Source organism: Lagenorhynchus albirostris, chromosome 13 (genome assembly GCF_949774975.1).
Source record: "Lagenorhynchus albirostris chromosome 13, mLagAlb1.1, whole genome shotgun sequence".
Taxonomy (NCBI): Eukaryota; Metazoa; Chordata; class Mammalia; order Artiodactyla; family Delphinidae; genus Lagenorhynchus; species Lagenorhynchus albirostris.
The window spans coordinates 12,667,696-12,811,874 of record NC_083107.1 but is presented as its reverse complement, the minus strand read 5'-3'; the positions used below and the strand labels follow the sequence as shown (position 1 = coordinate 12,811,874).

General features: G+C 42.7%; 1 protein-coding gene, 1 non-coding gene and 2 pseudogenes across 2 annotated transcripts; 3 read left to right on the top strand and 1 right to left on the bottom strand.

The window, feature by feature from the left end:
* Nucleotides 1-20,629: 20,629 nt before the first annotated feature.
* LOC132531860 (small ribosomal subunit protein eS21-like) lies at nt 20,630-24,119 on the top strand (annotated as a pseudogene).
* A 17,331-nt stretch (nt 24,120-41,450) lies between these two features.
* TRNAE-CUC (transfer RNA glutamic acid (anticodon CUC)) lies at nt 41,451-41,523 on the top strand. The gene has a single exon. It is a non-coding gene; the product is annotated as a tRNA-Glu (tRNA).
* Nucleotides 41,524-53,091: 11,568 nt separating this feature from the next.
* On the bottom strand, nt 53,092-121,564 carry EIF2AK3 (eukaryotic translation initiation factor 2 alpha kinase 3). The gene is made up of 17 exons (XM_060168546.1): nt 121,034-121,564; nt 106,311-106,440; nt 86,825-87,019; nt 84,632-84,765; nt 82,756-82,990; nt 82,009-82,171; nt 80,886-81,026; nt 79,799-79,921; nt 78,324-78,544; nt 77,836-77,948; nt 74,395-74,517; nt 71,630-71,779; nt 69,158-69,935; nt 66,580-66,747; nt 62,560-62,661; nt 55,624-55,686; nt 53,092-54,304 (listed from the first exon to the last, which is right to left on the bottom strand). The coding sequence occupies exons 1-17, from the start codon at nt 121,360-121,362 to the stop codon at nt 54,104-54,106; spliced, it is 3,369 nt and encodes a 1,122-aa protein (XP_060024529.1). The 5' UTR covers nt 121,363-121,564; the 3' UTR covers nt 53,092-54,103.
* Nucleotides 121,387-130,301, top strand: LOC132531914 (eukaryotic translation initiation factor 4B-like; annotated as a pseudogene).
* Nucleotides 130,302-144,179: the final 13,878 nt, after the last annotated feature.

Below are 144,179 nucleotides of genomic sequence, written 5' to 3'. Positions count from 1 at the left end.
AAAAGCCATGAGTCAAGGAATATAGGTGACTTCTAGGAACTGGAAAAAGCAAGGCAACAGATGACATTCCCCCTTGAACCTTCTAAAAGAAATGTAGCCCTGCTGACATCTTGATTTTAGAACTTCTGACCCCCAGACCTGTAAGATCATAAATTTGGGTTGTTTTAGGCTACTAAACGTGTGGAAATTTTTACAGCAGCAATAGGAAACCAATACCAGAGGACAGGGGCTAACAGCACTGCTCAGCTAGACCCTGTTCCAAGTGCTTCCCACACAGTAACACAGCTACGTCTCACAGCCACAACATGAGTGGCTTCTATTATTAACTGCATTTTACAGAAGAAGAAACTGAGACAGAAGGAGTTAAGGTCCAAGATCCCACAGCTTGTACAGTCAGAATCAGTATGTGAAATGAGTCTCTTGGGCTTCAGAACGTGTGCACTAAACCACACACTCTATTGCTTCCTGAAAAGGTGAAAGGCTTCAGGGATGGACAGGAAGGGTTACAAGCCACATGTCACCCCTAAAGGACATTTTACTTTATAGATTTACCATTATCTTCCACAAAATTATTGTAGAAGACAAGGAAAGATGAGGACCCTCCTCTCAGTGCCTTGCCCTCTGCCCAAGGGGCCGACTTACCCAGGTCACAGAATGGCCAAGTGTAAAAGAACAAACACATGGGGACAGATTACATATGAGATGGGTTATGAGCTGTTATTCAACAGAAGGTGCACACAATGTAACCCACAATAAGAGAACCTTTACGTGCTTTTCATTGTCCTTTAAAATGTTTATTTCAAAGCTTGCTTAGTGAGTAATGATCACATTCTACTGTGAGAACAAAATACTCAGATATGTCACTTAGAAAATTGATGGCCGGACTTCCCTGGTGGGGCAGTGGTTAAGAATCTGCCTGCCAATGCAGGGGACACGGGTTCGAGCCCTGGTCCGGGAATATCCCACATGCTGCGGAGCAACTAAGCCCATGCACCACAACTACTGAAGCCCACACACCTAGGGCCTGTGCTCCGCAACTAGAGAAGCCACTGCAATGAGAAGCCTGCAGACCGCAACGAAGAGTAGCCCCCGCTCGCCACAACTAGAGAAAGCCCGCTCGCAGCAGCAGAGACCCAACGCAGCCAAAAATAAATAAATAAAAGAAAGTTGATGACCATTTTAATAGGAAAAGACACACACATACACACCAGTTTAACAGAAAGTTTAGAAACTGAAGTTGAAAGAATGTCCTGGAAACTAGAACAAAAATACAAAGAAATGAAAAGTAGGAGAGGATAAGAAAGAGTTTCAAGCCAGAAGATCCAACATCCAATAATATGAATTCAAAAAAGAGTCAAGAAAATGGAAGAAAAGAAAGTGAAAAGAGATAATACAAGAGTATTTCCCAGTTTTGAGGCCTCTGGTATCTCAATTAAAAGGGTCCATTGAGAGGTCAGGGCACTGAATGATAAATGACTCACCATAGCACACCATCATGAAACTTCAGCACTAGAAATGGAGAGGATATTCTGAAAGATTATAATAGAGGAAAAGTCAAAAGTCACACACAAAGGATTGCATTAGATTGCAGTAATAACTGGATAAGAGGGCGAGAATCATAGAAGTGTCTTCAAAATTTGGAGAGAGAGCCACAAAGGGGAAACAACCCAGGGGTCCACTAACTGATGAGTAGATAAATAAAAGTGGTATAGCAATACAAGGGAACATATTTGGCGATAAAAAGGAAGGAAATACTGATACATGCTACAACATGGATGAACCTTGGAAACATGATGCTAAGCCAGTTACAAAAGACCATATACTGCACTTCCCTGGTGGTCCAGTGGTTAAGACTCCGAGCTTCCACTGCGGGTAGCGGGCTTTGATCCCTGGTTGGGGAAGATCCTGCATGCTACGTGGCGCAGCCAAAAAAAAAAAAAAAAAAAGACCCTATACTGTAGAATTCCATTTATATGGGGTGGAGGGCGGAAGTGTCTGCTAATGCGTATGGAGTTTCTTTTGGGGATGATGAAAATTTTTTCAGCTGGTGTCTTGAGGCTATTCACTGTTCCAAAATATCATTTCCACTCATTTGTCTGTTATAACTTTGCTGTTTTGTGTGCTAAAATCTCTTGTTTTCTAGACTCATCAGACTAAATGGAAATATCTTCTGGAATGGGTATATGTTATTATTAATTAACACATCAGTTATCAGTTAATACCTTACTAGAGTTTAGCTGCCTGATGATATATAAGAATCTCCCAGACCCAAGCTTGTCGGTCACGGATGCTCGTACCTGCTCACCTGTCCTTCAAACGCCAGCTATGATAGTGGAAACAAGTCTTTCCAGGTGACCAAGGAAGGGGTCAAGACACACAAGGTAGGGAAGGCACACAACTCTCCCTGCAGTGGAGGTAACAAAGAGAACAATGTTTCTCTTGTTTATCTGTGCGTGCAAGGACATTTTAAAAATTAGTTTGTTCATTTATCTACCCATCATTTTGCTTACCTGGATACAGGTATTCTGCCAGGTGCAGGAATACAGGGGTGAACAAGACATCACCCACCCCCACTCCCGCCCCGTGAGCTCTCGGCCTCTTGAGAAAAGTAGGAGAATGCTTGAGACACAATGTCTCATATTTTTGCCAAACTTGATTTATTCCAGATCACCCTTCCGCCACTCTACCCCTTTAGTGCCATTAATTGAATATTAAGGCAAATTCTCTTTTCTTAGTAAAATATGTTGGATGGGAGGGTTACATGATCTGTGACGGGCGCCCCTTTGACTGTCTGGGATGATACAGCCCATGAGGCTGGCTAAGCCCGCATCATTCAGCAAATATTTTTTGAGCTGCTTCTATGGGCCAGGTTCATGGAACCATACAGAAGAGGTCCCTTCGCTTTGGCCCGGGGGTGGGTCAGGAGGGAGGTGAAGGGCAGGGCTCTCTGAAGAATGAGAACGGAACAGCTAGGCAATGAATTGGGGAAAAGGTATTTTTCAACCATACTGCCTTGGAGCCCGACATTATCAATCCTACTTCACAGAGGACGCATCCAGCTCCCAGAGGTTGAGGTCCTGCAGCCTTCAGTCGGCAAAGAAGACATTCAGCCCCACCCTGTCCCCCTCCACCCTGGCCATTCTCTGTCTGCCACTTCACTGTGTCAGCCGGACATGAAAGATTAGAGGACCAGGAAATCAGATGGGGGGAAGTGGGATCCAAGTTGAATGTTAAAGGAGGAGATGGAGGTAGAGGGGGCCCAGAGGAGCAGGTGAGAGGTCTCCTTCCTTCTCTGCTGCTCTCCGGCCAGTTTCCCTAAACACTGCTCCTGGTTGGGGAAGATGAGCTTTTCAAAGAATGGAGGCTTATTATTACACCAAGAGAAGGCGTGAATAAAACATCTGCACTGATTTTCAAGCATTTGAGAAGGGTGTGAGTCTCTCCCCTAGCCAAGCTTGCCAGCCAGGGATGTTCGTATCTCCTTGCCAGCCAGGGACACTCGTATCTTCTTATCTGGCCTTCAAAGACCAACCACAGGTGGTGGGAAGGAATCTTTTCAGGTGGCCGAGAAGGGAGGACAGAGGGAAAATACACAGCTCTCTCTGCACTGGAGGTAACAGAGAGGATGGGTCTCGTGTTGTGCCTGCAAACATTAATGCACATTCATAAGAAGCTGGCCTTTCACAAAGTGCGAGGCCCTCAGTCTGTCATCAGCCGGGCGGGGAGACGGGGATCCCACCTGAGCCATCCTTCTTCTTCAGGATGCTTCACCAACTGGGCCTCTGAGAACCATAAATAAAGACCACTGCGAATGGCTTTTCTGTCTGACCCTTTAACCTGAAATAAAAATAAAGCTTGGAGAATGTCATCCTGACTCGAGGTTTCTTTACGGGCTCCTCCTTCCCTTACCTGTTGACAGGTGCCTGCCAGACCTCACAGTTACCTTTGATTTAGCTGTAATGGCATCTCCACACTTAGCCAAGGTCTGCCCTGTAATCCTCTCCGGAGCTTAAGTCAATTTATATGGTAACCTGAGAGCCATTTCTTGACTCCAGATGATGTCACTGTCTGTTAACACATTACTGGAATGACCATGAAACTCATACTTAGGGCAACAGAGCAAGAGATCACTCTCAAAGCCAGAGCTCGGTTCAAACAAATGTTAAATGAATTTTCAAAATAAAAAGCAAGGTTAGTTCCATACACCCTTTTGTAAACTTCTAAGATAGTTCAATACTTGTTTTCAGAGAAGTGGTTTTTCTGAATCGATAATCCATACCTGAGAAGTCTAAATGCATTATGGAGATAAGGGTGGCAAATTTGAAAATGGGAGCAGAAAATTATGGACAGAAATGATCAAAACCTCCACCTGAATGTTAAACCATGTATTTGTCTCCACTCAAGCTCTAAAGTGAGTTTGCATTAATAAAAGTTACCCCCAGCATTTGTTTGAGCACAGTTCTGGCTAGAAAAGGATTCTAAGTTTATTCGTCCTTACTTTATTTGGGGTTCTGGAGGGAACAGTATAACAATTTCTTGTGCTAAACAGTATTTACTAAACATAGCAAAATTAGGATCATTTTGTTATAGGATGGATGGACTATATTAATTAAGCCACGGACAGAGATGTGTGTGTGTGTGTGTGTTCACATTTTGCTTCGTTTTAAATGTGGGGCAATGATTAAAATAAAGAATCTCTGGCTTTACATTTTATAAATACATCTAATTCCAAAATATCGATGTTCTCCTTCCCTACTGTATGTCTCCTATTAATGCTGTAATAAATTACCACAAATTTAGTGACTTAAAGCAACACATTTTTTCTCTTACAACGCTGGAGGTCAGAAGTCTAAAATGAAAGTGTCACTAGGCTTGCATTCCTCCTGGTGTTTTCAGGGGAGAATCCATTTCTTTGCCTTTTCCAGCTTCTAGAGATCGCTTGCATTCCTAGGCTTGTGGTCCCATCCCTCCGTCTTCAAAGAACATCACTCCAACCTCCGCTTCCATCTTCATGGGTTTTTGTTTTTTTTTTTTTTTTTTTGACTCTGACCCTCCAGCATCCCTCTGACAAGGACCCTGGTCATTACAATGGGCCCACCTGGATAATCCAGGATAATCTCTCACCTTGAGACCCTTAATTTAATCACATTTGCAAAATCTCCTTATCATGTGAAGTAATATATTGCCATATTCTGGGAATTAGAGCCCTGGCATCTTTGCAGGGTCATTATTCATCTTATGCACCTACTATCACACGTATTTACAAACCTGTGAACTGGAAGTAGGGCTTCCAGAAGCAATAGCTAAGATGTAGACAAAGAGTTGTTTACGCGCCTGGAGTGCTCTCCGTAGCTCACTGGAGGTACTGAGATTTTCTGTCTGACCCTCAGCCCAAAGCCTTCTCCCCAGCCAGTCACCGCTGCTCTGCCCCTTGCTGTGGGGTGGCCGAAAGAGATTGGACTTGGCATGACGTTAAGTGAGACTGTTTAACGGTTTCCTGTGTAAAAGGCTAATAATGACATACACTCCACAGGGCCTCCAGCGGGTGAATGAGGTTGGTGCTAACAGTGCTTCATAAACTGTAAAGACTTTGTAAATGTGTATTTCAGTAGGACTCAGGGTATAAATTACATAACCAGAAGACTGTTAGAGGAAGAGGCTTGAGAGCCATCATTCCAAACCCTCCTGACAGATGCGACGTCTGGCATTCATCTGGCTTCACCAACCAGGCCATTCCTGGTTGGGCTGTGGCTGGAACCCAGATATCCCAACTCTTGGCTCCATATTCTTTCCATTGCATCCTGACATCATGGTGATGTGCTCAACTCAGTACATAGTGATCCATTCACTGGGCTGCTCTCTCCAGTGTTGTCCTGTGTCCTCCTCCATTGTTACCACCAACCAGACATCAGCCATTGCCCGCCCACTGTGTTGATCAAAGGGTAATTAAGGCGCCAGTGGGGCAGCCCCGGTGTTCCCATGTCCATGCCTTCCTCTTCTCTGTTTCTCACACCTGCTGTTTGCTTGATCATCTCTTCTCCAGCTCCCCCTTTGACTATTTTGAATCCTTTACTGATTTCTTTGCTTTTTACCATTTTCAGACTCTCCTTAGTTGTCTCTACCTCCAAACCCAGCCAACGCCACTGCATTTGTCACCTATAGGATGATTAGTTCCTAACAAACTTTGCATTTACAGAGTTCTAGTATTTACATGTCAGACTTTTTGTTTACATTTGATTTTTTTATTAAGTGACAATTGACATACATTAAATTCACCATTTTTTTAGTGTACAGCTCCGTGAGTTTTGACAAACACATATAGAGGTGTAACCACTACCACAGAAACAAAACCAATTCCTTCATGGTTAGTGCTTTTAGTGTCTTATCCAAAACTTCTTTGCCTATCCCAAAGTAACAAAGATTTTCTTCTATATTTTTTTCTGGAAATTTTATAATGTAAGATTTTACATGTAGGTCCATGATTCATTCTGAGTTAATTTTTGCAAGGTATAGACTGAGATTCTATTGTTGACCTTATATACTGTAATCTTGCTAAACTTATTAGTTTTGGAGCTCTTTTGTATATTCTTTTTTATTTTCTACATAGGTAATTATGTTCTTTGCAAAGAGTGACAGTTTAATTTCTTCTTTTCCAATATGTTGGGAAACATTTCTTTTTCTTGACTTATTGCATTAGCTAGGACTCCAATATGACCTTGAATAGGAGTGGTGAGAGTAGACACCCTTGTCTTGTTTCCAGTCTTAAGGGGAAGGCATGTAGTCCTGTACCACTGAGGAAGGTATTAGCTATAGGTTTTCTGGTTGAGGAAGTTCCCTTATAATTCTAGTTTACTGAGAGTTTTTGTGAATACATGTTTAATTTTGTAAATGCTTTTCCTGCATCTATTGAAATGATGATATGTTTTTTCTTCTTTAGTCTGTTAATTTGATGAATTTATTAACTGATTTTCAAATGTTAAACTTTTCATTCCCAGAATAAACCCCATCTAGTCCTGAAGTATTATCATTTTTGAAGCATATTTTTGGATTTGATTTTCTAAAATTTTGGTGAGAATTTTTGTGTCTATGCTATGTTCATGAGGGATATTCATATGTTTTCTTTTCTTATAAGGTCTTTATCTGGTTTTGATATAAGGATTATGTCACCTCACAAAATAAATTGGGAGATGTTTCATCCTCTTCAATTTTCTGGAAGAGTTTGTACAAAATTGATATTTTCTCCTTAAATGTTTGGTAGAATTCACCAGTGAAGCCATCTGAGCCTGGAGTTTTCTTTGTGGGAAGTTTTCAGTTACACATCCAATTTCTTTAATAAATATAAAGCTATTCAGATTATTATTTCTTCATAAGTGGGTTTTAGTAGTTTGTATCTTTCAAGGAATTTGTCTATTTCTCCTAAGTTGTTAAATTTTGTGACATGAAGTTGTTCGTATTTTCTTATTATCCTTGTAATATTTCTAGGATCTGTAGTGATGGTCCCCTTCTCTCATTCCTGATATTTGTAATTTTTATCTTTCATGAATTAGGCTAGAGATTTATTAATTTTATTAATCTCCAAGAATGATTTTTGGTCTCATTGATTTTCTCTATTGTTTTTCTGTTTATTTTTGCTTTGAATTTTTTTTTTTTCCCTTTTCTCTGGTTCCTTTGACTTTGATTTGATCTTCTTTTTCTACTTTCTTAAGGTGGAAGCTGAGTGCATTGATTTAGTTAGGTTGCTTGATGGAATACAGGATGCTCAGTTAAATTTTAATTTTAGATAAACAATAAATAACTTTGTAATTTATCTTAAATATTGCATGGGACATACTTATACTAAATTAAATTTTATTATTTACCTGAAATTCAAATTCAACTGGGTATCCTGTATTTTTATTTGCTAAGTCTGGCAACCCTAACTTAAGACCTTTCTTCATTTCTATTATAGGTACTTAATGTTAAAAATCTCTCTCTAAGTTTTATCTGCATCATACAAATTTTGATGTTACATTTTTATTTTCATTCAGTTTAAAAATACTATCTCATTTCCCTTTTTGATGTCTTCTTGAGTTATTTAGAAGTGTGTTATTTAGTTTTTAAACAGTTGATTTGATTTCAGCTAATTTAATTCCACTGTAGTCTGAGAACGTGTTTTGTATGATTTAAATCATTTAAAATTTCTTAAGACTTGTGTTATGGCCCAGAACATAGTCAACCTTAGTAAATGTTCTCTGTGAATTTGAAAAGAGTGTATATTTTGCTGTTGTTGGATGGAATGTTCTATAAATGTCAAGTAGGTCAAGTTGGTAGATTGTATTGATCAAGTCTTCTATGTCCTTACTGATTTTCAGTCTCCTTGTTCTATCAGACATTGACAGAGTGTTGAAATCTCCAACTTTAACTGTAGGTTCATCTATTTCTCCTCGTATTTCTCTCAGTTTTTTTTTTGTTTTTTTTTTTTTGTGGTATGAGGGCCTCTCACTGCTGTGGCCTCTCCCACCGCGGAGCACAGGCTCCGGACGCGCAGGCCCAGCGGCCATGGCTCACGGGCCCAGCCGCTCCGCGGCATGTGGGATCTTCCCGGACCGGGGCACAAACCCGTGTCCCCTGCATCAGCAGGTGGACCCCCAACCGCTGTGCCACCAGGGAAGCCCTCTCAGTTTTTACTTTAGTTTTGAAGCGCTGATATTAGATGCACAAACATTTAGGATTGTTCTGTGTTCTTGGTGAACTGACCTTTTCATCATTATGACGTGACTCTCTTTATCTCTGGAATCTAAAATCTTCTTTATCTGATATTAATATAACCATACCAAACTTTTCATTTCAGTGTTAGCATGGTATATATTTTTCCATATTTTTAATTGATTGTATCTTTATATTTAAAGTGGGTTTCTTGTAGGCAACATCTAACTGCTTTTTATTCAATCGGATAGTTTCTGACTTTTCATTGTGATGTTTAGATGTTTATCCTATATTTACATGTCAGACATTTAAAGTAGCTCTTTTGCCTGAAAGAAGGAATACCAAGATACATATATTGAACAGAAGGGCTGGTCTTGAGTACCATAAAAAAATAAAATGTTACAGGGCTTCCCTGGTGGTGCAGTGGTTGAGAGTCCGCCTGCCGATGCAGGGGACACGGGTTCGTGCCCCGGTCCGGGAAGATCCCACATGCCGTGGAGCGGCTGCGCCCGTGAGCCATGGCCGCTGAGCCTGCGCATCTGGAGCCTGTGCTCTGCAACGGGAGAGGCCACAACAATGAGAGACCCGTGTACTACAGCAAAATAAATAAATAAATTAAATTAAATTAAATGTTTTCAAGATCCATATTTCATTCTTGGCATATTTATTTATTTGCATTTGTTCTCAAACTTGAATGAATGAAAAAGCACCAGGTTTTTAAATTCAATTCTTGGCTCCACTTCTGAAGGGTCTGATATGGGTCTGGGTCTGGTCCTGGAGCCTGTACTTTATGACACACACTACCCCTCCCTCTGTCATCACCATGGTCATACCACCCATGCAGAATATTCTCGGATCACAGCTGGAGGAAGAACACTGTGGAAAGAAGCCAGTCCACTGAATGTACTATCATCTATTGTTCTTCTTTTGAGGTTACCAAAAATATTGATCAAATATACTAGGGTTCGCCTTCCCAGACCCAGCTGTGTGACAGAATGAGCCAACTTCCATTTAACTCAAGCCAATTTCCATTGACATAAGTTGAACGTCTTACGGAGGCAAACTTGTTCTTCCAGGCTAGATCTCCATCCTTTAGCAGAACGTATGTCACCAAGAAATGGAAGAAAAGAAGGCAGCTACTAAACAAAATCTTAATCTAACGAAGACAAAAGGTTTTGACGATTTATTCAGTTGTAGCAATAAGAGCATATATAACCACCGGGAAGTATCCTGTATTCACCAACCATCTATTTTGAAACTATTCCCCCCCAGCCCCTGCTTCTTTTGTTAGAAATTTTTTTGCTCATATGCTGGTTCCTTCCTCTGGAATGTCCCTTTTCTCTTCTCCCTTATCATGGCTCATCTGAATTCTGCCCATTCTTTGAGATCCAGTCTAAATACCTCCTTTTTCATAATTCTGCCTCCCAGACTTACTATAAAGATAGGGTTGATTCAGCTAATTGGTCATTTGGTAAATTGATATTCAGCTAGTTGGGCTGCTGGGCCCATGACATTATAACAAATCAACAGTCTTAGAAACCAGATGTCAAATGAGGAGGAGAAATTTTTTTAAGTTCTCCAGTATTGGTTCCTTGGATGCTGGGATGGGTAGGAAATCCCACCTGCCAGAGCAGGTACTGAGAAGGAACAACCGGTATAAGGAGAGAATACTGCCAAATGCAGAGCACTAAAGTTGTTTTTTTTTTTTAAATTTCCTTGTGCTGGTAAATATATATGTAAATAAATTCAATAAGCTTTAACATTCCAGCAGCAAGGAATCATTCAGCATCTCCCACACCAGGAGTTCTCAAATATAGTCTCAGCCTGTTTGGGACAGGAGTCAGGCACATAAACAGACGGTGCGGTGAAAATCCGGGGCAATTAGAGAAGGCTTCTGGGGAAGGTGGCATTTGAGCTGGGTAATCGCTAAAGAAGGAAGGATGGGCATTTGGGACAAAATGAACAACACAGAGGTTTTTAAAAAAGCAAGAGACAGCTGGTGAGGAAAAGGAATCGTTTTGGGGAATGAATGGAAGAGCTAGATGAAGTCGGAGAGGTGAGAGGCTGATTGGGACCAGACCAAGGAGGGCCTTACCTGTCCCAAGTTTATGATTTGTAAGAAGCCAGGATGCTTCCGGTTGGCAGTGGGAACTCTTCAAGTCACTCAGGGTCTAAAGGAAGCCATACAGAGATACAGAAACAATATCTTGCGTTTGTATAGCAATTAAGTGAGCATTTGATTTTTTTTTTTTTAATGCCTGTTGAGGTTTCTAGGCCATTTCACCAAGGATAGGCAGTGATCCGTGCATAAACTAAGCAGGGCAAGAAGATAGATCACCCAGAGAAGGGGCTCTGTTTATCCACAAACACCCTGACAACTTGCAGTGATGGAAGAGGAGACATAAGCAAAACGTCGGGTAGAATAGGCAACAAACTGGCAGTGCTTCTCATAACTCTCTCAACTTTGTTCTTTTCCTTGCCATCTCTCTGCCCCCTTGTGACTGCTAAGTTTTCTATGTGAATAACACTAATGCAGAGATCTTTTCAAAGTATTGCTTTGAGCAGATGTTTATGGGCTATCAAATATAACCCAGGGAGTTTCAAATCCAGAAACGAACCCAGGAAGAGAAAATAGGGATATCAGACTTTCCAGATGGTCTCGCTAAAATACGTGCCACTAGGTAGCATCTCCCCAGCTGTCATTCAAACTATGCTCAATTTTTTGGTCCTCATGTAGTTCAGTGTACCTCACAAATAGTAGAGACACTCAACATTCAATAAAAATGGACTTCTCTTGGTGGTTATTTGAATCTATACTTGATATTAGGATTCTCCTCGTGGAAATGAAAAATGAGATTATGAAAGGAGCGCTGGAGAGAATGGAGCTCGCGTATTTTAAACATTGATTCAGATCATCGGTGAATAGTTTCTTTTTAAAAAAAAAAGTTTGTGAAGGCTGGTACCCAGACTGGAGGCTCTGCAGATCGCTATGCATTTATCCTCCTAGCCCCTGACCTTGTTCTCTGTTTTGTGTAGGCGCTGTTCGGGCCTGGATAAATCACAGCAGCATTAAAAGTTAGTTGGGGACATAAGTCAGTGTGACTATAAAAGAACTTGTGGGAAACTTCTGTATCTTCACCTTATGGATGTCAGTATCCTGTTGTGATATAGTGCTACAGTTTTTGGGTTTTTTTTAATTTTTTATTTATTAATTGAAGTAGAGTTGATTTACACTGCTGTGTTAATTTCTGGTGTACAGCAAAGTGATTCAGTTATATATATATATATATTTGTTTGTTTGTTTGTTTTCTTTTTCAGATTCTTTTCCCCTATAGGTTGTTACAAAATATTGAGTATAGGGCTTCCCTGGTGGCGCAGTGGTTGAGAGTCCGCCTGCCGATGCAGGGGACACGGGTTCGTGCCCCGGTCCGGGAAGATCCCACATGCTGCGGAGCGGCTGGGCCCGTGAGCCACGGCGCTGAGCCTGCGCGTCCGGAGCCTGTGCTCCGCAATGGGAGAGGCCACAACAGTGAGAGGCCCACGTACTGCAAAAAAAAAAACAAAAAAAGAAATTAAAAAATACAAAACTGTATATGGTCAAAGCTCAAACATATGACAGGGTGACCCGCTATAAGGGCACGACCAAGTTGCTTCCTCGGGTAAACTTCCTCCAACTTCTGGATAGAGTGGCAGAGGGAGACCTTAGGGAGAGCAAATTTCCTTCAGAGGAACCCTGCTGCTTCCCCATCAGGGACCGGTGTGGAGACAAGGCAGCCAGATCTGTCATCCACTCTCTTACATCTCACACAGCTCCCCTGGACACACCCTCATTTATTGATGGCAGCTAAAGTCCAGAGAGGTCCAAGAACGTCGGCAAGCCCTCACAGCCCAGGAGATGTTGAAGCTGGCGTCCAAACGGTACTTTCTACTCTTGAAAAACGAAATGTCTCAACTCTTGGAGCAAAAACATTGCCCTGTTGGCGGTACAGGGGTAGGAGGTGGGAGCACGGGGGGGACATAAGGATCACACTCTCAGGTCCCCAGAAAACCATATCTACACATCAGAAAGCAATAGCGCCACGTTTCAGTCTACAATGAGTAGCTAATCACTTGAATCCGTGTCACCTTCAAATTGCAACAGCAAATATATATATATACATATTTTAATAGTGCTGTAACAGCAAATATTTTATTTCACAGTTGTACAGGGTAAAAAATAGAAACCTTGAGTCCTAGAGAGCCCATGTTTTTGTCTACGGGCTACCACTTCCACAAAGCTACTAGTGACATCTCTGCTCTTTTCTAGGATTTCTGATTTCTAAAATTAGGATGAAAGTACTTTTGACAACCAAATTAAGAAGGGTGGGGGCAGGATTCCTGAGATAGGGGGTGAGGATTCCTGGGATAGTGGCTCTGGTTCCCTAGTGCCTCATCTCTGCTCTGCCTAATCTCTTTGAAATTAATGGGGCCTCAGGGCCTTGCAGTTGGGGGTGACACAAAGATGCACAAAGAGAGAATTTCAAATTTTACGGCGCTGTCAATGGTATGAAAACATAGGAGGCAGAAAAGATAAGAAGAAAGTTTTAAGGCTAGAAATAGTCAGTGGAAATCTCCTTTAACATTTCCCCTCAGCCTCCCAAGCCAGATAAAAGCCCTCTTTTTGCATAGGTGTATCTGTAGGACCCTCAGTGTGTGGTAATCTTCATGGAGTAAGGGATAAAGAGGGGAGTTGTAATTGAGGGGTTAAATAAAATGCTGTGATTTTTATTTAAATTATAATGAAGACGATTTTCAGTAGTACAGAGATGCTGCCTCTAGATTGATAACAAAAACTTTCCACATACAAAAAAAAAAAGAAATCAGAAAAACCTCCAAAAAACTCCCAGCATGTTTTAGAATACACAGATTTCACGGTATTTTAGAAAGAAATCACTTCATTTGGAGCTTCCTAAAGTTTTGGGAAAGGCAGCTGAAGAATGCCAGGGTGGGTTCATTAAGGAATATGGAGGGTAGATTTTCACTAGAGAGGAAGTGAGATGAGATGTCTGGTGAAAAGCAAACACTTCACACTTCAAGGTGGACTGAAATTTCTCTCTTGCCCTGCCCCTCTTCTCCCATGACCCCTAAGATCCGTGATGCACCTTAACTGAAGTACAGATCAAAGGAAGAGGGTGACTCTTGACACAAACTGAAACCATCCAGTTGCTTAATTATCTCCTGATGGGAAAGGCCAGGTCTTGCTTTGCTTGTCTATCAATGAAAGCAGGTGGTTGTCTGGTACTGGGGGCTTTTATTTTCCGGCACAGGTTTATGTTACCTAACAGAGCAAAAGCGGGCCAATGGGAGAAAATCTTGGACTTAATTATCCATTTTGGAATGATTCTTATGGACAAAAAAATTTTTAGGCATATATGGAATGTAGGCTGTACACTTTCAATTTAGAATCTGATTCTAGCCATGCATGTGCTTAGGTTAAAAACAAAATGCTCTAAGTTAAATTGCCAAATTCCTTGCTCACTCTAAAAATAAACAGATTGTGTGGCAATGTTAAAGACATCAACCTAAAAAATTCTCTGCTAGTTCCCCTGGAGGATCCCCTTTGTGTCAACTTCAAGTTTTAGGGACCTAAGGAGTTTCAGTAAAGGCAGCCCTGTTTAAGGATAAAAAGAACATTTCTACTTGCAAGGAGAGATACCCTATAAACACGGGTCCAGGTCCAAATTGAAGCCAAAGCCAGAGAGGCAATGTGGTAGCTGAAAAAAAGTGGGCTTTTAAGCCAAACAAATCATGGGTCACTTCCTAGCTGTGTGATCTTGGGCAAGGTCCTTAAATTCTCTGGTCCTCAGTTTCTTCATCTGTAAATTTGGCATTCTGATCCATTACAGGATCGTCGTGAGGATTAGCGATAATATACATGGCATAGGCAGTGCACGATCGCTTTTTAAGTGACCTTGGGTAAAGATTATAACCACAGCATAATCTCAGAGTCACACCATATTATACCATATTATAGTTCATCAATTAGCACCATAATTATAAATGCAAGTCTGGTAAATTTGGAGATCATAAGAGTTGTGCTCTCACATGAAATTTGGACCCACCCATTAAATATCATGCTGTAAGTGAAGTGTGTGAAGCACTTTTAAACCCAAAGTCCCCTGCAAGTAGTAACCAAAAGAGATGACTATATTGTCAACAGTTCGTATCTCTTAGGTGAACAAGTGGGCTACTTCTGCAGCAAGGGTGGAAACTATCCCCCAACTGCTCCCTCAAATCGATATGGTTCTATAGTTCTAGGGCTATAGCAATACTGAACATATTGACATTTTGCAAGAAACCTACAAACCAATTCAAAGACAAAATCAGGTTGAAAATGAAAGATCTGCACATTAGTTGCAGTATCAGTTTAGCCAAATGATGTAGCTAAAATTTTGCTTAATTCGTGTTTTGGGAGATTCAAGGGCTTGTTATGGTAACATTTGTTTGCAACACAGAATATAAAAAAGGGAAAACTACTCTGATGATAAATAAACATGATGGTCGACAGTTCATGAGTGAATATACTGTGATGTGTGTGTGTACAGAGGGGGAGACAGAGAGAGAGAGAGAGAGTTATAAAAGGCAAGTCAGAGGAACAACATTTGCTTCACAAAGGATTTCCCCGTTTGTAAACCCGTAGAACAACTCTTATCATTGGGGTGAAAGGATGAGCCTCAGGGGCTCTGAGAACTCCTTGACGGCACAGATATGATTTTTTTGGCATGTAAAATCCACGTTTCTGAAGAAAGTGTCCATGGCTTTCATCAGATTATCCAAAAAAAAAAAAAAAAATGTGTGGATGCACTGACTGTTGCATTAAACATTGAACTTTTCAAAACACTTCAGGGACTTCCCTGGTGGCGCAGTGCTTAAGAATCTGCCTGCCAATGCAGAGGACACAGGTTCGAGCCCTGGTCTGAGAAGATCCCACGTGCCGCAGAGCAACTAAACCCATGCGCCACAACTACTGAGCCTGCACTCTAGTGCCCGTGAGCCACAACTACTGAGCCCATGTGCCACAACTACTGAAGCCTGCGCACCTACAGCCCGTGCTCCCCAACAAGAGAAACCACTGCAATGAGAAGCCCGCGGACTGCAATGAAGAGTAGCCCCCACCCCTCACCGCAACTAGAGAAAGCCGCACACAGCAACAAAGACCCAACGCAGCCGTAAAAAAAAAAAAAAAAAAAAAATTCACATAGGTTTTTGTTACCTATTCAGGGGAAATGTAGTTAAAATTGACTGTTAATCATCCTTGCATTAGAGTTCATCAGAGCACCCTAATTTTAAAATCAGTAAATTTTCAGATCATAAGAATTGTGTTTTCATATCACATTTTGACCCACCCATTGGATATAATGTTGTAAGTGAAAAAAAATAACATAAAAGTGCTTTGTATTGTTGCTGACATGTAAGGTGATAAAATGTGGAACGAACTCACTTTTCTCAGGTGATGCTACAGCACACTGATCAAAACCTAGAGAGTTGGGTTTAGATCCTGCCTCTGTTACTGTTGTGTGATTCTGGACCAGGACTTGACCTTACTAGGATAATAATAGCTGGTTTTCATATGAGAACACCGGGAGGATTAAATGAACAGTGCATGTGGATTCTTGGGTTTTTTTTAAAAATTATTTTATTGAAGTATAGTTGATTTACATTGTGTTAATTTCTGCTGTACAGCAAAGTGATTCAGTTATACATATATGTATACATATAATCTTTTCCATATTCTTTTCCATTATGGTTTATCACGGGGTATGGAATATAGTTCCCTGTGTTATACAGGACTTTGTTGTTTATCCATTCTATAACTGCGAGTTTGCATCTGCTAATCCCAAACTCCCGATCTTTCTTTTTGGCCATGCCATGTGGCATGCAGGATCTTAGTTCCCCGACCAGGGATCGAACCCAGGCCCCCTGCATTGGGATCATGGAATCTTAACCACTGCACCACCAGGGAAGTCCCCCAAATTCCCAATCCTTAACACGGTTTCTGGCTCAGAAAAAAAACGCTCACAGATGTCTGCTGTGGTCTCTGTGGGGCAGGAGAGAGAAGAACCATGTGCAGAAGCGGCCAGGAATTTCCCCATTAATATTGCCCTTGAGCTCCAGGGTCTATTGAGCTGGGCATTACCAGTTATTTTAGGTAGAACAGTGGTATGTAAAATATAAATGTCCTTGCTAGAATGAGCACTGCCATCGGCACTCTTGGAAATGTGCCTCACTGTTGGCTTTCTCAGCTGAGGGCTGGAGCAGTGCCCCGGGCCAGCACAGAGCTGGGACGGACAACACCTGCCAGAAGCCAGTAACTGAACTGAATTCAGTAGTGGTGCTGGAGGCCACGAAGCAGAGTGGCAAAGTCAGCCTGGGTTTGATACTCAGTGCCTCAGTTCTTTAGCTGTGCAACTTAGGGCAAGTTACTTTTTTTTTTTTTGGCCGAGCTGCGCGGCTTGCAGGATCTTAGTTCCCTGACCAGGGATTGAATCCGGGCCACCGCGATGAAGATGCAGAGTCCTAACCACTGGACAGCCAGAGAATTCCCAGGGCAAGTTAAGCCTTCATGTCCTCCTCTGTAGGATGGGCTTGATAATGGGAGCTCCCTCCCAAGGCTGTCGTGAGGACAAAAGGAAGTGAGCCTTACAGGGTGTTTTGCAAAGTGTCTGGCACCCCAAAGTAAATGATAGATATTATGTGGCATGAGTTAAGAAGTGCTTACTGCGTGTCTGGCCCTGTGCTGAATTTTTTATCTGAATTAGCTCTTATGAAGTACCTATAGGGAATTCCCTGGCCGTCCAGTCGTTAGGACTTGGCGTTTTCACTGTCACGGCCAAGGTTCAATCCCTGGTTGGGGAAAGAAGACCCCACAAGCTGCGTGGCAAGGCCAAAAAATAGAAAAACAAAATACCTGTAAATTAGGTGCTAGTAACTATATTGCTATTTTACAAAATGAGGAATCTGGGCACAGAAAGTTTGAGAAAGCTGTCCAAGTTTAGACAGCTAGAGAAGGAGAGAGGTAAATTCATCTCCGAGCATCCCCAGTGTACCCACTCCACTCCCAGTCCGGGTCCCTGTTGTCTCAAAAGAGTCCTATGTGCCCTTCACTTGCCTTGGGGTCCCCAAGTCCCCCTGCTTTTAACGTGGCGGGAAGCGGAGAGAGAGCAAATCCCTTGACCCAGGAATCTGTCCCTAGATTACTCAGAGCTCACAAAATGTGCAAAATGGACACAGAACAGGGATATCTTAGGTTTGTTTAGCATCTTCTATGCGTGGGCACATAAAAACATGTACACAAGACATTTGTGCTCAAAAAAATATTTGTGCACATAGGTCATGATTCATCAGCACAGTAATAGATTCTTCAATGTCTGGCTTCTAGTTATTGGGGGGCTCTGGTATTACTACGTGGGTTCAAGCCTGTGGACTGTGAGACATAAATACAAGGGACTCTGGATCCTGCAGAGTAACATTGATGAAGGATGATAAACACAGAAGGGCTTCCAAGAAGCAGCGTGCTTGGAGGAAACTAGAGAAGAGCGATGCTTTAAGCAGCTGTGGTGAGAAAGTCTTTGAGGAAAAAGATAACCTGCGGCATTTAGGTAAGGGCCTCACTTCAGGGTATGGTTGGCCTAAGGCACTGTCTGAAGGAACTTTTGTAGGAGTTGCCTCAGAATTGCAGGTCATGGGGCGGGGGAAGGGTAAGCTGGGACAAAGTGAGAAAGTGGCATGGACATATGTACACTACCAAACGTAACATAGATAGCTAGTGGGAAGCAGCCGCATAGCACAGGGAGATCAGCTCGGTGCTTTGTGACGACCTAGAGAGGTGGGATAGGGAGCGGGAGGGAGATTCAAGAGGGAGGGGATATGGGAACATATGTATATGTATAGCTGATTCATTTTGTTATACAGCAGAAACTAACACACCATTGTAAAGCAATTATACTCCAATAAAGATGTTAAAAAAAAAAAAAAGAATTACAGGTTAGATTCCCCACCCTGTTCTGCAGCCAGAGAGAACCTGCTTTGCCTCTCTGGCCCAACAGTGTCCTCTGAGTTAATACTAGGGGACCTGGGCTTTGTGACACCAGCAGCCCAACGACCCTATCTTTATGGTTATTAGTGGCAATATCAGTGTAAATGCCTTACCTAGGCAGAGCCCTTCGTTTGGCCACATGGGTGGGCCTTGTCATTCCAATGAGATCAATGCTGTCAGAACTGTCCCAGGGCAGTCAGAGGAGGAGAGCATGTAATTTTAGCTGTTCACATCTCCTGGTCCTGAGAACTAAAAGAACTCACACTTCTGCAGAAACAGATCTTTGCACACCCTCTGATCTACTGAGTCAAGTTATTTTTCTGGAAATTAACTTGACATTTAAGATTTCACAAGTAGCAAAGGAAATAGCGTTGCAGCAAGCCCTGAAACTCTCACCATCTTTATTATTTTTATTTTTTTGGCCACGCTGCGTGGCTTGCAGCATCTTACTTCCCTGACCAGGGATTGAACTCGGAGCCACGGCAGTGAAAGCACCATGTCCTAACCACTAGACCACCAGGGAGCTCCCATCTCACCATCTCCTTTAAGTATTTATAATTTTGAAGCATACGTGATGTTGTCATGGATGGCTCTCCTCCTTCCAGCCTCAAAAAGGAAATAGCTTTAAAGGATGTGAAGACTTGGCCACATTCCAAGGCCCTCCGAAGGCATTAGAAGTTGAGAGTTCTTTGTATTCAGACATTCTCATGGCAATTCAAACGGAACTTGGCTGATGTGTACTGCGGGGGATAAACTGGAAAGAAAATCAAGGGGGCAATACTCTAAAAATCAGGATATCAGTTACCTCTGCGGGGAGGGGCATCTGATCAGGAAGAACGTTGGTGGGGTGAGTCGTCTGCAGGGTTCTATTTCTTGATCTGGGTAGAGATTACATACATATGTTAGAATAATTTGTTAAATTGTCTGTGTACATTTTAAGCATTTTTCTTTATGAACTTTTTCACAATGAACTAAGGAAAAAGTTGCGCTACACGCACAGCCGAGTCTTCCTCCCTTTTCCACCGTTTCAGTAATTGCTGGTACCACCATCCATCCAGTTACCGAGGTCCAAGACCTGAGGGTTATTCTTGACTCTCTTTTCCTCCCTTTCCTCCACCCCTAGACCCATTCCATCAGCAGCCTCAAACGTTCTCTCCCTTCCCTCCAAGCCCCATACCTCCCCTGTCACTACTCTGTCCCACCTCCGTCAAGTCTTTAGGGATAGCTGGACCACTTACATCCACTCTTTCTTCCCACACAAAGACCATAAACTTTTTAAAAAAACTGTTTATCTGAAATGATTGCAGAGTCACAGGAAGTTGCAAAAATAGTACAGAGAGTTCTCTCGAGTACCCTTCATCCAGTTGCCTCAGTGTTAACATCTTGTGTAACCTATTGTGTGATCAATACCAGGAAATTGACATGGATGTCATCCATGGAGTTAATCAAGATTTCACTAGTTTGGCCTGCACTCATTTGTGTTTTTTTTTTAATTTTCTTTTATCATTATTTTTTAAATTTTTGGCCTCTCCACACGGCATGTGGGATCTTAGTTCCCCAACAAGGCATCGAACCCGGGCCTCCTGAAGTGACTGCCAGGGAAGTCCCAGACCGGCACTCATTTGAGTGTGGGATGTGTGTGTGAGTGGATGGGTGGGTGTCAGTCCATGTAACTCTACCACGTGTAGATTCATGTAACCACCACCACAATTAAGATACAGAACAGGTCCATCACCACGATATCTTCCTTGAGCTGTGATTTATCGTCACACCCAGTCTTCTCCCCCTAACCCCTGGCAACACTCTGTAATTGTCTATAACTCCACCTCTATCACGTTGTCATTTTGATAATGTTCTATGAATGGAATCATGCCGTATGTGACCCTTCGAAATCAGCTTTCCTTTTTCACTCAGCATAATACCCTTGGGATCCATCCAAGTCATTGCGTGTATGAATAGTTGTTCCTTTGTATTCTGAGTGGTATTCCATGGTATTGATGTAACCTTCTAGAAACAGAACCTGTCACTTCCAGGTACAAGTGGGGCTTTCCCATTGCACTGAGACCAACATCTGCGTTCCTGGCTGGCAAGGCCGTCCCCGCCTGGCCGGCCTGCTGCCTTTCCCCTGCCTTCCCTTGTTACTTTCCCCTCCCTCTCACACACCATCCTTCTGTCCCTCCCAAAACCCACACAGCTTGTTTCTCTGTGCTGCTCACCTGGGATGACCTCCCCGACATCGTCTTGTCCTCCGGATCCCTGCATAAGCGTCCCCTCCTCAGAGGCCTTGCCTGCACCTTCCTGTAAAAACACTGCCCTCCTTCCCTGTTTTCCTGCTTATATCCTCCCTCGCACTAATTCTACCTGGTAACAGTTGTCTTTCTTTGCTCGTTTAGTGTCTGTCGCCCACCCCCTAGCAGGGTGAGCCGTATGTAACAGACACTAACAAAGGAATGACTTGAATAAAGGAGTTCATTGGTCTCTGAGAGAGAATGCTCATCATTAATAATATACTTGTTTGTACCTGGCCTTATTCCAGAAGGATTCAGGGTGATTTGCAAAAACACAGACAACACAACAAGATACAAAATACTAAGTAGGGAAAATAAGAATAGGAAATGATGAAGCCAGGGTAGAGATGGCCCCCAGCCTGCGGATGGGAGGCAGAGCTGGCAGCCATGCAACATGTGCGAGAAGAAAAGAGGCACAGTCTCTCCTTATCTCTGAGCCGGGCACTGGGGCACCAGGCCCAGCAAATAAATAAATACTCCAGCAAAGGTAACTTCAGGTTGTGCTAAGGGGTAGGAAGAAAACGAGAGTTAAGCGTGGCCACGGGGTTTGCAGTGTCCGTGAAACTTAAAACAAGTCTGGTTTTGGATAAACAGCAAGGTCCTACTATAGAGCACAGGGAGCTATATTCAATATCCTATGATAGACCATAATGGAAAAGAATACATATATATATATATATAACTCAGTCACTTTACTGTACAGTAGAAATTAACACAGCATTGGAAATCGACTATACTTCAATAACATAAATTAAAAAATAATAAGAATAAAACAAGTCTGGCTTGTTTTCCTGAAGAAAGTTATTCCTGATTCTGAGGATTGAGGGAGAAATTTACCACGGGTCCTAATATTATTTTTATTTTATTTTATTATTATTATTTTTTTGCGGTACGCGGGCCTCTCACTGCTGTGGCCTCTCCCGTTGCGGAGCACAGGCTCCGGACGCGCAGGCTCAGCGGCCATGGCTCACGGGCCCAGCCGCTCCGCGGCACGTGGGATCTTCCTGGACCGGGGCATGAACCCGCGTCCCCTGCATCGGCAGGCGGACTCTCAACCACTGCGCCACCAGGGAAGCCCTAATATTATTATTTTGATGTTAGTTTTTTGCTTTTTTTTGGGCGGGGGGAAACCTAGTATAGTCTGACCCTAGGGATATAATGGAGAATATAAGGATGAGGGCTTCTTGCCTTCTAGAAGTCTGTGTCATGGGGGAAACAGGTCCCAGGTACCCATGATGTCTCTCTCTCTCCCTCTCTCATCACTAGGTCCCATTGCTTCTACCTCTCTCCTGCCCTCTGAAAGATTAAATGAGCTGCCCAGAGTGACACAGCTAGTCAGTGGCAAACAGGCCAAGAACACAAGTGTCTGGGTAGTTGGCCCACTTCCCTTCCACAACATCCACCCCATCATCAAGTGTCAGAAGCTAAGCTATTCTAGGTTCAGCCTTGGCCAGTCATAGGCCCCATGTAGACCCCGCAACTTTTCCTTATCAGTTCAATTCGGCTCAGATGAACACCAAAGACAGCCTCAAATAAGGGTGATGATTCAGCAAAGACTAGCTTACCTGCTGAGGTGTGTATGTGTGTGTGTGTGTGAAGGGGAGACCCTTTCTGCTCCCACACCCCACCCGCCATCCTAGGGCTCAGCTCCTCCAGGAAGACTTTGTCACCCTCACCATCCCCATCGCACACTTATTCTGAGTTCTGAGTCCCTCCTCTGGGTTCCCGAAGGGCCCTGTGTTGGCCTTATTTCCCCGCATTGTCATTGCCTCTGGAAGACGCCTCTTCGGTGTCACTGTTTCACTAAATGCAGTTCGGGAAGCCCCTGCAACAGAATAATGTTCAAAGTGCAAGTCCCCTGGCCCTTCTCCAGTCTCCCTGAATCAAATTCTCTGGGGGTGAGTGGTCCAGGCACCAGAATTTCTGTGAAGTTCCCCAGGCAGTTCTTAAGGACTGTGTCTTCATCTCTGTTTTATTCTCAGGTTCTGCTGGACTCTTTATAGTCTCTTCATCTCTATTTGTCAAGTCATCGACTGATAATAAATAAGTAAATGTGTATGGGGGGTTATACGTGGACAATGTGTCTTGGAGTGTCATAGCTCTGAGCTGGCCCTACCATGATTTCTCTTTGCCAAGAAGCCTGTTGGAAAGTGCACAGATTTAGGCTTCAGGAAATGTCCTGGGACAGCGGAGCGGAGGGTAGATGGAGAGATCGAAACTAGAGGTTTCTTCAGCAATCCAGACGTAAAGAGCTAATGATGAGGACCAAGAAGTATTATGAGGATGGAGAGAGACGGGCAGATGGAGGGGTGGGCAGGAAGGAATGAGGTAGAAACAGTAGGACCTAGTGATGTGGGAAGAGGCAGGAGGAGGCACTGAACCAACTCTCAGGTTTCTGGTTTAGGGGACCGGTGAAGATTTTGTAGAGATCAGATGAGTCTAGGTTTGAGTCACCCACGTAGGTCTGGATAAACTACACAAATTCTCTGAACCTCAGTCACTTCATCTGTAAGAGAGGGCTTATTGCAAGGGTGAAAGTGCCATTAATAGGGTTACAATGCCTGTTGTAGCATCCAAGATACGTTTAGCTGTGAATATCGTTGTCATCACTACCGCTGTTAATACCAGAGTGGTACTAGCTATGGCTGGGATCGCTGATGGAGAAGTACTCTCGGTGTGGATACGCTAAGTTGGGGGTGTCTGCCAGACATCCTAACAGAGACACCTGGAAATCTTGGATGGGGGTGTGGAGATCTAAAATTTGGATTTTGGTTTCTGCTCTCATGGTCCTCATGGTGCCACCAGATGCGCCGTCAGCAGGCAGAAGGACACCGGCGAGTTTGTGGATCTGTACGTGCAGCGAAAATGCTCTGCCAGCAACTGCATCATCGGCGCCAAGGACCAAGCGTCCATCCAGGTGAACGTGGCCGAGGTTGACAAGGTGACAGGCAGGTTCAACAGCCAGTTTAAAACCTACACTATCTGCGTGGGCCTTCACAGGGTGGGGGAAGTCAGATGACTCCATTCTTTGACTGGCCAAGGCCAAAGGCATCCTCTCGAAGAACTTCTGACTGAAGAGGATCGCAGATGTGGAGTGTTTGTCATAAATAAATAGTAATAAATAAATACATATAATTGGATTTTGTTGAGCCATTGCAATAGGTGACCTTGGTGAGGGAGCTAGAGCATAAGAGAGTGGCTGTAGTGATGGGCCATGGGGGTGAGGCCGGGAGGGGAGAGACAGAAACAGGAGGAGGCTGAAAATGACATGGGTGAGGACTGCCGTGGAATTGACGGAAAGTGCAGTGGTTTTCAAAGGAGGAGAAAGCCTGAAGGCATTGAGTTCATGGTTGGGGTGCAGTATCGGTGTTTAAGGTTTCGAAGGGGTGAGAGAAGACAGATGGAACCTTGAAGCTGACGCGGAGGAGAGGAGGACGTCACTGTGGAGGGGCTGGTGCAACGCTGGGGCTGGTGCAACGCTGAGTCTGGGCTGTGGGACGGACCTTGCAGGGACCTAGAATCATGCCTGACTCGGATGGAGAGGGACAGAGAGGAAAACCTGTGCTCAAGTCTGATGGAAGTCAGGAGGTGGGCAGGTGTCTCAGGCACACTGGGGCTTTGAGAGGTAGAGCCAGGTGCTACTGACCTCAATGAGCAGGGGCCGTCTACACGGGCAGTCGACGGATGCTTCAGACACGCTATTCTGGAGCTGGGAGAAGCCCTTCCCTGCCTGGGACTTTCTGGTACGTGAAGCCTGGAAGAATGAAAAGTCATCACTGAAGGCTTGGAGGCTGTGTCTATGATATGTTACAAATAAATATAAATAGAGAGGAAATCTCGGAACTAAGGGTAATTTTTTTCAAGTTTTAAAATTTTTTGGATAAATTCTTATATATATATATCTATATATCTGAGCTGTTTAATAAATGTTTGCTAACTATCAGTAAATGGCATGCATCTACACACTATGCCTTGAAATTTTCTTTTTTTTTTTTTTTTTTTTTTTGCGGTACGCGGGCCTCTCACTGCTGTGGCCTCTCCCGTTGCGGAGCACAGGCTCCAGACGCGCAGGCTCAGCGGCCATGGCTCACGGGCCCAGCTGCTCCGCGGCATGTGGGATCTTCCCGGACCAGGGCACGAACCTGTGTCCCCTGCCTCGGCAGGCGGACTCTCAACCACTGCGCCACCAGGGAAGCCCGAAATTTTCTTATTTCTCTTCCTAATGTTGTTTTTGGAGTTGTCTTCTGTCTGATGTTGCCAGAAGAAAGCTTCATTTATTTCTAATTATTCTCTACACCAGAGTCATGGAGACATAAGTTTACTTGACGTTGCAAAAATGCTTCACGCAAAGATATAATCAGTCATCATGGGATCCTGAAAGACTTGCCTAAAATATCACCAAGGTCTTCCTCAGTTGTCCCCAAGCTTCAGGGCACAAAGGAATCTCCTTGAGTGCTTGTTTAACATGCTGGCCCCCATGCCTGACTCCAGCTTCCCCCATCAAATTCTGATTTGGAGGTAGGGAATGGGGTCTTGAGACTGTATTCTTAGCAATTACTTGTGACAGTCCAAGGACCACACTTTAAGATGCACCAACTTATCTTGAAAGTGTCTGTGATCAAAAAAGTCAGTCTTTTCCCCAACCTCTCGCTGCCAGGTTTGCGTTATGAAGTATGAGGGGGCTGACCTCAAGGTGACTGACTAATCTGTCAACACAATTCCTTGGGAAGATGCTCCGCTCGGCACCTCATTCCAATGTGATGGCACAAAGGCAGATCCTCTCACAGATTACGCCGCCAGTGCCAGGTCAGGCAGGGAGGGGATGGGAGTGTGACTTACTGATCACCTTGCCCTTTCAACATCTAATGGCCCGACCCACCACTGACCCCAGACCCATGGCCCAAAAAGCATTTGAAGGAATTTAGGAAAGTTGACAGAGGTACAAGGAAACAAAATAAGCACTGCTAATTTGTTGCCTCACAGAAGTAACTGTTAGGCAAAGTAAGATCTTTTAGGGATAATAGTCTTCTAATTCTTTGGGGGCATAGAATCGTCACCATTTCTATCTTCACCATCATCATCGACCATCACAATAATCAATAGTTACTGAGTCCTCGTAAGACACGTCTTAGATTTATTATGGGAAAGAGACCCTGAGAGGTATAATTTTCCATTGCATTTCCAGGCCTTTGGGCAAAAGGATTTTATCGAGCCATCTCTAAGGGTATCACAATTATTCTTTAGTATCTGCACAGAAATGATATCTCCTTCTCATAGACATGAACGTCCTTCCATTTCAATTCATCTGAAGGTCTGTCGTACTTCCTTTAAAGACGTACTAGTACTCCAATGTGGATGTATCCATATTTATTTAATCAGTCCCTGCCAACGTAGATTTCATTTGTTGCAGGTTTTTTGCCATTTCAAGCAATTCCATAATGAACCAAGCCATGCCTATCTTGGCATATCTGAGCGATCATTGATGTGAGATCAACATCTAGAAGTGTAATTGCTAGGTCAAAGGGTATGGCCATTTAAACTTCTGGGAGGTACCTCTAATAGTCTTCGAAAAAGTTATGGTAGTTTATACTCATGACGATAGTGTGTGAAGAAGTACCTGTTTCCTCATGCCACTACTGGAGATTATACTTAAAACTTTTTCTGGTACTCTGATAGGTAGAAAACTTCATGTTTATTTGCACTCCTCTGATTTGCAGTGATGTGTTTATTAGTCATTTGTGTATTGGTATTCTGAGAAATGCCTAATCCTGTGTTAAACGTAAGAAAAAATTTTTAAATATTACACAGGTTGATTTTTATAATATTTAATTCTTAGAATAGTAAGCTTCATTACTGGGGAAAATGTATGATATGAGGGCACTGAATACCTCATTTTTCACCTATATCTCATAATTTGACTCTTATTTTAATAGAATAGAAGCCAATCATCTGGATGAATTTTTTTAAATGATTTGAGCACTGCTGAAATAACAATAAATTAAACAAATTAAGAATTGCAGGGCTTCCCTGGTGGTGCAGTGGTTGAGAGTCTGCCTGCCAATGCAGGGGTTACGGGTTCGTGCCCCGGTCCGGGAGGATCCCACATGCTGCGGAGCGGCTGGGCCCGTGAGCCATGGCCGCTGAGCCTGCGCGTCCGGAGCCTGTGCTCTGCAACGGGAGAGGCCACAACAGTGAGAGGCCTGTGTACCGCAAAAAAAAAAAAAAAAAAAAAAAAAGAATTGCAGTCTGAGCTCTTTCTGCTAGTCACCATGGTAGACATTGCTGCATGTTCTAGTATTGATGCTCCCTAACAATTCATTGATATTGATCTGAACATTTCACCCTCACTTTAACGGAGAATTCTTTCCCTTTTCTACCGAGATTAGGGAAACACAGAGACGATTATAGTGATTCTTTCTGAGAATCCCAACCATGGTACAGCCTGACCAAGATCCCGCTTCTGACTGGGAGAGGCCGTCTGGGAACCAGCTTGGATACTGCAACACTGGGATTTCCAATGACTTGTCAGTGACTTCCATCCAAAGACCATCAGGAACCCTCTTGGGATTGGACAAATTGGGTTTGTGTCCAGTTGCAAAGAGGGAGAAGACACACAAGGGGGAGCTGTCAGAATGGGGTGTCGGGAAGTATTGATCATAGAATTTGGGCTTGTGTTAGGTGATTTGAGGGAGGGTCCAAGGAAGCGGAGCTTTGCTCCAGATTGGACACTGTCAGGAAGCAGGTGTAACTCTATGATTGGGTATCTTGATAATTCTTGTCTATCAGGCAGGAGGATTAAGTTGAGACTAAAAAACAGGGGTCACTCATTAGCCAGGATGGAGATGTTTGGTCATTTTTGTGTCCTGGACAGTGTTCTTGCTTTGTCTGTGTTGAAACATAATGACAGAGTGGTCTTGTTTCTGTCTTGATCCATTGTGGTCACAGGAGTCTTGTCCGATGTGTGTGTTGTGTGAAACTATTCATGTTTAACAGGAGAACACCACAGCCCAGCCGTGGGTACCAGCCCCCAGACCAGGGGCCGCTTTTCACTTTCTCAGGCAATTTCAGGACATTGAAAAGAATACCATCTCCTGAACTGCAGCATAGAGGTTGCCCTCTTTAGAACCCCATTCTCTTTCTCTTCAGGTGTGGAGAGGCCATACGGCCCTGTAATGGAGAACGTGGACTCTGGTCCCAGGCAGCTGGGGCTGGAATCCTGCCTCTGCCACTTATTAGCCACGTGAGACCCTAAGCAAGTCACTTAACCCTTCTGTGCCTCATTTTTCTCATTTACAGAATGGGGGCGGGGAATAAAAAGGATCTGTGTTGTAGGGTTATGGTGATGCTGTCAGGACAGTAACCAGCACAGGGGATGTGCTCTGTTGTTACCAGCATCCCCAACTGTCCAGCCAATTCTCTGTCCAGCCTGGCTGACTGTAGAGCCTCCAGCTGTTGTCATTTCTAGTGCTGTGTCCCATTCCCTGTCTGGGCTGCGCGCGCGTCCACGCTGGTCTCCTTAAAAAGTCCCTTTCATCGTGTTACTGTTGAGTGGCGGGTTCCACACTCACTCTCATTCATTGAGTACATCCCTCTTTGTACTATGCGTCAGGCATCGCGCTGAGCGGGCCCAGCACAGCATTTTACTCCTTTCTCCTGCCAGCCAGGCGTTTTCAACCCCCAGCTGACCACTCGAGAATATAAGGAACTTACCCAAGGACACAAGGCTGGTAAGTGGTAGAGCTGGGATCAAATGCGAAGTCATCTGACCTTTAAACTCTTTGCACTTGGCCTCCCGTCTGAAAGTCCACACTCTTTAGCGTTGTAGGCCTTCAGTGTCCTGCCCCAGCCTGCTCTTCCAGCTTGACCTCGAAAAATCCCCCAAACAACCAAAGAGCGTTGTGGAGGATCCAGCATCCACAGGTCTGGTCTGGAAGGCTGAGAGAACGTCGAGAGGCAAAAGGCAGTTCAAACCCTTTGAGGAAGTAAATAATGCATAACTGGGCTTCCCTGGTGGCGCAGTGGTTGAGAGTCCGCCTGCCGATGCAGGGGACACGGGTTCGTGCCCCGGTCTGGGAGGATCTCACATGCCGCGGAGCGGCTGGGCCCGTGAGCCATGGCCGCTGAGCCTGTGCATCCGGAGCCTGTGCTCCGCAACGGGAGAGGCCACAGCAGTGAGAGGCCCGCGTACCGCAAAAAAAAAAAAAAAAAAAAAAGCATGACTAATGGAAATGGTATCAATTAAGTGACAGATGTCTGCTGGAATGTCATAAACGTTCAGAGAAAAGGGATGTGGGCAAGCACAAGCGGACAGGAAGTGGTTCCCACCAGAGGTCAGAGAGTGGCTGAATCTTCAGAGAAAAGCCAGATTTGGGCAAAAGGAGGCTCTTCATTTAAGACTGGGTCCCATGGCCACATCTCTGCCATGTCTTCAGGCCCCGCTCTGTACCAGATGGTCCTGCCTCTGAACCCCTACATGTGCTGGTTCATTCTTCCTCCTTCCTCCCCTGACCAGGTTATAAAGTGCTAGACGGCAGGAACCTTGCGTTTGTCATCTTTTATCATCACTCCAACAACACGCCCTTCCTACTACTATACACACAACACACACACACACACACACACACACACAGCGTCTAACACATGCCTCGCTCACCTAAGGCAGTCGTGTATGAAGACAAAGGTCCTGCATTCTTATCCCAGTTTAACAATTTCCCTGGCTCTTTTGGCTTCTTTACTCAGGTACTGTGCACATCCACCACTGTGTACCAATCCCAGGCCGGCCGATTGGCCGTCTGCCCTTGTACCAGTCCCTGGAAGCCTCTGGGCCTCAGCTCTCTCCTCTACAAAGAGCTGGGGGGTAGCCCAGCCAGGATTTCCTTCCAGAGGAGCATGAGAATCCTAAGAATTACCCATGAAGCTTGCTAAAAGGCAGATTCCCAGGTTAGCTCCCTCTCCCAGAGATTCTGACACAGAAGGTGGCAGCAGAAATCTGGGTTTTAATGCGCATCCCGGGGGACTCTGAAGCAGACGGTCACGGCACTGCCCTTGGAGACCCTGTTTGGAGGGCTGGTGAAGGCATCCATGTGGGGACAGACCTCTCCGATGCACAAACACGACTTAATTTTCAGAGCCGTCCACTTGAAAGCTAATGACCCGGTTGTGAGCGCACAGGGAAAATCTAGAAGAGCCTCCAGCGTCCCCCCACCTCCCGAAGATGCTTCCGATTCCGATGGACTCGGCGGATCTGCTTTTGTTTGTTTGTTCTTTGCGGGAAAGGGGTTTCTATTTCTGCTGAGGGCCTTCCCGGCTCAGATACCCCGTTTGGGAAAAGCAGCGTTTGCTAAGCCCTCCGAGGCTCCTGGCTCCCGGAGGGGGATCAATGTCCCCACCGCTCTAGGAGGAGGCCTTTGTAGTGTCGACTTGCTGTTTGTGCTTCAGGCGCTCGGGGAAGGTTTGCTCCTAATTAAAGGCGTAAATGCTTTAATCCTAGGCCTGAGGGCTTCCCAGAGCGCATTAGCCGAATTAGGAAGGAAATGGATTGTAATCCCTTTAATATCAGCCTGGAGGAACTCGAGGGCTTCTGGGTTGGGAGAAGAATTTCCTCCTGTGATTTAACAATATTAACATGCAGAATTTGCATAGACAGAAACTTGGGGCTCAGCTTTCCCTTCAGGGAAAGCCAAGAGGAGTTTCTCTCAGATGAACGAAGGTTGCAATAATTAAGCTCCTACAACATACCAGAGCATTGTGCGTGTCTTTCTCCTTTAGTTTCCCATCCAGTCTGTGAATATGTATTTTATCAGTAAGGAAATAAAGATGACTTGCAGCAACATGGATGGACCTAGAGATTATCATACTAAGTGAAGTAAGTCCGACAGAGAAAGACGAATATCATATGATATCACTTATACGTGGAATCGAAAAAAAGAAAAGATACAAATGAACTTTACAGAACAGAAATAGACTCACAGACACAGAAAACAATTCATGGTTACCCAAGGGAAAGGGGGGGGGATGAATTGGGAATTTGGGATGAACAGATACACACTACTAAATATATATATAATAAACAACAAGGACCTATTGTATAGCACAGGGAACTATATTCAATATCTTGTAATAACCTAAAATGGAAAAGAATCTGAAAAAGAATATGTGTGTGTGTGTGTGTGTATAACTGAATCACTTTGCTGTGCACCTGAAATATTGTAAATCAACTATACTTCAGAAAAAAAAAAAGAAAGAAAGGGAAATAAAGATGTAGAGGTGAATATCCTCACGGAGGAAGGAGGCAAGGATTTTTTGAGAGCCTTTGGTGTGCCCTGTGCTCTGTATACACTATTTATTGAATCCTGTCCAGATAATCTATTTGTGTGTGCTTTTTTTTTTTTTTTTTTTTTTTGCGGTACACGGGCCTCTCACTGTTGCAGCCCCTCCCGTTGCGGAGCACAGGCTCCAGACACGCAGGCTCAGCGGCCATAGCTCACGGGCCCAGCCGCTCCGCGGCATGTGGGATCTCCCCGGACCGGGGCACGAACCCGTGTCCCCTGCCTCGGCAGGCGGACTCTCAACCACTGCGCCACCAGGGAAACCCGATGATTACCATTTTTGCCACGATACATGAGAAGGCTTTCCCTTTATAGGATCACGCTAAACACCAGTGCTTTCATAGGGAATCATGTTACAATGCAGATTCTGGTTGAGTCAAGGATGGGGAGGAGACCTGCGTTTCCAGCAAGCTCCCAGGTGAAGCCAGTGCTGCTAGGAGATAGTTCACGCTTGAGGAATGACGCTATACGCAATAGTCTGCATCTTCCTTTCCACACGTTTTTACTTATAGATCTAATTATTTTTAATGACTGCCTGATATTCCATCGAATTGATGGATTATATTTATTAAACTATTTCCTTATTGGTGGATAGTCACGCTTTTCCAATGTCCTCCCAACAAATAATGCTGCAATAACTATTCATGAACATGTATCTTTACAAATGATGCTTTGATTTCTGTAAGGCAGAATCATACAAGTGGGATTTCTGGGTCAAACCCTATGGGTATGTAGTGTTAATAGATACCACGAGAACAGCCCCCTTCCTATCAGCAGTGAATATGAGTGCCTCTTTTCCCATCTCCTCACCAGCATAGGGATCTTTAAAATTTTTGCCAATTTGATAAGATGGAAAATGGTATCGCATCATGGTTTTAATTTGGCTACTAGTGAGGTGAAGGATCTTTTTTTTTTTTTTTTTTGCGGTACATGGGCCTCTCACTGCTGTGGCCTCTCCTGTTGTGGAGCACAGGCTCCGGACGCGCGGGCTCAGCGGCCATGGCTCAAAGGCCCAGCCGCTCTGCGGCATGTGGGATCCTCCCAGACCGGGGCACGAACCCGTGTCCCCTGCATCGGCAGGCGGACTCTCAACCACTGCGCCTCCAGGGAAGCCCAAGGATCTTTTTTATATCATTAGCTATTGGATCTTTCTCCCTTGAGTTATCTTTTTTCTCATCAATTTACGGAGCTTTACCTAGCACATGCTTCAAATACGTTCTCTCTCGAGTTTTAAATATAAACATTTAAGTGTGTAACCTGAATGTATTTTTCTCTAATATAAAATTCATAATACTTGCATTAGAAAATGTTGTAACGTGAAGAAAGGTTTGAAGAAGAAAAAGAAACTGCGTATAATCACACTGCTCAGTCAATGACAACTTCTGTTGACATTTTGACGCCCAGGGTGGCAGGGTAACAGTTAAATCTTTGGGCTGTGGAGTCAGACAAAACTGGAGTTCCACCCACACCTACATTTACAACTTACCAGGTGAAGGGGATTCTAGAAAGTTATTTCATCTCTCTGAACAGCAATTTTCCTCATCTGTAAGAAGTATTAATAATGGTCATATCTTTGAGTGAACACAGCGTCTATGATATAGTTCGTGCTCTGTGAGATCTTTTATATGTATATTTTACTTATTTATACGCATATTTACAAATCATACACTGAATACGTAATTGTTGCATTAACTATAAACAGTGCTACTCAACCTTAAAACCTTATAAATATTATTGAATGAACATACCATAATTACTGTTGTTCAACATCTGAGTTTCCAATGATGTATTTTCTCTTACAAATAAGGCTGCAGAATAAACTTTTTTCTCCAATTAGGTAGAAAAAGAGAGATAAAGCTACTGGGTCAAAGTGTATGAATAGGTTCTTGATACATATTACCGAACCGCTTTCTAAACAGGTGTATTTTTGAAATTTTATTGAAGTATAGTTGATTACAATGTTGTGTTAATTTCTGCTGTACAGCAAAGTGATTCCATTATACATATATATACATCTTTTTTCATATTCTTTTCCATTATGGTTTATCACAGGATACTGAATATAGTTCCCTGTGCTCTACAGTAGGAACTTGTTGTTTATCCATCCTATATATAATAGTTTGCACTGCTAATCCCAAACTCCCAATCCATCCCTCCCCACTCCCCCAACCTCTTGACAACCACAAGTTTGTTCTCTATGTCTAAAAATGTGTATTTTTAATATTAAGGGATCATTACTAATTTTGTTAGTGTGATCATGGCATTTTGATTATGTTAGAGATACTTCATTTTGAAATATTTACAGGAGAGATGATATCTAAAATTTACTTTAAAATGCTCTAGCAAAAGAAAAAGCATTAGTAGGATGAAGAATAATCAGTGAAACAATTTTAGTGACAAAATAAAAGTTGACCTGGGTGATGGGTGTGTGGAAGTTCATTATCCTACTCTCTCTACTTTTGTGTATGTTTGAAATTTTCCATTATAAAACATTAGATCAGAAAGGAAGGGAGGGAAGGTGGAGGAAAAGGAAGAAAAGAAAGTAAAGAAGGAAAAAAGAGGGATGCACTCCTTTTGACTACCCCTAGCCATTTATAAGTGTGTCTAATTCATGATATTCTTGTCATCCTCACTATCCTGATTAAGAAAGAAAAAGAAAGAATGAAAAAAAGAATAAAAGAGAGAAAAAAGAAAGAGGAAGGAAGAAAGGGAAAGAAAAGAAGGAAGGGAAGAAGGAAAGAGAGAGGAAGACTGAAAGAAAGAATGAGAAAAAAGTCTGTTAGTTTGATAGTATAGCCTTTTTGATCTATGGTGAGGTTGAACAATTTTGCAAATGATCTTTATCTCTTTATTGAAGTACAGTTGATCTACAATATTATAGTTGATTTCAGGTGTACAGCATAGTGATTCAATATTTTTATAGATTAGGCTCCATTTAAAGTTATTATACAATGTTGGCTATACTCCTTGTGCTGTACATTACATCCTTGTAGCTCATTTATTTTATACATAACAGTTTGTACCTCTTAATCCCTTACTTCTGCCTCTTGCCACTCCCCCCTTCCTCTCCCCACGGGTAGCCACTGGTTTGTTCCCTATGTCTGTGTGGTGTGTGTGTATATGGATACAATGGAATATTACTCAGCCGTAAAAAAGAATGAAATTTGCCATTTGCAACAACATGGATGGACCTGGAGGGTATTATGCTTAGTGAAATAAGTCAGACATAGAAAAACAAATACCGTATGTTATCACTTATATGTGGAATCTCAAAAATATACAAATGCGTGAATATAAGAAAACAAACAGACTCACAGATCTTTATCTATCTCTTCATCAGTTGTAAAATGCTTTCTTGCCTGTGTGTTCCCATCTCCTTTACCTGTTACAATCCTTAGTGGATCTCCTTTTTTTTTTTTAAACTATGCTGTTTTTTTAAAATAAATTTATTTATTTATATTTTAAATTTTTTTGGCTGTGATGTACCTTCATTGCCCTGCACAGGCTTTCTCTAGTTGCGGCGAGTAGGGATTACTCTTCGTTGCAGTGTGCAGACTTCTCATTCTGGTGGCTTCTCTTGTTGTGGAGCACAGGCTCTAGATGCCTGGGCTTCAGTAGCTGTGGCATGCGAGCTCAGTAGTTGTGGCTTGCGGGCTCCAGAGCATAGGCTCAGTAGTTGTGACGCACGGGCTTAGTTGCTCCACAGCATGTGGGATCTTCCTGGACCAGAGCTCAAACCCCTGTCCCCTGCATTGGCAGGCGGATTCTTACCACTGTGTCACCAGAGAGGTCCCTTAGTGAATCTCTTTTATCCATGGTGCCTTCCAAGATGTCCAGAAAAAAAGTATCTGCGAATGAAATTTCACTACTTCTCAATACTTGTTAATAAATAATATTTTCTTTCCAGTGTTGAGTCAGGTAGATCAGCTGACCATTTTGAAACATAGTTACTTCCACAAAATGACTTAGTTGAGGTAAAAACATTAATAACAATAGCTACCCTTTATCGATCACTTATCATACGCCAGGCTCTGTGTTGCACACATCACGGGCATTATTTCATCCTCACACACAAATAAAGAAACAAAGGTTCAGGGAAGTAGGTTAAGTGCCCGGCCCAAGGCCACACATGGCAAAGCCAGAATGTGAATCCCAGATGTATCTGAGTCCAACCCCAAGGTTTCATTTTGGGAATGTCGTGTGTCCTTCTCTTTTTTCTGAATAAATGATGGAAAGCCCCTTAATACCATGGTTGTTTTGCTCCTTTATGTCCAAATTTCCTTGATAAACCACCCATTGGGTGAACAACTGCCTGGACCAATAAGATGGGCCAATGCGAGTGGTCTTTCAGGAGCTCTTAATCCGAGGTGTTCAGGAGGTCATAGCCTTTATCTCAGCCTTACAAGGGGTGTGAGTGGCTGTGCTTAAGATAGAAAATGGATCACCCAGACATGCCTGGACAGCACCATGGGAGTGGAGAGGGCAAGAAGGTTAGCTGGGCCCTGGGTCCCTTGGAGCAGGAGAGGACAGTGGAGGGGAGCCCAGGAGGGATCTGCTCAAGAGACAAGGATGAGACCCCAACAGGCTGCATTTGAGGTGCTTGCCCACAGAGAGGCCCGAAGGCTGATAAACTGGTCTCCGTCTCGGCAACAGCCACTAGAGTCCCAAGATCCTGCCTCATAAACCTCTGAATTGGCCCTCTGTCCAGAGGCCACTGCAGAAGCATCCAGCTAGCACCCAGGAGCGCCCCCTGCAGGTCCTCCCCGTATTCCACCCAGAGGAATCAGAACACACGACAGATTATTTCTCATCTCCCTGCATAACCGCCCCTATGGGGTTGCCACTGCAAAGGCCCTTCGTATGTGGCATCAACCTTTCCAACACACACACACACACACACACACACACACACACACACACACACACACTTCCCACCTCTGTGCCTCTTCACTTGCTGTCTGTCTGCTAGAAAGCCCTTCTGTTTCCCCCAGCTGCATTTCTGTCTCTTCCAAAAAAGCCTGTCTTGATAATCTCCTGTCCCCATCAGTTTGGGTTCCCAAGTCCCTTCATTCCTCCATCCCTTAGAGAAGTGCTGTGAGGATTACATGAGTGAACTCCTAGAGCCTGGCAAACAGCGAAGTCTCAGTAATTGTAAGACATTTTTCCTTTTTATTCTCTTTAGAATTGTTACTGTCTTATTTATCCCCGAGGGTATTTTACTTAGCTTGGTGGCTCCTGGCACCTGGCACATAGCAGGTGCTCGATAAACATTGGAGGGATGAATGGTGGAGACGGGGTTTTCCAAGGGGAGGCACAGGAGTGAGGTGGCCCCGGGCCTGACCTCCGGGCATTTCAGCAGCTGCTCACCAACCTCTGGCCTCCAGCAGTGTCAGGCGCCAGGCGAGCTTGTGCGTCCACCTTCAGCCAGGGAAGCTCTCTGCCCCTGGCCGTGTCAGGTGAAGTTACCTGGGCAGACGTTCCCAAGGATGGCCCACAACTTTGCCCACTGAATTCTACTCTCTACCAATCAGAGTCATCTTTGGGAAGAGCAGATGGTGGGAACTCCAGACTGGGTTTGGTGCCCCCCTCCGCCCCCGCCCCGTGCCTTCCCAGTCCTGAAGCTACCCTGGACTGTCGGACCAACGGACCCAGGAGAAGCCTGCTACGGGTCAACAGATATTTCAATATTCTCAGCAGAAGACTCTTAGCTCCTTGCCTAGTTATTCCTGGGGCAGAACATGCCAGCAGCCACCCCATCTGTCTTTACCCATCTGCGTTTTTAGAACTCCCTGAGGTCCCTGAGCGTAAGGGTAGAGCACAGAACCTGGAGCAGGGGCTGTGAAGGTGCACCCAGTGTCAAGCCAGGCACATGCCCTATCTTAGCAAATACCCATCATAACCATTGAGATAATCCAGCTGTGACCCCACTTTAGAGACGAGGAAACTGAGGGATCAGGTGATTTGGCCAAATGTCACAGGACTTGAAGCTTGGCTTCTTTCTTCCGTGAACTCTCACTTCCATGAAAACCTTCAGTTTTCTCATCAGTAAAATGAGGATAATTACACCCATCTTACAAGATACAAACAAGAATGTACATGATAGCACAGGGAACTATACTCAATGTCTTGCTATAATTTATAAGGGAAAAGAATCTGAAAAAGAATATATATATGTATGTATAACTGAATCACTTTGCTGTACACCTGAAACTAACACAACATTGTAAGTCAGCTATATCTCAATTAAAAAAAAAATAGGGCTTCCCTGGCGGCGCAGTGGTTGAGAGTCCGCCTGCCGATGCAGGGGACACGGGTTCGTGCCCTAGTCCGGGAGGATCCCACGGAGGATCCCATCCGGGAGGATGCCGCGGAGAGGCTGGGCCCGTGAGCCATGGCCGCTGAGCCTGCGCATCCGGAGCCTGTGCTCCGCAACGGGAGAGGCCACAACGGTGAGAGGCCTGCCTACCGCAAAAAAATAAATAAATAAGCAGGTGTACTTAAGAGAAAAAAAAAAGAATGTATACGAATGGACTTTTTAAATTTTTTGGTAAAAGTTAATAAAGCGTTTTGCTGCACTTGCTTGAAGACTTGCCACTGCCCGGCACTGTGTCCCCCATCCCCACCATGACGTCAACCTGATGGGATGTTTTTGTCATTCCTTGGCCTGGGGAGGGGCCCCGATGATGAGACTGCAGAAGCAGGACTGGGAGGCTCCGAGATAATGCTAACAGCCCTTACATGTGTATATTCTTCAGAGTTTACAAAACACAGCCGCAGATGCTATCTCCTGCGATGCTCATTTCATCTCCAGGAGTTCTTACCCTCATTTCACAGAAGGATAAGTAACGAAGGCCAGGTGGGGATGCAGAGCCCAGGCTTCTATTGCAGTGTGCCCTCTTCTGGATCAAGTGGCCACCCACTGCTGATCGTGAACTCTGAAGACGTGCCTAGCAGGTGATCACATCTGAGTACCTTGATAAAATGCTGATTCCTCAGCCCCACTAGCTGTGGATGGAGAGTCACTAGGTCTGGAGCAAACTCCAAGCATCTGCATTTTTATCCAGTTCACCTGGAGGTTGGGTCGCTGGTGCTCTGAGAAGCAGCAGAAGAGGCTGCAGAGTTCCTGGAAGTCTCAGTGGCAGACAGTAGCAAATCTCTGCTGGAGATAAATTACGAAGTGGGTGTGCAGGGGTTGGCATGGAGGGGGTGGGGGTGGATCAGAGCAACACCTATTTTCTTTGGCTGCGCTGCCAGGCTTGTGGGATCTTTGTTCCGCCACCAGGGATTGAACCTGGGCCCTTGGCAGTGAAAAACGCCAAGTCCTAACCACCGGACTGCCAGGGAATTCCAGCACCTGTTTAAATATCTCAAGAGTGTCTTGGCTAAGCAACAAGCCAGAAAGCGTGCATTAATTTCCAAACATCAAAAAATATGTATATTTCACTTATAAGAAGTACTTAGTGTAGTTAGACTCATAGAGACAGAAAGCAGTATGGTGGTTGCCCAGGGCTGGGAGAAGCGGGGAAGGTGATGATGAAAAAGGTCGAGAGATTGGGCCTTCCCTGGTGGCGCAGTGGTTGGGAGTCCGCCTGCCGATGCAGGGGACGCGGGTTCGTGCCCCGGTCCGGGAAGATCCCACATGCTGCGGAGCGGCTGGGCCCGTGAGCCATGGCCGGTGAGCCTGCGGCCGCTGAGGCCGCTGAGGCCGCTGAGCCTGTGCTCCACAACGGGAGAGGCCACAACAGTGAGAAGCCCGCGTACCGCAAAAAAAAAAAAAAAAAAAAGTTCGAGAGATGGATGGAGGTGATGTTTGCACAAAATGTGAATATACTTAATGCCACTGAACTATACACTTAAAAGTGGGTGAAATGGTAAATTTTATGTTATGTGTATATTTCATCACACACACACACACACACTATATATATATATATATATATATATATATACACATACATATATATATATCAATATATATGAAAGGGAAGCTGTGACATAAACCTGGAAACTATAAATTTAAAAATTAGCACATTGCCTACCTAATAATGCAAATTTCTGCATGGGAAAAATACCATAAACAAAATCAAAAGGCAAAGAACAAACTGGGAAAATATTTGTAACACAAATGACAAAAGCATCCGAGTCCCTTACACACCAAGAAGAAAAAGGCCAACAATGCAGGAGAAAAATTATTATTATTAATTTATTTTTTATACAGCAGGTTCTTATGAGTTATCCATTTTATACATATTAGTGTCTACATGTCAATCCCAATCTCCCAATTCATTCCACACACACACCCCGTGGCTTTCCCCCCTTGGTGTCCATATGCATGTTCTCTACATCTGTGTCTCTATTTCTGCCCTGCAGACCGGTTCATCTGTATCATTTTTCTAGGTTCCACATGTATGCATTAATATATGATATTTGGAGAAAAATTATTTTTGAAATCAAAGATTTACTTATTTAACAAATATTTTTTAACAGTATATGCTAGGCACACGTCTAAATGCTGGGAATACAGCAACAATAAAAATAATAATAAGACAAAGAGATTCCATACCAGATGGGAAAAATGACAGTAAACTAAATAAGGGAAGTATATAATATGTTGGAAAGTAACAAGTGACCTGGAGAAAAGTAAAGCGAGCACAGAGGGTAGGAGGGCTGCGACCTGGGCACAGCCTCAATAGGTTCGTCAGAGCAGAGCTCACTGAGAAGGCAACTTTTGAGCAAAGCAGGAAAGAGGACAGAGACCTTCTCACGGGATGAGTGGGACCTACTGACCAGGCCAAGGCCCTGAGGGGGACGGGCCTGGGAGTCCCGTCAGGGCAGCAGAATGAGGTCAGAGAAGACACGTAGGACTGTCCACAGACCGCTGAGTCGTTGCAAAGGCTCCGAGCCTTATTCCAAACGAGCCGGGGGCCACAGGGAAGTAACGAGCAAAGGGATGCCATAACCCGACTTCTGTTTTAAAAGGATGACTTTAGGGGCTTCCCTGGTGGTCCGGTGGTTAAGACTCCGCACTCCCGATGCAAGGGGCACGGTTCGATCCGCAGTTGGGGAACTAAGATCCCGCATCCCGCATGCCGGCACAGAGCGGCCAAAAAAATAAAACTAATAATAAAAAATAAAAGGATGACTTCGGCCGCTGGGTTGGGAAAACCCTGGGAGGGCAAAGGCAGAAGCCGAGAAGTCGATTAAGATAATCCAGACAAGAGTTGGTGGCGACTTGGACCAGAGTGGCAGTTGCGAAGGGGGGGTTGGTGGGAAGAGGTGGGTCTTGGGGGCGTGTGAAGGTCCAGCCAATGGGATTTCCAACAGATCGGGGGTGTGGAGGGCGTGTGAGAGCAGGAGAGGCAACAGTGGGGACTCCGGTTTTGGGTTTGTGCAAACTGGAAAGTTGAGTGACTGCTCATTGAGTTGGAGAGGACAACAGTCAGAATGGGTTGGGAGGGAAGACCAGTTTGGCTTTGGAAATGTTAAGTTTGAAACTCAGGAGGACATCCGATTGTGGATTTGAGGAGGTGGTTGGCTACGCTGGGGGAGAGGTTGGCACAGAGGTCAGGGGCGGCTGGAGACAGAAACGTGGCAGTTAAGAGCCTACGGATGGTACTGCAAACCAGGGCACCTGACCCCATTGGCAAGGCATGGAAGTAGCCCAGGGACTGAGGTCTAGGTCCAGGCTGAGAAGTCACGGAGATGGGGAGACGCGGGGAGGCGCTGGGAGGCGGGAGGAAAACCAGGGGAGTGGGCGTTCTGGAAACCCCAAGAAGAGAGATGTCAGCGAGGAGGGAGCTCTCAGTGGACCGGCTGGGCCAGATGCCGCCGCTGGGCCTGGAAGCATGAGGCCTGAGGACGAAACTCTGGGCGCAGTCACAAGGTTATGGTGACCTGGCAAGGAGCCTGGGTGTGAATGGGGGAGAAGAGAGGGTGGGCAAGTGGGAATGAGGCAGAAGAAATGGGGGGGGAGGGAGATGGGCAAAGACATGGAAAGTTCACAGAAAAAGAAATATGCATGGCTTTTAAACAATGGAAAGATACTGAACTTCATAATCAAACAACAGAGGGAATTCCCTGGTGGTCCAGTGGTAAGGACTCCGCACTCTCACTGCCGAGGACCCAGGTTTGATTCCTGGTTGGGGAACTAAGATCCCGCAAGCCACGTGGCAAAAAACAAAAAACAAACAACGGGGCGGGGGGGGGGAATTCTTTTTACATCTATCAGATCAGGAGAGATTAAACATTGATACTACACTGTGGAAACCCAGAGAAGCCAACTGTCACCCATCGCTGTTAGGACTTGGTATTAGTACAGCCTTTCTGTTCAGTAAACTTAGACTTCAACCCAGTAATTCTGCTCCTAGGAATTTGTCCCAATGGACAGAGTCACATGGATCTCAGTGATTATGTACAGGCATAATCACAGCATTATTATTTATAATAGCAAAGCCCTGGAAGAAATCCAAATGTCCACCAACTGGCCATCAATGGAACACAAGCTGCGACAGACTAGGAAACAGGAAAGTGAGCGCGTATCATCTCCTCCCATCCATAAGGACTTCTTATCCTTTTGCACTGTTGGAAATTTTAACCGCACACAGGTACTGCCTTAAGAATTAAATTTAAAATAAAAACGTACACAGTGGGGTCACATCAGGTAGATTTGGAAGGGGCTTTCAGGTCGTCTACCCCAGTGGTTCCCCCTCCCCCTGTTCCCCCACCCCCATCCATGGCTGGGCTGTATCCAGATCACCTAGGGGCTTGTTAAGACGCAGAACTGATGTGCAGAGTCAGTATCTGGGGATCTGGGTTACACTCCTCAGGCTGTTCTGAAACACAGGCAGGAGAATGCAGTGGGCAGTGGACCCACCACCGTGTACAATTCCCTGAAGAAACTGAGGGCCTTACAAGTGTCAAGCACTGTTCTGGGGGCTGTTTTCCCCACAGTGAACAGACAGGCAAGAAGGCAAAAAGATCTCAGGGGGCTTCCCTGCCCGTAAGAAGAGACACCTGATACAGTGATAAAACAGCTAATATTAACTATTTTACAGAAATAACTTATGCGCGTAACAACCTTATAATGATAGGCACTATTCTTTTTTTTTTAAGATATTCGCCATGTATTTCTTCTTTAGGTCCTTTTTAAAAATTATTTATTTATTTATTTTTATATTTATTTTTGGCTGTGTTGGGTCTTCGTTTCTGTGCGAGGGCTTTCTCTAGTTGTGGCAAGCGGGAGCCACTCTTCATCGCGGTGCGCGGGCCTCTCACTATTGCGGCCTCTCTTTGTTGCGGAGCACAGGCTCCAGATGCGCAGGCTCAGTAGTTGTGGCTCACGGGCCTAGTTGCTCCAGGGCATGTGCGATCTTCCCGGACCAGGGCTCGAACCCGTGTCCCCTGCATAGGCAGGCTGATTCTCAACCACTGTGCCACCAGGGAAGCCCTAGGCACTATTCTTATCCCCATTTTATAGATGAGAAAACAGAGACACAGAAAAGTCACACAGCCTGTGAGGGGCTGAGTTGGGACTAAACCCAGCAGTCTAACTCTTAAGGTTATAAACATGATGAAATAGAAAGTATGTGGACTGACAGGGGCGGGGGTAGTGGGAGCACACCTCTGGGTCTGGTGCTCAGAGTGGACCCCTCTGAGACTCAAAGGACAGGAGAGACGCATGGCAAACTCAAGGCCGTCTGATGGGGAAGACAGATGGGTGCACTCATGGAACAGGAAGAAGGCCAGTGTGACTGTGGTGGCTGAGAATGAATAATTAAGGGACAGACGGAGTATCTGGTCACTCTAGAGCAGCACTTTTCCACTGGTGTGATTCCTTCTTCAGGTGGCAGGGAGCACACTGCCTCTTCCATTATGCAACCGTTCTGTTCTTTAGGAAATCCTTCCTTGGGTTGATTTCCTCCAATAGCCATTTTCTCCTCTGTATTAACAGAGCCCCCAAGTTTTCTAGCTGGGCCACAGCCACCTAGAATAAAGACTACATTTCCCAGCTTCCCTTGGATAAAACGTGGCCCTCTGACTACATCCAGCCAATGGGCCATACCCAGAAGTGATGTGTGCATCTTCCCCTCCTCACCCTGTAGTTTGGACAAACTGTGAGCCAGTTGGACCACGTGGGTGGTATGAGAAGGAGGCTGGATTCCTGAGTGGTACACAGCGGTCACATCAGCTCTGGAATGTCTCATGGGAGAGAAATAAATCACCAATGGTTCTCCACCTTGGTTGCACACTAGAATCAAAGGTGGGGGGCTGGGCTTCCCTGGTGGCGCTGTGGTTGAGCCCCCCTGCCGATGCAGGGGACGCGGGTTCGTGCCCCGGTCGGGGAAGATCCCACATGCTGCGGAGCGGCTGGGCCCGTGAGCCATGGCCGCTGAGCCTGTGTGTCCGGAGCCTGTGCTCCGCAACGGGAGAGGCCACAACAGTGAGAGGCCCGCGTACCGCAAAAAAAAAAAAAGGTGGGGGGCTTTATAAAAATACTGATGACTGCCCCCTCTTCCTCAGTTTCTGATGTAATTGGTCTGGGGTGTACCCTGAGCTTTCGACATTTCAAAAAGGTCCCCAGCCAAAGTTGAGAACCCTTGTTTTCTGTTGATCTGGGTCTGTGTGACACACACCTGAACCTCTATGCTGATATGTCCAAGGAGGGTTGGCTCTTGAAAGCTGTGTCTGTAAGACGGTCCCACTGCTCTCACTGGACAGGCCTTCAAATCCGAAATCAGGTGACACTCCTCCTAATGACATCATGTTCAGCTCTTCGCTGGGATGAGGACTGATTAGGAGCAGAGTCATAGGCTGAAATCCTGAGACTTAATCTGGGAGGAAGACTTTCCAGGGGCCAAGGACAGTGTGGGCGAAGGGAGTGTGGGGGGGGTGACTAATACAGAAGCTGGGCACACAGCAGCTTGAGGGAAGCCCAGTGGTTCAGTCATTATTCCTGAACAGAGTTGGCACATGGCGGTTCTCCAGAGCTGAGGCTTAGCTGGGTCAGTTGGTGGAGGGCTTAGTATGCCAAGATCATGAGTTTGACTTTTTTTTTTTTTTTTTATGAGTTTGACTTTTAATGTGAGGATGCCCAAAACCTGTCAAGGATGGTAAGCAGGGAATAAATAGCAGAGCCAGATTTGTGCTGTAGAACATTCTCTGTCGTGTCGTCGTGAAGTGCTTCAAGATTGGAGGTGGGGAGACCGATTTGGGGATCTGGTGAGAGGTGATGGAGACCAATGAATGACGGAGACTTGAATCTGAAGTTTCACTAGATGCCTCCCATGGTTGATTTACTTTATGCTTTTAATCCACCTGGGGTTCAGATTGTCTGCACTTACACTGATCCAGGCCAGTCCTCCCTCAGCCTCTGCTTGTCCAGATTTTAGGGATCTGCACAAGGAGGTATAGCTCTCTCCAGAACTGCCTTTCCCCTGAGGAGTTGATCAGGGGATGTTGGCAGGATTAACCATGGCCCAGCTGCTTTTGATCTCGTAGGTGGCAGCCCAGAGTTCCAATCTGCTCTCCAAGCTATCAGAATGAGGTCAGGCTACAGGAGGAATGTTGAAATAAATCTAAAACCTCACCCCAAAGCAACCATACTCCAATAAAAATTAATTAAATAGAAAAACGCTCACCCACGTCTACCTCAAACATTAATTTGCGTATGAATCACTGGGGGCTCCTGTTAAAATGTGGTTTCTGATCCAGCCGGCCTGAGGTGTTGAATCTGAGATTCTGCAGTTCTGCCAATACTCCTGGGCCAGCAGCTATACTATGAGTGGCAAGGCCTGTTGTTCTCTGCCTGGGCTGCCTCTGGGAATTACCTGGGAGCTTTAAAAAAAAACCACGATGCCTGGGCCTCACAGACAGAGGGTGTGGTTTTATAGGGCTAGAGTGTGGCCTGGATATTGGTATTTTTAAAGGTCCCAGTATTCTAACCTGCTGCAAAGACGGAGAAAGCAGAGCTTTCAAAATCACCCAGGGAGTTGTTTTTTTTTTAAATGTAGGTTCTAGGATAACCACTCCTAAAGCTTTTGTTTCTTTAAATCTGGGAAAAGGCCTCCAAAGAAATGTGCATTTTAGCAAGCATCCCTAGAGATTCCGCTCCCAGTGAGCAATGCTCAAACTGGAACCCTCCCCTCACCCCGCCTCCGATGTTGCCCAAAGGCGGAGATTATCAGAATCAGATAGCGTGGGATTGGACCCCCAGGCTCAGCCAATAGCTGCATAATAGCAGGTAAATCACTTAAAAAAAACAAAACAAAACAAAAAAGCTTTATTTGCCTTTCCCACTAAGATGAATATACTTGTGTGGTTATTTCTGTAAAATAGATTCCACAAGGGGGATTTCTGTATCAGGAGGAATTTGCTTGCAAATTTTGACAGATACCAAACATTCACTGAAATGCATTCCTCTTTGCATTCGTAACTGTGTAGAGGAGAATTCTTTTTTATTACACTTGCACCCACACAGGTAAATCTTTCAAATTCTTGCCATCTAGTAGTGAAAAAATGGGATCCCCGTTGTTGCTCTCATTTGCATTTCCCTGATGAGCAGCGAGGTTGAGCTCTTTTCATTCATATATTTACTTTAAAATATTTACAGGGCTTCCCTGGTGGCGCAGTGGTTAAGAACCCACCTGCCAATGCAGGGGACACTGGTTCGAGCCCTGGTGCGGGAAGATCCCATATGCCGCGGAGCGACTAAGCCCTTGCGCCACAACTACTGAGCCTGCGCTCTAGAGCCCGCGAGCCACAACTACTGAAGCCAACGTGACATAACTACTGAAGACTCCGCGTCTGGAGCCCGTGCTCCGAAACAAGTGAAGCCACTGCAATGGGAAGCCCACGCACCGCAACAAAGGGTAGCTCCTGCTCGCCAGCTAGAGAAAGCCCACGTGCAGACAAAAATAAAATAAGTAAAATAAATAAATGAAAAGATTTACAATTCTCCTTGCTTGCCTGATTATACCTATTAGGGCTAAATCCTCCGACTTAGTAAGTTTCAGTTTCCTCCTCTATAAAATGAAGGCGATAATATCCCCCAAGGTGGTTGTGAAGATTAGATGAGATTTCACGAATATACAGTGCCTAGGAGAGGACTTGGTATACAGCAGGCGTTCCAGAAATGTTTGCCTTTGAAACTTGCTAAGGCGGGTCCATTTAACCCCAGGGAAGGTGGGCGGGCGGTGCCTGGTAATTCACAACGGGTGGTGGCCCGGCTCCCCGCGCGCAGCATCCGGGCCGCCTCACACCCGCGCAGCCGAGGTGCCCGCTGCCCAGTCCGTCCTCCTGCATCTGCCCCATTAAGGGACGGGCCACTGGACCCTCTCGACGACACCCAGGCAAACCCCAAGGCCCTTGGAGCCCCCCGCCTTCCCTCGGTGTCTTGTCGCCCCCACGTGGCCAGTCGGAGCTCTTCTTTCTTCCAGACCGGTCTTTGCATCAATAATTCCTGGCGCCGCTCCCGGCTTCGCCCGAGCCAGACATCCGGCCCCGGGCCAGAGAATGATGTCTCATCCACATATCTTTGATCTCCAAACCCTCTGGCCACCCTGAGCCCCGGCTCCCCGCGGAGTCAAACGGGGAGGGGCGGGGGGGAGACTCGCAGGCTACCCTGTTGACCCGCAGCTTAGCGTCAAAGTCCTGAAAGAAAGGGGATTCTCAGCATCACCCCCATCTGCCCGGCCCTACACTACACCCCTCAGCTAACAAAAGACGTCTCTTGATTGCCTTAATAATAATCATACTTTCATCTTAACCTAACACGTTACCCTCATATAATCAACTGTCAGCCTCTGGTCCTTGTCACGTGCATATTCAATGTCTGTATTTTTGCCGAAACATTATAAAGTTTTATAAGCTACGTATTTTGCTATGTGATCTTTCCTTCTTCCTTCACCTACTGTTTCCTTCCTTTCTACTCCTTGAGGACAGTAATAGCCAGGGGTTCTTTCTGTACCTCCCCACCCCCCCATCGTGTAATCGTAGATTTGCATATATGCACATATTTGTATGACTCTTTAACCCACATTATGTCCGTTAATCCTCACAAGGACTCTGCGACAAATTATGCCCATATTAGGAAACTGATATGCCCATATTAGGAAACTCAATATTTCCACATTGAGGAAACTGAGGTTGTGATTTCATTTTAAGCCTCTGTTTATTGAATGCTTACTACTTACGGGATTCTACGCTAAATGTTATTATCCCTTAATCTTCACAACGTGTTACTTGCAGTTGAGGAAACAGATTAGAGGGCTCAAGGAAAATTATAAACAAGTAAATAGTAATACAGCTGATTGTGATTCCAAAGCGCAGTGTCTTGTCACACATCACTCCTCAAAATGCCCTCTGGATTGAAGGGAATTCAGAGACGTGAAATTGTTATGTTAAAATGGTGGTGGGATGATAAGTGGATTATTACCAGCTTCCTGTTATGTTACTGTGTTATTTTAATAATTGTGTTGTTTGCTTACAGATAAAACAGCAGATATTACAGATATGAAAATATCCAAGTTGCAGACCACATTACAGCCTTCTGAACTATAGAGCAGGATACAAAGATGAGATCAATTAAAATGTTGTAAATATGGTTTATTGGTTTCCTTTTTCTTGTTTTATTAATTTAATATTATTAATCCTGAGAGTAGTGCATCAGTAGTTGGAAGAGGTCAAACCATAGTGAGATGCAGGTTGGAGTTAATAATCTCCCTTGGGCTTCCCTGGTGGCACAGTGATTAAGAATCTGCCTGCCAACGCAGGGGACACGGGGTCGAGCTCTGGTCCGGGAAGATCCCACATGCTTCAGAGCAACTAAGCCCGTGCGCCCCGACTACTGAGCCTGCGCTCTAGAGCCCGTGAGCCACAACTACTGAGCCTGCGAGCCACAACTACTGAAGCCCATGCGCCTAGAGCCCGTGCTCCGCAACAAGAGAAGCCACCGCAATGAGAAGCCCGCGCACCGCAACAAAGAGTAGTCCCCGCTCGCCGCAACTAGAGAAAGCCCGCATGCAGCAATGGAGACCCAACGCAGCCAAAAATAAATTAATTTATGGGGAAAAAAAAAATCTCCCTCGGCCCTCCTCTCCCACTCCTCTCTCCTAAGGTAACTGGTGTGGATATTCCTAAACTTTATGCCCATGAAAATATTTAAACAGATACAGGGAATTCCCTGGCTGTCCTGTGGTTAGGACTTTGTGCTTTTACTGCCGAGGGTGTGGGTTCAATCCCTGACCGGGGAACTAAGATCCCTCAAGTTGTGGGGTGCAGCAAAAAATAAAAATAAACAGATATAGAAGCCATTACATTTGTTTGCAATCATACTATTCCTACTCCTCTGCAACTTGCAAATTTGTCTTTTATCTGCTGAATAGACATTTTAATCATTCCCTGAGGCTGCTGACTCATTTGCATAATATCCAGCCATTTATCTATTCAGCCATTACTCTATTTCTTCAAAAGCTCCTTTTGGAGAGAGAACACCCTTTCGCCTTCATTACTTCTCAGTATCAAAGCCTTTCCCTGCCTCTGGACACATTTGTGACCTTTCTGGGAAGGGCAAATTCCCTCAGGCTCTTACTGGAGGCGTCTGAACTCTGGTCCAGCGAACTCTGCATTGTCTGGGTTCCTCTTCCTTGCCCACATTCTGGCTGCTAGCAAGAGATGGGCTGATCCCGACGTCACTGTCATCTTTCCTGACGTGCTCTCTAGGCGAGCTCTAAAAGCTCCCGTCTTTTCAGGAGGTAGGAGACGGGGAGGCTCGCACTGCAGCAGCCCCTGAAGAAATGCTTCCAAACTCAACACTAAAGAGAGCTCCTGGGGACCAGCACAGCTTTAGTCGCTGGACAGGGGGTGTTTTCTGGCCCCCACTGACCAGGCTCAAGCCCTCTGCCCCTCTGCTGGGTGAAGGCCTCTCTATCTCCAGCCACCTCTGCCTCACTTGCTGCAGAGATCCTAAAATCTCATCACATCCTTCCTCGGCTCAGAAACTTTCAATGGCTTCCCATTTTCTCCCGACTAAAGCCCCAGTTTTTTAACCACAGAGACCTAGGAAATTCATCATTTTTGAAGGGTAACATCTGTCCCCAAACCACACCCTCCTTCTTCTAGATTCTATGGAAGTTTCCACACCAGAAATTCAAGAGCTATCTTCTCCTTTACCTATTATTCACTTAATTCCAGTGTCCTGGCCTTCCTGCCTCAAAAATACTTCTCAAGTTGCTCTAATTCTCTCCACTCCCACTACCGACAGCTCTTTCTCATTCCTACCCTTCCCCACCAAGCCTTCGCTAGGGCTGTTCCCACTGTCTTTCCCATCTTTGTCTTTTTTGTCTGTCGAAGATAATTTTATTTTTTCACCAGATGAATGTTGAGCCATATTGTCTGACAGTAAATAGCAAGACATACATCTATAGAACTACTTTTGGTCCATGCTGTCAATGCCTTAATATTTGCTGTTACAGAAACACATGGATCCAATTAATTTAACTGCAGGAAATTGCAAAGAAGAACTAAAACAGTCTTATTTTATTCCACTAAAGATTATGATGTGGTTGATGAAAATATTCCTCATGACCTCCAAAGGGTTTACAAGTCCATCTTTTCTTAGCGCACCAGCCCGTGCAGGGGAATCAGAGAAGGAAGCTACTCTGCTGCTCTAAGAAGCGGCGCTGAGCCAGGGATGAGGGATGCTAAGGCTGTTGGAAGTAGCCAGGCGCATAATGCCCTAGGTTTATTGGGGTTTTTTTTTGTTGTTTTTTTTTGCGGTACGCGGGCCTCTCACTGTCGTGGCCTCTCCCATTGCGGAGCGCAGGCTCAGCGGCCATGGCTCACGGGCCCAGCCGCTCCGCGGTATGTGGGATCTTTCCGGACCGGGGCTCGAACCCGTGTCCCCTGCATTGGCAGGCGGACTCTTAACCACTGCGCCACCAGATAAGTCCCACATGTAATTTATTGAATACAGTACTGAAGTGAAAAACAGGATGGCTGTCTGGGTACAGCACTGTTGTTAAGTGTCTCATCGTTTCCCTTCCTGATTGGCTGGCTGACTTCTGCTGTCCAGCATCATGATAGTTTATCTACCACTCGCCCTGGAAAAGATCAAAATTTAAAATTCGACGTACAGTTTCTACCAAATGTGTATCACTTTTGCACCACTGTAAATTTGGAAAATCATAGGTGGGGAACTTCCGTATTCACTTCTAGGGGAAAAGGTGAAAAGGACCCCCTAGTGGCAGCTGCAGTAGTTGCAGGGCTAGAACCTGAAGCGGGAAGTCTCCTCAGGCAGTCCCGTGCAAATCCAGTTCTAGAAAGAGTAAACGTCACCAGTCGTAAGCCAGAAAACGCCCAGAGTTCCTGCTTCGCCCTTGACTTACTCCAGGAGTAAGACTGAGTCGCTCTATGGCCGGTGGTAGGATTGAAAGCTTGTTCTGTCCCCATTTACTTGGAGAAATAGAATCACTTTCGGTGTAAATGCATCCAAAGTATCACTGAGAAACAATCTGGAAAAAGAAAACTGTCCGAACATCCTAAATGTCTGCTGTTCTCCTAGGAGGCAAAGGGCAGGCTTGGTTACTGACCTCTGGACCAGCACTCCCGTGCTGCTGCCTTCCTGAATGAGGGAACCTGGAAACTAGAAGCGCTGCGGGCTTCCGTGGCTCCCCCATTGGGATCTCTCCCCTGCAGGCCAGGCTGGCGGCCGGGGATGTAACGCACTCCAGTAAAAGATGGAGAGGGAGGTAGGCTAAAGCAGACAGCATCAGACAGAGCCACATGGATGCTAGTGTCCCAGCCCACTTCTCCTCTCATTTAAATTAAACCCTAAGGTCCCGTTCCTTTAGAAAACTTCCAGGATTTGAGATTTTTATGTTTTTTTTTTAATTTTTTTAAAATTCAAAGTCACAAAAATTATAATCATCCTCATCTGTTCACTCAGTCCCATGTAATTTTTTTTCATCTCGATCTTTTATTAGCACTTTTATGAATTCATCAGTTTTCCATTAGAGTTCTGAAAATGCTTATTCATTCAGTTCAGCAGTATAGTCAGTTACCAGAAACCTGTGCCTGTCAGAGTCTTTTCCATGAATTCCTTGAAGATGAAACCTTTTATAGGAACATTTTTGCAAAAGCATCAGAGTACACCCAGAACTGTCTGTAAATGACAAAAGACTTAAAAGCGGCCACGGTTAAAGATTTGATGAAAGTTCATAATAATTTATGTTTTTAACATCAGGATTGTTCAGCCATCTTTTCTCCTCCACTTTGCCAAATATTTATTGCAGTGACCGGTGCATTTCTTTTCCTCCTTACTTGGCTATTTCCTGAGGGCTGCAGCTATTTGAGTTACACGTTATGTTTTCCAAATTCAATTCGACAAATACGTAATCAAGTACCAGACATTATGATAGACGTTACTGGGCTTACAAGAAGGTGTGTCCCTACCCTCTGGGACCTCAGCTATTTAGGAGGTTGATTTGCACCAGTTACAGGCGCATCTGAGGACTGACAATGGTTAAGTGTTATTAAGTACAAAGTGTTAAAGGGAGAGGCAAGTGTGGAGGGAGGGGACTTGGAAAGATGCCAGAAAAGCAACAACTTGAAGGGAGGTAGGGTTTGGAGTCGGGAGAAAGGGCCCTGGGTGAGAACGCAGGAGACTCCATGCCGGCTACCACTGAGGAGTTGCTAGGTCCTGCTAGCCCAGCCCCTTAACTTCCCATGGCTGCTTTCATCCTAGTGGCCAGCAAAGGCACAGGCAGAATTAAAATAAAAGAAGGCCTGATTATATCATGTAAGATATTTGCAAACCTTTGGACAACTTGGTGCGAGGGAATAGACAAAACCCTGACTAGGAACTGGAATTCCTGGGATCTGATCCCAGTTCTGCTCTGATTGGCTTTGTGATCTTGGGCAAATTACACCTTTCTGGACCCGAGTTTCACCATAAGAAGAATGGCAATAGTAACACCCATCACGGCGTTATTATAACATTTTCATAGCTAGCTCTCAGGGTGGTCGTGAGGGTCAAAGGGTCCACAGCTGGGACTGAGTGGGCAGACTGGGAAGAAATCAACAGGATCCCTCGCTGGGGTGAAGAGGAAAAAGGTAACTGAAGCAGGCCGACCAAGAGATGAAGCAGAGAGATGGGCTGGCCAGGAGCCAAGCAGGATGGGGAAGAAAGACAAAGTTAGAGACTCACTGCGAAGTGAGAGTGAGGACAGAGCACACAAAGATCTGCGACATGCGTGTCCAGCTTAAAAATTGCTCAAACTTTGTGGGTCAGACATTACATATCTGTAAGATGGAAATAATCATGCATCTGACCCTTAAAGGTTGTGTCTAGCTGGTTTGTGCCCTCATGACACACGCCTCCTCATGGTACGTCAGACACACTGTGATCCCAACACAACTGGCATCGCCAGAGCCTTTGCTCTTCGAGGTCTCCCTTTAGGGCAGGGTGCTCTTTACGCCCCTGGCACTGAGTAGGAACTGAGCTAATGTCTCTGGATTATGAGTCCAGTGAACTGTGAAAAGGACTTGGTCCTGTCAAGTCCTTGGGAAATGACAAGAAGATGCCTGTTTAGAACAGGTTAGGAGTAAGCTTTCTTGAGCGTAGGGTTATGACTGTTCTTAGACCTATGATCCCATTTTATAAATCTGAAAAACTACCATTTCAGGGCTAGTTCCCCCCAAAATAACAATCAACCATAAATCATTTTTTAAAGTTTTATTAAATCATTTAGACTTGAAAGAAGTCACAATAGTTAACACACTTAAGTGCGTTCTATACACCACCAACCCAAATGGATTGAGTTCAGAATTTTTATAAATAAAAAATAAACATATTTACAGTGGAAAATAAAAACATGTTAGCAAGTTAGATGATTAAACTGTTATCTACAGTCAGTTTTGGGAAAAAACCAACCTACAGTATTATATTTAAGACACTTAAGATTTCGTTAGATTTTAAAAGTCCATAATTGAAGAAGTTAGTTGTAATATATGATTCATTTCTTACTACGGCTTTTTTCCTCCCCAAACCAGAACTTTTGACCAATTTACACAAAAAGCTTCATTTTCCCTTTACTGGAGGTAAAAGTACAAAAAGCTCTTAAACGCTCCCTAGAACCATCTAAGGAATAAAGCTATTTAATGCTACAAACGTCACTAGAAAACTAGCTATGGACATAAACCGCTGTACAATTTGTGCCACTTGTCCTCCAAAATAATGCAGATTCCTTTTACCCACCAGGGACAAAAACGGAGTCAGCTTTTTTGGAAATCAGTTTCAAAATCACCACTGTCATCTCTAGAAAGTGTATTTCTAGAACAGTATAGTTACTACATGTAGGGACTTTCATTTTTCTGTACTACAAAAATATTTCCATTTTATAATTCTCTCTATACATTTTAGGGGTTGCTTCCACCTCCTTAGACAAAACGTGAGGGCTAGGATGCTTGGCCGGCCGATTTCAAGAGACCAACGAAGGAAAAGGACCACGTGTGATCTAGTGACAGCCCTCTCCTTGAGCAGAGCAAAAATCAAAGAGTTGGCTCAAAGGTTTGAGCTCCAAAATCCAGTTTAAATTTGATTTAGAAAAAGTAGTCCAAAATGAAATCGAGCAAAGAACAAAATTTTCAAGGTCACGATTTTGGAAAAATCAACATTCCTTCGAAGTGGGCTATTCCGTGTCACCTGTTAGGGAGGCGAGCAGAGCTGAAGGCTAATTGCTTGGCAAAGGGCTGTGGGAGCTGCTGGAGTGTCTTGACTGTTTTGTTCCTGATGAGCTCATGGAGCGAGACCTCTGTCTGAGAACTGTTTTTCCTGGAAACTCCAAGTCCTCGAATATAGCATTTTCAATAATGTTTGCAGCTTCAGGCCGTTCCGTAGGGGATGGGGAGAGCATGTCTTGCACCATTACATACTGAAAGATAAAAACTGTTTTGTAATAAAAGGGCCACTAACCAGCTGCCTAATTCAGAAGTCAGCCAGATGTTTCTATAACTATACTAAGTTTGCGAGCCAGTTTCTGACACAACTTCTCAACTCTGCTACTGAAATACAAAAGCAGCCACAGACCCTATATAAACAGGTGGGCCTGGCTGTGTTCCCATAAAACTTTATTACCAAAATAGGCAGCAGGCTGGATTTGGTCTGTGGGTCATAGTTTGCCCAACCCCTGCTCCAAATACACATGGACCATTTTGGGGTAATTGGTTGTTTTCTAACATATAATAAAAGGTCTTCAGTCACATCTTTGAAACACAGGCATACTCTGACTTTTAAAATAAATTCATCTTACAATTGTATGTGAATGTACAATTATCTCAAAGATTTCAATTAAAAAATAACCATGCCAGTGATCAGTACCTAGCCCTTTTTACTGATTTTTTGAACCCCTTTAATATAACATGGATTCTGATGCGCCCCCCCCCCCCGCCCCGGGATTGAATCATCGACTTTGTAAAATACACAACAGAATAGTTTTTGTAAAATAGATTTCACTTTAGGCCGGTATATCTCTATATTGTTATAAAGTTCATTTTTAATGCAACCCTTCGTTATACTTATAATACTGAAAGATCAATTAGACTTTTTCCAACTTGATGACTAGCCACACAGTCTAATTTACCTAAACTTCATTTACTAAGAAAATTCAAGATTTATCAACACATAAATTTAAAGTGATATGTTTGTGGACATATAATGAAATAAAAGCTGCAAAAAGAAACTTGAAAAATTCATTACACACAGTTTTCACCATCAAGACCAGCTTAATTTTCCCTTCCCACTTCTTCTGGACCATTTACTGTGTCACCCTGAGGGGCATAACTCCAACACACAAAATCAGTGGAAATTAGTGACTTTTTTAAAAAAAGAAGCCAGTTTTTAAGATCTCTCCCAAATTCACTAAGATAAAGAAATTAATGGCATGATCATAATGGCAACTCTACGGCTGTGAGGGTGAGCTAGGAGCTCAGCCTTATCGAAACACAAGGTTGCTACAGTTCCCAGATGGGGTGTCATGCAGCTTGGAGCACAGGGCACTGGGCCCAGGACCTGGGACCGAGTCACAGCCTTTGGTTTTAACAAGTTGTGTGTTCTTCGGATCAGGTCCCTTTCCTCTCTAGACCTTAGGCTTCCTCATCTGTAAAACGGGGAAACTGATGAGCTGACTGCTAAGGACGCTTCACGTTCTAAGTAAGATGCTAAAGAAAATAAAAGATGAGAATTAATACCAACCTCACAAGGATATTTCTGAGTAAATAGTGGTGGAAATTTGAGATCTCTTACATCAGTTAAGATCTGAAAAGAAAGAAAAGTGTTACTTATCTTTAAGTCTATTTTGATATGTGAATCTATTTAAACATAGAGAGATTTTTTTTTAATTTATTTATTTTATTTATTTTTGGCTGTGTTGGGTCTTATTTGCTGCTCACGGGCTTTCTCTAGTTGTGGCGAGCAGTACTCTTCGTTGCTGCGCGCTGTCTTTCTCTAGTTGCGGCGAGTGGGGGCTACTCTTTGTTGCGGTGCGCGGGCTGCTCACTGCAGTGGCTTCTCTTGTTGCGGAGCACGGGCTCTAGGAACGTGGGCTTCAGTAGTTGTGGCACGCGGGCTCAGTAGTTGTGGCTCACGGGCTCTAGAGCGCAGGCTCAGTAGTTGCGGTGCACGGGCTTAGTTGCTCTGCAGCATGTGGGATCTTCCTGGACCAGGGCTCAAGCCTGGGTCCCCTGCACTGGCAGGTGGATTCTTAACCTCTGACACCAGGGAAGCCCACATTTGTGTTCTTAAGCGGGTAACTTTTTCTACTAGTCACTAACCTCTTGTATTTGATATAAAAAGACATAGTCTTTTTTTTTTTTTTGCGGTACGTGGGCCTATCACTGTTGGGGCCCCTCCCGTTGCAGAGCACAGGCTCCGGACGTGCAGGCTCAGCGGCCATGGCTCACGGGCCCAGCCGCTCTGCGGCATGTGGGATCTTCCCGGACCGGGGCACGAACCCGTGTCCCCTGCATTGGCAGGCAGACTCTCAACCACTGCGCCACCAGGCAAGCCCTCTTTTTTTTTTTTTTTTTTAGTGAAGAAAACCAAGTCAATTATGCTAAATTCTGAATATAAAATTAAACTAGTTATTTGAGAAATTTTCATACAAACAGGACAACAGGGCCCACCGTGTGTGATTGCTCTGAGACTTAAATGAGGTAATTCAGGCAAACTACTTAGCACAGTGCCTGATGTTCCTTTTGTAATGATGATAAAAACCAGTTTTGAGAAATGAAATAAATTAAATATGTCTTCATATTTCTTGAGAAATAAGCTGGAGTGTACTTGAACAAAAATATGAACTGGGTTGGCATTTGTCACTTCCCACTAAAGGGAAACAGATACTTCACTAGAAGAATCTATGCTGCAGGCCCTAGAAGGGAGGGTTTCACCTGCTAATAGGTAGGTCGTACCAAACTAAGTGCAGATAAATGCTTGAGTCTGGACTCATGGAATTAATTTTTAATCACATAACATTCTTAAAGTTTTTATTTTATAACTTAGAATTTAAAAGAGACCTTGGCCATAACTCAATGGGGGAACAGAGAGTCTTTTCAACAAAAAGCATAAGCACAAAAGAAAAGAATGGTAGGCTGAACTTTAAAATTAAAATCTGCTACCCTGCGAAAGACACCATTAGGAAAATGAAATGGCAAGCCACAGACTGGAATAAACTAGTCACAATACATATACTTGGCAAAGGACTTGAAGACTGTCAAGGTCATTAGTTATCAGAGAAATGCAAGCTTAAACCACAGTATGACTCCATTATACCCCAATAGAATGTCTAAAAATGGAAAGACTGAAACATAAGTGTGGAGTATGTGGAGGACCTAGGTCTCTCCTATGCTGCTGGTGAGGATATGAAATCACACTTTCTTATAAAGTTAAACCACTAACCACAGAGCTTATCAATCCTACCTCGTAATTACCCGAGACTAAGGATACATATGTATGTCTACAAAGAGACTTGTTCACAAATGTTCACAGCAACTTTAGTCGTAAATGTTTCTCAACAGGTAACTGGACACATGAACTGTGGTATATATACCATGGAATATTAATAAAAAGGAAGGAACTACTGACTTTATAGTGAGTCAAAGAAGGCAGACACAAAAGAGGATAGACATGTATGATTCAATTTATACGAAACTTTAGAAAAGACAGAAAACAGATCAGCAGTTGCCTGGGATCCAGGTGGAGCCTGGAAAGACAGGGGACTGACTGGGAAGGAGCCAAAAGGCAACTTTCTGGGGTGATACAAATGTTCTATATTTTGAATGTAGTGGTGATTATGTGGATGTATAAATGTGTCAAAACTCATAAAAATGTACAAAGTGGGTATGTTGTATGTATGTAAATTATGTCTCAATACAATTAATTTAAAAAAAAGATCTTGGTCAAATCATTGAATAGTCTCTTTTACATTTACTAATGGAATTTCAGAGGGGTTCTGGCTAAACATGGCAGATTTTCTACTATATTTCTAGTAAGCATTTTCACTAAAACAAGTGCCAAGGAAGGTAAAATGTACTTTAAGTCTATAAGGATGACTGCAGTGGAAGAATAGATTACATTTTTGAAAGAGAGAAAGCAGTGGAAGCATAGCAGCTTCTTTAGCAGAACAGGAAGGTAAACCAGGCTGCCTGTGAGGGATAAAGCCAAGAAAGAGGGAACTGATTAGCTGAGCAGAACCTGCTGGGCATGGGGGTGAGGCTCAAGGATGGCAGCAGGAGAGCCATCGAAAGGTCTGTATACGGACGGAGTGACATATCCCCAGATAACACATAAGGTTTGCTCTCTGGAGAAACGGAACCCAGGCATTCCAGACTTAGGGTTGACAGAACGAGGATGAGTCGGGGGTGGGCATGGAACACAGAAGGATGCAGTGAAGATCTGCATGTGGAACAGTAAGAACTCTCCACACCCCATCCCGACTCTTTCTCAGGCAGGAGAATGAGAGCTTCTTCTCTGGAGAAAATGAGCAAAGGCCTATAGATGCTGACATGTGGGAGTTCGGCGCCCCGCACCCCAAAGTACGAACTGGATCGTTACCCCTACAGTGATGTCCACTTCTAGTCACCATTTTAGAGCCCTATTCTTCTTCCATTTTTTTTTTTTTTTCTGTTCTTTTTGGCTGTGCTGCACGGCTTGCAGGAATCTTGGTTCCCGGACCAGGGATCGAACCCGGGACACGGGAGGGAAAGCGCCGAGTCCTAACCACTGGACCACGAGGGAATTCTCCAACAGCCCTATTCTTAAATATGAATGGACAGCTAAGGATTACCAGCATGAGAAACACACACACACAAATCATTAAAAGACTCAGAGATGCTGGTAGGGAGGGAAGTAAGTGTGACTATAAGGGGGTAGGCAAGACGGAGTTTTCTGTGTTGATGTGACAGTTCTGTATCTGGACTGCAGTGGTGGTTACACAAACCTGTACTGAAATAAAATAACATGGAACTACATACATACACTGTACCAATGCCAAGTTTGTGTTGTACTGTAATTATGTCAAATGTAACTGTCAGCAGAAAGTGGGTGGAGGGTATCTCTCTGTCTTTGCAACTTCCTGTGGATCTATAATAATTTCAAAACAGAAAGTTAAAAAAAATATACCCAGAGGAAAGAGACAATATAGGGGGAAGAAAACTTAAAATATATACATACATGTAATTGAGATTCTCAGCAATGTGAAGATACTGAATTCATGTAAACAGAGCGAAATACTATAAAAACGGTACAATCTTGGACAATAAAAATTGGATTGTCAAAATAAAGGACTTAGGAAAGTCAGAATAACAAGTTAAGGAACTCCTGCAAAAAACAGTACAGTGCTTCCTTGGTGGCGCAGTGATTAAGAATCCACCTGCCAATGCAGGGGACACGGGTTCAAGCCCTGGTCCGGGAAGATCCCACATGCCACGGAGCAACTAATCCCGTGCGCCACAACTACTGAGCCTGCGCTCTAGAGCCCGCGAGCCACAACTACCGAGCACTGATAAAACTAAAGCCCTAAAGATTCCAGAAACGAAAATGTAACAGGTCCAAGATACCCTATATTAAAAAATCAGGCATCAGAATGGTATCTGCTTTTCAACAGCAGCGCTGGAAGCTGTAAGGAAATGGGGCAATGCTCTCAAGGTTCTGAAGGAAAGTTATTTTCCATCTAGAATTGGAACCTGGCCAATTTATCAGTTACGTATGAAAATGGAAAAAAAGGTACATTTTCAGATACCTGAGGACTCTAAAAATTTCTTTCTCATACATTGTTTCTGAGGAATTTACTGCAGAATGTGCTTCAGCAAAATAAAAGAATAGTGTAAGAAAATAAAACAAAGCAAAACATGGAAGCTAGAAAACAAGGGATTCAAGCCAGGAAAGTAGGGAAGTGCATCCTTGGATGACAGCTTACAGAAGGTCTAGGGGGCAACTGGTCCAGACCGGAGAACAAAGCTTTGAGAAGAAAGACTCCAGGGGAAAACAAATTAAATCTATCTATCTACCTACCTATCTATCTATCTATCTATCTAGATAAGCTATACTGAAGCACAGAGAAAATATTGTTTGATATGTGACAGACTTTTGCACATTCGTTAAAAATTACAGCAAAGGTTCACAGAAAACTAAGCAATTGAGAAAAGGCAATTCTGAAAAAAAGGATTGTATCAGAAAGAAAAGAAAGTCAGGGTACATTATTTGGTCTAGCATAGAACAATATTTGCATGGCTTAATTTAACCAAAAAATTTTTACATAACTACACATTTTCGAAAATGTGTTTATTGAAATAAAATTCACATAAATAAAATTCACCCTTTTAACCATTTTAAAGTGTATGAGTCTGTGATTTCTATTCTGTTCACAATGTTGTACAACCATCACCACTCTCTAATTCCGGAACATTTTCATCACCCAAAGAAAAACCTTGTACTCATTAAGCAATCACTCTCCATCCCCTTCTACCCCCGGCTCCTGGCAACTACTAATCCACCTTGTCTCTATGCATTTGCCTATTCCGGACATTTTGCATAAATGGAATCATACAGTATGTGGTCTTTTATGTCCGCTTCTTTCACTTAGTGTGATGTTTCCAAGGTTCACCTGTGCTGTAGTATGTATCAGTATTTCATTCCTTTTTCATGGCTGAATAATATTTCACTGTATGGGTAAACCACATTTGCTTTGCCATTCATCAGCTGATTGACATTTCGGTTGTTTCTACTTTCTGGCTATTATGAAAATGCTACTATGAACATTTGTGTACAAGTTTTTGTGTGGACCTATGTTTTCATTTCTCTTGGGTATATACCTAGGAGTAGAACTGCTGGGTCATATGGTAATTCCATGTTTAACTTTTTGAGGAACTGTCAAACTGTTTTCCACAGTGGCTGCATCATTTTACATTCTTACCAGCAATGCATGAGGGTTCTAATTTCTCCATCTCCTCGCCAACACTTCTTTTCCGTTTTTGTTTTGTTTTGTTTTATTCTAGCCATCCTAGATGGTGTGAAGTGGTATCTCACTGTGATTTTGATTGGCATTTCCCTGATGAATAATGGTGTTGTGCTTACTGGTCATTTGTAATCTTCTGCAGAGAAATGTCTGTTCAAGTCCTTTGCCCATTTTTTAATGGGGTTGTCTTTTTGTTGTTGAACTGCAACAGTTCTGTATATATTCTGGATACTAGAACCTTATCAGATACATGATTCACAAATATTTTCTGTGGGTTGTATTTTCACTTTCTTTTTTTAAATAAATATATTTATTTTAATTATTTATTTTTGGCTGCATTGGGTCTTTGCTGCTGAGCGCGGTCTTTCTCTAATTGTGGTGAGTGGGGGCTACTCTTTGTTCCGGTGTGAGGGCTTCTCATTGCAGTGGCTTCTCTTGTTGTGGAGCATGGGCTCTAGGCGCACAGGCTTCAGTAGTTGTGGCTCGCGGGCTCTAGAGTGCAGGCTCAGTAGTTGTGGCACATGGGCTTAGCTGCTCCGTGGCATGTGGGATCTTCCCAGACCAGGGCTCGAACCCATGTCCCCTGCATTGGCAGGCGGATTCTTTTTTTTTTTTGGCAGGCGGTTTCTTAACCACTGCACCACCAGGGCAACCCTATTTTCACTTTCTTGATAGTGTCTTTTGATGTCCTTACAACTACACAAATTTTTTTAAAAATACTTTGTTTTTTTAAATTTATTTTATTTATTTTTGGCCACACCGTGAGGCATGTGGGATCTCAGTTCCCTGACCAGGGATCGAAATCGAACCCGTGTCCCCTACCGTGGAAGCGCGGAGTCCTAACCACTGGACCACCAGGGAATTCCCCATAACTACTTAAATTTTGATGCCATATGATTCCTGATCCTTTAACATACGTTGGGCCTGTTTTATTTTCCTTTCTGGAAGCTTTTAGTGCCTTTACCTCTGGTATTCTGAAATTTAGCCACTTTGATTTTTAAATTATTTTCTTTTTTTCCTATGTATTGTATAGAACACTTGGTAGGTCCTTTTGGTTCTACGTGAGAACTACATCCTGTTCTATCGTGGCCAGGAGTCAACAGATAAGGTCTAACACTGATAAATTAAGAAATGGTGATAAGGACATAAACTTTGGAAATACAGAAGTAAGTACAGGGACAACAGCTGGAAAAGTGGAGGGTAACCACTTATGAAGTACGGGGAAGAATGTGACAGAGGTCTACTTTTAAAAGACTTTCAGTACTGTTTTCCTTAAATGCCATCATCTTGGTTTATTTTGAGAGGGGAAAAAAAAAACCTAATCATGCTTTAGTTTGCCACCTTTTAAGTATGTGAGTGTATGGCCACTTGTCCTCTGGAAAATTCTTCTGTAACCAACCAATACCGTCACCCTCACTCGCTTACCCTGTGCTTTGCACTTATTACAAATTTAAGCAACAACAAGGAACAGACAACTCGACTCAACAATTGTTGAAGACTAAGCTTTCTGTGGACGCAAACAGTCTACAAATTCTTTCTGCGTCACTCACGTGACCTCTTCTACGTCAACCAGTCTGCTGGTATTAGGAGTAAGTTACTCTTCTTCTAAAACTCCTTCCTTTGTGAATTTAAAATTTAATATTTTCTTTTTCTACCTTTTTTGAGGGGGGAACACTTACCCTGACCCTCTCCATATGAGTGCCGAATGGGTACAGCAATTCAAATAGAATGAGGCCTAAAGAAAAGATGTCCACTTTATGAGAGTAGTTGTTGCCATGAATCTGAAATCCCAAATAAAGAAGAAATATTAGGAAAACATTCACGGAGATAGTACAACGGATAATACGGCATCAGTGAATCTAAGTGTACGTAGAAATGTCAGCAAAGAGTTAATCATCTCTCAAGCCTCTTTTCTTCAATTCACCACAGCAAGAGTAATTAAAGTACTCAGCATTACAGAAGGAAGCCCAGGTATAGCTCTGAGATATGCATCAGTAAAATAGGCCCAGCGGAAACCTGGAGCCAGGAGCCCGGAAGAGCTGCTACCCCTACCCCTGGGGTGAAGCTTTTCAAAGCAAGCACTATCTAAAGCGAATCTCTCATTTCTAACCATCTTAGTCCTTACCTATTTTTATGAGAAAATCTTCATTACTCCAAACCACTAATCAACCGTGGTTAGCCCTCATTAGGGCACTTAATTATGGACTTCACTGCATTCTTGGTTGTATTTTTCATGTGTGTTATTTCTTATTCTTCACAACTAGATTATAAAGTCCTGGAGGGAAGGGAACTGCTTCTTTTGAATTCTCACCATCCAGCACTGGGCTAAGTACAGAGAAGGCCCTCAATAAATACTTACTTGTTAAAATGAACAAATGAATTACAACCCAACTACTCTATTAAACAAAGCCTCATTCAAATTAAAAGTGACCTCCTGTGGACTCAGAAGAACCCTTTTATTTGGGAAAATGACTCTAGGCACATAACGACACTTGGCAAAGGCCAAGGAAGCCCTCCCTTTGGGGGATCACAAGGTAGTTGTCAGGGATGAGGAACGCTTTACAACCTCCTCTCTAAACTACACTTGATACCTGTCCCCCTGGTTCCTTCTGAGACCCAGCCTGCCTTTCTGCTTATAGACTATCAGGTGGGAAGTTCCAGTGACTGCAACAGGCTACACCATCTTCCTCCCTTCCCTTAGCTGTTACTGGGGTCTGGGAAGCATTCAAAGAAAATATGTTCAAAACAGAGTTTACAGGGGTACAGTGAAAAGGACACCTCATACACTATCTGGAGAATATTAATTAACACAACTTCAGGAAAGCAACCTGGCAATACGTGGTTACTACCACTTGATGGTTCTATTTAAATTTCATCCACCCCAGGGTAGATGGAAATGCAGACAGAGATTTGTACACAGGGATGGTTATCACAGTGATATTCCTAACAGCAAAATGTCTAAGTCACTAAAACATCCAAAACAAATGTTTCCCTTCTTAAACTCACTTTTAATAGGTAACACATTCACATGATTCAAAAAGAAGTATACAGTCAAGCTTCCCTCCTGTCCATCCCTTATCTGCCCAGTTCCCACCAGTCACTTCCCCTCTACCTACTGCCCCCAAAACTATTTGTTTCCTGTACATCCTTCCAGAGCTCTTTATATAAACATAAGCAAATATATAGCTATCTTTCCCCCCTTTACACACTATACACACATTTCTGCCCCTGGCTTTTTTCACTTAGGAGATTCTTTTTTAACTCTTACCTATCTAAAAATGCCTAATTTCTTTTATATGAATAACTTTATGGCCAGAAACATGATTTGTGGGTCACAGCTGTTTTTCATCCAAACTGTAAATGTTGATTTATTGTCCTCCAGGGTTGAGTGTTATAGAAAACAAGCTCTTTAAGCTGTAACGTGCTTTTTTATCGTACCTAAATACTTACACTATTTTTCCCTTATCTTGAAATTCCAGATGTCTAAGTATAGGGTTCTGTTAAAAAATTTCTTTAATTAAATAAAAAAATAAAATTTATGCATAAAAAAGAAAACACTTGAATAATGCAAACAACTCAAGAAGTCTAACAGGATACTGTACAACAGTAAAATAAAGGCCAGCTCCTATGACTGGTCTCTGATATGACCCTCCAAAGATAAACTAATCCATCAGTTCTCAAAGTGTGGTCTGTGGATCCCTGGGGACTCCAACACCATTTCAGGAGGTCTACAAAGTCAAGACTGTTTTCATAATAATTCTAAGACATGATTCGTCTTTTCACTGTGTTGACATTTGCACTGCTGAACCTTAGCAGGAACCAAGGCAGCAGCACCAAACCATACTACTAGTAATTATGTTCTTCAATGAAAGGAAGGAAGAAAGGGAGGGAGGGAGGGAGGCAGGAAGGAAGGGAAAAAGGAAGGGAGGAAGGAAGACAGTGTCACTTAAAATGTCCTTGCTGAAGCAGTAAAAATTATTAATTTTATTATATCTTCCCCCTTAGGTATGCATTTCTTTAATATTCTGTGTGACAAAATGGGCAGTATTCATAAAGCATTTCTGCTCCACACCGAAGTACAATGGTTGTCTCAAGAGAAAGCATTTGTGCAATTGTTTGAGTTACTATATGAACCAGATGCTCTTTTCATCGAGCTCCATTTTGACTTGAAAGAACAACTGGTAGACAAACTGTGGTTATTCATACTTGGATACCTGACAGATATTTTCTTAAAGATGAACAAAGTGAGAATGGAACTTCAAGGAAGACTGACAGCATTTGTTGCCAAAAATAAAAGTTGAGCTTGGAAGTGAATGTCAGAATTTTGGAAAATTTTTGTCCATCACTGGGAACCTGACAGCTTCCTAATACTTAAAGCCTTTTCTGGTGAGACTGGTGGTGATATTAACCAGAGTGATTTTTTTAATACTGTATAGTGAATTGTGACAACTTTTGGAAAAGATGCATAACTTAGGGAACCAATAGTTTCCAAATGACCAATGCACAATTTTATAAAATCATGCGTGGGTCAAAGGTCCATTCAATGTGCAAAGTGGACCAACGGATGTTAAAGCAACAGAATACAAAATGTTCACTGCTATAGTTTTAGATTCAGGGCAAATGACTCTTCAGAAACTTTTGCTTATTGTATTTTGATATGCTGTCAAAGAAGAATCCCCACAACTACCTGAAAATGGTATTAAAATATTCCTCCTTTTCCAACTGCCTACCTATGCGAAGTCAGATTTTCTTCATATACTTCAACCAAAATAACATAGTGCAAGGGATTAAATGGAAAAGCAGATATGAAATCTCTTTTAAGTCAGACAGTAAAGAGCTTTACAAAAATGTAAGTAAATGCCACTCTTCTCACTAGTTTTCTTTCGGAAAATATTTATTTTTCAGAAAATATCTTGAAGATGTGATAGATTTAATACTGTCATTTTTAACTGAATTAAAAATTTTACAAATTTCTATTTTAATCTCTAATATGGCAAATACTGATGGATAAAATTCCTTAAGAAAAATTCTGAGCTCTCTATCATGTTTACAAGTATGAACAGGCATTGATCAGAAAGTCTGAGAACCGCCGATCTAAGCATATGTAAGCCTGTGAATACCATCAGCGTAGTGGTGGCCAGGGATGCTGTGCTGAAGCTCCCAGGATGCCTTGCTCCCACCACTCTTCCAGTCTCTGTTCAGTTTATGGAGCTTTTCCTTGGAAGACTAAGCATCCCACAAGGCAACATAGCTCAGCCTGTCCACCTTTATTTCCTACCATGGTACGTTCTGGAAGCTGCCTGTGGATTATTGTAGAGAATAGCTTAGAACACTACCTCCAGCTGGCTCTGAAAACAGTTCCTGCATAGTTCACACAGGGTGAATGACAATTAAGTTTGGGAGGAGGACATTCAAAATCTCATTCTAAGTTTCTGGTTGCTGTCAGGTTCCGGTTCAGAGGGTGAGCACATTTGATGCATTTTTAGTATTTTTCTTCCTCCACACCCCAATTCACGTTGTGGAATTGTACCCTAGCTGTGTTGCCTGTGGAACACTTCTGCCAGTTTTCATCATTTTCAGCTTTTATTTAATTGGGTATTTTAAACACAGCATGGATGGAGATTCATGGCACACATCTAGCTTGCTGCCACCCTAATTAAAAATCTATTTATTCCTCAGAAGGAAAACGAAAGGCTCACCTGTTCTGGGCTCATATACAGCTTGGTCCCCACTTGTCCTGTGTGTCTGGCGTACCCTGGCATTGGGGTCAGAACCAGCTGGTCTTCTTCATCCTGGTCCATTGCAGTCACCAATCCAAAGTCTCCAACCTTGACCACATCATCCATTGTAAAGAATATGTTGGAAGGCTGGAAAAAAATGAAACAGACAAAAGCGTGGTGGGTGTGTATGGAGAAGGAAAGTGAAGAGAATTATTTAAATGACTACAGAAAATAAATACAAGACACTAGATATTCTCAAGCATGTTTCTCTTTACAATGGGCTAATATGAAAATAAAAACAATCCTTCGATGTTAGACAAGTACTGTGAGTAAAGAAGAGGCAAGGGTAGCAAAGGGAGTGAATATTTATTGAACATCTATTTATTTATTTAAATTTTATTTATTAATTTTTTGGCTGTGTTGGGTCTTTGTTGTGGTGCCGGGCTTCTCACTGCGGTGGCTTCTCTCGTTGCAGCTCTAGGCTCTAGGCACAAGGGCTTCAGTAGCTGCAGCTCGCGGGATCTAGAGCGCAGGCTCAGTAGTTGTGGCGCACGGGCTTAGCTGCTCCACGGCATGTGGGATCTTCCCGGACCAGGGCTCGAAGCCGTGTCCCCTGCATTGGCAGGTGAATTCTTAATCACTGCGCCACCAGGGGAGTCCCTGAACATCTATTTAAATAAATCCTTAGAGATTCACATTCCCTTGGGTCTACGGTACTTAAACCTCAATCTCATTATTCTATATACTCTCCCTTGGCAAGCTCCTCTACACTTATGACCTAAGCCATGATAATAATAATAATAATAATAATAATAGCAAATGCATATATAGCACTTGCAAAGAGCCAGAAGCTAAGTAGTTCATTACTATTAACTCAAGTAATACAACGCTTTTAGTCCTATTGGTCCCTCATTTCACAGATGTGAAAACTGAGGCCCAGAGAAGTTAAGTAAGTTGCCCAAGGTTACCCAGCTAGTAAGGGGTGGAGCAGGGATTCAAACCCAGGCTGTCTGGCTCTGTGAGAAAAGGACTTCTGCTCCACTGCCATGTGTCCAATTCTTGCCCTGCTGTAGCTAATCACTACTATTTGGTGAATGAACGAAACAGACTGATCTTCGGGCTTGTGTCTGAGAGGGGAATGTAGGCTGTCAAGGAGAATAAGAGCTCTTAACTACAATCTTGTGTTGCCTCTTCTAATACAGGCTCCCATATACCCCACAACCCCCGTCCCGAGTTCTAAACTCTCATATGCAACTGTTCATAAGATACATCTAACCACGGGCTCCTCAAACCCAAAATCCCCTACATGAAATACATCGTCTTTCCCTAGAGCCTACTCTCAGCCCACATGACCACCATTCATAGCCCTTGAAATAAGGGAAAAGGAAGCCATTTAGCTCACAAAATTGACTTTCACTGGGCTTCAAATACTGCCAGACAAAAAACATTTTATTGCAAAACTCCAAAGTACCATCATACAGTATGGACTTTGAAACAATGAAGTGATTGCATATAATCAACATCTACGGTGATACCCTCCTACTTTCCCTCAAATAACCTTGTAAGAGAGACAGGATTAGACTGCCTTAAATTTCATCTTTCCTCCCTTCTCCGTGCTCTGCTGTTAGCTGTTATCTACCCAACACTAACAGACTTTTTTTTTTTTTGGTTCTCCAGCATCTTTCCATTGCCCTATGCTTCCACCAGAAGTATCCTGATGTGACTTTGGGAACTCTCTTCTTCCGGGCAGCAAGTCCATGGCTCATACGGGATGTTATCTGGAGGTTGCATACAGAACTTGCATCCACCAATCAGCATAATCCCAGCCTCTGGCCAGGTGACTGGTTTAGGGACGCATATGTGTCCCTGGCTTATCGATTAGAAGAAAACCAGGTAAATCAACTATACTCCAATAAAAATTAATTTAAAAAAAAGCTCATTTAGGGCTTCCCTGGTGGCGCAGTGGTTAAAAGTCCGCCTGCCGATGCAGGGGACGCAGGTTCGAGCCCCAGTCCGGGAAGATCCCACATGCCGCGGAGCGGCTGGGCCCGTGAGCCATGGCTGCTGAGCCTGCGCGTCCGGAGCCTGTGCTCCGCAACGGAAGAGGCCACAACAGTGAGAGGCCCGCGTACCGCAAAAAAAAAAAAAGCTCATTTAAATGAAAAAAAGAAAACCCAGGACTTCTGATCAATAGCAGGGGAAAGTGATACTTTTCTCCCCAACACCTCCCAAAGACTTAAAACATGGAGCCCTGAGAACTTCTGGCAGCTATGCTGAGACTGATACGTGACAAACACGTGACCAAAATACAAAAAGGTTAGAGGGCCTAGAAGGTTTAACATTAGGCTCAATGATAGGTCAGAATGAGCACAGTACATAGCTTTTCAACTGGGAATATGCATATATATAAAAAACTCAATCACTTTGCTGTTCACCTGAAACTAACACAACATTGTAAATCAACTGTACTTCAATAAAAAGTAAATAAATAAAATAAATGACTTTAATAGAAAAAAAACACATTGAAACCCTTGGGTGATGTTCCACAAAAACAGACCTTGAGGTCCCTGTGCATGAGCCCTTTGCTGTGCAGAAACTCCACCGCCTCCGCGATCTGCAGGAAGATGTGCAGACACACACTCCTCTCTCTTTCCTCAATGGTGCAGCGGCTGTTCAGCCAGTCTTTGAGGTTTTCCTTTCTGCACAGCTGCATCTGGATGTAAAGATACACCTTTGGTGAACTGGGTTGGAGTTTTTCCACAGAGTTTTTAGTGAGATCTAAACTTAAAGTGGTTGGTCTTGAAGGAGAAATAGACAAAGTAGGTTCCGAGGAAGACTTGCTACTGGAATGCTGGACTGCAGTTAGTTTATCAGCACAATGGTTGCCAATAGGCGGTCGGTTCGTTTTGGGCTCTTTGCTGGATGCGTTATCACAGCCGGAATCTTCAAATACTATAGAAGAGGAGGTTCGCTCCCTTGACCTTACATAAGGGGAAGCTTCAGAAGGACAAAGTTCAAAAGAGTGTCCCTCATCATTGCCATCCCTAGTACCGTCTTCCCCCTTGCAGTCTGTAAGGCAGCTGTCCTGGAGGTTGCACACCGCGTCCACCGACTCACTCGTGTCTCTGTGGTCCATTCCGGAAAATTCCAGTGGAGAGAACTGGCTCTTGGATGAACCTGTCTGGCCACAGGAAATCCCGACCGAAAAAGACCTACTGCTTCTTGGAGAAGGGGCTATGATTTCAACGCGTTCCTTTGTAGAGAAAGGATCCATTCTGCATATTTTAACGGATGGTGCATCCGCGGGACTAGGAGAGGTGAGCGGCCAGTCTGTGCTAAGAGTGGGAGAAGTACAAAGGGATGAGAGTGAATACGTGTTGATTAAATTATGTGAACTACATCCTTTGTTTGCTTATTTATTGATTAATGAAGTACATTAATTTATTTTTTTAATGAAGTACAGTTGACTTATTTATTTTTAATGAAGTACAGTTGACTTACAGTGTTGTAACTACATGCTTTGTCTCCAAAGCTTCAACTATAATAAAGCCAGTTACCAAGTGACAACATGGAAATTCAATGAAAACATGCCACACGAGACAAAGAACATCACAGCCCATCCATTCCTGAACTGGAAATCTTGGTTTTAAACTGGAAACAGTTCTCTGGGACTGTCATGCCCAGAACAGCCAAGGCCTATGTGCAAAACACAAAGCACAGAGGAAGACCAAGGCCAGACCCCTTGGTGGCTGTGATTCGGAAGCTCCCATCCCAATTAGGGCTTGAGACACAGGGTCACTTCACCTGGTCCTTCTGTGGTTTGGCTACTGGCTGTGTATATAAGTGTCACTGTAACTAGGTACCTCATGTGGATCTAGGGCTGTGTTTGGTACTTTTAGGCAGGAATTTTACTCCAGCTCTTTACTAAATAGTCTATTTGTAGCCTGCTTCCTTTTTGTTCTCACTGAGTAGTTTTTAAAAACACCTTCCTTCCTAGAGAATAGCATATTTAACATGGGAATTATCTTCAGGTTGCCCAAGTTCATGGGTTTTTTTGCTTTTTGGCCTCGCCGTGCGGCTTGCGAGATCTTAGTTTCCCGACCAGGGATCGAACCTGCACCCTTGGCAGTGAAAGTGAGGAGTCCTAACCACTGGACCACCAGGGAATTCCCATAAGTTCATGTATTTTTTTTTTTTTGATGTGGACCATTTTTGAAAGTCTTTATTGAATTTGTTACAATATTGCTTCTGTTTTATGTTTTTTGGGGTTTTTTTTTTTGACTGCGAGGCATGTGGAATCTTAGTTCCCGGACCAGGGATTGAACCCACACCTCCTGCACTGGAAGGCAAAGTCTTAACCACTGGACCACCAGGGAAGTCCCAAGTTCTTGTGGTTTTAACTGCAAATAGTTTAAAACTACTTTAGAAAGGAGTTGGAAATTGCTAACTACTAAGAAAGTAAATGAAAATTTAAAATAAAAAATGGAGGGCTTCCCTGGTGGCACACTGGTTGAGAGTCCGCCTGCCGATGCAGGGGACACGGGTTCGTGCCCCGGTCCGGGAAGATCCCACATGCCGCAGAGCGGCTGGGCCCATGAGCCATGGCCGCTGAGCCTGCGCGTCCGGAGCCTGCGCTCCACAACGGGAGAGGCCACAACAGCGAGAGGCCCGGGTACCACCACCACCACCACCACAACAAAAATGGAGACAAAAGCAGACAATATCTCTTATTGAGAAAGGCTACTGTAAATCCTTCAGTGAATTATAAGTCATAGAGCTCTATCTACCAATGATTTTAGAAATTCATGTTCTGGACAAAAAAGAAAAAAAAGTTCATGTTCAAAAACCAAATCAACTTTTCACTTAACTAGAGAATGTTCCAAAACACGATGACAGAAACAGTAATCTGCTGTTATTTTTCTTTTAAAAAAATCATCTCTAAAGTTATAGAAAGGATATTTTGTTCATGTAAGCCAAAAACTAGCCTGAAATAAATACTAGTTTTTAAGTCTATGTCTAACCAAGTTACCTTTCATCTTTCAGCCAAATTTCATCCATTTTTTCTTGCCACTTCTCTGGTGGTGCTTCCAACCAAGCGTTGAAATATCTAACAATTCCTGGGTGTTCAAGCTTGGCTAAGGCTTTAACTTCTCGCATGACCTTTTCCCGAGCCAATTCCCTGAAACAGAGAAACAATGAAGACCCTGAAGGTTGCTCGGATCTGAAGAAGCAATCATACCAAAGACAGTACAAAACAATAAAATAAAATTCTCCCTTGTTCTAAACTGGGGAACAGACGAGTCAGCCTAGTGGCATAATTCTAAGAAGCCAAAGAGTAAATAAGTCTTTATTAGAAAAAAATATGTATTTATACTATTTTTTTTTCTTCCAGAAATAAATGCTTACAAGTACATCTATCCATTCAAATAAAGAGTTCTTAGCTGACTAAAAATGAATGACTAAAGACCCTTGAAGATAATTGCTTAATGCTTGTTAATTAATAGGGGGATGAATAGGTGGAAGTGAAGTATTCAGAAAAGAGAGCTCAGCCTGGCAGCTCCGGAGGATGGAGAAGGACCAGCCCGACAAGGTACAGACAACAATCCGAAAGGCTTGTGCGAGCACCTTTGTCTGTTTAAACTCAACTACTGAATGTCATAGGCAATGATGTTTAACCAGAAAAGCATCTGGATTTGATCTTCTGCTTTGACAGCTTTTCTGATGGATCTAAGCTCACAGTCTAGGAATCCCACCATCACCTGAAACAACATAATAAATAGAAGTTATATCCTCTTCCATCCCCAAGAGACAGTCAGCTACTCCCACTTTTCTCTCTGTGTTTCATTACTGTTAATGGTCCCACCCTGAGAATCCTGGTAGGTTTCTGAATTTTCCATATTCAGTGACCAAATCCTATCAGCTCCTCCTTTGTAATTCCTGATACTCATTCCTTCCTCATCCATCTCCACTTCTGCTGCGCTAATGCTCTGTATCTTAGGACTGAACTTCTGCCAAAAAAAAAAAAAAAAAAATCTCCCAATGAACACGCTTGTCTCTTACTACATACCACCCTCCACTTTGATCACGTCATTCTTCTGCTCAAAGGCACAACTACCTATGGAATAAAATCTAAACTCCTCTGCTTGGCATTTAAGGTGCTGGAACCCATCTTTGCCATCTTTCTTCCATACTCCCCTTCATTCTCTTTTTTTTTTTGGCTGCACAGTGTGGCTTGTGGGATCTTAGTTCCCTAACCAGGGGCTGAACCCATGCCCGCTGTGTTGGAAGGGCAGTCTTAACCACTGGACAGCCAGGGAAGTCCCTCCCCTCCATCCTTACCCTTGCTCCACTTGTGCCAGAATCCTCAACTAACCTCTACATCCCTGCAAATGTCTGCCTAGAGCCTATGCTCAGGCCATTTCATGTACTTGGCCATCCCTCCCCTACATGTGTGTCCAAGGGACAGGTTACCCCTGAACACGGCGCAGACAACACTACCACCACAAGGCTGGCTTTCCTTGACTGCCTCCGGTTACCTCTGCACTTTCTTCATGAGAAGCTACTTACTAAATTAAACCACAAGTCACAATCCTCCTGGCTTTGCAGTTATTTGAGTATATATACAAAGGTCTCAAATAGTTATAGATTCTTGAGGGCAGAAGCCCTTCTTAATTTTATATCCTATGTGGTACTTTGTACATTTCAACTACTCAAAAATTATACACCAAAGAAAAGAATTAGTCCCATAGTACTCAGACTGTCCCATTCCTATGTCCCTATCTGTTGGACAGCATGTTTAACTGCTAATTAGGAAGACAGTCCAGAAATTAGTGCACATTTAATCAAGAATCCACAGGAGGCTTCCACAATAGATGAAAAGGACGGTGTTACTGAAAGCCCATCATCTTAAGGATCACGCTGTTCTGAGCCCAAAATTCCACTTCTAGGAATCTATCCTAAGGAAACAGACGTGATCAAAATTTTATATAAAAGATGAACAATGCCAAGTTGTTTTTTTTTTTTTGGCCGTGCCAAGAGGCATGCGGGATCTTAGTTCCCTGACTAGGGATCAAACCCATGCCCCCGGCAGTGGAAGCATGGAGTCCTAACTAATGGACTGCCAGGGAAGTCCCCAAAGTTATTTTTAATTGCAACAAGTTGGAAACCTAAATATTTAAAAATAAGAAATGGTTAAATGAGACATGGCACAAGTATTAATTGGACTATTTTCCAGTCATAAAACACTTTCAGTGTATTTTAGCATTTCAATAACATACTCTTAATAGGAAGGAAAACACTGAGAATACAATGAAGGAAGCAATAGATAAAACTGTATTGTACTGATAACTGTGCTAAGAACTAGGTAAATTTATGACCAGAAAAAAAAAAAAACCAGAAGAAAATACCCTAAAATGTTAAAAGTGTTTATTACTAGGTAGAGTAGACACGGATTGTTTTTTGTTTTAATACTATTCCTTATTTTCCACAATAAATATAGATTATTTTTAAATGGTGCTATGTATTAAAGTTTATAGTTATTAAAATTCACTATGGGAATGCCCTGAGTTGTTAAGAATCAAAAACAAGGGCATATTTTTTAAGTAGATACAAAGCGGTCAAAGTAGATGACATTTTTAAAAGATAGCTAGTTACCTGGTAGTACTGAGAATATAAGATTCAGAAGGTCAGAAACTCTGTTTTCTATAGTCTCTATGGAGTATAGTAAGGACATATTGCCTATGAGATTAGATAACACAGTCCTAACTCCAAGTTTACTAAAAGTACCATCCATACCTGTTTGGGAGACGGATTCTCTTGATAGCATAATTGCAGTCATCAACTTTGTTTCTAGCTTCAAAGACAACTCCAAACCCTCCACGACCCATGCACTGAATCGGTTCAAAATCTGTTAGATAGCTTAAAAAAAAAAAAAAAAAAGTAAATTTTACAAAGTTTGTAATAGTTTTAAATTTTGTACTAATAGTTCAATCTTATTTTATGATATATAAAAATGTATAAACTAAGTTTCCTAGAACTTATTTTAATAGAGTGCAGTTTAAATTCTAATAGCATTCTTTGCTTTCCTGTCTGTATAAATGAAGCAAACACATTTTAATTTTGCCCCTGGGAATTTCATAAAAAATTTTAAAACTTCTGCTTAATGGGGAATCACTTGTTAATCACTTATTCTTACAGCAATTTTAGTACTGTTCTGTCCTATCCAATACTTTCCATCATCCATCAAAACAGTTTATCCTTAATTCTCTAAACTTTTACCTCTTGTGGCATTCTGTATTCAAGCAGAAAATGTATTTTAATCTTATGCCAGTGCCTGTATATTTTATGGAAAAGATTTAATCAGTCCCATTACATTTATGTACGTTTTTAGCCAGAAACCTTCTCTAGGAACCAAAGCTATCTGAAATTCGCTGGGGTGCCTCAGGAGTCAGTGTGCTCATCACCAAAGGTGTTTGGACAGAAGGTAACTCACCATCTGGCACTTACAGATGGACCTCCACTTTGTAGCCTATTTCCCCTGTTGACCTCTCTGATCTGCTCTGTATATTCCAGCCAACTTGCACCAGGCTTTCGCACAACTTCACAGCTTTTGCTTCTGCTATTTGCTCCAGTGGGATGCCCTACTTCTTTGGACTTAATAAAAAAACTCTATTTTTCTTTCATTCTGCTCATCTCACCACCTCTATAAGGCCTTCCTAGACCCCTATCTTAATGTTCTTATAGCACTTTGCACATACTACTTGGAACTGTTTAAACTTAGTCTCAATATTTTGCAGTTATTTATAAGCAGCTTTCTCTCTCCACTACTACCGAATTGTAGGGACCTCGACTGCAGGAGAGAATTCTTTTTCCTCTTTGTATTTCCAAAGCCTGGGCTCACCTGGCAAATAGAAGGTCTAACAAATATCTATCGAATAATGCATGAATTAATAAATGAATGAATGCACGCATGCATGCTGTGGAAGACATTCTTCCAGCCGTGTGAGGGGGAGTTGAATTAGATGATCTTTGGTGTCCCTTATAAGGCTAACTTTATTACTTTATGACTTGCACACTCATATTAATTTAGCGGTTGGCTCAGCTTTAGAGCATGGTGTTAAGGAGGAGAGACAATAGATCCCAACCCTCCATGGGCCAATTACCTTCACAGAGAATGAAGAGTAATGATCTGTATCCCTAAGAATAACTAGGCAAGGTACTTGAGTACAAATCCATCTCCCCAACTGCAAAAGCCCATGAAGTTCTTGTCCTACTCCTGGAGAGCCAATTGAATTATCTTCCTACATTAAAGAAAACACTCATATGAAAAGGGATATATCTTTGGAAAGGAGAAACATCTTATATATGATTACAGCTTTTATAAATATAAGTATCATCTTGCCTCAGGTCCCAACTTAGGACTTAAATTCATGACTGAATCCAGAGCTCATATTCTTAATAATGCCTAGAACATAGGAGGCACTCAATAGACATCAGGTATTATACAGAGCTCCTGTATTTTTAAAAACAATCAGCTGTTCTCTTCATAGTGAATAAAATGGAAGGAAAATTGAGTCTAATTCAATTTTAGAGTACAATATTCCAATTCTCTTCACAACAGCCTTACAAATATATGCTTAATCACCATACCCCACCCACCCTCCCATCTCCACCTGTCTCTTACTCATGATTTATTATGACGCCCTCTTGAATCATCACAGCCAGAGTTAGTTACTTATAGCTCATGGCTTTTTTCCTTATATGTTTATGTTTTCTCTAGTATCACCTTCCCCGGTAGACTTTAAGCTCCTCCAGGGGGTAGGACCAGTCTTTTTATTTCTCCCAAAGCCTGAGATACTGCACAGAGTTGTTCAGAAAGATGCTGAATGAACGATGAATGGCTTGGGTACTGAACTGCCCATGGAGTTGACGGGCCCCTCTCCTCTCCCTCACTGTAAGTCAGCATTTTTATTAGCAAGGGTATTAAAGCCCTTACCACTTGCTAGTCACCTAGTACGTTTTGCTAAAACATACGGATTACAGCCAATTCTCAACTTTTGAGAAGATGGTATGAATGCAGCTTAGATTAAGTCCATAGATAATCAAAATAACCCACATTTTAGCTGTAATTTTCCATCTTTTCTGTCATAAAGCCATTTCCCTAGTTATTTATTAAGCAGTAAGTTTCATATAGAGCTTCTCCTTGTCCCTGTATCATGAAAGTGCTAAGCATGATATCAAAACGAAGGGGAAAAGTAGCAATAATCCATGTAAGAAAACTGAACCGCAGCACCATTCCTTGTCCCACAAAGCATGAAACTCTGTACACCTGACAGATCTGCTTACAGATTTTCTACTTTTATTTTACTTTCAAATGATTTGAATTGGCTGATTTTTAAGTAACCCAACTCCCTCTTTTGTTTTTAAAAATGATCTATTCTATTGGTGTATTTCTCCCCAGTTTTCTGCTTCTTATTTTAGACAGAATAAGGATGAAATAAATAACTGAGGATTAAGTAACATAGGAGATTTATGCCATATTCCAATAACATAAAAATTATTGTTTGGTATTAATGCCAAGCCCAGTACATGGTAGACCCTCAATAACTATGTCATCTGAATAACAACTCAATTCGGTGGCTGTAATTCTTTTTTCTTTTCCTTCCAGTTTTATTGAGAAATAATTGACATACATGGTGGCTATAATTCTAAACTTTTATAATGCTCTACTTCTATCCCTCTTCTATACCACCTTGAATCAGTTTAAGTAACTTGAGGGATATGTCTGTTTTATTTACCTAGTCATACATTTTTTTAAAAAAATTAAACAATATCTTAGTTTAGAGGTTGTTTCTTCTTTCTTAAGTGAAATACAGTCGGCATACAATATTATGTAACTTTCAGATGTACTACATAATGATTTGACATTTGTATACATGATGAAATGATCACCACGACAAGTCTAGTAATCATCTGTCCCCACAGAAAGTTACTGCAATATTATTAACCATATTCCTTATGTTGTATATTACAATCCCTGTGATTTATCACATAACTGGAGGTTTAGAAGCAGATGTTGAATGAACAACTATTCTATTCTTCATCTATTTCACCCACCACTCCCCCTCTCCCTTCTGAACCATCCATTCGTTCTCTGTATCTAAGGCCATTTCTTCCTGGATTTGAACAGGTAGCATCAGAAGCTACAGCACACATACATTTTATGAAAAGACATACCGTGATACGTATCCAGAATTTTTTATGTCATTCCAGCTACTGTCATTCGCTTCTCCACTGACAGAATCGTATTTATTTTCAGTTTGACACTGAGTTTCAGATTCTTTCCTTTGCTGATAAGGTGGGGGAGAAAAAAAATCACTCTCAGTACAAAGCTGAATGGAAGTTAGCTAACAATATTAGGCTATAAAACACTGAAGAATAAATAATACTGAGAAAAATAAATGTATTATAAGAACATAAAACAACAGCATTTCCTTTGTCAAAGGGAAAGGGCATGATCAGGGTGGAGCCAGACTGCAATGGGTTGAGGAGTGAAGGGGACAAGGACGTGGAGGCAAGAGTATGGGCAACAATGATTTTAGGGTAAAACTTAAGGAAATGGACCCCTTGCTCCTCACATGCACACACGCACATGCGCACACCCCCCCTAAGTTTTCTATAGTCCCAACACTTTGAAAAGGATGAGATTCTAAAAAATGTCTTACTCTGTGAGGATGAGGATGGAAGAGTCTGCGCACAATGAAAGTTGTTGCTACGATACAAAACAGAATGGTTCCAACTATTTCCTTCCACCAATGTAAGAGGAGCACGGGATCCTTTTTGCGGATACTCTTGCTGTAATTCGGGTTGTCGAGAAATCGGACTGTGATCTGTGTGCTCCGTTTGTTCCTTTCCCTCTTGTAGTATGGCAGGTAATAACCATTATCTTCAACAACAAACATTAAAAGTGGTTTTTTTTAAAAAGATAAACCAATATAGTTCCACCTTTAATTGCTAAAAATTATCTAATTTCCTATGACTTTTAACACTAATTCCTTTTTCTAAAGTTTCATCTCCTCTTTAGCACATCTTTCTATTGAATAATAAGACTAAAAACAACCCTTAAGGGCTACTCCGTTCATTATCTCATTAATAATTCAATCCTTTAAATGCAAAAAAGAAAAAAAAATTAGACAGTACTCAAACCTCCTTTGCGGATTTGAAACTTTACTTTCATTTAGCATCAACAAAATATCAAAATTTTACCATGACGAGGAAAACATCTCCACCGTGCCTCTCTGGTTCCTTTCAGGCTGTCAAAAGGAATTTGTCCTAGAAAGCAGCCTGTCCTTTTCACCTTCTATTTTATACCACATGGGCAGATTACACAATTCTCTTTTACCTTGTATTCTCATCAGTATCAGATAGTCAGCTGTCTGTAGTTCAGAGCTCTCTGATTTTCATTAAATCAATTTAAATTCTACAGTAATTTCCCAGTTTTATCATCTAGGGTAACTGACGAGGAGTCTATGTTTTTGCCTAATGCAGATCTGAGCAATTTTCTTTTTTATATCCAACTGTTCAAAAAATTTTCATAACTGAATATATCCTAACTTTAAATACACAGGAATGTGTTTCACGTCAAATGTCACCTATTCTTGACTTTTGTACTAATTTTCCTCGTCTGAAAACAAAATTAAAATAACCCCATTTTATAGCATTTTCACATAGCTCTATGGGAAACACCTATCTTCTTCATTATGCAGACTGATAATTATATAGACTATATTATATAAGCTCATAACTAAATAAGAGCTAATAACAAGAACTAATGCTTATTGAACACTATTATTTGCCAGGCATGGTGCTAATTAAGACTGTGCATTATCTCATTTAGACCTTACCACAACCCAATAAATAGATATTAGGATTACTATACCTTTGTTTTACAGATGAAGAAACAGCGACACAGGTAAGTTAGGTGTGCCCAGCCTAGCACGTGGCAAAACTCTGGCAATCTGTCTTTTGAAGCCTTGTACCCTTGGCCACCATTCACAATATCTGCCTCCCAAGATATTTATTTTCTACCCTCCAAGTGGCTACTTTGCATTTGAATTCTATTAATTAATTTCAAATTAATAAATTAAAATAAACAGAAAAATAAAAACAGCATTTTCAGTCCAAGTGGAATCACACTTACCATATGGATACTGCAAGATTGAAAGTGCACCATTACTGTACTCTTCGTGAGAAAACTTATCATTACTAAGACATTTGTCAAATTCATCAGACCCCACCAAGACAGGAGTTCTGGAAGGAGAATCTAAAAGAAAATGGTAAAATCTTAACTGTTATGACTTTAATGAAAATGTGTGTGCCTCATCCATCCAAAAAACAGATATTCAAATAGCACAGCTCAGTTCAAATATGTAAGTCAAACGAACGGCCCAACGTTCTTTCTCTTGAAAAGCACAGTCTTGTAGAGAGATGAGTCACTTAAACGAGTAATTAAAATATGATGTGCTATATGTGATAAAAAACATATACAAGGTACAGAAAGATGGCTGAAGGAAATAGATGGTTTAGTATTTGAATTCAATTCGAGTGTCTCAAAGAACATGATGTGATAACCAGATGTTTCATAAATATTATTATTTTTTTTTAAATAAAGTTATTTATTTTAGGCTGCTTTTGGTCTCCATTGCTGCGTGCAGGCTTTCTCCAGTTGCGGTGAGCGGGGGCTACTCTTCACTGCAGTGCACGAGCTTCTCATTGTGGTGGCTTCTCTTGTTACTGAGCATGGACTCTAGGCGCGCAGGCTTCAATAGCTGTGGCACGTGGGCTCAGTAGTTGTGGCTCATGGGCTTAGTTGCTCCATGGCATGTGGGACCTTCCCGGACCAGGGCTCAAACCTGTGTCCCCTGAATTGGCAGGCAGATTCTTAACCACTGCGCCATCAGGGAAGTCCCATAAATATTCTTAATATAAATATGTTAAGAGCTAAATGATATCAAGGCGTGGTCAGAGAATGGTTAAAGAGTTTTTCTAAGCTGTCTAGAGAAATACTTTATTGACATTGATTTCTACAGAACTAGCTGCTGTTTCAATGAAATCATGTTCTAAAGGATAATTAAAATTCATTAACGTCTGAAAAACCTTCCCAGTTTATCAGAAAATATAGAGCATATAATAGTTGTGATCTCTGTGATATTCAAAACTAGGGCAAAGCCCATGATTAGGCCTCTGAACATCTTAATAACATTTATAAAAGTTCATAATTCACTTACGAATTAAGGGTTTCCATTTGATTGTTGGCAAAGGAATAATTGCATTTTCACTGTTGACAGATTCCAAGGCCTTGGGACTCGTAGGAAACTTTTCTGAAATTCTGACTGATGACTGCAGATACAGCTGGCCTCTGTACATTCCTGAATCAACCAGAACACTGTCAGTTAGGTTTAGAATCAAGCACTGATGACTTTTTTTTAAAAAAGGTTCACTTTGATTTAATAAAATCAGATGAATTCCAGTTATTTATTCATGTGCTACGTAGCTCTTTTCAAAGAATCATGCCTGAAGCACTCAAATTTGACCCAAAGGTTATTCAACAACAACAGGGGAGGAAAGTTACACACAAGTTACAATGTTTCTCACTATATAATTTTTGGTAATTACTGAAAAACTCTTCCAGTAGGAAAATTCAAACAAAAGAAATTGTTGTACTCTTATGAAAGTAACAGCTTAGATGAGGTAACCTTTTCCTTAAGAAAACCTAAACACCTATCATTCAAAAGCTACTGCTAACAATTCAATTAAATACTATCATAACACGTGTGATATGTTATTTCAAATTCTTGCATTTCACTGAGATTGAGGGGCGGGTAGCACATTGACAGAGCTTAAAGAATTTTATGTGTATCTGACCACAAAACTAGTTCAAATAATTAGATCTGCGGGTTTTCAAAATGTAGAACATTGAAGGCTTTCAACCGCCAAGCAGCACACCAGAATTTTGTTTTAATTTTTCAGATAAGTTGTATAGACACACAGAAAAAAATAAACATACCTTTAAGGGGGAGCAAACTGATACAGATGCAAATACAAATGTAGAAAGTTTTAGACTCTGAAGATACATAAGTAATGTGAAATCATGCTATGTAATGGCAACATTTTTAAGCCTTTCAAATATAGGTCTCAGAGAAAAAGAACCCGCTATAGTAATTAAAAGTTTCAGAATTGGCTAAATGAAAGAAAATTGCAGGAATAGAAATCAAAGTACAAATCTTAAGGCCAGAGAATGTACTTAGGAATTGAAACTACTACAGACACACCTGAAGTAGGGAGAGACAATGTAGGAATAAAATCTAGATGTCAACATGTACTACTGCTAGATAAGAGATATCCACTCACCCAAGTAAACACTGTTTTCTGTGGCTCCTCGGGCGGCTTCTACGATGTCTTCTTCATCCTCTAAAACTCCGTCATTAGTGGTGTAACTTGTATCATCAAAAAGACTGATGGGAATGACTTTGCCATCCTTAACCAACCAGGCAGATGCAATGGGAGTACAAAACTAAACAAAAATGGAAAGGAAATTTTAAACAATTTCAAGCAGTATTTCTATGTATCCCAACTCCTGAAATACCCTTTAAAACCACATATCTCTTTACAAATTTTCACTTTTCCAGCTTTACTGAGGTATAATTGACGAATAAAAAATGTATTTATGGTGTACAGTGTGATACTTTGATATATGTATACATTGTGAAATAATTAGCACAATCAGGCTAATTCATATATCCATCATCTCACGGTTATTTTGTATGTATGTGTTTTAAGAACATTTAAGATCTATTCTCTTCATTTCTGTTTAATATTCTGAGGAAACTCCATGATGTTTTCCGTAACATCTATGCCAATTTACATTCTCGCCAACGCTGCACGAAGATACACTGTTGTACACTGTTCACCAACATCTCCACCAACCTTTTGACTTTTTCTTAATAGTCATTCTAACACATGTAGAATCACAAATTTCTCAGAGCACAGAGAACAGGCTGAAAATCCAAAATGGCAGTCACTTCCTTCTACCCAACGTGTTTGGTCAAAGTGAGAAGGAAAGAAACATATTTATAAATTCTCAGTGGTTCTAGGTACCTGGTATTCCCACTCCAGATGTCCTCCTTTCTTACTAAAGGCCATAACTTTCCAATCAGCAACGGAGACCTTTATCACTGTGTCCATCACGGCAGCTTCCTGTTCTTCCACGTCTGAAATAATTTTAGACTGTTCTTTGTTTCCACTGGGCTTTAAGGTGCTTTCAATAAATCCGGCTCTAGTTTCCATGTCTGGAATATACCGAAGTTCAAAGTGGCCAACACTGAAATTCCACCTTAAATTTACAAAGGTGTGTTTTAGAAATTTACATTTAAATAAAGGACCAAATAATTAAGAACTCTTCTAGAGTGAAGAAGCAAACACTAAAATTTGGTGATGAGAAAAGGAACAACTCAACACAATCTTCTGGAAAGGAGCATGCTTGCTGATTTATGCCACAAGAGGGCGTAACTTGGTCCTGACCCTTTAGAAACAGTGGTTCTGAGAGTTGTGACCTGACAATGGCTACAGGACAGATTTTTCTCTTGAAATTAACAAATGTTCACATTTCTAAATCAGGGTAATTTTCTCAAAACACATCAGTCACCCTAAAATAAGGTAGCCTGCAGTCTGCCTTACTTCTTAATTAAAGTCTGACACATTTTGTTCAAGTGCAGAGAAATGAACACATCCCAATAAACCAATGCAAAAGACAAGACGAAAGCTACTGATTTTAGATTTTTATGAAAATACAGCCTCGAAAGGCAATGTGACCCAGTACACCACGCCTGAAGGTCATACCAGCTCAGCTTCAATCTCAAATCTCTATGACTGAGATCTGGCCAGTCATTTAACCTTTTCTGAGTTTCAGTGTCCATTTCCATAAAGTGGTATTAGCAATGTTTCCTCTATAACTAATACACAGGAAAATCACTTATCTGTTGACACTATAATGGTCTTGACACTAAGATATAAAATGGCCCTAGAATTCCGACATCTGTTAAAAAATAGATACTTAAGGAATATGGATCTTAGATGCCAGACTCTTCCCATTCTGATAACTCAAATTCTGTTAAGTTGAACACCTGCTCCTACGGCAGCTGAGCACCCAGCAAGCACTCAAACACTTAAGGAAACAAAATCCCATCAGGATAAAGAAGGTTGGGTTGCCAGCAGATACAAAGTCCAGGGAATGTAGAAAGAATACATTCTTCACTGAATTTGAGAAAACAGTTTTCAGGAAAGGAAACTGAATTATACTGCATCAGATTAGACAACATCTGAAAGTCTGGTTCACTTTCAAAAGCTAAAGATGGGATCTCAAATTCTCTTTACTGCGCAGCAATTTAAAATTTAAATATTAGGTTTTGAAAAGTCAAGCATGAGATTTACCACCAGCATATCTAATTCAATCACATTACTTTAAATGTAAAAATTTACATTATTTGAAAAAGGAAACAAAACAGTATTTGACCAAATAAATTAGGCTTTAACACTTTAAGAAAACACACTAAAATATTATTTTATAATTGAGGTGGTGGTCACACAAACCATGAAACTACCTACTAGAGAGAACTGCAGGGTCAAACAGACCCAAAGCACATCAGCTTTGTCTTAAGAGTTTTCTGCATTCTGCAAAGAACTTGGATCAGTGAGATTGCTATGAAAAATATCATTAACCTAAGACTAAGTTAATATAGAGTCACTGTATGGGACTCCTCTTCGTTACCATATCCTGAAGCACATGGTGAGAAGTTCACTTCAGGATCTGTTAATAATCACGAAGCTGTTTTAAATTTAGGGGCTTCATTTCTCTTAAAAGAGTAGTATGCTTTTGGGGAAACAAAATCGTTCAGAAAATCTCCACAAAGAAAAAGCTGATGAATTCTGGTCTTGTACTTCTAAACACCAACAGCAACATTATCTGAATACACACTTCTCACTGCCACTACGAGGGCCGACGGCTCTAACGGTTTTCTGGGTGCGCTGCAGAAGCAGGATATCTTCTTCTTGTTCCATTTCATCATTATCCCATTGGCGACAACCCAAAGCTGAACAGATGTACCTCACCTGAAAAGACAGATGTAAAATTAGTAAAGAGAACAAGTTACAGGAGATCAGAGACAGTAAAAGACTCTCAACAGTTTTATAAAAAGTAAAAGGAAATTGAGGAAAGGTGTAAAAAGTAGCCAAGCATTAAGAAGCAACAGCTAGGGGGCTTCCCTGGTGGCTCAGTGGTTAAGAATCCACTTGCCAATGCAGGGGACACGGGTTGGAGCCCTGGTCTGGGAAGATCCCACTTGCCGCAGAGCAACTAAGCCCGTGAGCCACAACTACTGAGCCTGTGCTCTAGAGCCCATGAGCCACAACTACTGAGCCTGCGTGCTGCAACTACTGAAGCCCACGTGCCTAGAGCCGATGCTCCACAACAAGAGAAGCCACCGCAATGAGAAGCCCGTGCACTGCAACAAAGAGCAGCCCCCGCTCGCTGCAACTAGAGAAAGCCCACATGCAGCAAGCAACAAAGACCCAATGCAGCCAAAAATAAATAAATAAATAAATAAAATTTAAAAATACACAGTTTCTGTTAAAAAAAAAAAGGAAGCAACAGCTATACTATATAGCACAGGGAACGCCACTCAATACTCTGTCATGGCCTATGTGGGAAAAGAATCTAAAAAAGAGTGGATATATGTGTATATATCACTGATTCACTTTGCTGTACACCAGAAACTAACAAAACATTGTAAATCAACTGTACTGCAAAGAAATTTTTTAAAATAAATAACCTGAAAAAGAAAAAAAAGCAACAGCTAGATTACCACCAACTCCTAAAAATGAAACATTTAGAACCATAAAAGTACCAATGGATATTTATTTCGGGGAATAAGTCTTACTTTGAGCATTTCCATGGAAGAAATGGATAACTAGTTGTGATCTCTTAGTAATAATATCATTAATAAAATTCTAGGTGAATTAAAAAAAAAACACCTCAGAATTTCCATACGACGGAAATATTTAGTTTTTAAAAATCTGAACCTTTTCTAACAGCTGCAGTATTTTCAAGTACTTCTTTGAAAACTTCACTCAAAGGAAAAGGAAGATTCTTTGGAATGATGTAACCAAATCCTCACAGAAAGAAGCATACCTGCTAGAATACCAGAATTTTGGAGCAGCACATCAAATCAGAGACCCAGGTGACGGGGTTCAATCCCATTGTTTTACAGATGAGAATACTGAAGGAAACAAAGGATCACAAGGCCGCCTCAATACAATACACATGCAGGTGGCTGGAGAGGGCAGAGAAGCTTGCAAAGGGCCTATGGGCCTAACACTCAAACAAGGGATCCTTAAAGTTTGAAAAACTTGAGGGCCAAGGATCTTTTTTCTATTCTTCCTTATTTTCGTCTTGAGTCTATATACAAATATTCAAGTATCAACGTATTAAGGGGTTAAAAAGAGATTTTTACCTTTCCAAAAGGCATGGTTTTAATTAGTTATTCCCCATAATGGAGTTTTAAGACCCAATCTTAGAAGCAGATCATCTCCTAAGAGCTAATAATGGAGAAAGTCTAGGTCATTAACAGTATGCCTTTTTCTTCACACAGATCTAAGTCAAATCTGACCTTGAAGTTTCTGAACTTTTGAAAGTCTTGGTTTTCTCATCTGTAAAATGAGTACAAACTTGCCTCTTGCACCCTCTTACGATAGGCTCAAATAAGTAGAGAAATAAGTAGTAGCAATTATTCTTATCATCAGGATTATTATTATTCTTTGGAGGGTTCCTCATCCATCCAAATGAAAATTGTAAAATGTAACCATTAGAAATATTGTGATGATTTCAAAATAAGGCATGAAGAATGCACCTGACATAGAGTAGACCACAGTTATTCATTCTTTTCCCCCTGCTATTCCTGGCTCTGCTGTTCATTCTGTTATCTTGGATAAATTTAGTTTCTCTTAATAATATTCCCCCTTTCTACTTCACAGTTCTTTTATCAAAAGAAATGATATCCTCAGGGGAAAATTATTACAAAGCTCAACCAGTAATAGTATAGTTTAAGAAATTATCTCTTCTATTCCTATTTATTTTGATTTCTCCCCAAACAAACTGAACATTTTTGCTCACCTTTCCGCTATATGCACTGAGTCCATATGTAGTGAGAGACTTTCCTCCAACCAAGACAACATCATCTCCAAATTTATAAGAAGATTCAAGAAGCGATTCAACTGTAAACGGAACTGTTTCCATGCTCTCACGGTCCCGGTCCCACTGGAAGAGGTCTCCATCCAGGGAAGGAATGATCATCTTATTCCCAAATACCTAAAATAAAAAGCTAACTTTTAAAAGGATTTTATGAATGGATAAAAAAGATGTGGGTCATGTAAACAATAGAATACTACTCAGCCATAAAAGGAATGAAATACTGCCATACTAGAGATTATCATACTAAGCAAAGTAAGACAGAAACAGAAAGACAAATATCATATAATATCGCTTATATGTGAAATCGAAAACACGACACAAATGAACTTATCTACGAAACAGAAACAGACTCACAGACATAGAGAATAGACTTGTGGTTGCCAAGGGGGAGAGTGGGTGGGGAGGAATGGTTTTGGGAGTTTGGAATTAGCAGATGCAAACTAGTATATATAGGATGGATAAACAACAAGGTCCCACTGTATAACACAGGGAACTATATTCAATATCCTGTGATAAACCACAGTGGAAGAGAATATGAAAAAGAATATATATATGTATAACTGCATCACTTGGCTGTATAGTAGAAATTAACACAACATTGTAAATCAACTATACTTCAATAAAATAAATCTTAAAAAATAAATTAATAAAAGGATCTGAACTGTAAGAGTAGGAACTAAAAGCCGTAGTCTCTCACCGGAGGTACTCAGGCCTCCTGAGCAGCATACGAAACGGCACAGTTCATCCACCAAAAGCAACTTAAAAGAACCACCCATCTCTCCTTGGGACCCACAGGTACACTCCAGTCTGGTTTTCCTCGAACTCTGTTTGCCACGAGCCAAGCGTGTTCCATAACAATAAGGGAATTACTAAGGAGAGTTCTGTGACCAAGTGAGTTCAAGAAGAGGTTACTGGGCTTCCCTGGTGGCGCAGTGGTTGAGAGTCCACCTGCCGATGCAGGGGACGCGGGTTCGTGCCCCGGTCCGGGAGGATCCCACATGCCGCGGAGCGGCTGGGCCCGTGAGCCATGGCCGCTGAGCCTGCACGTCCGGAGCCTGTGCTCCGCAATGGGAGAGGCCACAACAGTGAGAGGCCCGTGTACCAAAAAAAAAAAAAAGAAGAGGTTACTGTGGGAGTTCTTATAGTGATTACTATGTTAACATATAATATGATTTTCTAGTAAAGGGAGAGTTTATGCAGCACTTTCCAAGTCTATTTTATCCAGGCCAATTACCATCATAGCTTCAGATCCAAGGAACACAGGTTGATTTACGCAGCATCTCATTCTTTCTTTTATTCACTTTCTCAGATCTGCTATGAGCTAGAAGCCTGGTAACCAAGCTTACTGATTTAATGCTCTTAGCTGTCCTTCCTTCTTTTATCAATGTTAACTGAGGGCCTACTACATGCTAGGGACTCTTCTGTTGCTTAGGATACACCAGGGAGCAAAACAAATTAACAAAACAAAACAAACCCTGCCATTGTGGAGCTCAAACTCTGGTATCGGGAGATAAACAACGTAATAAATAATTACAGAGTATGTTGGGTGTTAAATGCCGTAGTGAAAAAAATAGAACAAGATAAAGGGGGAATGGATAAATGTGTGCATGGGAGGGGACAGGACTTAGTAATGGTTAAGTTCAGGGTAGGCCCCATTGAGAAAGTAATATTTGAGCAAAATCTAAACATAAGCGTTAACCCTGCTGATACCTGCGGAACAGCCTTTGCAAAGGCCTTAAGGGGGAAGTGCACTGTGAGGAGGAAAGGGAACAGGTTGTAGAGGCAAGGATGGAGGTGGGGAGAGCAAGCAGAAGGCCGGAGATGATAATGGTGGTGCTGGTGGTGGGCTACAGTGCAGCTGTTGCCTGCGGTTAGATTTGGGATACAACTGGAAGGTAAAGCCAACAGGATTTCATGGTGGATTCCCTGTACGGAATGAGCGGAAGAAAAGCACTCAGGATGACTCTAAAGATTTTGGCCAAGAAAATCTTGTTTCTTGAGAAAGAGTTAAATTAGTACATGACTTTGTGACACTGGCCTTCTGGCATTTCAAAATAGACACAACTCGGGAATTCCCTAGTGATCCAGTGGTTAGGGCTCGGCACTGTCACTGCGGTGGCCCGGGTTCAATCCCTGGTCGGGGAACTAAGATCCCGCAAGCCGCACAGCGCGCCAAAAAAACAAAACAGACACAACTTGACTTATTTCAGCTAATGACACGATTATTTTCCTGATCGTCAAGGCTCAAAAATCTGGAAAAAGAGACGATGAAAGAAGCATGAGTTTAAAAACCAGAAAACCTCCAGACAAATGTTGATTTGCTTTTTTAAACAAAATTTCTCTATGGACTTCTTTGTTCCTTAAGCAGCAGAATTCCTTTCTTTAAAGGGATACTTACGGGGATATTTTAAAGAGATCCTTTTCAGTCACAAAGTGTTCTCCGTTGATGCTCAGCTAATATATCCCTCCCCCCTCCCCCACCCCAGCTGTGCCCCACACCCCTGGGGTTCTAGAAGACAGGTTGAAAAACACGACTCTAATCCACTTCTTTCCTTCATTTTGTAGTTCAAATCCTCGTATCTCCTGCCTGAACTATTATAACAGCCTCTTTACAGTTCTTAACTGGAAATTCCCTCAATCTAATCTCTGCATATCTTCTAGATTAATCCCTGAATCAGAGTTAAGCTTGTTATGACACTATTCAAAAATCCTCGACAGCTCTCCATTATCTTCTTACTAAAGACCCCAATTCCTAACTCTGACATACATTCAAAGTCCTCTAAACGTGACCTCAAGCAACCTTTGCCTTGTTGTCTTTCACTTTTCCCCACGTGGGTGGAAATCAGGTGTCATTACTTAAGCAGGATGTTTAATGTGTTTACTGTTATTGTTCAGTTATGTCATTGTCAATGTCATTTCTTCTCCCTGGAACATCCTCCTGTACCAACCCTGCCCACTGAAACCCTATCTGGCCTTCAAGCTAGCATCACTTATGTTTTTGCTGTGAAATCCAAGAAAATTGTAGCAGCGTAAGTTCGCTGACAAAAGTCTTAATACTGCACTTTTTGCTGTAACTGTAAACTGAGACACCATTACAGTCTCAAAAATTGTTTATTGTACCTCTAACATTTATCAGGTATACTAATGTGTATACATTCATGTTTATTCAGTGGCTGTAGAAGTAATGCACTCAAACCTAGTGCCCAGATTTTGTTATCTAATTCCATTCCCTGCCGAAAGAGCAAAGGCTCCTGAGAGAAACGGCTGCCTCCAGGGCTGGGGCAGGGCAGGTACAAGATGAGCCTTTAACATCTTATTAGTCTAAAAAGTAAAGATATGCACAAAAAAAGACGGAAACATGTCACTGACCACATCTGGAATTTAAGCACCAGAATGATTAAGTACTGAATTATAAAACATTGGAAAAAAATATGGAATTTATGCATCCGCACTGATAACAAATAGATAAAATAAACAACATATGGGGGAGAAGAGAGGGCTTTTACTGCAATGGAATGCCAAATGTCTACTGGTAAATATGAAGGGAGGACTGGAGTTGGAAAAATTAGCATCTTGCAGACATCACAGTAAAGACTGCAACAGGCAAAAATCAGCCACGGTGTTAAATCTAGGTGAAAATGTGGATGAGAAGCAGGATATCTGCACTGTCTTAAAGTATCTTCCCACAGGGCTTCCCTGGTGGCGCAGTGGTTGAGAGTCCGCCTGCCGATGCAGGGGACATGGGTTCGTGCCCCGGTCCCAGAAGATCCCACATGCCGCGGAGCGGCTGGGCCCGTGAGCCATGGCCGCTGAGCCTGCGCGTCCGGAGCCTGTGCTCCGCAACGGGAGAGGCCGCGACAGTGAGAGGCCCGCGTACCACAAAAAAAAAGTATCTTCCCACAGACTGCTTATTAGTTACAAAAAGTTAAGAAAAACAAAACAGAAACAGTCATTATATAGTGGAGAATTCAGACAATACCTTGACTGGATGATCAAATGAGTGACAGACATGATACCCTGAGAGAGGATGCAACACCAGCCATGCAGCGTTCTGAGCCAAGCATACACAGCCTGGATCTAATCACCAGGAAACATCAGACAAGCACAAAATGAGGAAAGTTCTATTTTTTTTAAATATCAGTAAAAGATAAGAGAGACTATATTCTTCAAAAATGTCCATGTCCCTATATACACTGCCAAATGTAAAATAGATAGCTAGTGGGAAGCAGCCACATAGCACAGGGAGATCAGCTCGGTGCTTTGTGACGACCTAGAGGGGTGGGATAGGGAGGGTGGGAGGGAGGCTCAAGAGGGAGGGGATATGGGGATATATATATACACATATAGCTGATTCACTTTGTTGTACAGCAGAAACTAACACAGCGTTGTAAAGCAATTATACTCCAATAAAGATGTTAAAAAAAATGTCAACGTCATACAAGATAAAGTCTGTGGGGAAAAAAATCCAGATTAAAAGAGGTTAATGTAACAAGTAAATGTATTACCTGACCCTAGACTAGATGCTGTACTGGGAGTGGATAACGCTATAAAAGACATTATTTAGGTCAACTGATGAAACTGGAATATGGACGGTAAAGTGTCCATATATATTTATGAAGTTGATAACTGTACTGTGATTATGTAAGAGAATAGAGAAATTTCCTATTTCTATTAGGAAATGCACACTGAAGCATTCAGGAGTAAAGGGCTACAATGGATATTTACCTTTAGATGTTTCAAGGAAAAAAGAGTATGTATGGGGGATCTGGAGATAAGAGAGAGAGAGACACAGCTCAAATGATAAAGCAAACACGTTTTGAGCAGATAAATCTGGGTATATAAGGGTTGGGTTTTTTTCATACCAAAAAGAGTGCAACTTTTCGTAGTGTGAAATTATTTCCAAATAAGAGGTTAAAAAGAAAAGAAAGATACTCAAGAGCCTTGAAGGGGCTCTGTAACTAAACTCAGAAGGCTAGACCATTAAACTGAAGGCTCATCATAATTCTGGATATTTAAAGATCTCCAACTACTACTTTTATTAAAGAAACATTTGATTTTTAGTAAGCTCTCAAATGACATCAGTATGTATGTATACCATACATACATATGTATACCACCTCATACTATCTTAGAATTTTAACATTACTATTTTATTCTTTGCTTTCTTGTATTTCTTGATAACAACAAATAAAAGATGATATTTTCAAAAATTAAAACTTTTTATTTTTATCCTTTGTAGAATGTCCAACTTGAGGCTGTCATTAAGAACAGATTTAGGTCATAGTTTATATACCCTACAGTAACAGTACTGTAGTATTTAGCCAATGTGATCTCCCATTTTAAGTTACATATCAGTTAGAAAATCAAGTGTTTACTGTTCTCTACCTCCCATATTATGTTAGGCATTCTCTATTCCATTTACTAGAACAATAAATTCAAATTGTGATAAAATTAAAAAATAGGTATTGTCTGGTAATGTCAACAGTACTACTGGTTGAGTACAAATAGGGAGAGCAGGTGTGCGTCACTACAAGAAAGAGGAAGAGGGGTTAGTGGGTCTCTAGTAAACAAGTAACATTTATTTTTACTTGTTTCCTTTTCCATTAAACAACTTCTTTTCCCCTAAAGAAGTAGCAGGTCCTTAGGGAACACAATGGCTTCTAAGTGCAACCGCCCCCAATCCCCCCAACAAAAAAACAAACCAGAAAATCCATCAAACAAATAGGAGCTAAAACTCATCATTGCTTCCAAATGTGAAAGAAAGCAAACTTATTTGCAATTAAAAATATGGCTTAAACAACCTAGAAGATTTCACGTGATTGACCATGTTGAGAAAAACTGCCTTATTTTAAAAGAAGAGTGCAAAACCCAAAACAGAAAAGCATTATGGTTCAATACTCAATCATGTCATATTGCTGGACTGTGATTTTAAAGTTCACTTTTAAATAGCTGCTCTTCACTAATTGGCTGCTTATGACTCATACCCACGGCTGCTAACCTCTGCACCAATCGCTGTGAAGTCTTTCAGGCTGCATCTGTGAAAGCAGATGGTGTGTTTTCCTTGAGAGCCACAAGAAGAGATATATGCTTGCAGTTCAGGTAGAGAGATGACATCACCCCTCAGAAGAGCATTACCTCACCCTCCCAGCATAGGAATGAGTCACCCGGAGAGTCAACTGCAAATCTCTTGGTATAAAAAAATGTGGGTTATGGTGATGCATTTTCCCATTCCACTGATTTGCCTCTGGAAGCAGCTATTTGTTCTGATTCGCTGCTCTGCATCTCAAACTAATTATGTGACTTGCTTCCCACTTCAGTCATTTTTAAAAATACAAATGCTTGTCATTTGGGGTTTTTTCCTCTATTTGTTTTTCCCTGTTAATAATTTCAAAATAAAAGGTTTGTCAAATCAGCTGGCAAACTCGTTACCTATGATCCAATCAAGGTCTTCAACCACGCAATCACAAAGCAGTTTAGTAAAGTAATTCAATTACCGTTTCTGAACAATCTCTAACTGGCATAATGAATACCAGTGGCACATGTAATCAAGGACTCTATTTGAAATCAGAATGTGAGATAAGAACTCTATTTTCACGTGGCAGAAGGAACTTCAACTGAGAAAATAAAGGAAGTACTACTACTAAAATGAATATAACCAGCAATAAAAACAAAAATTCTTCTAATATGCAAAAATATATTTTCATTCAGTTCTTCCTTCTTTTTCTATGCAACTTACCTCCCCACCCACCCATCCGCAACCTCCCACCATCAACACATACACTTTTGGGGGTACATTCAACTTTATTTTAACTTAATATGAAAGTTTTGAAACATAAAATGTAAAGAGACGAATATAATAAGCCCCCATGTATCTGTCACCCAGTTTCAACAATCATCGACATTTTGCTACTCTCCACCCATCCACTACATATATTTGTTAATGAGAGTATTTTAAAGTCAATCACAGGCATCATGTCATTTCACCTATACATACTTCAGTATTCATTGCTGAGAAGCAACTACCATGCCAATGTTACATCTAACAGAAATAAGAGTAATTCCTTAAAATCATCTAATATTCAAATTTCCCTGATATTGCAAGACATACTATATAATTGGTTTGCTTCAACAAGGAACTTAAACTCCACATATTATATTTGATTCTTTTTTTCTCCCTATAAGGGCCCCTTTCATTCCTTTTTCCGTGCATTGATTTACTTGAGAAACCAGATTATTCACCCTACAGAATGTCCCACAGTTTGGATTTTGCATGTCACTTAACTTGTTCCTTTATTCCCTGTATTTTCTAAAGAAGTGTAATTAGGACTGGAGCTCTGATCTGATGCAGGTTTGATTTTTTTGGACAAGACTACTTCACAGGTGGTGCTATATACTTCCTATTATAACAGAGGTCAGCAAACGACAGCTCATGGGCCAAATCTGACCCAGTGCGTGTTTCTGTAAGCAAAGTTTTATTGGAACACAGCATGCTCGTTCATTTCTGTATTGTCTATGACTGCTTTCCCACTACAACTACAGAGACCGTATGGCCTGCAAAGCCTAAGATATTTACTATCTAGCCCTTTACAGAAAAAGTTTGCCAACCCCTGAGTTGTCGTATTTGTTACTATTAATCAGTGGATTTAAGGGAGTCAGCCTGACCCCTCCATTTTAAAGTGTCCCACCAACTTTTCACCATTTTAGTATCAATTGATGATCTACTACTTCAGTAAAATAATAAAATAATGACTTCTAATTCTATCATTCTTTCCACATTTATTAGCTAGAATTTTTCTATGAAGAACTTTCCTCATTCGGCTGTGGAAGCTGGATTTGTATACACTAGCATTTTCTCAAGTAATGACTCACATTAAACACTTTCCAATCCACAAAGTTGTATCCAGTGTGTACCCTAACCAAGAAAGAGGGAAAACGATCACACTGGCCCTGACGGTTATAAAAGCCAAGTCCCAAATACAAGCTCAGCAGCAGTAAGAGTTAAAAGGGAGGAAGGGGGAAGAAACCGAGTGAAAAAGCATGTGGAGAGATGCAGATTCGTGAGACAGAGATAAGGAACAATGGAGATAGACTATCTGGGAAAAGGATGGAAAAAAACCAACTACTCTAGAATATTCATGAAAGGGACACCCTTTCTCCCTCCTACCTCAGGAACTCCAAGCATCCCTGGTATAATACAACAAATGATGCTTCCAATGATGAGCTCAGGACTTAGTTAAAAGATAAAAGTCACCGAGATTGGGAAGATGTAAAATACATGAAAAACATTTCATTGAAAGTGTTAAATTGTTGACTTTTTTTTGATACCTGGAAATCCCCTTTGCCCAGAACAATTACTTTCCTTGCCATGCTAGCTGTTTCAGAAACCGAGGTAGGGCGAGGCAACAGCAGGCCCCCAACGTAGGGAATGGAAACGTGTCCACCAGCCCCATCCCTGACTCCACCAGCCACTCACTGATGTGACCTTGGACAAAAACTAACACTCTACTCTTTTACAAAATGCCTCAAATTAACTTACTGCACTGGAGCCTCAAAAGCACTCTCCACAGCTTTCTGAAAAGGTATGTCTTCTGATCCCTAAACTACCAATGACTGTTTCTACCACTCTGGGGATCCACAGGCCTCCTGCTTTCCTCACTCCTTCCCCTGTCCCCTCAATTCTTCCAGAGTCAAAACAGAAAGGGTTTTTAACATTTTCTTTTGCTGTAAGACTTTCATTGAGACTTTGATGAATCACAGGGTTCTCTTAATGAGGCATCTGCATTGTTAAGTATCTATGTTTAGTAAATATTTATAAAGAATTCACACCAACTAACCATTGGGGAAATGTGGAAGAAGGCAGGAAAATCCCTAACATCCTACTAAAGCCAATCTCTCCTTGAAACCCTTTCTTCTCTCTGACTCATCACTCTCTACCTGAATTTTAAAATGTTACGGAGGGACGTCCCTGGTGGTGCAGTGGTCAAGAATCCGCCTGCCAATGCAGGAGACATGGGTTCGAGCCCTGATCTGGGAAGATCCCACGTGCTGCGGAGCAACTAAGCCCGTGCGCCACAACTACTGAAGCCCGCGCGCCTAGAGCCCGTGCTCTGCGACAAGAGAAGCCACCGCAATGAGAAGCCCGCGCACCACAACGAAGAGTAGCCCCGCTCACCACAACTAGAGAAAGCCCACGCGGCAACCAAGAACCAACGCAGCCATAAATAAATAAATAGACAGATAGATAAATATCCTTCTAAAAAATTTTTTTTTAAATGTTAGGGAGTCTGAAAATTTGGCTGGAGGTCATCTCCTCACCCTGCTCTCCTTCCAGGTGATTGCTCCTCTCAGCTCCCAGGACACGAACACTTCTAACTTTTCTCTTCAGCCCAGACTTTTCCTCTGAGAGCACCAGACCCACATATGCACAGGCTTTCTTAACATCTCTGTTAAGGTCACTCAAGGTCAAGGTCACTCGGCACTCAACGCATGTAAACAAATTTATTTTCTCCCTCTCTATATCTGTTCCTTTTCTTTTTTCTTTTTTTTAAAGGGGCCGGGGAGCAGTCTCGGAGGACACTTTTATTTTTATTTATTTATATATTTTTGGCCGCACCAGCGGCTTGTGGGATCTTAGTTGCCTGACCAGGGATTGAACCCGGGGCCCTCGGCAGTGAAAGCATGGAGTCCTAACCACTGGACTTCCAGGGAATTCCCCCACCTGTTCTTAATTTACTACTAATTTCTCCTTTGGTCTTTTCATTTCATAAAGACGTCCCTCCTTAAACTTCTCTTCAATCCATCACTTCACTTCCCTCACTTCCCGGTCACCTTATCATCCCCATCTGTACTAGACCTGGTCTCTTAACTAGTCTTCCCACTTCTGCTCTTCTTCCTCTTCCAGTCCATTCTCTATGGTCAGTAGAGACTGACTATATAAGTGGTCAGTAGTCAGCAGACTACAGGAGAGATTGATTCTAGAAGGATTTTAGGGATTCACCTGCTTTCTCCCAGATTGATCATTCCTGCTGCAAGGCCTTGATGCCAGCCGTTCCCTCTCCCAGAGCAGTCCTTCCCAGCCTCTCTACCCATTTCTTGCAGCTCTTGCTTCTCATAGGATCTCAGTCGTAAACATAATTTCTTCTGAGAAGCCTTCTCTGACTTCTCTGACTTCCCAGCTGGGAGGTCAGGTTTCCTTGCTAAGTCTCTCTTAGTTCTACCTGTCCTTGTGACAGTTACCACAACTCAATTATGATACTGACATTATAATCATTTCATATCCGGCTCCACAGAGTGTCATGTAAGTTCCATGATGGCAAGGATCTCATCTGTCCTGGGCATTGCTGTGCCCCAGCGCACAGCCCTGCAGGATCCCCTGTCCCCTTAAACACCAGTTCAGTTTTGGATGTGGTAAGTTCAAGTACCTTTGAGTCTCTCACTAGGGTTAAGAAGCAGTTAAGCGCTCACAATGAGCTGAGCGCCGTGCTAAAGTCTGCTCTCTATATGAGGTCTTTGAGTGATTATTCCTGATAAAGCACATTAAGAATTATAATGATTAGAGCAGAAAATGCAAACACGTTGGTAAGTATTGAGGCATTTCAAAAGGCATGAAATATTGGAAAGGGGGCAAGAAATAAGCACAAGGATCTAGGGTTGAGTCTCCATTTTACTCCATCAGACAAACCTCTAAACCATTCTGAGCCCCAATTTTCTCATCTGGAAAATGGGGGTTAATAAGAGTATTTTATAAGGCTATGTTAAGGAATAAATAAGAATGGATTTGATGTCACTTTGCAAACTATAAAGTGCTACTCAAGCAATACTTGTCAAGTAGATGTAATGATCCAGGGCTGCTATTTTGAACCTCTACGGTAATTCGTGTGTGAGTGCATATATACGTATACTTGTTAAAGAAAAAAGTTAAAAATGAAAATACAAACTCTTAATCTGACTATCTATAAATTCATCATGAGCCTTCTTTTATCCTCAATAAGGAAACTTCAGAAATGACTATGGTTCGTTAACACTAAATTTCACATATTGCAAAAAAGCTTTTAGAATTCAAACAGTCGCTCCAAAAGTAAATTCATGGAGAGAGCAGAAAGCTTAATTATGCCATGTCAGTAACAGTTGGCCCTTGAATGTGCGTTTGCACTGCACGAATCCACTTACAAGTGAATTTTTGTCACTAAGTACATACTCCAGTACTCCACGATCCATGGTTGAATTTGCAAACATGGAACCGTGGATACAGAGGCCCACGGAGAAGTTATGTAGGATCTTCCACTGCATGAAGGGTTGGCACCCCTATCCCCAAAGTTGTCCAAGAGCCAACTGTATCTCTTTCCCAATCCTGAATTCACAACACCCATCTAAAATCAAAGTCTTAAAACTGTATAAAGATGAGTTTGATATAAGAATTAAATACATCAAACTGTGACCAGTCTTTGACTCACCAGAAATCTCTATCAGCCCTAAAATTCTCCTTTGAATATAGAAGTTCTGAAGGTTCATAAAGTACTTTATTGGCCAAAAAGATAAACAATATTAAAGAGAAGTTAACAGGCATATTTTTGTATATTTTAATTCTTCAAAAATGTTGCACTATATATCGGACACAAAATGGTAACTCTTAAAGTAAAATGAACAACTGACCAGACTACTAGTTGACAAAATTGACTATTTGTGACTTTATGAGAAAAAAAAAAAAAGATGTTCCAACATTGTTGTGTTGAGGAAACAATTTTTTAAACATTTCCCTAGATTTCAAGGAAAACATTGAAATTACCATGACAGGGAAAGTAAAGGAAGCTTATCTGCTGAAAGTAAAGTGTTCCCAGGAATCATACCTCAAAGACTAAGGAGGAGGCATCATGGTTTACAACTAGTTGCGTGATCTAAACGTGAGGGATTATGAGATCTTTCAGTAGATCTGGATATTAGTCGAAGAAGGCATCCCATGTGACATGCTTAAAAGGAAATGTAGGTTAAAAAAAAAAAAAGAAAGAAAATGCAGAAGAAAAAAGAAATCCTGAAGTGAGTTGGTATTTATGATCATCAAAGATTGTGAATTATTGACCAAGAGCAGTGAGATACCAAGTAGATAGTTATTATTTCATTCTTTCTTTCCTTAACCTATAGTCAACCTACAAAACAAAATACCTCCAGGAAAACAACCAGGTTAATTTTTGAAGTATATTTTTTGCATTCACGGTGAAAAATACAGATTTAAGTACCTATCTTTGCCTTCACTTCGATTATTATGCATTCATAAAGGAGATAAATAATGTGCACAAGAAGTCAATTTCCTACAAAACAGAGTCAAATCAGTGTCTCACTTGGCGACATGTGTGCTGGAATAAATCGATTTAGTTCACAGCACTGTTTTCAGCCATGCTAAGGGATTAATAAAACAAAATTAAATCAAAAAACGGTTTCATTTCTATAATTAAAAGAAAAGCAATTAACCTAAGCAATTATTTAAATATTGGCTTGCTCCGTGATTGACAGTGACTTTTCCAAATAAACCACCATCTGAGATGGTGCTCATCTGAGGCTCAAATTGTGCTAGTTTATGTACAGATGAAAGACTGCCAGATGACCAGACATCTTTCAGTACAGACGATCTTTAAAACAGATTACAGATCCTCTTTTAATAAAGCAATACTCAAAACGGTCTACTGATGGACCCTCGGTGAACAAATCAGGTAGCCATTAAAAATGTGCTCTTTTCAAAAGACCCCCCCAACCTGTGAAGGCCCTTCTTCATGACTGCAGTCTGACTCTGCAGTGCGCAGGCTGGAAAGCTTCAGCATCATAGCTGTCTGTTTCTGCACCTGTCTGAAACAGAAAGGCGGTATGTCCCTTGGGGAGAAACATGCCTAAAATAAAACAAAACCAAACCCCAAACTCTAACTATAGACTTGTAAGAGAGTTGTTTGTTCTTTTTAAGAGGAAAAAAAACAAAACAAAAAGGACATTTTAACAGAAAACTGAAACAAAAAACAAATATGGTATCTCTAAATAAGGAAAAGGTAAAGGTATTGTCTAAGGACAGACTAGTTACATATACACAATTATAATATGCATTCTAAATACAGATAAGGAAGGTCTTTGTATTTATAAATGTGTTCCAGAACACAGACAAGTAGACAGTTCAAGGATATTATGTCTACTTAGATTTGGTGAACTGTGATCCAAATGCCACCCAGAGGGCTTCCCTGGTGGCGCAGTGGTTGAGGGTCCGCCTGCCGATGCGGGGGACACGGGTTCGTGCCCCGGTCCGGGAAGATCCCACATGCCGTGGAGCGGCTGCGCCCGTGAGCCATGGCCGCTGGGCCTGCGCCGTCCGGAGCCTGTGCTCCGCAACGGGAGAGGCCACAACGGTGAGAGGCCCGCGTACCGCAAAAACAAAACAAACAAACAAACAAATGCCACCCAGAGACCCCAAAGAAAAACTATGTTGATATGTCACAAAACAGAATTTTAAGACAATCAATGAGGAACCGCTGCCAAATCTCCTTAGTGCTTTTTCAAGGCTGAATCTGCATATAGATTAACAGTGGAAAGCAAATCAGATTCTACCTCAGGTGGTCCTTCTGAAAATTAAAAACAAAATTCTTAGCTATGATCAAAAGTATTAGATGTAGAACCTAGGGGCACATGTTAAAGGTAGCAGAGTAAACCTTAGGTTCATCATTTACTCTAACACACACACACACACACACACACACACACACACACACAGAGTTTTAGCTCGGTTTGTTCAGTATTCTTTTGAGGAAGCTTATAAGTACCTAGTCAAGAGGAAAGAGTGGCAAGTCAGGTCTGTGTCCCATGGCGCCTCAACCTTCCGGCAGCATACATGCATAATGCAACTGTCAATCTCTCTTATCCTTTGGGAACTTATTTTTTTCCTTAACATAATCAAAACATGACTAAACCAAAATAATAAACTATTTTATATGCTTTTGGATCAGAAAAGGTTAAGGACATCATGAAAGCAGGCTGACAGGCAATGAGATATGTACCTAACGGTAATGGATTTGTGCCATTTTTAAAAGAATCCTTAAATGTAGTAAAAGGGGAAGTTAAAAAATTCCTCTAGATAATTTATACGGGTGTTTCATGTGTTTGATGGTACCTGAGTCCTGAAGTTAGGACAATCTTTAGAAATTTAGTCCCTGGTGGTCCAGTGATTAAAACTCTGCGCTTCCGCTGTAGGGGGCGAGGGTTCGATCCCTGGTCAAGGAACTAAGATCCCACATGCTGCACAGCGCAGCCAAAAAATTTTAAAAAACAACAAGAAGAAATTTAGCCCAATCCATAATTTTACAGAGAAGGAAATTAAAGCTCTACTGAAATAATGAGCCGGGTCACAGAGCCAGTTAACAGCAGCATCAATACTAGAACTGCAGCCTCTGAATCCCAGTGCCTCCTCCACACCACACGGCCTACAAGGTTCCTGTGATGCTCTTACTTTATTATTCTAGCAAAAGTGCATGTGATCCATAACCAATTCCTTAAAAATTATTATACAGCCTATCAAATCCTTTAGCCTTCAGCTTCTCATTAGATAAGTCACTTTAAGAATCAATGCACAGAGAATACATCTTCCTTGGCCTTCTGAGTTTAATTGGTTTCATCCTTGTACCACTCTTGATGAAAGGGTGGAGAAACTGACATTCTAATAGAGGAGTCTCCAAACGGAGCCTCCAATTGTCACCTGGGTGGTTCCTGCTACATCTCCCCACCAGTTCCTGCCTGCTGTACCCAGCTCTCCTCTGCACACTACCTGTCCTCGCAAACGCTGAGCTTCAGACAGAGAAAATGAACTATTTCTCCCAAAAAGTTAGGGACCATCATAAAATTGTCTATCAGATGCATTTAGAAGGGTACTGCATCCAATCCGGGGCATTTCAAATAGCAGTTTTTGTTCCTCTTTTGGTGGTGTTTTGTCCAGCTTCTGAACATAACTTCTAGATACTGAGCGATACACACCTTGCTGAATAACAGGTGACCCAAGCTCGAAATACAGTCCTCTCTCCTTGTTAATGTTTATAACCTTACGAATACTCTCATAATGGTGATATTTCTATTATATACTAGATCAGTTGTTCTCAAAATGCGGTCTGTGGATTCTGTTTGAGGTGCAGAGGGTCAAATGGTTTTCATAAGAAGGTGCTATTTGCCTTTCCCTGGGGTGCTATTTGCATTGATGGTATAAAAGCAACGGTGACTAAAGCATGAATAAGGTAACAGACTCATAGTCCTCGCATCTTCACTGTCACACACTCGCAGCAAAAAAAAAAAGAAGAAAAAAGTTTCACTCGAGAATGTTCCGATGAAACAATAAAAGTAAAACTGTGACCTGAGTACATATATTTTTACTATTCTGCCCGACTAACCAGGAGGTGTGCATTAAGGACTTCTGCCACAAACTGAAGCATGTTTTGAGGAAAAGCACCTGTGTGACTGAGTTTTGAGCTGAAACTAGTGGCATTGCTCACAAAGCTCCATTTGCACTTGAAAAATTGAGAGAAAAGCTACAGTGATGAGACTTGGGTATTTGGCAGACGTTTTCTCGAAAATAAAGTGAACCTCTCACTTCAAGGAAAACAACTGACTGTGTTAATGATAAAATCCAAGTTTTCAAGCGAAAATTAGAATTTTGGAATAGCTGTATCTACCCATGTGAGCTTGACAGCTTTCCAGTACTGGAAGACTTTTCTGATGAGATCAGTGGTGACAGTAAAAAATTTGAGTTTACAAAGTATTCTATAAGGAAATATGTCAACATTTGGAAGATCTGTGTAACTCAATGAATCAATATTTTCCAAATGATGTTAGAAAACCATGCACGAGTAAAAGGCAAGACAGAACAATGGATGTTACTGGTACAGAGTACAACAGTTCATTAATATGGTTTCACATTCCACGGTGCAACTAACCTTTCAGAAACTTCCACTTTTTCTCGTGTAGAACCAAAAAAGAATGATCACAATCAACTGAAAAGGCTACTAAAACACTCCCTTTCTCCCCCTACATACGGATTTTATTCTTCATACAGTTCAACCAAAACAACATATCGAACGCAGAAGCATATAGGAAAATCAAGTTGTCTTCTATTAAACTGGAAATTAAAGAGATTTGCAAAAATATAAAACAACGCCACTTTTCTCATTGAATTATTTTTTGGGGAAATACACTTTTTCTTTCTTTTCTTTCTAAAGATTTTTTGATGTGGACCATTTTTAAAGTCTGCATTGAATTTGTTACAATATTGCTTCTGTTCTGGTTTTCTGGTCCCAAGGCATGTGGGATCTTAGCTCCCTGACCAGAGATCGAACCCACACTCCCTGCACTGGAAGGTGAATTCTTAACCACTGGACCACCAAGGAAGTCCCCACTTATTCTTCATAAAAATATATTATTTATGCTACGTGCAATGCAATGGGGTTCTTTTATTTATTTTTTTTTTTGCAGTACGCGGGCCTCTTACTGTTGTGGCCTCTCCCATTGCAGAGCACAGGCTCCGGACGTGCAGGCTCTGTGGCCATGGCTCACGGGCCCAGCCGCTCCACGGCATGTGGGATCTTCCCGGACCGGGGCCCGAACCCGTGTCCCCTGCATCGGCAGGCGGACTCTCAACCACTGTGCCACCAGGGAAGCCCTGTTTTAATTTTTAATATGGCTTAAGTTTAGATAGATATAACCCATGGGGAAGAAAGCTCTTTGGATCTCTTCGTAATTTTTAAGAATGTAAAGGGTCCTGAAACCATAAAGTTTGAGATCCACTGTACTGGATGAACAGCCTGAGATGTAAAGGGGAGGAACATAAAAGATGTAGAAAGAGCTCCAGAGCAGGTGGAGTGGAGTACAGTCAGGCAAGCCTGGTTTAATCCCAGCTCTACCATGTAGTCGGTCTGTGACTTCAAGCAAATAACTTCTCTGAGCTTCGTATTCCTCTTCTGTAAAATGACACCAGCATATCAATCTCAGGAGGATGGCTGTGAGGATTACACGGTGTGTAAAGTACATTGTGTGTATATTATAGCTCTGGGAACAATGCTGTCATTAGCATATCTACACAGTAAACACACAGTCTCAAGAAATGGTCCCAAGAACTTAGGGCAGTAGTGATCTAGTCAATTTTTTTGTGTGTAAAGTAGGAAATTAAAACCTAGATAATGCAAAGAGGTCTCAGAATTCTTTCCCTGAAATGGAAAGCGGTCAGTGAGCTTTGCATTTATTGTGTAAAGGTGACACAAACTTTTAAAATATGCTTGCAATTCAACATTTCAAAGCATTCTACCCAAAGGATCAAGGGTTGGGGGTGAGTGGGAAGAAGGATACTTGAAACAAGAGAGACCTAACAAACCACAGAAAACGGTAAGGACTGGGGATGGTGAGAATATTCAACTGTAGTTTAAAAAACAGCTAATGTAATTGCTATTGTAAGAAAATCTTCAAGCTCGACTAGCTGCTTATAATTTAAACACGCTCAATGGCACTCAGGTTATTACGACTACTTGTCATATCATGCAGTGTATGTTTTTGTGAGTGTGCATACTTTAGTTTATAGAAACACACATGCTTTGCACCACTACAACACACTACAATGTTACCTCAGATGTAAACAGCTTACAATCTTCTGATTTTGCTCATCACCTTTCATGTCTAGTTTGAAAATAAAGCACAATGTGCATACCCAAGCATAACCTCAGGAGGACATAAATAAATGAATATTCAGGTCTGAGTAGTAATTCATTTGACTATGACATCCAATTCAAACTTTTGAAGGCAATTTACAAAGTGTTATTTATATTAATTCACAAGTTCACAATTCTCAACAGATGTTTCCGGTATACTGTCCGGTAAGCAACAGGCACTCTGAAAGTCTAGTCAAGGCTTAGCACACAGCAAGCGTGGAGGCTAGGCAGTGCCACCGCCCTAAGTACCTGCCCGGGTACCCCAGAAAGGAATCCAGGCTGGATTTTCTAGAGAGCAGCGGGGTCACTGGGAGCAGTTTTCCCATCAGAAAATTTCTTCACCACTCATCAGGTCATTCTCAAGCCCCTCGTGTTAGGTTCTGTCTTTTCCAAACTTGATACCAGCTAAGAAGCTTTTTGAAAGGGAAAGATTGATGATGAAAGGGAAAAAAAAAAGAGTACCCTAGGGAGTATCCCATAGGGAGACGGTAGAAGGCTGAGGGTATTCTGGAAAACAGGTGACTGCTTCCACGTCAGCAGTCGTAACTCAAAAGAGGGACTTATTTTAAATGATTTAAACAAGAGGGTAAAGCTCCAGAAAAGGAGAGAGATTTAATCTATTAGAGTCTAGACAAAAGGTCAGGTTGGGGGCTGTGCTTAAATGAGGGGAGTCTAGACTTCCCTCATTTAAACACAGCCCCGGACTTCCCTGGTGGCACAGTGGTTAAGAATCCGCCTGCCAATGCAGGGGACGCGGCTTCGAGCCCTGGTCTGGGAAGATCCCACAGGCCGCAGAGCAGCTAAGCCCGTGCGCCACAAATACTGAGCCTGCGCTCTGGAGCCCGCGTGCCTAGAGCCCGTGCTCCACAACAAAGAGAGGCCACTGCAATGAGAAGCCTGTGCACTGCAGCGAAGAGTGGTCCCCGCTCGCTGCAACTGGAGAAAGCCTGTGCGCAGCAACGAAGACCCAACACAGCCAAAAATAAATTAATTAATTAATTTAAAATAAATAAATAAACACAGCCCCCAACCTGCCCCTCATCAAGGTGGGCAGTGTCCTTACTTTACTGATGGTGACACTAAAGCTCTGAGGGGCTAAGTCACCTGTCCAAGTTTTGGAGTCATATGCCAGAGTAGTTTTGGAAGCAAGGTCTCTTTTTTTGCAAATAATCCATTTTCTCTAAAATTACACGCCAAGAAAACTTCAGATGAATTATGTCTACAATTAGGATGTACAACTGAGGGAAAAATGTAGTGAATAATTTATGGGATTTTGCAGCATGCATTCCTAACTATTAAAACACAGTTATTTATATTTGTTTTATGATGTCTAGGGACCCTGTGATGATGATGATAATAGGAAGAAGAAGAAATTATGATCATGTTGGAGCTCAGATAATGAGATTTACTGATATAGCAGATAGTATCCTCAATTACTCATTTATAAAATTAACTCATTCCATGCCCAAAACAATCCTAAGAAGTAGGTGACATTACCCACCTCATTTTACAGGAGGGAAACTGAGGAATACAAAAGCTAAGTAAATGCCCCAAGGGGACATAGCTTGTCAGAGACAGACATGCCCTACACTTAGGCAATCGGACCCTGAGCCACAGCTCTCTAAGCAAATACCTACTATTAATAGCAGCAATTGATTTTACCTAAGTTTTCCGGTCAACATATAACAGAAAATTCTCACCTCCGGTTTGCTAAGGCTGGACGACACCAAGGAACCGGATCCCACGTCCAAATCCCACTGCTTTTGACCATGGTTCTCAGGATCCAGGGCAGCAATTCGGCCGTCTAAAGTGCTGATAATCACTAAGGATCTGTAAATTTAAAAAATCATAGGACAGAGTTAAAAAGATATCGAAGACATACACTCAAAAGGAACCAGCCTCTCCCCAGGCCTCTATCTGTAAGGGGGTGAGCACCTCCTCACGACACTTGTAGCCTTTCCGCCGCTCTCTGTCTTGAGCCCTCCAAGACAACTGCACTATGCCCTTTATGGGTTTGTTCCACTTATGAAAAGCCCCAGTCTCCGAGGTCACCCCTCCTTCCCACACTCTAATCCCCACATGGAATTCGACATGCCCTGCTCTGTCCTCTTCCATTTCCCCACCTCCTAAAGCCTTCGCCCTGAAACAGCGTCCCCTGAATGTTCACTTACCTCCTTGCTCTGACAGAAACCTGGCTCTCCCTGAGCACACTGCTTCAGAAGCTATGAGAATTTTCTTCTCCATAACCCTTACCAGGCCCAGTGATGGCGTAGGCACACTCCTTGCGCCTCGCTACCATTTCTGAACTATTTACTTTCTCTCCGCTCTAAAAATCCTCAGGTTCAGGTCATTCCATCCATTACTCCTCCTAATAATTGTCTACTGACCCTTGGGTCACTAGCCCCGTCCCTTGAGGTTTTTGGCTCCTGGTTCACTGTCACTATTAACATGTTCTGTGGGTTTTCATTATCTGTCTACCTCACCTCAGTCCCTAAGCCCTCGTCATTACCAATCACAACTTCCCTGTCCCACTGAAATTTCAAGCATTCCAACCCCAGTCACCAACCCCTCTTTTCCAGCTCACCTCCTCTACTTCCTTGACTCCAAAAAACCTCTGACCCCACCAGAACCCTATCAGCCACTGATCCTCCCGCTGTTCCCCTGAACCTGACTACCATTATGCCTTCACTTCTTTCTTATCCAGTTTAAATTCCATAGTCCTTCTTTTTTTTTTTTACTTTTTGGCGGCACCGTGCAGCATGCAGGATCTTAGTTCCCCGACCAGGGATCGAACTCGTGCCCCCTGCAGTGGAAACCCGGAGCGTTAACCGCTGGACCACCAGGGAAGTTCCCACAGTCCTTCATTTTAAGCACTTCCTTGCTCACGCCCTCAACTCCCTACCCGCTCTCTTACATCTCACACTGAACTAGCAGAACTCCAACCCTGGTTCAATGAAACTTTCTGCCTTCGCTCAATCTTGCATCTGTGCGGTTGAAGAAAAATATAACCATGCTGACTGGTGTCACTCTACTCATGACCATCATCATCTAAAGGGCTCGAATGATGCTCCACAATCATGACACGTTTCCCTAGTCTATTCACTCTCCCACTGTCCCAGGTCAAGTATTTCATTTTGCCTTTGCCCTCAAACTTCCTACCCTAGCTCTTCCAAGCTCGTGCATCTCAGGGACTATGCTTCCTAGATAGGTGTTTACTAAGGAAAACAAATAATCAAAAGAGATCCCACCATCCCATCTCTCCATGTAACAGCACCTGGACCCATGAAATACCTCCCCTCTTACTGCAGGTGAATTGTCCAGGACTCCATCCACTACCAACACTCCCCTTAGGCAGTAGGTATCTCCCTGTGCATACATAGGGACTCACTCCTCAAAAACCTCTCCTCTTGCTCTCCCATCAATTATTCCCCCTCCACCACAGCATTCCTCTCAGCCCTCGAACCTGCCATTATATCCCCCAACTTAAAAACCAAACCAGATTAAATAGAATGATCCATTCTCCCCGCTCCAGCTTCCAATCCATTTCTCGGCCCCCTTTGGAACAAAACTGCTTGAAAGAGTTGTTATGTAGTCTGGGTCTCCAAATCCTCTCCCCCTTTCTGTGCTGAACTATTTCTAGTCAAGTTCTTCCCTCCACCCCTTCATGGACAGGCTCCTGTGATACACTGACCTTCACACTGACAAATCCCATTCACTTGACCATCCAGTGACATGTGATCAGCTACTTCTCCTGCTCTCCATCAACTACTCTTTTTTTTCTATTTTATTGATGTTTTTTCACTTAAGTTTTTTTTTTTTTTTTTTTTTTTTTTTTGCGGTACGCGGGCCTCTCACTGTTGTGGCCTCTCCCGTTGCGGAGCACAGGCTCCAGACACGCAGGCTCAGCAGCCATGGCCCACGGGCCCAGCCACTCTGCGGCATGTGGGATCTTCCTGGACTGGGGCACGAACCCGCGTCCCCTGCATCGGCAGGCGGACTCTCAACCACTGCGCCACCAGGGAAGCCCCTAAGTTTTTTTTTTTTTTAAATTTAAGTACAGTTGATTTACAGTGTTGTGTTAGTCTCTAGCGTACACCAAAGTGATTCAGTTATACATACATGTGTGTCTGTGTATGTTCGTTTTCATATTGTTTTCCAATATGGTTTATTACAGGATATTGAATATAGTTCCCTGTGCTCTACAGTAGGACCTTGTTGTTTATCCTCTATCAACCACTCTTCACGCGGCTTCCAGGGCACCATCTTCTCCTGATTATTTGTTCTTAGTTCTATGCCTCCTTGTAGCAGTTTCATTTCCTGCTCCCTCCTCACCTCTCCTATCTCTGAAAATATTCTCTACCTACACGTACTTTTCTTTGGTGGTCTCATAGATGAAAATATCATCTATATACTGGCAACTTCCAAATTTCTATCTCTGGTTCCAGGCCCCTTCCCTGAACTCTGGGCATACATATGTAACTGCCTGCCAGATTTTTTTTTCTAATAAATTTATTTATTTTATTTATTTATTTCTGGCTGCGTTGGGTCTTCGTTGCTGCACGCGGGCTTTCTCTATTTGTGACGAGCGGGGGCTACTCTTCATTGCAGTGCGCAGGCTTCTCATTGCGGTGGCTTCTCTTGTTGTGGAGCACGGGCTCTAGGCGCACGGGCTTCAGTAGTTGTGGCACGTGGGCTCAGTAGTTGTGGCGCATGGGCTTAGCTGCTCCACGGCATGTGGGATCTTCACGGACCAGGGCTCGAACCCATGTCCCCTGCATTGACAGGCAGATTCTTAACCACTGTGCCACCAGGGAAGTCCCACTGCCTGCCAGATTCAGATTGTCCTACAGGCTTCTCAAAGTGCACGTATCCAAAATCAATATCCCCAGACTGATACCCCCAATTCCTCAAACACATCATGCATGATTTTTCCTCAGGGACTTTGCAGCTACTGTTCCTTTGCATCCTGGAACATATACCCCAGATACACGACAAGCTCTCAATAAATATTTGTGGAATGAAAGGGTTTGTTGAATAATTGTTCTAGGAATTTGTTAGGTATACCAGTCTGCTTCTGAAAGATCATGCAAATTCCAAGCACATATAGTTATGTTCCTGGTTCAGCTTATAAAACGTAACTTTTATCTATCCTACTTCATATACAATACATACAAATTCAAAGTAAAGCTACAAGTCGACAAACCAGTTCAAGTACACTCATGTGAAACCTTTCAAAGAACTTAATTGTTTAGCAAATGAATACACTTATCAAGTGAATAAAAGTGTTAATTTAGTTCCCCAACTATACACTGATTCTCACTTTGAATTTTTCAAATGGTAACTCAGTCTCAACTGTGAAAATAAAGATTTTTTGCCACACTACAAACTAGTAATTTTCAATAACACAACAAAAGAAAAGCAACAATTCAACTCCTTTCCCCATGCATTACCCTGCATTCTCAAAAGATCTACTGGGAGTTGGATGAGGAGAATATGAGCCAAAAAATTATGTTATGATGAAGGTATAAAAAAATTCATACCTGGCAAGCCAGAATGGAAAAGAATATGAAAAGAATATATATGTGTGTGTGTGTACATATACATATATATATGTACACACACACATCTGAGTCATTTTGGTATACAGAAGAAATTAATATAGCATTGTATATCAACTATACTTCAATAAAATTTCCAAAGAAAAGCCTCATACCTTAGATGTGTCAATTTACAAATAAAAGCAATAGACTCTAATTCAGTTAGAGATCAAGGGTTCAGAGCCAAGTCAACTCTTTCCTAGTCCTACTGCAGAAAGATCCAATTTTTCTGTTCAATAATCATTAACCATAAATAAATGGTAGAATGAAAAACCCTCTAATTAAGACAAAACTTAGTATACGCAGTGTAACCCATGAAGAATTAAGGAGACCACTGGAACACTTCAGACGCTATTTTTTTAAAATTCAGAATCAATGTTGTTCATTTAATCATGCTAGGCATTCCACTGTTAACAACAACGAAAAAGCTACACTTTTTCCGAATGTGTAGTTATTTGTGCTAGAGGTTTATACAGAGAAAAATGGTAAAATTTTAACTTTCATTTTCAAAACAAAGAAAAACCCAACAATAAAGTATGCATATGTCTTATGTATATATAAAACACATTTTAATAAGTAATTTGGAGTTTAATATCTAACTATCACTGAAAACCTATAATGTGAGGTGCGTTGAACTGAGTCAAAGATTCTGCTTTTTAAAATAAACAAGAAATTTTCAGATGATGAACTACTATATTTAGAGAATATGTGTGAATTCTAGCAATAACTGAAAGAAAGACAAACACGTGGGCAGGAACAATTAAGTACATCACCCTCTTAACTGCTATTGATATTTAGTATAATCTGATTCTTTGATTTGAATGGCGCATCCGTAATTCTTTTCACTTCTCTTAATGGGAATAACAGAAACTCCCATAACAAACCCTGTCAGGTATCAAAAAAAAAATTCTTCATTCTCCTCTGCTACAAGTTATGGGTTCTGTCCCAAGCACGTCTCTGGAAGGGTGTTTCCCCCTCTGCCATGGCTGGAACTGTGCAGCACCACTCTGGCCAAGGAGATATGTAACGATTTAGACTGTCAGACCTTATCACATTCTTGGAGAGAAGCAACCAGGAGACAGACTCTGCTGAAAAACAAAGTCCTCGGGGTGTATGCAGGACAGTCAGAGGTGGCAATAAGATACGGCATTTAGAACAAACATCAGTGAGAGCTGAATAATGAGCCTGCCACCGCCCCCCACCAAAAATCAGGGAGAATCTAAGGCCGTTTATCTCCCCACGATCCACTCACCCTAGTTGGAGGTTTCTATGAGCAAGATGAAAAACTCTTAACTTATTTAAAGATCAAAGGAACTGCAGAAGCAGCATTTCCTGTGGAAAGAATCAGAGCTTTGAAGTCAGCCCTGTGTGCCCAGCCCCATGGCTCTGCTCTTGTTCTGCTCACGGCTCCATTCGAATTGCTTTTTCATGGGTAAAACAGGACTATTTCACTCAGCTCAGCATAACTCAAATTTGCCTGATTATCAAAATAATCTGGAGTGCTTGTTAAAAACCAGTAAAGGTAGGGCTTCCCTGGTGGCGCAGTGGTTGAGAGTCCGCCTGCCGATGCAGGGGACGCGGGTTCGTGCCCCGATCCGGGAGGATCCCACATGCCACGGAGCGGCTGGGCCCGTGAGCCATGACCGCTGAGCCTGGGCATCCGGAGCCTGTGCTCCGCAATGGGAGAGGCCACAACAGTGAGAGGCCCGCATACCGCAAAAAAAAAAAACAAAAAAGAAACAACCAGTAAAGGTTCACAGGTCCCCTCCCCAGAACAGGGTTGGGAGACAATAGCTTAACAAGTACCTGAGGTGAGTCTCAGGATAAGGTCAGTCTGGCAAAGAGTGATTTATCTCAAAGGGCTATTGCCTAGGAGTAAAAAAAATAATCCATTACCTGGATGAAGACGGTCTATTGATCAACTCTGTCAGCAAACCCTTTTGAAACTTCTCTCACTTAACACATTGCTTCGGTTTACAAAGGCATTTGTTTCGATGATTCAACAGCAAGCACCATTCTCTCACCCATAACCCCACTCTTCAAAGATCCTCTCAAGAAAGGTTTGCAATGACCTCATCCGATGGCCAGGTTCATCCCCTCGTCAGGCATCCCTGCAGTGGCAGCTGGGACACTGGCTGCCTCCCATTCTGGCCCAGTCCTCGCCCCTCCTCACCTGCCATCCCGACAGCTCTCAATCTCTAACAAGCGGGCCGAGGAGTTCCAGCTTTATCCAAAGCCCGCTGCTTACTCTATGTGTAATCTGACAGCTACTTATAACCAAATACAAAAGCTGTATTTTTTCTGAATATGTCGTAACTTGTGCTAGAGGTATATACAGAGAAGAACAGTAAACTTCTTTCATTTTCAAAACAAAGAAAATATCCAACAATAAAATATGCGTATGTCTTATGTATATATAAGAACACTATCTCTGCATTTTCCGCAGGGCAGCACCACAAAGCCTTCAGAAAACTTCCCTTCCCTCTCCCAGCTTTCTGCATCCATCCCATCACTGAACATCTAAATCAGAAATCAGATCCGCCCTTGCTCTACATTTAGACAACAGTCATGTACTCTGGGCTCTACTTCTATAGCTTCCTTTAAATCTTTTCATTCTTCTTCAGTCTTACTGCCCTTGTCCTACAACAGATTCACATGTCTCATTAGAACATCTTCAGAAAGACTTTCTGCCAGGCTTCCCTGGTGTCTCAGTGGTTGGGAATCCGCCTGCCAATGCAGGGGACACGGTTTCGATCCCTGGTCCGGGAAGATCCCACGTGCCGCAGAGCAACTAAGCCCGTGCGCCACAACTACTAAGCCTGTGCTCTAGAGCCCATGCTCCACAACAAGAGAAGCCACCACAATGAGAAGCCTGCACACCGTAACAAAGAGTAGCCCCCGCTCGCCGCAACTAGAGAAAGCCCGCGTGCAGCAATGAAGACCCAATGCAGCCAAAAATAACAAATAAATTAATTAATTAAAAAAAAAAAAGACTTTCTGCCCCTGGTCTCGTCCCCCTTGCTCTCCCGACCGCTTTTTTGTTTTTTTCCCAACAGTTTTGTTTCTATAACCTTCTGAAGTTCCCTGTGCCCAGCGAATAAGGCCACACTGCTGGTATAGCACTAATCTGGCATAACCTAGGTTTCTAACCTTTTGAACAAAGTTCCCTGGTTAATTTGGTTTTTGTCGCATGTCTTCAATGATTTCATGTGCCCCTAAAACATCACTTCTAATGAATTCCCCCCATCTTTAGAGGAACTATTTAAGTACCAATCAAAATATTCAAGGCTTCTGGAAAGAAGTAGCTAAAATTACTCATTAAGTTTGGTATAATTCCAGTTCAAAACTGAGAAACTTGACTTTTTAATTAGCCTTCTCCTCAGTGAATGTCCAATTTCCATTAGGCTATTTGGAAAATAAGGGCGATCTCATGGATCCCGCATAGGCAGGTGCATAGGGGTCTAGGAGCCCTGGCTCAGAAACCACTACTCTGAGCCCTTGCTCACGTCATCCCTGCAGCTGAGACTGTCCTTGACACTTCACTTTCAAGGACTCACTCACTTGACGTCTCCATTCTCTTCACTCTCAAACTCTTTTTATGTCACTTTTCATCCATTCTAGTACAGCTAATTCTCTAACACATGTATCTCCCTCTCAGACCTGGGACTCCAGGACAGCCCAGGGGCCCATTTATCTACCCTCAGCACCTAACAGTGCAGAGCCCCTAATCAAATGCAATAAATGTTGGTTGAATGAATAACTCTTGCTAGGGCAGATACTACTATTCACATAAAACAAAAACAAAAAAGAAGCTAAGAAAGATGTGAAAAGATGCACTTGCCTAAGGCACCGGAAGAAGAGGTTTTGGACAGAATTCTGAAGCCTAAACTTCAGGGTTTTTAACTCTATCGTTCTGTTAGCCATATGTCTGCGTAAGTGGCAACTCCTATATTACTATAATGCGCAGCTTTTATTCCTCCCAGAAGTCTCATCAAGATGCCACATATCCTGCTACTGCTTTGATTTTGCCCTTAACCGAGCAGAAATGACCTTAGGCCACAATGAATACCCAATTTTTAAAAAAATTTTGTTTGCTCTGACTTCTGTCACCCAGAATACCTGGCTATTTACAATGAAGTTTATCCGAGTCTGATAAGTAACTGCTGAATTCCTTCATACAGTAACTTTGAAGGGGTCTTAATGCCTGTATAAATTTCCCAGGTGAAACAGACACAGGTGACAGTAGAACATTGTATCAATTAAATGGTTTCCACAGTGACAACTGCTTATTTTAAAATTGTACATTTCCTGTTGTGGGGAAAAAGAAGTCACAAAGTTAAAAATGTGACTGGGTTAAATCTGCTCTTTTGATGTAACCAAGAATCCTCTTCCTAAAATACATGCTGTCACTCAAGGAAGCACAGATTCTTGTTGAAAAACACACGTACTAATTGTACTTTACTTCTTAGTCCTCACCTAAGTAAATCTTCCAATCAAACTTCCTTTATTTAAACCTGTCACAAGACTAGCCATGCCCCAAATCCAAACATAGTGCCGAAACGTACTAACTATATAACTTTGACATATCACCTAAACCTTAAAGAAATACAATCTAAGTTTTCAATGTTATAAACCACATGAGAGCGGCAGATATCATTTTCCAGTTAGATTAAAACATTTTTCGAAGCACTTTTTCTGCTTTATCCTAGGAAACTTTTTAAATAAAATGGTTAGTGACAGAGCAGCGTGAAAAAAATTAAAAATTAATCTCTCCTCTCACATTTAGTTCTGAAACCTACCAGCTCTCCTTTCTGTATTTTAAAACGTTTTGTCATAAAAATGTACAGGCAGCTCCTCTCTTACAAAAAAAGGAAAAAAAGCAGATGGAGTTTCCAGGCAGTATTTAGGAAATGAAGGAACATGTGGAAGCCACAGCTCACAGCAGCTGATAAAGACAGGTCGCCTTCTGCACCCAGGAGTGTGAATACAGAACCGTTTCCTCAATCCTGTCACATATCATATCCAGAGTCCAGGTGTCAGTTAAGCTAAAAAGACAATTATAGGGGCTTCCCTGGTGGCGCAGTGGTTAAGAATCTGCCTACCAATGCAGGGGACATGGGTTCGATCCCTGGTCCGGGAAGAGCCCACATGCCGCGGAGCAGCTAAGCCCATGTGCCACAACTACTGAACCTGCGCTCTAGAGCCCGTGAGCCACAACTACTGAGCCTGCGCTCTAGAGCCCGCAAGCCACAACTACTGAAGCCCGTGCACCTAGAGCCCGTGCTCCACAACAAGAGAAGCCACAGCACTACAACAAAGAGTAGACCCCACTCGCAGCAACTAGAGAAGAGCCCATGCACAGCAATGGAGACCCAACGCAGCCAAAAAATTTTTTAAATTTTTTTAAAAAAGACAATTATAGACAGGAAGGCTAATCCATTACTCACCGAAAGCATGTTTATTTTGGCTTACAGCCTGCCTTGATACTTATGCACAAATTCTTTCTTCAGTGTGATTTGTAGTCAAATTTAAAAGTCTGGGGTCAGAAAAGTGAGCAGATAACTGAGTTCCCTTTCAACAGTGTATCCTAAGACTCTATTATTCAATAGTCATTTTAGTTTAAAAGATAAAGACTTGATTATGAATCTGAAGATCTGAGGAAGACCACAGATTTCTGTACCACTGATTCAGATCAGATCAATTTGTAAAAGGACAGAGAGGAGAAAGAAATAAAAGGGAATTCTATGGAGAACAGTATGGAGGTTCCTTAAAAACCTAAAAATAGAATTACCATATGACCCAGCAATCTCACTACTGGGCATATACCCTGAGAAAATCATAGTTCAAAAAGACACATGCAGGGCTTCCCTGGTGGCGCAGTGGTTGAGAGTCCGCCTGCCGATGCAGGGGACACGGGTTAGTGCCCCGGTCTGGGAAGATCCCACATGCCGCGGAGTGGCTGGGCCCGTGAGCCACGGCCGCTGAGCCTGCGCATCCGGAGCCTGTGCTCCGCAATGGGAGAGGCCACAACAGTGAGAGGCCCGCGTACGGCAAAAAAAAAAAAAAAAAAAAAGACACACGCACCCCAATGTTCACTGCAGCACTATGTACAATAGCCAGGTCATGGAAGCAAGCTCTATGCCCATCGACAGACGAATGGATAAAGAAGATGTGGTACATATATACAATGGAATATTACTCAGCCATAAAAAGGAACGAAACTTGGTCATTTGTAGAGACGTGGATGGACCTAGAGACTGTCAGACAGAGTGAAGTAAGTCAGAAAGAGAAAAACAAATATCATATATTAACGCATATATGTGGAATCTAGAAATATGGTACAGATGAACTGGTTTGCAAGGCAGAAATAGAGACACAGATGTAGAGAACAAATGTATGGACACCAAGGGGGGGAAAGTGGCAGGGGGCTGGGGTGGGTGGTGGGATGAACTGACATATATACACTAATATGTATAATATAGATAACTAATAAGAACCTGCTGTATAAAAAATAAATAAAGGGGCTTCCCTGGTGGGGCAGTGGTTGAGAGTCCGCCTGCTGATGCGGAGGACGCGGGTTCGTGCCCCGGTCCGGGAAGATCCCACATGCCATGGAGCGGCTGGGGCCGTGAGCCATGGCTGCTGAGCCTGTGCGTCCGGAGACTGTGCTCCACAACGGGAGAGGCCACAGCAGTGAGAGGTCCGCATACCCCCCAAAATAAATAAATAAATAAATAAATAAATAAAATTAAATCATCTTACATTTGCAAAGTATTTTCAGGTTACAACTCATTAAATCCAAAAATTTCAGTTTACAGGTGCACAAATTAAAGAAGCACCATTAGATGAATGTCAAATTTAGTAGTACTTTTGTTAGAGGGAACTCAGAGGCAAAAGGAACACATATTTTACAAATTAGTGTCATAGTTAAAACTAGTGCTTTACAACTTCCGGGGCTGTCAGATGTCAATATGAAGATGCTCATCCCATCACAAGAACCCCAAGTGACACTTTGCAGCTTGTTATTTGTGCTGAAGTCGGAAAACTGGTAACTCACAACTTATGCCAATGTGCGTGCATAAAACCAAACAGTGAGGTGAGATTTTGACTTTCTTCCCAATTTTCTGCACTGACCATCTCATTTAAATTTCAACTAAATGTAATATTTAACAGGACAAGCACTGACAAGACTGCTACCAGAAAAACAAGTTTATTTTAGCTACTTTTTAAAGGGGAAAAAAGTAGTTTACTCACTCATTCACATGTTTGAGATGCAGAGTAAGCATTTAGACTGAAACCAATGAAAATTTCATCAAGATAAAAAAAAAATAAACTAGCGAGACTCATTCTGCTTCTTGGCATCAAAAGACAACATGCAAAAACAAAGACCTTCATTCCCCATCTCCCTCTTTTAAAAAGTTTTGCAAGGACCATGGTTTTTCACAGCTGTTTGCAATAAAGGCTTGGTTAATCCAAATTTGTTCCCCTAATCTTCCTTCTTTAAATAAACAGGATATTGGTCTATTATTATAGAACTGATATTCTCTTTTTTTTACTTTTTTCTGAAGAGCACTTAAAAACAAAAGTTTTACAAACACTGCATACTTATCTCTTGTTGATTCTGCCAATCTACTTACTCAAGATTTCTCGGGCTTCCCTGGTTGTGCAGTGAAAGAGTCTGCCTGCCGATGCAGGGGACACGGGTTCGTGCCCCGGTCCGGGAAGATCCCACATGCCGCGGAGCGGCTGGGCCCGTGAGCCATGGCCGCTGAGCCTGCGCGTCCGGAGCCTGTGCTCCGCAACGGGAGAGGCCACAGCAGTGAGAGGCCCGCGTACCGCAAAAAAAAAAAAAAAAAAAAAAAAGATTTCTCAAACTTTCCACACTATCTTAAGTTACCAGGAAAACCCTTAAACCCTGGCCTATCTCTTCCCAGCCAATTCTGTTTGCCAAAGATCACTTACTCTCTGGCAGGCAAAATTCCTCTATTTTCACTCTTCTTTCTGATAAAGAAGTGGTCCTCTTGCTTGCCAACTACCTTCGCCTCCTCTTCTATTCCTTCCTTTTTCAACCTGTCTGTATAGGCTCCCACCCTCTGAATGTATAAAGATCAGAGGCAGAGGTCCCATCAGGTTTAACAGTGAGGGACTAAGGAAGTGGAGCCAAAAAGGATGAATCTTTTTTTTTTTTTTTTGCTGCAGAGCGTGGCTTGGAGGATCTTAGTTCCCTGGGCAGTGGAAGCGCAGAGTCCTAACCACTGGACCACCAGGGAATTCCCCAAAAGGATGACTCTTTAACTCCTATAACTGTGCTCATGCCAAATCCCTCATCTTCTCAGTCCTCACCCTACGCCTCCAGCCTAGCCAGCTGTACCTTTGTCTGCTTTGCTGGCTCATCTTCTCTAAAACATAAGGCATTTCCTGAGATTTTTATCATGAGTCTCCTCTTCACACAGTTTCAACCATTTACCCTGACATCTCTCCAACTGCAGTCGCTTGTTTCCTACCTAATCTCTCCCTCTGGATGTCCTGCCAGCACCTCCAAGTCACCACGTCCAACACCAAACCCCTTACCTTTTCCTCCCTGCTCCCCTAAATCTTTCCACTTTCCCACCTGTGCTCTCACCTTTTAGCCACCCTGTTCTCCATCTTCAGACGGCGGTACCCAGGGAGGAGGAATCAATTCATTTGCCAGGAACCAAGGTTCTGCTTCCGATCTCTCAAATCTACCCCTTCTGTTTTATATCCACTGGACAGTACACCTCTCATCGGCACCGCTATAACACGCTCCTTTTGGTATCCTTTCCTCAAGTTTTCAGTACACAGCATTGCTGGAGAAATATTCCTTAAGCACAAACTTCAATCAGGTCTGGCATTCGAGATACTCTACACCAAGACTTCTCAAACTGTAGTGTGTATGTGAATTGACGCTGATCTTGTTAAAACGCAGATACTCTTTCAGTGGATCTGGGCGGTGCCTGATTCTGGATTTCTAACATGTTCCCAAGTGATGACGATGTTACTAGCATATGGCTGTATACACACAATGTGCCCCAACCTATTTTTCTAGCCTTATCTTCTATCCCTCGCTGCCCAGCACACATATGTCTGTATCTCTCTCGTACGCATAGGTCTCACACACACACACACACACACACACACACACACACAGAGATGCATACAAACAAAATAATGTTCCCTAAACATACTTCCCAGCTTTTGCACCTCTTGCTGTCTCCTCAAGTCCAGCCTCTGCCCATCACAGTTCTATCCACTTTTCAGGAAACAACTCATTCTGCCACAACATTTTCTCATCTTCTCTTCTACCTCACCTGGGTACCCCACCCACTGAACACTACAAAAACCCTGGGACACTGATGGCACGTAATTTGCATGGCTTCTGCCCTGTACAGTCATTGTGGGTCCCCTTATTTAATCCTCACTGCTGAACTGCACTTCCTCTTGGAGGACAGGGGCTATCTGCCTAACCTCTGTAACCCCAGGGCATCCTGGGGGCCTCTTAAGTGCCAATAAATACCTGCTGCAGTGGATGTGTATTTTAAGAAAAATGAAACATGTTTCTCTACTTCGTGTAACTTACTTTGAGCAAGTACTTCAGAAGTTTCTTTAAGAGAAACAAAAACACTCTTTCTGGAGAGCTAACTCATTAGTAAAACCTATGAAAATTTTGCCAGATGTTTGCCACTTTAAAAACATCTACACATAAACATTCAAGGGGTGCTTCTAGAATTTTAGTACGTATCCTAGTTATGGTAGTCTCCAGGCAAAATATCAAGGTTCTGATATTTAACTGAAAAATTAAACCTAATTTGTCATAATCTAGTAATTACCACATTGTAAATTTACAATACATTCTAATCCAGATTCTGGATTAATTTATCTAATGCTCCTGTTATCATTCCATTTATTAAATCACTTTCCCCCTGGGTGTGCTAAGCTTAGTCATCTGCAAAATATTTTACCATTAAAATGCCTTACATTTGTGTCCAGACTTTGAAAAGTGCTTTAAAACATGTATCTTGAAATAACGTTTCTAAGGAGATGAAGCAACTCAACCAAGACAGCCCTATATTAAATGTTTATATAGTAAACCCTATAAATATCAAAGAACTACCAAAACTCAAGAACACACCCATAGCTCCTAAACTTTAGTGTGTTCAAGAATTGTCTGGAGTGCGTGTTAAATTTGCAGATTCCAGGTTCTTACCCTGAGAAAGTCTAATTCAGTAAATCTGGAGTCGGACTTAGAAAACTGTACAGTTAACCAGCATCCCCAGGTGCTTCTGATGCAGGTGTTCCGCAGAACTCAACTACAGAAATACTGACCTCAACCCTGGTCCGTGGGCACTACAGGGATATGTTTAAAGGGAAACGTTGAAATCTCTTTGTGAAGTCCTTTCCCCAAACAGCTGTCACACCAGCACAGACATAAGGTAATTCACGAAAGAAAAAAAATGGGGTCTGTAAGTCCCTTGGGGTACTAGTAAAGCTCGAAAGCAATGCAAGAGGGAAAGTGACGTTTCTCTCCCACCTCGACCTCCATTCTCCGAGCATCCTCCAGGTACCTTGGAGGATGCTGCTTGCGCCTGGGAGCTAGAATCGGGCGCCGGGGAGCGGAGCGAGGCCAGTCTCCGGTCCAGGGGCTGGCAAGGCGGCCCCGCGTTCTCCCCCAGGTCAGCAGCAGTCCTCCGCCAGCGAGAGGCCGTGGCCGAGGGGGGACCGCGGCCACCAGATCCTCCGCGGCGCACGCGCATAAACAAGTAGACTCCCGGGGTCAGCGGTCCGGGTGCTCTGCCCGCGCCCCTCACCTGCGGCACGGGCGAAGATCGGCCTCGTCATCCGGTTCCGGCTCCCGCGGCTCCTGCTCCCCCGCGGCCGCCGGCAGCGCCTCGGCGTCCTCCACCGTCACCTCCGCCGCAGTCACGGCGCCCGCCGCCTGCACCCGCACGGCCGAAGTTGGAGCGGCCGCGGCCCCCAGGCCGAACGCCGCCTCCACTGTCGATGCGGGGAAGTCGGAAGCGCGCCGCGCGGCCACCGTCCCCGTCACGAGCCCCAGCTGCAGCGGTGGTAGCAGCAGCAGCAGGAGCAGCAGCAGCAGCGCCCGTGCCAGCGACCCCGGGCGGGCGGCGCGCTCCATCAGCGGCCCGCCCCGCGCGCGGGCATGGAGGTGCAGCCGCCGGCGCCCGCCTCTCCCGCCGCTCGGAGCCCCGGACAAGCGCGAGGACGTGCTAGGGACCCCAGCCGCCGCCCCGACGGTCAGGACGTCCAGCCGCGTTTCTCAGGCCACGTCTTAGCCCGGCCTCAGCCACCGCCACCTGAGTGACAGCCTCCCTCGGACATCGCCCATTGAGCAAACTTTCCGCGCATCTGCTCTTTGATTGGCTGCGGCCTCTGCCACTCTGGGCTCCCAGGCTAGTCCTGTTGGAGAAGGTGGGCTTTCCCTGGTTGTCAACAGCACGCCTGCCAATCAAATTGTATTTCCTTAGCCCGAGGCCCGGCCCTCTTCCGGACGCGGTTACCAATGAGAAACGCTCCTCCCGGCAACCTTCTTACCTGATTGATGAACTCCGCAGTTCCCAGAATACCTTTCCCCAGAGCAGATTGGCCATTGTGCTGGTTGGCCTCGCCCCTCAAAGCGAGGCGCTAGAGAACACTTGAAGATCAGTGGTGGAAGCCGATGCCCCTCAAAAGTCTGAGATAACTTCTTCTTGATTGGTTGGAAGCGGCACTTAATACGTGGCGGATTCTGAATGTGGAGAGGAAAGTCCCAAGTGAAAGGAAGAGTGGGAGGCTAGTCCCTGGTGGCGGGGAGGCGGCCGACCTTCAAGGGGTTACCGCTGTAAAACCTGGTTCTTTTGGATAGGCAAAAGAAGAGCAGGGAAAATGAGTGACCGCACAAAACGTGTAGTTCCTGAAAGTGGAAGGGGTAACGTGAGTTGAGGAGACGATCCTGCGTTTTCCGCGACGGTGTTGAGAATTACGGCTGGTTAGAGATGCCGGTGACCTACGTGATCCAGTCTATCCGACACGCCCCTTCCTCATTATAAAGGAGAAGGAGCCCTGGCCCGGTGCACTTACGTCATTTTTCTAAAGTCACATAGCTAGTTATTTACAGAAACGTGACTTTCATCCAAGCCTTCTGATCCTGGTCTGCCATGCTTTGTACCTCACTATAGAGCAAAGAAAGAGTTAAAACCGCAAAAGGCCAAACTGGAGAAGATTTGAATGTTCGGCTAAGGCTTTAGAACTTTTCATGCAGTTAAGGACACCGTGAAGATTTTTGAGTGAAGTGATAAGAGTTGTGGTTTAGGAACAACCAACTGCTGTGGATTCTTCAGCAGTGTTTTCAAAAGAAGAGCACCAAAGATTAGAAGACTGGTTGGGCAGCTATAGCTGGGAGGCTATGACCCCATCAGAATTCTGAAGTTTTGTTTTTTTTTTTAAGATACCGGCATACAGACATGCTCTTAATTTCTTGTGTCCAAAAGCAAAAGAAGCAAAACCCCCCACTTCGCCTTCCACCTCCCACATTTCATTGTTGCTCAGTACAGCGAAACTCTGAACTCTTTGTCTTTAATTCCTCTTCTCTCCTTGTCAAACACACTACAGTCGGGCTTTGGGGCACACAACTCCACCAAACTGCTCTAGCTGTGGCCACCGTTGCTAAATTCAAAACACAATTCTCCATCTTCATTTTATCAGCTATAGTTAACCCAGCACGTCAGTCTTTCCTATATAAAAACACTTTTCACTGGTTTTCCTGCTTCCACGTGGGCCAAATCATAACCCTCATTACCACCCCCATTTCAACTTAATCTCTTTGAAAGTCTTCTCTCCAAATAAGGTTACATTCGGAGGTACTGGGGGTAAGGACTTGAACATATGAATTTGAGGGGGGACACAATTCAGCCCGTAACACCCAGATACTCGTGAGGCTTGTTCCCTCACTTCCTTCAAGGCTCTGTTACCTTCCGAGTGAAGACTCTCAGGACCACCCTTCCTAAACTCCTCCCCTGCTTTATTTCTCTCCTTAAATCTTAAAAACTCTACATACGTGTTTACTGTCTGTCTCCCTCCACTCCTATATAAATTCCATGAACATTTACTCATTGATGTATTCAAAGAGCCTAAAAACAATACAAAGTGTTTAATAAGTGTTTAATAAATATTTCTTGAATGAATGAATATCTGAGGACAGAAGGGAAAGGGATAAATGGAAGAGATTATAGTTGCTATAGATAGAAGGGGGCAATTAAGGAAGCAAGATCCCAGAATATCTGGGGAAAACAGAGACTGCTATGCCTTCCATGTTGAAAGTGGAGATTAGAGAGTACCCCTAGAGAATAAATTACTTTGCAATGAAGAGAAAATAGATGAGAGAGCTCAAACTAGTTGATCACTATCTACTCAACAAAACAGGAGATAAGATCTCCTAAGTAAGAGGTTATAAGAGGGATGTGTCAGAAAATTAACCTGAGGTGAAAAGTGATTGTTGACTACTTGTAATGGCTCATTTGAAATTAGCTAGTATTGATATATATATTTTAGTGGACCTAGTCCTCACGGTTTTGTAACTTTTTCAAAAAATGATCATGTCACGAGCAATAATCTGAGCTAATGAATTAGGGATCTGCTTGCCACCTGTAAATGATGTGAAAGTTTTGTTCATTCATGTGTTCACTTACCATTCAGGGAGTACCATGTAGCCACCTGCATGTAATGGGAATAAAGATGTGAACAAAACAGGCATGGTCCTTGCCCTTCTGAAGCTTAATATCTATCTAATTAGGGAGACAGACACTAATAATATATTATTAAAACCAAGACAAGTGCTATGATGAAAAGGGCACAGGCAGAAGAGCAGTGGTGGAAAATGTCAGGAGAGCCAAGCTTCATACTCAGAAAAAAAAAAAAACCATGCAAATATTTCCATTTTGGAAAAAGAAGAAAGTCCTGAGTCATCGTCATCCGAGTGGGAAAAAAATAACTGGGAGGGGAAAGAGAGTCTGCCAGTTTTAGAACAGCGAGCAGAGCCGCAATGACTGCATGGGAGCTCTGGAAAGTGAGTCTGAGCACCTCAGGGAAGTGTATGAAAAGTTGGGACCAGGCGTGATGCTGATCAATGAGTCTGAGCCAGGAAAAGAAGCTGGTGGTTCCGTCCCTGAGCCAGGGCTGCCCAGAACAATTAAGATTCTAAAACAGCTTGGTCAAGAAGGTCAGGAAAACAGGTTAGAGCTTTAGTATCATAAGCTCAGTCCATGAACAGAGAATGTCTGTATCTGTTGAGATTGTATCTGGTTGTAATTAATAAAAAAAAAAAAGGCCACATAATGGCTGAAACAAGGAAGGGATTTATTTTTCTTAGTGACACGGCAGTGCCACATTGGTTTATTTAGTCTTACGCTCCTTCTGTTTTTCCACTCTTCATGTATGACTTTTGTTCCTCGTGCTTGTCATCTCATGATTTCAGGATGGCATGCCCAATATCATTTCTTTACTATGGGTAGGAAAAGGGGAACAACAGAAGACATTTACCACCTGAATTTGCCCTCTTTTAAAGAACTTCCCTGGAAGCCCCAAGTAGAGGACTTCCACTTACAATTCAAAGGTCAAGACTATGTCACATAGTCTGCTAGGATAGCATACTGCCACTCTGAACAAAACTGGGGTTCTGCTAGTGATGATGAGGAGGGAATTTGTAATCTGCTTTATCGAAGTATAGTACATGTACGATAAAGTCTTCCTATTGAAAGCGCATGCTTGGATAAGTTTCGACAAATGCATACACCACAGTCAAGATAACAGAATATTTCATCACCCCCAAGGGCATCCTCACATCCCTCTGCGGTTAGTCCCTCCTTTCACTCCCAGCCCCCAGGTAATCACTGATCTGTTTTCAGTCACAATGGATTTTCTAGAATTTTTAATAAATGTCATCATACAGTATAGACTCTTTTGTGTCTGGCTTCTCTCACTCCTTATACTTTTAAATTCATGCATGTTGTTGCATGTAGCCATACTTTGTTCATTTTTACTGCCGAGGAGTGTTCTATTGTATCTAGGCCACGTTTGTTTATCCATTCACCTAGTGGTGTACATCGGGATATTTCCAATTGTTGGCTATTACAAATAAAGCTACTGGGACTTCCCTAGTGGTCCAGTGGTTAAGGCTGTGCGCTCCCAATGCAGGGGGCCCGTGTTCAATCCCTGGTCAGGGAACTAGATCCCACATGGTGCAGCTAAGAATCTGCATGCTGCCACTAGAAGATCCCGTGTGCCGCAACTAAGACCCGGCACAGCCAGATAAATAAATATTATTAAAAATAAATAAATAAAGCTGCTATGAACTTTCATGTACAACTCTTTTGCGGAAACATAGGTTTTTATAACCCTTGAGTAAATACCTAGAAGTAAACTTACTGGCTCATGTGATTGATGTATTTTTAACTATATGACAATTTGCCAAATAGTTTTCCAAAGTGGTCGTACCATTTTACACTCCACTAGCCATGTGTGAGAGTTCAAGTTGTTCCAAATCCTCACCAACACTTGATATTGTCGGTCTTTTAACATCTGCTATTCTAGTGGATATGCAATGGCATCTCATTGTGGTTTTGGTTTGCATTTCCCTGATAACTAATGATTTTGAACATCTTTTAATGTACTTATTGGACATTTATATATCTTCTTTTGTGAAATATCTGTTCAAAGCATTTATAAATGAAAGAATTTATATAGGTAGGCACGCAGCAGAGTTTGCCATACAGTGAAATATGCTGTGTCCGTGGGCTATTGCCATAAAAATAATAAGGAGCCATCCCAACAATGAAGTGGCTTTAAAAAAATTTATGCTTTCACACCCTGTGCCTGAGGATTGAATGATGTAGCCAAAACACTTTATTCTTACGGCAATGGCAGAAACACAAAAAAAGATGAGTGGAAACTTACAGGCTAGAGTCAGAACCAGAGTACTGAAAAAGAAATAAAAGGAATCCAAATTGGAAAAGAAGAAGTTAAACTGTCACTGTTTGCAGATGACATGATACTATACATAGAAGATCCTAAAGATGCTACCAGAAAACTACTAGAGCCCATCAGTGAATCTGGTAAAGTTGCAGTTTACAAAATTAATACACAGAAATCTGTCACATTTCTATACACTAACAATGAAAGATCAGAAGGAGAAATTCAAGAAGCAATCCATTTACCACCACATCAAAAAGAATAAAATACCTAGGAATAAACCTACCTAAGGAGACAAAAGACATATACTCCAAAAACTATAAGATGCTGATGAAAAAAATTGAAGAAGATACAAACATATGGAAAGATATACCATGTTCGTGGATTGGAAGAATCAATATCATCAAAATGACTATAGTACCCAAGGCAATCTACAGGTTCAGTGCAACCCCTATCAAATTACCAATGTCATTTTTCACAGAACTAGAACAAAAACATCTTAAAATTTGTATGGAGACACAAGAGACCCTGAATAGCCAAAACAATCTTGAGAAAGAAAAAACAGAGCTGGAGGAAGCAGGATCCCTGACTTCAGACTATACTACAAAGCTATAGTCATCAAAACAGTATGGTACTGGCACAAAAATAGAAATATAGATCAATGGAACAGGATAGAAAGCCCAGAGTGACTGTGGTCACTTAATTTATGAGTGACTTAATTTATAAGTGACTGTGGTCACTTAATTGTGGTCAATTAATTTATGACAAAGGAGGCAAGACTACACAATGGTGGAAAGACAGTCTCTTCAACAAATGGTGTTGGGCAAACTGGACCAACAAAAAAAAAGAAAAAAAATGAAATTAGATCATTCTTTAACACCATACACAAAAATAAGCTCAAAATGGATTAAAGACCTAAATGTGAGACCAGACACTAAAAAACTCCTAGAGGAAAACATAGGCAGAACACTCTCTGACATAAATCTCAGCAATATCTTCTTCAATCTGTCTCCCAGAATAATGGAAACAAAAACAAAAATAAATAAATGGGGGGCTTCCCTGGTGGCGCAGTGGTTGAGAGTCTGCCTGCCAATACAGGGGACACGGGTTCGTGCCCCAGTCCGGGAAGATCCCACATGCCGTGGAGCGGCTGGGCCCGTGAGCCATGGCCGCTGAGCCTGCGCGTCTGGAGCCTGTGCTCCGCAACAGGAGAGGCCACAACAGTGAGAGGCCCAAGTACAGCAAAAAAAAGAACCATAGGAAAAAATACACATTGCCTTCAAAGGAACAATAGTAAGATTGACAGATTACTTAGACGAAGACATGACAATGTTAAAGTGGTGTAAGAAACGAACTGACAACTTATAATACTGTACTCAGTGAAATCGTCTTTTAAAAAATGAAAGCAATACAAAAACTTTAAAAACAATAAAAGGACTTGGCTGTCAGCAAACTTAGAGTAAAATAAATACAGCAAAATAGAGTAAAATAAATAAATTTCAGATAGAGAGAAAATGATCCAAGATGGAAATCTGAAAATGAAGGGCACAAGAACTAATGATTATTGAAAAGGGTAAATTTGGGGATAAATATAAATGAAAATTATTGTTTTGTAGAATAATGCTAATGCCTTTTGGAGCTTTAAGTATTACATAGAATTTAAATGTACATAATATTAAAATACATGGGCTTCCCTGGTGGCACAGTGGTTAAGAATGTGCCTGCCAATGCAGGGGACATGGGTTCGAGCTCTGGTCCCGGAGGATCCCACATGCCACAGAGCAACCAAGCCCGTGCGCCACAACTACTGAGCCTGTGCTCTAGAGCCCGTGAGCCACAGCTACTGAGCCTTCGTGCCACAACTACCGAAGCCTGTGCACCTACAGCCCGTGCTCTGCAAGAAGAGAAGCCACCGCAATGAGAGGCCCATGCACCACAACAAAGAGTAGCCCCCGCTTGCCGCTACTAGAGAAAGCCCCGTGCACAGCAACGAAGACACAACACAGCCAAAAATAAAAATAAGTAAAATAAATAAATTAAAAATAAATAAATAAAATAAAATACTTAACAATAGCACAAAATGTGGGAGTAAGCAAATGCAGTTAATGTAGTCAAAGATCTTCGCATTGTCTGGGAAAGTAAAGTACTAATTTATGTTATACTGTATTAGGTCAAGGATGCATGTTACAATCTTAGGGTTATCACTTAAAGAATAATAAAGGTTGTATAACTAACAGAGAGAGGAAATGGAATAATAAAAATATGTGATTTATCCAAAGTGGGCAGGAAAATAGGAAAAAGAGGACAAGAAACAGGTGGGACAGGTAGAGAAAAAAAAACAGTAAGTGGTAGTTATAAATGCCCATATATCAGTATCTACATTAAACATGTATGGGATAAGTCTTCCTGCTATAACACAAAGCTTATCAGACTAGATAATGGTAAGAGACACACCTTACCGGTAAGGTGTACATGCAAAACTTGTACATGCAAACAGTAGCAAAAAGAAAGCTGATGTAATCATAATTATATCTGGAAAAGCTGATTTTTAAAATGACTTAAAATTTTTAAAAAGTAGACTTTAGTACTTTAGTACTCTAGGTTTACAGCAAAACTGAGCAGAAAGTACAGAGTTCCCAAATACCTCCTCTCCCCACATACCCACAGCCACCCCCTCTATCAAAATCCGCACCCTCCCAGAGTGGTACATTTGCTACAATCAACGAACCTGCATTGATTCATCATTGTCACCCCAAGTCCAATGCATTTACCCCGTGAACCCAGCAAGGAGGTTGAAAGGTTTTGGTTATACTGAGTTTGAGGACCTGAGTTTGGATTCCTTGCTCAGTATGCTGAGCAACAGTGAAGTGTTTCTAGGGAACAGGGATTTCAAATGGACATAGCTGATCAAGTGCAGGATGAATACAGGAAGGATCATTCTTTTGGCCAAGACAGAAATCGGTATTCTGACAAAACATGTATACACCGTAGGGCCCATCCTGCTGCAGACAGCTTTGATGACTACCTGCCCAGAAGAAGTGACGATAGCTTTGGACACAAATGTTGAGATCATTGTTATTCACACTGATACCGTGATGGGTGTCAGGATGAGTAGTAGGATGGTTCACACTGGGATATGGATTGATATGGGGGCTGGGATTGCTATGATGACTGAGGCAGTAGAGACTCTGACAGAGGCTATGATTACAGGACAGGCAGTGGCAGGAAGACCATTTGGTCATGCACCATAGGGATGATAACTACAGAGAAAGAGGGCGCCACTATGAAGACAGATATGACAGACGAGATGACCGGTCCTGGAGCTCCCGAGATGAAAATAGGCATGATGATAGAGGTCCTCCCACCCACAGATCCAACGTGAATGTAAAGCCTCAGGGTACTCCCAAGGAAGATGATTCCTCTGCTAGTACCTTGCAGTCCAGAAGAGCAGCCTCTGTCTGTAGAGGGGCAAAGCCTAACTGACACAGTCGCTAGACACGTTCCCCCAAACTAGAACTTCAACCTCGGGAGAGACACAAAAGCTGCCCAAGTAAAGAGACTCAGGAAAGGGAAGGGTTGAGGAGAGGAAGTAAGTCATCACAGACGGACCTCAGCCGCATCTGGCAGAAACGCACGAAGAAAAGAGAAAGAAGTCTTTAGAAAAGGAAACATTCAATAAGGAGGAAGATTGTCGCTCTCCAACTTCCAAGCCTCCCATACCTGAGCAGCCTCCAAAGGTAATGCCGGCCCCTCCACCAAAGAAGAATGCTTGGGGGAAGCTGATCTCAGAGCTCAGACATAGAGCAACAACAGTAGTTCCGGCTCAGCCATCTGAGGAAGGACCCGCAGGGAAGGTGAAAAGAAAATAGATGGGTGAATGTCCCAAGAGGTCAGCGTGGCAACTCCAGCCCTAATCCAGTACAGGGAGGGAACAAAGACGACCAGAGGAGTAAGGTGGGAAGGATGGTAAAAAAGGATCAGGACTCCTGATCTGCACCTGAGCCAAAGAAACCTGAAGAAAATCCAGGCTTCAGGTTCAGTTCTGCAAGCAGTCATGCTACTCTCTCCTTTGATAGCGAACATGAAAATGAGGGCGATGATTACAACGAATAGACCTCTACATCCTCTGCACTCTCCTAGTCTCTCTCTGCCCTGGAACATTCGAGAGCAAATCAAACCTCTATTCTGGCAAGATAAAATAAAACTCACCATCTCCTAGTGAGGAGCGGGGGAGGATCAACCCGCTAGGATGATTGAACAGTTCTGTGATTGAGGGATTTTCCGGGATCTTCTGTTTTAAAACAGGTAAAGTTCTGGGCAAACTAGGGTATATTGGTCCCCTTTTATGGCAGCAAAAGACCAGGGATCTTGTGTGTCACAGATAAGCCCTAGGCTTCCTTGTAGTCTCTGTTTTGCTGTATTTCCCACCTTTCAACACGGCCCCAACTCCACTCACTGTCTGATAACCCAATTTACAGCTCTCCTGCCCGCCTGCACCTCCTTTCTGGGACCACAGCGGCTGTTACTCTCTGTCCCAGTAGTCGGACCCAACCTCTCTCCTAGGCTATGGCCCCTAATTCTTTTAGGACTCTGCCCTAGAATTTTGTATTAAAAAGAGGGTGATTATCTATCTATCTATCTATCTATCTATCTATCTATCTATCTATCTAGATATAGATATATTCATTCTATATATGTAAATGTATTTCTATATAAATAAATATATATTTCTATACCTATCTATATCTGTATCTCTCTGGAAGAAGAAAACAGGTCCCAAGGTTGCTTCTGGAAGAACAAACAGGTTGGTCAAGGCACCAGGGTGGGAGGATAGGAGGAAGACTCTTTGCTTCTTTTAGCAGCTTTATTGAGATGTAATTCACATAACATACAATTCACCTATTTAAAGTGTAGCATTCAATGGTTGAATATATTGACAGAGTTGTGCAACCAGGAAGGAGAGTTTAAAATGTGTATCCTTTTGTATCTGTTAAAGTAGGTGCCCAGGAACAGTCCTCGGAGCTTTCTGAAAGACTGTCTCCCAGATTGTAATCCTCAGGTTGGCTTGAATAAAACTTTACACTTCTTGGTTAAAAAATAAAAATAAAATAAAATAAGGCCTAAGGCACACTTCAGGCCAAAGGACCCCTCAGGATTTTCACTGGTTGGTAACTTTTGTTGTCAGAGGATGGAGGGGGACTCCTCAAAAGACCACAGCCTGGGATCCAGATCTCTCCCCTCTCGTCTCCCCAGGGAACTTGCCTCTTTGCAGAGCACTGATTTCAGCACAGCACTCTGTCAGCATTTTCAGGCACCTGTCACCAAGCATGGCATCCCAGGACAGGATGTGTGATCACAAGTTTAGTCTCATAACTCCCTTCAACTTTGCCCAAGTTAGAGCATTTTTAAAAAGGTGTTTATGATTATCTTCAGTGTCCTTTCTTAATTCACTCTAATTTTCTACAGTGAACCTATGTTACCTCTATATTTTTTAAGTTAAAAATAAAACACTGTCCTCATGGTGCCTCCTACAGGAAGCCTTCCTTGACTACTCCCTCATTTCCCATGGTAGGTTTGGTACCCTTAAAACCCTATTAGTTTCCATAATACCCATGCTCACTTCTAGCACAGCACTTACTATAAGGTATTTTAATCACCTGTCTAATTACTTGCCTGCCCCTTAGACTGTGATTTCCTTAGAGCAGGTACTGTGCCTTTCAAAACTGGGTCCCTAGGGCCTCTAATGGGGCCTGGTGCACAGAAGGAGCTTTCCCATTTCTACCCCCCTTAATAGTCCTGCCTTTAACACCCACCCAACCCAGGCAACAACTAACCCCACACACATTTACAGAGAGCCCAAAGAAGACTTCTTCCCTGTCGTCAACTGGTTGAGTAAACTTTGTTGCCAACAATGAGAGGATGGAGGGGAACTCCTCAAAAGATCAAGGCCCTGGTGTAGCGGTCTTCACCCTCATATCCCCAGGGAACTTGCCTCCTACATATGGACGTGTTTTACTAAGCCCTGAGTACCCAACACTATGCAATAAATATGAGGAAATGAGGATTCCAGAAGGACTTGCTGGGCACGGCCATCTCAGGAATACTGGAAATCAAGGGAGGTCCTCAGGCATATTATTTGGATGAGAGCTCTATTCCTCCGGAATGAAAGGTAAAGGAGAGGGGGCAGGAAGTTAGGAACTAGACCTAGAACTTGAGACAAGATGTAGACTGGAGGTGGAAAGGCAGTGAAAGCGTGAATCTCTGTTTTGGAAGACAAATTGATAGAGGAGGAACAGAGCATCATATAAACACTGAATTTACACAAATTATACTTGGCAGAAAGGAAGAGAAGGTGAGGGAAAGAAGCAAGAGTGGGAGGGGGTGGAGAAAGATGATACAAGAGAATAACCCCGTAAATAATATAGGTTTTTATATTTTATTAATGTACAGGTGGTCCTAATGAATATTCCACTCAGTGTTGTTCCAGAAAAGTTTGAGAAGGGAGAAGTGACATATACTTTACCTTTAGTGTACTAAGATACTGCTTTAACCGCTTTTGGGTTACCAGGGGAGCTTTAAAAAAATATATATAGCTGCCTGGATCCCACCCTCAGAGAATCTAACGTAATTAATGAGTCAGAGATGCAGCCTGGGCATCAGACTGGTTAAAAGCTCCCAAGAGATTTTTTCCCAATTTTGTTTATTATGGTAAAATACACATAACATAAAATTTACTGTTCTAACCATTTTTAAGGATGAAGTTCAATGTTATTAAACACATTCATAATGTTGTGTAGCCATCACCACCATTCATGTCCAGACCTCTTTTCATTTTGTAAAACTGAAACCCTACACTCATTAAACAATAACCTTGGCAACCACCATTCTACTTTCTGTCTCCAAGATTTTGACTATTCTAAGTACGTCATATAAGTGGACTCATACCATATTGTCTTTTTGGGTCTGGTTTATTTCACCTAGCATAGTATCCTCAAGGTTCAACCATGCTGTAGCATACTTTACAATTTCCTTCCTTTTTAAGCCAAGTAATATTCCATTGTATGTATCATATTTTGCTTATCCATTCATCCATTTATGGACACCTGAGTTGCTTCCACATTTTAACAATTGTAAATAATGCTGCTATGAAGATGGGTGCTTTCAGTGCTTTTGTGTATGGACCCAGGAGCGGGATTGCTAGATCATATGGTAATTTGGGGGAAGGGAATGATCCTACAGGAAATCAGTGTTCCTCTATCAGCCAAGGAGGGGATGGAGGCTGGGCAGGCAAAAACAACAAACGTCTAGTACTGAGGAGAGGAAGAACTCTAGGGTGGGGACTTAGCATGGCCAACTGTGGAGCTAGAGTTCCAGGAAGACTTAGTGGGCCTTAGAGGATCAATCTCTGGGGTTATGACTTGGGCCCTGGATTTTCTCTTCATTGGTGAAGCCTGAGAAACAAGAGCTGCACTAGAGAAATAGAGGCCCCATGACTGTCCTGCCTCTTCCTGTTCAATGGAGGTTTTAAAATTACCTGGACATTCCATGTACAGATGAATGGATAAAAAAGATGCAGTATAGGGACTTCCCTGGTGGTGTAGTGGTTAAGAATCCGCCTGCCAATGCAGGGGATGCGGATTCAAGCCCTACTCTGGGAAGATCCCACATGCCTTGGAGCAACTAAGCCCGTGTGCCACAACTACTGAGCCTGTGCTCTAGAGCCCATGAGCCACAACTACTCAGCCTCCGTGCCTAGATCCCGTGCTCTGCAGCAAAGAGAAGCCACTGCAATGAGAAGCCCATGCATCGCAACGAAGAGTAGCCCCTGCTTGCTGCAACTAGAGAAAGCCTGTGCACAGCAACGAAGACCAAACGCTGCCAAAAATTAAATAAATAAATTTATTTAAAAAAAAGATGTGGTGTACACACACACACACACACACACACACACACACACAAAACGGAATACTACTCTGTCATAAAAAAGAATTAAATACTGCTATTTGCAGCAACATGGATGGACCTAAAGGTTACCATACTAAGTAAATCAGAAAGAGAAAGACAAACAGCATATGATACACCTCTTATATGTGGAATCTAAAATATGATACAAATGAACTTACTTACAAAGCAGAAACAGACTCACAGACATGAAAAAAAAACATATAGTTACCAAAGAGGAAAGAGGGGGAGGGATAATTAGGAAATTGGGATTAGCAGATACAAACTACTACTATATATAAAATAAACAACAGAGTACTATTGTATAACAAAGGGAACTATGTTCAGTATCCTATAATACACCATAATGGAAAAGAATCTGAAAAAGAATGTATGTGTGTGTGTGTGTGTGTGTGTGTGTGTGTGTGTGTGTGTGTGTGTGTGTGTATAACTGAATTACTTTGCTGTACAGCAGAAACTGTAACCGAAAGTTGGGTCTGGCTGCTCGCTGCTCAAAAGCCAATAGAGAGGCAAGGTTGGTGGAAAGGAAGGTTTGCTTTATTTTAGATGCTGGCAACATGGGAAGGGGGTGGGGAGGGCGGACTCCTGTCCAAAGGCCAACTCCTCCCCCCACCCGACAATCAGGGAGCAAGAGCTTTTATAGATGGAGGGAGGGTGCTACAGGCAGAAACAGCACAGTCAGCTCTGACAGTCATCTTGAAGTTGGCCACGCGGTGGTCTGATCAGCATCTTCCTGATTGTTTTGCGGTACGCGGGCCTCTCACTGCCGTGGCCTCTCCCGCTGCGGAGCACAGGCTCCGGACGCGCAGGCTCAGCGGCCATGGCTCACGGGCCCAGCCGCTCCGCGGCATGTGGGATCTTCCCAGACCGGGGCACGAACCCGTGTCCCCTGCATCGGCAGGCGGACTCTCAACCACTGCGCCACCAGGGAAGCCCTCTCCTGATTGTTTTAAGTACGGTTAATCTTCAGTTCCAGGGTCGGTTTATTCCCATTTCCTTGAGGCCAGTTCTCGGAATTGCGGCCCTTGTGTCATGGCTACAGTCTAGTCATCATGTAGTTAACTTCTTCCACCTGATGGGGGTTTTAGTATCTGTAAGACAGCTCAGAGGATATGGCTCAGAATATTATCTATAGCCCTTAAGAAGGAACTAAAGGGCCTTGACTTTGCTTACTGACTAACCTATTATTATTTTGTCCTGTTTGCTTTTCTTTGCTTCTGCATTTTCTCACTTCTCTGACTAAACTTATTTTTTGGCTAAAGTTTTTCCATAGACAAAAGGCAGACTGAGGACGTCGGGGGCAAGGACCAGTGGGTCCTGCTCCATTTCAAAACTCACACAACATTGTAAATCAATTGTACTTCAATTAAAATAAATAAATAAATAAATAAATAATAAATACCTGGACATTAAAAAGCAGATTTCAAAGTAAAAACAGAGAATAAACAACACGAAAGATTCCTGGACAGGAGGACATGCAGTGACTCATGGTAGCTCAAGGCAAGAGCTCTGCTACCTGCTCACGACAAAGAAGGTTCCATCCATTGGCCCAGTGGACGAGGGTTGTGTTTTCAGTCCCCCCAGTTCACCTGAGCCCACCGACTCACATAAATCCCCCTGTTTGAGAGGCTTATATGGCTTGTTGAGGGTTGTCGCATGGTGATGTTGAATTGTGAAAATGTAGAATAATAACACTCCTGATCACCAAACCAGAGCGTCTTAGATAAACTCAGGAGACTAGATGTAGGTGAAAGCTAAGGAAGTTATTCAACGCCAGAGTGATTCATCCAGGAAGCAATGAAATTTTCTTCCTTAGATATCAGTAAATATACAATAAATGTGCAGCTGAAGATCAACTTCAAGATGTCTTTTCTGGGCGCCTCCAGTCCTAAGGCTTTTTATTCTCTCAAGAGCCAAAAAGTAAAAATAGAAACTAGGATGTGTCTTTCAATTATAATTTTGATGCCTCTGTGACATGTTGTGTAATTCTTGGCTTTCACCTTCTAAAGCTTGGATGCTGAGATTTGAAGAACGGGTGGCTGTTATCTTTATTCATCAGGTTTTTTTAAATTTTTAAACATTTATTTGGCTGGGTTTCCCTGGTGGTGCAGTGGTTAAGAATCCGCCTGCCAGTGCAGGGGACATGGGTTCGAGCCCTGGTCCGGGAAGATCCCGCATGCCGCGGAGCAATGAACCCGTGCGCCACAACTACTGAGCCTGTGTGACACAACTACTGAGCCCACGTGCCTAGAGCCCGTGCTCCACAAGAAAAGCTGCTGCGATGAGAAGCCCGCACACCACAACAAAGCCCCTGCTCGCCGCAACCAGAGAGAGCTGTGCACAGCAACAAAGACCCAACGCGGCCAAAAATAATAAAGAAATAAATATATATATAATAAATAAATGATAAATATTGGTGAAATGATGTGAAATGACCAATGATTAAATGAATGACTAGAAAGAGTGGTGTTTTCCTGCACTTGTTCTGGAATTGAGACCGTGGGGGCCTCCACCCTTCCCTTAGAGCTGAGTTCAGAGACCCCCCCCACCCCAGGAACAGGAGTCACAGCCAGTACTGCCCTGCACCTTACAGCCTTCCCCTCACAACCACATTCTGAGAGAAATGATCAACAATGGCTGAGCAAAGTGGATGGCTGTCAGCCTGCTAAGTCTGCTCTTCTTGTCCATCTGTAGAAACTCAGGCTTCCTCTCTCGCAGCTGTGCTTTGAGGTAAGGAGATGTTTCCATATTCTTCCTTTCCCAGCAGCCTGCAGCATCCTGGAATCCTCCTTTCACTTTGAAAGCAGCTTCCTTGCAGCTTTTGACTTCCAGAAGCAGGGAATGTGTGCTTATAATAAACTCTTCCTATTGGCTCGGTGATTACGTTTTCAGTAGTGTGACAATCACCTGACCCTGGAGGCCAGCCCCTGTTTCACTCAGAGAGGCCAACAGTGACTCAGATATGGATCTATTTTTCTGAAACCCCAAGGCAGATGGGGCTGTGGCCAGGCTGCCAGTGTGTGGGGCACGGAGGATCTGTGCTTCCTTTACCAGTTTATTTTGGTAGAATTGGCAGAAGCTAAAAAGTGGAGATCAGAGAGAGGCTGTAAGGTGGAAGACTGTCCTCTCCACCCTATCCCTTTGACCACCTCTCCGATGACCATCTCCCTCTTTGCTAAATTGGGGGAAAACTGCCCTTTCATAAGAAAACCTTTTTTCTTTTTTTTTTGTCTGAGAGGCACGTGGGATCTCAGTCCCCCGAAACCTTCACCCATGCCCCCTGCAGTGGAAGCACAGAGTCTTAACCACTGGGAAGGTTAAGGGAAGTCCCCCTTTCATAAGAAAGGGGGGGACTAAGTTCTTGATCTTAGTTCTGAAAAGTAGGCAGCAAGGGTGGTTTCCACACAGAGCTCAGGCCTCCCACATTTCCTCAGGATTTTCTCTAAGTCAAAAGGCCAAGCACGTCATGAACTTGAATGTGTACCAGGTAGCCAGCCATAAGCAGCTCAGCGGGGAGCAGAGATAACCCCCAACTAAAGGTTCTTTCAGGGTGGGAGAGAGAATCTTCTCCTGAAGGGAAACTTTTCAAGCACAGCAAACTTCTGCCACGGAAGGGCGTCTACAGGCGCCTACTCAACTCTGCTCCAGCCTTGACTACGGTATGGTATCACTCTGCAGGCATTTGGGTGTATTTCTTAGCTTGTGGTAACACCAGAGACTTTGTTTTTTCCTTCTGCTTGTCTGTGATGGTTAAAGGAGGAAACTCTAATTGGTCCTCTGCAAAACCAAAGCATATAAATAACCCAAACCACGAAGACAGAAGCTTTCAGAAAAGCCCTTTGAATGTAAACCTCAGCTCTTATGATTGGTTCTTAGTTCATATTACGTTTCCCAGAGCTGTAAGGGCCTCACGGAACTGGTTGCCTTACTTATTTCTTTTTTAAATGCAAAAGGCCCTTTGTGCCCACATACGAGGATAGGACTTTGTACATATGCCTTTCTTGTCATGCAAACCAAATAAATCCTTCTTCCGTGAACAAAAGATGGGCATGGACTTGATGGGTTCCAGGAGTGGTGAATTTGGCTGCATCACTGATCAGAAATTGTGGGAGATGCAGCTATAGAGCAGGGGACAGAGCGTGAAGGGCCTCTCATGTCAGACTGAGAGCTTTGTTCTGCGAGCAAAAAGAACAGAAAACTGGGGATTCATAGGAAAAGCGTCTTTTATAGAAGATTACTTTATAGTTATTTCATGTGTCCCATGAAACACTAATCTCAAGAAATGCTTCTTGAAAAAAAGGGTCACATAGATAAATAAGTTTCCGAAAGCCAGTCCACTCTAGTCCTGGCATCTCCTGGAGGTTCATTAAGCACGATTGTTTTAAAGTCTCTGAGATGTCACAAGAAACTGATCGGATTCTGCTTAATCCAGGGGGAGAGAAAAAAAAGGGGGGGTATATTGATGAGAAACTGATTCAATTTTTCGAGTCCATCTCACAGCAATGAATCTATAGGTAGCTTTTTTATCTGTACCAGAATATTGTCCAACCAATTTAGTATCAGGCAAATATAACTCATATGTTCAAACCCTACAGCAAGTGACCTCAAAATAAAGTTCCATGATGGTAATATTTTAAAAACTCAATGCTCAGCGCCTCTTAAGAGAAATCTTGGGTTTCTGGAGATTCTCCCATGCAAATATTCCTGGGATGCTTACAGGTATAGTCCCAGAGCTCTCTAGGCTTGGCCAGTTTGTGATTCTAGCTAAGCTCCTTTTCCTCTCTTTTAGGAGAACAAAAGGGCTAGAGGGACCATGCTCAGACCCCCGCCCAACTCACATGGTCCCGCTCTGCAGGCTGCCTGCCCTCATTCACGAGACCTTATAGATGACTCTTGGTCATATTTGTCTCCTTTCTGGACAGCAGGGAAGCTCATTTCAGAGGGGTTGCTCCTAAGAGAACTGCAGGGTGCCCAGGTCATAGTTTCCCCCTTTTTTATACCTTTTCCCCTTCTCAGAGCATTAAACACACTAGCATCCTGTTTTGTTTTGGTTTTTTTTGCAGTACGTGGGCCTCTCACTGCTGTGGCCTCTCCCGTTGCGGAGCACAGGCTCCGGACGCGCAGGCTCAGCGGCCATGGCTCACGGGCCCAGCCGCTCCACGGCATGTGGGATCTTCCCAGACCGGGGCACGAACCCGTGTCCCCTGCATCGGCAGGCGGACTCTCAACCACTGCGCCACCAGGGAAGCCCAAGAAAGAGTTATTTTAAGGAATTGGTTCATGTGGTTTGGGAGACTAAGTTTGAAATTTTCAGAGTAGGATGGCAGGCTGGAGACCCAGGTAAGATTTGATGTTGCAGTCTCAAGTCCAAAGGCAGTTTGGAAGCAGATTCCTTCGTCCTCTGGAGACCTCAGTCTTTTCTCTTAAGGCCTTCAACTGATTGAATGAGGCCCACCCGCATTATGGAGGGTAGCCTGCTTTATTCAAAGTCTACTGATTTAAATATTAATTTCATCTAAAATATACCTTCACTGTGATATCTCGACTGGTGTTTGACAAAACAAACAAACAAACAAAACCTGGGTACAATGGCGTAGCCAAGTTGACACATAAAGTGAACCAACAAAATCAGTTGTGATGTGGAGTTGGGTTCACTCTGCCGGGCTCCTGGGTCACTTGCAGTGACTTTCGGGCTGCTTGTCCCTCTCTGCCATCTGCCATCCAAGGGGCCAGACCCCAACTAAACTCTTAACTCAGGTACAGCCGAGGTAGTCTATAAAGTAGACAGAGCCCTTCTCTTCAACCCATCAAACCAGCTTTGGTTTGCATGATCTGTTGTAATTTTGTATTAAAACCCCTTTTCCAAAGAGTTTCTTCATTCTTCAAACACTGAAAGCTTTATGTTTATTTATTTAAAAACTCTATAGAATGACAACATGGAAATGGAAAGTAAGTTTCTCGCTACCATACAATAAAGGAAGACAACCACACCATCCAACAGCCTTGAAGTTCAAAAAACTGAGATCAGGGCATGACAGGAGATTTTGGGGACATCAATGTATAATGGGAAAAAATAGGCCATACACAGCCAGGGAACATGTGTGATGCTCTGTGGGTCCAAATGTGGCAGAGAATATTTTCAGCCATAGTGATTTGGTTAGACCTACCTAGACTCTTAACCTCGGATTCATTCAAGCTATTTTTTTTTTTTTTTTTTTTTTTTGCGGTACACGGACCTCTCACTGTTGTGGCCTCTCCCGTTGCGGGGCACAGGCTCCGGACGCGCAGGCTCAGCGGCCATGGCTCACGGGCCCAGCCGCTCCGTGGCATGTGGGCTCTTCCCGGACCAGGGCACGAACCCGTGTCCCCTGCATCGGCAGGCGGACTCTCAACCACTGCGCCACCAGGGAAGCCCCATTCAAACTATTTTTGGGGGTGAGGTTTTATGATTTAATCTACTAAATATTCTCTAAATTTCACTTCTCGCTTCCCATTCTAAAATCTTACCCTTTTCTTTTCTTTCTCTTTTTATTTCTTGCATTTTTTTCTTTCAGTCTTTCCTCTTCACAGATGCCAATGTTAGAACTTTTTTGGAAGCCAGGCCTCTGTCACTAAATAGTGCCTGGTGACTAGTCACCCAAACTGATTTTGATAATTGCTTGTTTATTTTACACAGTGAACTAGCTCAGGCATCATAGATCCATTGTGAAATGTTAACGTTTCTAATTCTGGTGACTAACAGTGTAGATACAGGGAATTAAGGAGGGTGGGACCACTTAAATCTTATATCATCTAACTTAAAATGGTCTCACTATAGACTAAAGAAGGCCACGGTGAGGTTAATGCCAGGGAGGTGGGGGAGGGGCGGTGTAGATACACTTTGGGAAATGAACACCATTGTTCACTTACCTGGTTCATCTTCAAGTCTTTTCAGGTGGGATCTGTCCAGCTGTGAATGAAATACCAGTTGTACAAACATTTCTGGAGAAGACACTGTATTGATGTATGTACCCTGTAACCCAAAACACCACTTTTTTTCTTCTAGCTTTATTAAGAGAGAATTCACAGATAGCACTGTGAAAGTTTAGGAATACAGCATCATGATTTGACTTACATACATTTTGAAATGATGATCGCAGTAAGTTTAGTGAACACCCATCATCTCATACAGAGACAAAATTAAAGAAGTAGAAAACACCTCCTTTTCCTTGTGATGAGAATTTAGGGTTTACTCTCTTAGCAACATTCATATGTAACGTACAGCAGTTATATATGTGTATACATATATTTACACATTCTATACATATACACATTCTATACATATATACACACATTCTATACACATATATACACACATTCTATACATACATACATATATATATACACACACATTCTTTTTCCTATTCTTTTCCATTATGATTTATCACAGGATATTGAATATGGTTCCCTGTGCTAGCCAGTAGGACCTGTTGTTTATCCATTCTGTATATAATAGTTTGCGACTGCTAATCCCAAACTCCCAATCCAGCCCTCCCGCACCCCAGGCACTGGTAGTTTTTAAATCTTCCTCCGTAATTCCAACATGAAGTCAAATTTGAGAACCAGTGTCTGACCAGTCCTTCTCAAGCTCTAATATTCATACAAACCACCTAGGGACCTTGTTAAAATGTAGATTCTAATTAAGTAGGGGTGAGACCTGAGAGTCTGCATTTCTAAAAGCTCACAGGCGGTGCTGATTATGTTGGTCCATAGCTCACATTAGATTTACAAGGTCCCAGGGACTTCCCTGCTGGCTCAGTGGATAAGACTCTGTGCTCCCAATGCAGGGGGCCTGGGTTCGATCCGTGGTCAGGGAACTAGATCCCACATGCATGCTGCAACCAATAGTTCACATGCCACAACTAAGGAGCCTGCATGCCGCAACTAAGGAGCCAGCGAACAGCAAGTAAGAAGCCCACCTGCTGCAACTAAGACCCGGCACAACCAAATAAATAAACAAACAAACAAACAAATAAAACAAGGTCCCAGAGAATCTGGGTGGGATATCAGATTTCCAATGGGGGTAAAAGCCAAGATGAAGTGTGGCCAGGTGCAGGGGGTACTGTGAATTGTGTCCCTCCCCAACAGTTCCAGCCTCTTCTAGGGTGCCTTCCTGTATGGTAGAGACAAGAAACCTAAAAACCACATTTCCCATTGCATCTACGGCTCTGAATCTGATTCCCATTCCTCTGATCCTAAGTACTCAGGTGACATTTGAACTCAGGACTGAGTTAAGTGGGAGAGGTGACAAGATAAGAGGCACCCATCTTGCTCTGTGGATGGTAGCAAGTGTTCTAGAGCAGGGGGGCGAGGAAGGCTACCAACGCGGCAGAGTCTCTGGTGGTCCATTTCCTCAGCATGGATTTGGGAGCTGTTCCTGAAAGTCCAACCTTCTAGACCCTGTGCCTTCAAGCCTTGTAACAATGCTGTAGGCTTTAAAATATTCCAAATTAAATCCTTTTTGCATAAGCCAGTTCTGTTCTTTGAGCTTACACCTTGACCCAGACACCAGGTATCCAAATTATAATAAGAGATAGCAAACCAGTAACACTGAATGAGCCAAGGGTAACATCTGGAACACAGGCAAAGTGGGGTCAAAACAGATGCAGGAGACGAGTGGCGGAGCCATAGGATGTCCATGGACAGGCCCGATGGGTATCCAGGATCCTTGTAAGGACATGGACTTCCCTTATATGTGAAAGTCCCCCACCTTTTGTTTCTTGTTTTTCAAAGTCAAAGACCTTTGAACTGGCATCTAGCCCTTAAGAACTCCTGGAGGTATCAAATGTTTCTTTGGGGGATCCTGAAGGAACATCTTTCTAGAAGGGTGGGGAGACTCATAACTGGTATCAACGAAGGAAGCATTAAGAGATTAAGAAGGGGAAACTCCCTTATTTTCCCAGGATCCTGTGTGAATGGGGGAGTCTCTTGAGTTTGGGGTCAAGCTGTAACCTGGATCCAAGCTACCTCCTCTTTCTTCACATGCTGATCCCAACCTTAGGAACCAAGGAATTACTGCCAGACTTCTGAAAACCCATGCCATCACCAAGCCTTTGGCTGTAGGTAGAAAAAACAATGTATCACACACATACATGACAATCCAATAAATGTAGAAATGGCATCTTTAATAAAATTCAAAGATATTTAAAATCACTGAAGAATCTATAGCAGATATTTCATTGTGAGTTTCATTTGGTTCACAAATACTGGAAAAAACAACTGCTAACTAGTAGAGATCTACAAGCTTTTTTTTTTTTACATAAGTTAAAAAAAAGAGCCCTCATACTTAAGTATTGATATCATTGCCCACTCCTTCTTGAAGTAGGGATTGTTTGCTGACAGCTGTTTCAGAAGGTCTAATAGGAAGAGTTTGTTCACAGCTGGGCAAGCAAGGAAAAAGACCAAGGAGTCTGAACAAGGGTGCAACCTCAGGGCCCAGCTGCCTGCACTTCACATGGAGATTCTTGGTCTATATCCAGTTTGGAACCTGGGTTTTGGTTTTATTAAGAAGGCTCCAGGGCTTCCCTGGTAGTGCAGTGGTTAGGAATCCTCCTGCCAATGCAGGGGACATGGGTTCAATCCCTGGTCCAGGAAGATCCCACATGCCACGGAGCAACTAAACCTGTGCGCCACAACTACTGAGCCTGTGCTCTAGAGCCCGCGAGCCGTAACTACTGAAGCTTGCAGGCCTAGAGCCTGTGCTCTGCAACAAGAGAAGCCACCGCAATGAGAAGCCCGCGCACCACAATGAAGAGTAGCCCCCACTTGCCACAACTAGAGAAAGCCCGCGTGCAGCAACGAAGACCCAACGCAGCCAAAAATAAATAAGTAAAATAAATAAATTTTTTAAAAAACGGATCTTTAAAAAAAGAAGGCTCCATTCTGTCTCTAATTCAAGGTCAGAGAAGTACGAGAGAAGTCCCACTTGGAAGGTATCTGAGGTAGCAGTATAAAGGTAAAAACACAGACAAAATCCTGGACTAGAATACA

Bases quoted from the DNA above. Each gene is read 5' to 3' on its own strand.
- EIF2AK3 (XM_060168546.1), bottom strand. From the start codon at position 121,362: ATGGAGCGCGCCGCCCGCCCGGGGTCGCTGGCACGGGCGCTGCTGCTG. The intron at 79,922-80,885 runs GTAAGTGAATTA...ATTTTCTTTTAG, and splicing joins CAAATGGAAACCCTTAATTC to ATTCTCCTTCCAGAACTCCT. The intron at 77,949-78,323 runs GTAAGACATTTT...CCACCTTATCAG, and splicing joins TCCATCCTCATCCTCACAGA to CAAAGGAAAGAATCTGAAAC.